General features: G+C 45.9%; 1 protein-coding gene and 1 non-coding gene across 2 annotated transcripts; both read left to right on the forward strand.

Annotated features, from left to right (window-relative positions):
- Window positions 1-14261: 14261 nt before the first annotated feature.
- Window positions 14262-14343, forward strand: TRNAS-AGA (transfer RNA serine (anticodon AGA)). Its single transcript has one exon. It is a non-coding gene; the product is annotated as a tRNA-Ser (tRNA).
- Window positions 14344-14384: 41 nt separating this feature from the next.
- On the forward strand, window positions 14385-104575 carry HS1BP3 (HCLS1 binding protein 3). Its single transcript, XM_075923430.1, has 7 exons — window positions 14385-14544; window positions 30174-30339; window positions 38968-39175; window positions 41706-41901; window positions 78705-78862; window positions 79325-79460; window positions 102717-104575. Exons 1-7 carry the CDS (start codon window positions 14504-14506, stop codon window positions 102946-102948), a joined length of 1137 nt encoding a protein of 378 aa, XP_075779545.1. The 5' UTR covers window positions 14385-14503; the 3' UTR covers window positions 102949-104575.
- The last annotated feature ends 39604 nt before the right edge of the window (window positions 104576-144179 follow it).

Genomic DNA, 144179 nt, shown 5'->3' on the forward strand with positions numbered 1-144179 from the left:
GCCTTTTGCCAGAGGATGTTGTGAAGGCCGAAGCTATAACAGGGTTAAAAAAGAGCTAGATAAATTCATGGAGGATATCAATGGCTATTAGCTAGGATGTGCCGGGATGGTGTCCCTAGTCTCTGTTTGCCGGAAGCTGGGAATGGGTGACTGGGGATGGATCACTTGAGGATTACCTGCTCTGTTCATTTCCTCTGGGCACCTATCAGAAGACAGGATACTGGACTAGATAGACCTTTGGTCTGACCCAGTCTGGCCGTTCTTAAGCACCACCAATTACCTGCTTCTCACTGGGTCTCTCTTTGAGATCACCCATCTGGAAACAGATCAGGGCTAATCCACCTTAATGTGCAGCATGTAGGAGGGGCCATTCATTTCTTTTCTACATGCCGCACCTTTAAAAGTCTAGAAACCTGCCGATAGGGGCGGGGGAGAACTGCCTTGAGGCCCCGCAATACAAAAGTGGCAGCAGCTGCAGCAGTCACAGCCTCGGACTACTTTAAATCACCTCGGGAGCCCTGTACAGCGCACTCCGGGCAGCACCGAGGGCTGCCTAGCCCCATCCCTGCCCCTTCCTCCCAAGGCACAGGGCCCCGAGCTGCCTTGCTCAGGGGTGCAGCGAGGCTGTCGGCCCCACTGCTGCTACCATGTTGGGGGCAGAGCCATCACAGCCTCTTACAGACCAAGGACAAACAATGCGCTTTCCTGTTGTGATGGGATGCACAAATCCCCTGCTGGACAACAAGGAGTAATGGGATTGTTTTGCGGTCAGCCAGCCCTGCCTTGCCAGCTGGTGGAGCAATTAAAAGACAAGGAAACAGCTCATTTGGGTGGCAGAGCTGGAGATGTGTAGTCCTGCAGCACAGAGCACAGTGAACCTTAAAGGCTCTGTCCCTGCTGCCCTTAGGGTAGGGAGGATCCCTCCAGAAGCCATCAGAGAGAAGGAAATACCCCCGTCTATCCCACTTTTGGACCCTTGCCATTGGTAATTGCCTCTTGGGACTTTGGACTAAGTTGTCCTGGGGGAGCAGGAAGTGTCTGTATTTCAGACTTGAACTGTGCATCTGGGTGACACCCCAGACAGATTGGTTTCAGGACTACCCTACCTGCTGGTGGCCCATTGAGATGTCAATTGTACAAACAACTACAACTGAGAGGGTCCAGGGCTAAACCTTATGACTCAACAAGGAACGTGGGGACATGCCCATGCACAGAACACTAAGGTTTCCAGGCTATGTGCTGAACAAAGGTCTGAATGACCCATCCAAGCTGTGGATGTGTTCAAGAGGGACTTTCAAGCCAACAGATGCACCACTACTGCTAGGAACCAGATGGATATTGAGGGTTTGTATGTATGTGACTGCTCTACCATTTAACATCTCTTCTTGGGGTCTTTCTTTTGTCTTTAGTTTTAGGCACTAAAGGATGGGCTGGCAGCATGGTATTTTGGCTAAGATCCAAAGATCCAAATGTTGCTGGCCCTTTGAGGTCAGAAGAACATTTTGCATATGTGAGCAGAGTTTTAAAATATCTTCTCACCGTACAGGACCTACATGCTGACTGGGGGCCAGAGAACTGGAATTCTCTAAAGGGGGTTGTGTGATTTCTTTTTTGCTTCTTCATCACCAGTGTGGAGGATCAGAAGCACAATTTGCGACTGGTTAGGGAGTTTAATTTCAGTGTTACCTACCAGATTTGGGAGTATCTGCTCTTCCTTATACATCCTGCCCTGACTGGCATTCCAAGGGAGGGCTAGCCTAGGTACAGCTGGGTTACAAGGCCCATTGCACTTTTTTGAAGACTTTGCTTTTGTTCTTTTTTCCTGTTGTTGTTTCCCTTAATCTCAAATAACAGTGAGAATGAAGGTGTCAATTTGTTCTTTGTGCAGGGAAAGACCAATGCCCCAAAGGTATGTGATATTTTTTGCTGTCAATGCTTGATCTCTACAGACAAATCAGTGTTTGTATATGGCAGGGCTACTCAGCACGCGGCCTGCGAGTGGGATCCTTTGCCCATGGCTTCCACTGGGAACAGGCTCCACAATGGCAAAGCATCTCCCAGGAAAGGTGAGCATTGAAAGATGCAAGTAGGCTGGAACAGGGTGTCAGCATTTCTAGCCCCCAGGGAGGAGGTGCTGGGAGAGCCGGTGCATTGTGGGAAGTGCTTTGTATTCCTGCCTGTCAGTGTGAAAGAAGCTATTTGCATATATATTTTCATGTATATGCAACTACACGTAAGTTGTGCCCCTTGGCATGTGCTGTGAGCATCATTGAGGCCTCCGGGACTTCCAAAGTTCAGTAGCCCTGATAGGGGATGCCATTGCCAGAGATTCTAAGATGATGTGGGCTGCTTTGCCTCAGCCTGTATGACAGGTATTTCTACCTCTCTTCTCCCAGCCATGCATAACTGATGGGCAATTCCAGCCCTGGCTGGCAGTCTCTAGGTAATGGGATGAGGACTGTCATCTAGTTCAAGTGTCCACCAAACACCACCATAATGGTTCTTTTTTAAAGCAAAATGTTTCCCAACATTTTTTTAAAATTTTCCAGTTTCCCCCAATTCAAAATGCTGATTTATTTATTTATTTATTTTACCAGAGATGGGGAAAGGAATTCCTCCAAAACGTCTTTGTAAATGTCCCCAATTAAAAAAAATCCTCAACAAATCAAAACTGGGGACGGCCAGATTGTAACCCGAAGAGGCGTTAAATTACACTCTGAGGGTTAGCGCAGCAGAAAATCTCTCACTTCTAGAGGCGCTGTCTCCAGAACAAGCAGGAGTGCATTTGTGAATTTCCTTGGGAAGTTTCCATAGCTGCTGATGTTCTTTCCCCTTTCACTGAACTGAGGGATTCACCTTTGGTTGCATTAGTGTAAAGAATGAATCACCCCAGAACATTGACTAGCCTTTTTCTTTACTTTTAATTTTTTCCACAAAAAAAGTTCCATCAAACACAGCTGCAGTTGAAAGTAACAGAAATAATTTGCTGCATTGTAAGAGCTGACTTTATTAAACTAGGGCGATCTGTGAAATGTGATATCTTCTACTTTGCTGGATACTATGAAATTTGTCTGTGATTTACATAGGACTCCAATGCTTAGCAGGGACGTGGAGTTTTAATTCCTGAACTATAGCAGGGCAAGTGGCAGGTTTATCTTTCAACAGGGATTACTTAGAGTTTCCTCATGATTGTTCCTGACATGCCACTCATCATGTTACAAGCTAATTGTCTGAAGGGGAAAAAAATATCAGGGATAATGGAGAACATGATATAATTCTCCTCTCTTCTCTCTAGAATAAATCTATCTTGCATTGAGAAGGTGTGCAGGTTAAAAGGCTGCCTTGACAGGCTATCAACAGCCTTACCACATCATATAACAACAGCGAACTTTAAATCTGCCAATTCAGCTACCTTTGAAACTCACAGAGCTCCCCAACCCTAATATAAAATCTCCTACGGGTTCACATCTGGGTTCTGTAATTGTCATCTGAAAAGGGGTATAAATGATAGAGTGACTGGTCATCTCCTTGGAATCCTATTACCCCAGCACAGCCTTTTCCAATAATTAAATAATATTGTATTTCGCTCAATATGATCTCGGAGTGAAAAAACTTTTTATGTTCAACTTTTAAATTGTGTTTTCGTAGCCAATTTATTTTGTTTTTAAATATGTTCCTATGTTCTTGGGTTTTTCCATTTTATTTACTATACCCTAAGTAGGGCTCTGATTTCTCCATGTCCCACCATGATTATGAGCAGAGCTGTTTGCCAGGGATTTGAAATTTGGCGGACAATTCCCCCTGGGCTTATGAACTCACTGTTGTTCGCCTGCTAGTTTGGGGGAGATTAAAAGCAAACCTGAAAGCTGCCAAGAATCACACCCAGCTGCTGATGAACTCCGGAATTCCAACTGCTGTGAGCACGGCAACGAAGCAAAGCTATTCCCCGCATTGCAGAAGAGAGAAATGTAACGCTCAGAATGAGATCACCAGGTCAAAATCATGCTCTGATGGAGTTTCTCCCCGTGTTGCCCCACACTGTCTGTCTGAGAAACAGAGAGAATTAGGCTGTAGGGCTGCAGTCATTTATGCTGCACTGAGCAAACAAAACTGGCTGCAAATTGCTGAATGTTTTTAAGACAGTTGGAGGGAGGCTTCTTTCTTTCATGGCACGTTTATGAGAATTCAGTGGTTGTATATAGCAGCAGGTTCACAGGCCTGCAGATTGAGGACCACTAGCAGGAAGGGCAAGTATAGTTTCCATGCAAGCTTCTCCATGTGTACCTCAGCTGTCCATCAAGATGGACAAAGCACAGTCCATTAGGCCCCCATCCTTCTGAACTGACTGCTATCAAATGTGGGTTGGTGGCTTCTGTAATGCAGACACAAACTCATCAGGACACCAAGCAGGCATCTGATGGTGCCAGCTTCTGGTCTGTGGTTTACTGCCAAGCCTTGGAACCATGCAGATCCCCCTTCCCTCCCAAGCTCTATCACAACTGACAACTTTTCTGGTGTCTTTAGACAACCTGACTCCTGAAATCAAGCAGAAAGGAAGAGACGAAGTGGGGTCTAGAATGTTACGCAGCATGTCTGTGCCACTCTGTGAGACAGAAGGCAGGTTGTCCAGCAGTCCGCTATTCATTTCCTTTTCTTCCTGGTGACCCTTGCTGTGCCTCAGGGGTGGATGTTACTCACCCTGGAGCTTGTGAACTTGGATTCTAGAGCTGGTTGGAGAGAGGCGATGGTACAGATGAGAATTATGTTACATGCTTTCGCTGGGTGCTGCTGTTTCTGCAGCATTCATGCTCCTCTTCAGGTCTGGAAACTAGTGACAGAGGAAGATCCCTCCCCACCAAATGCCCCTGGTCCACCTTCTTGTTTCTAGAAGGGAGGAGGTGAGAATATTGCTGGGTTGAGTTACATTTAAATGACCTTAGGTTGGCTGCTGAGGGAGAGATTGTAAATGCCAAGCAAGCACATAGTTCACTCCTCAGGCTGAAGGCAGCCAAATTGCTGTCTGGTTTCTGCAGTGCAGAAAGAAACAGAATCAGTCTTCTGAATGTTAACTAAGGGTGACACTGAAGTCAGTGGAATTATTTGTGGGAATAAATGCTCACTGACATGAGCAAGGCCACACAACCTACTCCAAAAAGGTTAGCTGCAAGGACAACGTTGAAATATCTTCAATTCCTTCTGGGTATGTGTCCCTCTGGTAGGCTGTGTGTGTGTGCTCTCTAGTGGACAGTAAAAGTAATCAAGGGGAAAGCTCTGTTAATGCCCATATTACCTATTTCAACTAATCCACTGGGGCTACGTCTAGACTGCAAGCTTCTTTTGGAAGAAGCTTTTCCAGGTGAGATCTTCTGGAAAAACATTTTTTGAAAGAGAGCGTCCACACAGAAAAAGCGCAATGAAAAAGCGATCTGCTTTTTCGAAAGATAGTGTCCACATTGATTGGACGTTATCTCGCAGTTCAGTTGCGATTACTGTGGACAAAGTGGCCCCCGGGGCACGTGTGCTTTTTCCTGGAGGCCTCTTCTTTCAAAAAAGCACTCTCTTCTGCGTCCACACACACCTTTTTCCAAAGGCTTTTTCTGAAAAAGGCTTCTTCCTTATAGAAAGAGGTTTACCGCTATTGGAAAAAGCCCTCCGTTCTTTTGACTTTCTGTCAAAAGAACGCAATAGCAGTGTGGATGTAAGTGTAGTTTTTCTGGAAAATGGACGTTTTTCCGGGAAAACTCTTCAGTGTAGACATACCCTATCTTAGCTGCATTTCTAATGTCAGTACTATCTACATGCTAGTCAGAGGGCCAGCTGATCTGCATACAGCACATGGGAAGATGGCAGAGTGATATAAAGCTGCCTTTACGTGAGCTTTATCTTTCTATACAACCTCCCTCCCCCCCACCTCAAATTCTTTCTCCTCTCCCACATAATATCACCCAGCTGACCAATTTGGGGTTCTTCTCTCTCTCTTTCTCACCAACACCCTGCTGCACAGATCACTGTGGCCCTTTTGAAACTAACCAGGCTGTCTCCTTTCGCTCTGCTCCCTCAGATCTGTCCTGACCTTTCTGCTTCCTCGCCAGGTGGGAGGAGGAGAGAAAGGTAGGGGGAAATTGTAGAGCCCCACTCCATTTTCCCTTCTGTCCCTCTTCAACTGGTCTCAGGGGCCCTGGCCCCAGTTACAGGCCCCTAATTGTTGCTCCTTGAAGTCAGAGGCCAGCCAGCTCTTCATTCCCTCTGCCTCAGCTGCCCCTTTGCTGGAGGCCTTGGTCCTGCTCCGGAGGTGTGGGTGCACTGACACTGCACATACCCTCATACTTAGGGGCAAAAATAGTTTTAGCCCCAGAGAGAATTAGGAAGGCAGCCTCTGGGCAGGTGCAAGTCTCAGCCCTGCTTTATAACTTGGAGGGAGGAGCCTCTCTTAGGGGCTACATAACCAGCAGCCCCACCGTACATGTTGTGTCCCTTTGGAACTGCTGAAAGGAAGCTCTCAGTAGCTGCCAATTTCCCCCCTTCCTCTGACTAAACTCTGTACTGATGCAATGAAAAGGCTAGAGATTTAACAGGCAGGATTTAACTCCCTTGACCTTACTTACAAGGCACCAGAGGATCCCTCTGCACTTGGTTGATCCCTCCAAGGCCAGACAGCCACCTACAGAGCGAGACTGCCGTTGTCATGGCAAAATGCTGCAAAACATCAGACTGACCTGACTTAAACTCCTTTATTAAGACACTATGGTTAAGATTTTGAGTGTAGAAAAATCCAAATTGCCGTCAAGTCAAAGCTAACATTGCCTTCCAGTAAACTCCAGTTGCCTCCTTTGTGCATGTAACATAGTCAGGGCAGACTGTTGCAAGGTACGTCTACACTTGCTCCCTAGTTCGAGCTAGGTATGCAAATGTAACTGACCGAAATTGCTAATGAAGCGGGGATTTAAATATCCTGTGCTTCATTAGCATAATCTCGCCCTCGCGTTATGCCGCTCAACGGGTGATTCGAACCAGGAAGTGCGCTCCGGGACGCGTTAGTTCGAATCAAACCCCTTGGTTCAAACTAATGTTACTCCTCATTTTTTGAGGAGTATTTAAATCCCCGCTTCATTAGCAATTTTGGTCGGCCACATTTGCATCCCTAGCTCGAACTAGGGAGCACATGTAGACGTACCCTTAGAAAAGAGGCCAGACAGCAAAGACAACGCTGGCAGCCAATTTCTCTAGTAAACTAACTAAAGATGTATTACTCTAGAAAAAAAATGAGAATGACTGAGAGATTAAAGCAGGTAATATTTTAACAGGTGAATCAGTCTGTAAGTCCAAAATGTTGATAGGGTTGTAGTAATTGACTAGATTTCCCAGAGTTCCTCAGGGTTACCCAAGGTAATTTTGGGGGTTTCTGTATTCTTGTTGTGTTTTTAGAATCCAAAACAGTTCAGAGATACAGGATTGATCCCTGGATCCATTTGTATGGATTCTTATATCATCTTTCTGCGAAAGGCAATCTGGAAGGTAATTTTATTTAGCACATGAACTCTTCGTTTGTTGATTAAATGCAAAAAGAGTCTGTGAATTTTAATCATGGACATTTCCAAGGTTCCAGTCTCGTGTGATGGGCAAACATAATGTAAACACAATGTGATAGCCAGAAATAATCCTTCATTACTTATCATGAAGTTTACACATCCAGTGCATTCACATCTCAACACTAAGATGCTCTTTAATCAAGGGGTATCTTGAACTGGAAAGACATGACAAAGGAGGAGAATCAAGCTCATGAAATGACTTTTGTTATTGACTATTTTGTTATTGTATATTGCTTTTTGTTAGTCTCGAAGGGGCCACAGGACTTCTTGTTCTTTTTCCTATTTAATAAATCTTCATATAGTTTGCTATAGGATTGGCTATTAGCCTTGACTTTTGGGTAAGACCTAAAATGAAATTGACAAGGGGAAGTGATTGGTCCTTTGGGATCAGGAGTACATAAGAACATAAGAATGGCCATACTGGGTCAGACCAAAGGTCCATCTAGCCCAGTATCTTGTCTTCCAACAGTGGCCAATGCCAGATGCCCCAGAAGGAGTGAACAGAATAGATAATGAAGTGATCCCTCGCCCGTCATCCATTTCCAGCATGTGACAAGCAAAGGCTAGGGACACCATTCCTACCCATTTTGGCTAATAAGTATTGATGGACCTAACCTCCATGAATTTATCTCATTCTTTTTTGAAGCCTAAAACAAAGGAAAAACTATGTAGCACTTTAAAGACTAACAAGATGCTTTAATAGGCGATGAGCTTTCGTGGGCCAGACCCACTTCCTGTTAGTCCTGGTCTTCACAACATCCTCTGGCAAGGAGTTCCACAGGCTGACTTTGCACTGCGTGAAGAAATACTTCCTTTTGTGTGTTTTCAACCTCCTACTTATTTCATTTGATGACCCTTAGTTCTTATGTTATAGGAACTTTTCCTTATTCACTTTCTGAACTTGAATATTGCTCCAATTCTTAGTGTAAGGGATCATCTATCACAGACATGTGCTCATCTGGCTGGCCAGACAGACCTGAGTACCCAAGGGGCTCTCTGGGTTAAGGCTGTTAAAGTATTTGAAGAGTTTGCATGTGGTGATATCTATGTTTAGAACTGACAGCCAGTTTGTGGTTTGTCCCCTGCTTTTTAACTGTCCTTAGGGGGGTACTCAGACACCCTTGAGAGCATCACAGTGTACATGAATCACCAGACCAGTATTGCCAACCCCACGTATTCAAATATCTAGAGTGACACCCCCAAGTCTGAGTTGTTTTTAAAAATAAGAAATGTGCGATTCTTATTGTTGGGTTTTTAGATCTTAAGCTTTTAGAATCTAGTCAGATTTTCCAATTTTTTTGAGCATCTAGAAAGGCTAGAAACTTGCTATTTTATTTTTAAATGAATTTTTCACATACTCATATGACTCCAAAGGCAGAGTCTAAGGCTATGTCTACACTGCAATACTATTTTAGGATATAGGAGTATCCCGGAATAGCTATCTCGCGTCTTCACAGTAAGCCCGCTATTTTGGGCTCGTTATTCCGATGTCCCTGTAAACCTCATGCTACGAGGAGTAAAGGACATTTCAGAATACCGTTTTGTTTCGAAATTTGGCGCTGTGGAGACAATGACAAATGACGAAATAAGCTAGCATTGAACTAAGATAATCAATTTGTGTAGCGCAAACGGCGTATCTTATTTTCAGTTACGGTGCAGTGTACATGCACACTAAGTGAACACTGAATATTGATAAGGCGTGGGTTTTTTTTTATTACATAAATCCCTGAAAGAATGCAGAAAAGGTTCTGGTTTCTTCCAAGATATTTAGATTTGTAATTGACAAAATTATGTGTCATGTTGTACTCTCTTTTTAACAATAAATTCATCTCAACGTTAACTTAATTCTCAGAAATGGAGAACCATCTGTCAATCACACATGCCTTTGTAATTTATCACACAGATACCACAACCAATATGTGTCTATTTTAAAATCTCAATATTGCCACCCTCAAGCATTTAAACACCAGGAGTCAGCTCCCTCAGAACCAAGGGATTTTCAGAAATAATACATTTGGAGTTCCTTCCATTTACCTTCTGGTATTGGAGCCTTTAGGAGTCATGTTGTCAAGTATTTCTTTGTAATTGTGAGGGCTAGAAACTTGCCTGTTTTATTTTACATGAAAGCTGAGATTCTCCTCTGTCAGGCTTTACGTAATAATAAAGCCTGAATAGTTTGAGATTCACACAAATTGGCAAGGCTGAAACATGGAGAGTGATGTACTTTCCCTTCCCTGCTAGCTGGGTTGCAGGTGCTGCAGTCTGAAAGATACTGGGGGAATGGAATAGAATGGGATCCAAAGTCATTGCTTGAGGTGTAGAATCAATGATGGCTTATTGTAGAAGGGAGTAGTAGTGCTTTGCATGAGCTCTATTGGATTTTTGACACTATACTCATCTGTTCAGATAGCCTTGAGGCTGCAATATATTAGGCTATCATATTGTGAAAAAACCTGGAACACGTAGATGAGCAGATATTATATGCAAAATGTTTAATGAACTTGTGATGGATGTGGTGCTGCTTTGTAATAATTTATGAATGGGATCTACTGCCCAAGTAGGAGTAGAGAGTAATTTACCTCTGTATCAGCAATTATGCGATCTGCAGCTGGTAGACCTTTTTCTAGTTCTGACATCCACAATCCAAGAAGGATTTTGATAAATGGGGGAAGGGGTTTCAGAGAAGAGCTATGAGAATGATTAAATAGTAGACCATATGCTTCATAGCAACAAACACAAGACAGACACTCAATTTAGCTTTACAAAGAGAAGTTTAAGGGTGACTTGATTACAGTCTGTAAGTACCTAGATGGGGAACAAGTCTAATATATAAAGGAGAATGTTTGTATGTTTGTGCTCTGATAACTTGGACACTATAAGACCTACTGCAACCAAACTTTGCATGGGATAACCTTTTTTCCAGGAGAAGGTTTTAAAGTATTGTGGGAGGGTGTGATAGGGTCCCTCCCCCCACTAGCTCTGCCGGCAGCAATGTGCTCCTAGGCCGCCGCTGTTCTGGGCCTGTGGTGCTTGCACAGAGACGTCGCGCAGAGAACTGTCCTCACAGCGCAGGCATGCCTCAGCCAGCGTGCAAACCGGCGGACAGGTGAACCCAGGGAGAGCAGGAGCTCAGCAGGGATGCCGGCGTGGAAAACGGCACTGATGGTTAAAACCGGTGCCGGTCCAGACACAAGGGGGGGAGGGGAGAGAGAGAAGTAGGAAGAGGAAGCGGGGGTCAGCTCCTTTGCACGCTGCCACTCTCCCTTCCCTACCACCTCCCTAACTGCCAGCCTGTGCCCCACACAGACAGTGCCCCGCTCCTCCCCACTCTTCCCTCGCCATCTCCCTAACTGCCAGCCTGTGCCCCACATAGACAGAGAATCTGATTTTCTTCCACCACATCTGTCCAAGTACCACCCTATCTAATATATAAAGGAGAATGTAAGTTTGTATGCTAATAACTTGGACACTGTAATAGCTACCGCAACCAAAGTTTGCATGGGATAACCTTTCATCCAGAAGGTTTTAAGGTACTTTTGGACCCGATCGGGGTCTTGCCCTGCCCCCCACGGCCCTGGGCGCGAGCTGAGGTGCCCCTCCCGTGTGTAGCCTCCTGGGACTTGCCCCCTCCCGCCTGCGAGGTTACATAACCGACCTTCTTCCCCCTCCCTCCCGGCATGCATTGCTCCCACCCCTATGCGCACAATGGCTCGGGCACCTGCCCTGCCCCCTGTGGCACCTGCAGCCCCAGGTGCAAGCTGGGGCACCCCTCCCACGTGTAACCTCCCCTCCACCCGGGGTCTCTCCCCACCTGCTACTCCCCCCACTCCAGAAACCAAAACCAAAGCCGGCCAGCCTTTCTGCTCAGCTCGCTGGGCTTATCCAAGCAGAAGGAATCCGTGTGTCTGCTGCAGCGCAGGGCGGACCAGGTTAAACCCTCGATGCGTTACACTGCTGTGAAGCCAGCCGGCTGCTATTCGTACTATGAGTGGGGCTCTTCTGTGTCTGGTTCCAGCCATCAGGGTTAGATGTGAGCTCTGAGCTTTTGCTTGCCATGGCAGGGCAGGTGGATCCCTGAGCCAACCTTGCAAAGAGAAGTCCCCTTGCTACTGGCCTCATGACTGTGTACTGTTCTCCTGGGGGCTGGCTGCTCGGTCCTGGGGGGAGGAGGGTCCTGCTGCTCTCACAGGGTCAGGTGTGGGCCAGGAGCCATCAGCCCCCAGGGTCTGTGGCTCTGGGGGTCCCCTAGCTCAGGGTCCCCTCCTTTTCTAAATGTTCTAAATTTTGTTCCTCCTGTTTCCTGAGCAACGCTGGGTAAGTCCAGCTAGTATTTAATAATGGATTCTTCAATCTTGCAGAGAAAGATAGAACATGATCCCATAGCTGGGAGTTGAAGCTAAACAAAATCAGACTGGAAAGAAGGTGTAAATGTTTGAGAGTAACCCTTAGAACAAGGTCCTAAGGGCCATGGTTGGTTCTCTATTGTTGCCAATGCTTAAATCCAGACTGGAAGTTTTTCTAAAGATGTGCTCTAGGAATTATTCTGGGGAAGAGCTGTGCAGGGGGCAAACTAAACAATCACACTAGTCCTGTCTGGCCTTGGAATCTTTGAATGAATACTATATACTTACCTGGTGTGGTAAAGACTATGTCTAGATTGCATTGCTTTTTCAGGATACCAGAGGTATCCCGGAAAAGCAATGCCGCCTCCAAGGAACACATCCACTTTTCAAAAAAAATTTTTGAAAAAGCGAACATGCTCTTTTGCCATCCCTGTAAACCTCGTTCTATGAGGAATAACGGAGTTGTCGAAAGAGCACTTTTTTCCTGAAATTTGGTGCCGTGTAGCCACGCCAAATTTCAAAAAAGCCTATTTCAAAAGTAAATCAGAAAAAGATACGCACTTTGCATACCGCAAATTGCGGGGTTTTTTTTTTTCGATTTAACATTTCAGTGTACACCTAGCCAAAGTCAGACCCTTCAGCAGTCAAAGATGAGGCAGGAAAGGGAAGCTTACAGTATGGCTGCCTGTGGACAAACAAAGAACTTTAGTTTTAGGAGCGTCAGACTGGCAATCTTCACCATCACTACAATTTATTTTTTGTTGATATAATTTGGCTGACTTTAAGCAGTGTAGGAAGATGCCTGAGCAGATGTCTGCTGTTCTAAGATTCCAATCTGCACTGTTTTTACTGCCTCAGATGGCAAGATGCCAGCTTCTTTTACATTTTATCAATCTGAATAAACTGGATTACTTAGGAAATCAATCAGAGACAAAAATGTGGCTAAAAGACTATTTGGTCATACATGTAAATATGTGGGGTGTGCTTCAGTTTTCCCTCTAAGATTTTCCATCCATGAGCGGAGTGAGTTTTGTCTTGTGCACCAATGTTGAGGTCATGGTGTTTGTTCGGATGTGTGCCGCCTAAGTTATTAACAAATATCTTAAAAACCTTTCTGCTGCCATGTCTCCCACTCTTCCCTTGCCCTGTCTGCTCTCCTGGTGCCTGCTACTACCCCCCACCCTTCACCCTCTTCTGCTGTCCAGGGTCCTGCCCTTCTCACATCTCTTACCCCTCCTGGGACCTGTCACCCTCTCCAACAGACTTTCCTTTCCCCCACTCCTCCTCTAGCCCCTCTGGTCATCTGTAGCTGACCCTCCCCCCCCAACACTTCCCTCTACCCACCAGCCCTGCCTCCCAATCTCTCCCTTCCCTGTGTCTGCCCTTCTGCTTCACCCCCACAATCCCTCTGGCACCTGCACCTTCCCTTATCCCTGCACCCTTCTGGCGCCTCCCCCTTTCCTCACTGCCCTCCCAACAACTGCCCCCTTTACTCTCTTCCTCCCTGGTGCCACCCCCTCACCACCCTCTGCCCCAGTTCTCCTCACACCCCTCTGCACCCTCACACAAGGCTTGCCCCAACCCCCGCCTTCCTCATGCCCACCCCTCCTTTCAACCCCTCTTCTCAGGGCACACTCTCCTCTTCCTCCCCATTGCTCCTCCCCTTTTCTCTCCCAGCATCACCCTGTCCCCTCCCTTCTCCTACCCCCACTGACACCTTCCCATCCCCCCCTCTCCTTTCCCCTCATTGTTTCCTCTTGGCACCCTGGCATTTGTCTTTCCTCCACCCTGCCCCTTGGTGCCTCCCCCTTTCTTTTCCTGCCCTGGTGCCCTCCTCTCCACTCATCAGCACAAGCCCCTTCCCTGCCTCACCCCCCACCTTCCTCTTAGTTCTCCCCCAGTCCCTTCCTTCAGCTACTGTTGGTGCCAAATAAAAAGATCATCATGGTCGGGCACAAAGTCCCCCCGTGCACAACTGCAAATAGATACAAATACTGGTGAATGGCCCATGCTGACAATATTCTGTATCTTATCAGCGGGCAAAGGTTTTTAAATGGGTGCCTGACTCAGTGACAAATACCTTGAGAACTATTATGCTTCGTTTTAGAGAGTGGATTATTTTATGAAAGGTAACGACACTAGGAGGCACTAAGATTTTTAAAGGCCGGCAGAGGGGACTAGTTAAAGTGCAAATAGAATAGAGGAGCACTCTCTTTCAGTGGGTGGCCCAACAATACTTATAATGAAAGAAATCTTTCCAATGAGCCGAAAGTACACACATAACAGAGGAATTTGTAGAGCCATGTTGAGACGCCACTTCCTACAGGCAGTAGTCGTGGCCGAGTGGTTAAGGCGATGGACTAGAAATCCATTGGGGTCTCCCCGCGCAGGTTCGAATCCTGCCGACTACGGTTCCTTTTTGCTTTGTCCCCCCCCCCCCCCCCCCCCCTTGCAATTGAAGCAAACGCCCTGGTGGGGCAGAGCAGCAGGAAAACAGGCCGGTGCCAGTCCCGCACGGGGTCCCTGCGCGGCTGCTCGCGGGGAAGCCCTCCTGGGGTCCGGGAGTGCAGGATGCAGCAGGGCACGGCCCCTGCCGTGCTGGCCACCACGAGGTGAGGAACTTGCGCAAGGGGCTGCCTCGCTCCTTCTCCCGCAGCCCTGCTCGCGCTTCCCCTGCACGGGGCCTGGGCCGGCCGCGCGCTCCGCTCCCTTGGGGACCGCTGGGGCTGCGGCGCCCTAGTGCTGGAGCCTCCCCCACTCAGGGCACCCTCGGCCGCCCGCGCCTGGCGCTTCCCCTGCGCCGCTCCGCTGGGGCTTCGGGTCTGGGGGCCAGGAGCCCCTGCGCTCTCCGGGGGGCAGTGCCTGGCATAGGCAGCAGCAGGGATCCGCTGGGATCCCTTCCCCCGCCGCCAGGGGAGCAGGAGATGCGGCAGCCTCTGAACTGTCTCGTCCTGGCTCCCCCAGGAAAGCTCCCAGGCCCGCTTTCCAGGCAGCTTTCTGCTCTCTCGGCTTTCTCTTTCCCCGCCGTCGTGTGACCTTTGCAAAACCTGGGCGTGGGCAGGCCTGGGAGACTGCGATCTCCCTTGTCGGTGGGCAGAGTTATGGGACTTTGGACTTTACAAAAGTTGTGCGCGCTGACACAGGTTGGGCTTTGGGCTCTACAGGTGGGAAACACAGAGCTAGGGGCACAGATCACCTTTTTCCGGCAGCGGAACTCCCTTTGCATTCTCCTCTGAACAGCCCCGCGAACATCTCTGAAAAGCTTGTTAAGAAGCTGGATGGTATAGGCAGCACGGGTTGTTTAATCCGTGTAAATTAATCCATTCCATTTCTAGCGCGCTAGGAACTCTGGGTATGGGATTACAAGTGAAAAATTCTGGTTGTGAGATTACAAATGAGTGTTTTTTCTTTAAAATGTTTGAGGTTGTCTGCAGCTGTCTTACTGGATAGCGTTGTAGAGTAGTGTCAGTTCAAAGTTCTTTATAATCATTTAAAAACAGGAGATGGGAAGGGCACAGGCTGCTTTATGGTCTTTGTAGCTATATACCTAATGCACCTACAATAACTTTACAAAGATGAGGTAACACAAAAAGTAGCTGGAAAGCAAACCTTGCGGACATGTCAGTGAGTTGAGGGCATCTGAGGTGTTGAGGGCATTTGGCTGCTCCTCAATCAAGATGACAACAATAATTGAAGCCTGATTCCTTTTAATGAAAAGTTTAGAATTTGTAGAATGCAGCAAAAATTGCTGCTTTCCTAAAATGGTGGGAGTGGCAGTTTTGTTTACATACTGTTGGAGAATGGATGTTTCAATGGAGTTCCTAGACTTGAAGGACAGAGGTGCCATATTTACAATCATCTCTAATCTGTATAACACAGACTATGGTATATCTCATGTAATTTGGGATCTTCCTTATTTTATACCAGGAGTGGGGAACGTTTTTTGGGTCGGGGGCTGCTGACCCACAGAAAAACTAGTTGAGGGCTGCACACAAGTAAGAAGGAAAATAAATAAATAAATAAAATGAACAAACCCTCACTGATGTGGCCACTGACTGAGAAGCAGAAAGACACTTCCCATGTTCCCCTCCCACACCAGAACCTAGCGGACCCAGAGTTAATAGATTTCATGTGCTCCAGCCCTGCTGTGGGGCAGTGGCAGGGGTGTGTGTGTGGAGCACCAGCACAGGCTCCCCAATGCTGGGGAGGGGGAAGCCCTGAGCCTCTGGGCTGGATCCAGGCAGCCTGGGGGCTGCATCCGCACCCTCCCCAGGCCTGAGGTTCCCACTCCTGTTTTATACTGTCCCAATGGTAACCCTTGACTCTGCTAGGCTCCAAGAATGTGCTTTTCCTTCTAGAAATGTTTCTAGGGGGACAGAGATTCGGTTCTGTTTTAAAAATAAAATTTTAGCAAATGTTCACTGGGCTCACAATCAGGCAACTTTTTTGATCATGCACATTTTAAAGAAGTTTTATATCTTCCCATTTTTAGCAAATAGCCCCTTCCCTATGTAGCACAAGTTTGGAGAGGGCTCTTTTTGGGGTGGCAGGTGTAAGCATTTCTGATTTTTGGTGGGCCAAAAATGCTTAAACTTTTTTAGTTTTAATTAAAAAAAAATCACTTTCCCACAACACTAAATACACCCAAAGGGATTTTACCTACATTATAAAATGTAGCCTCTTGGGCTGAGACAAACCGCGGCCACATCACCTCCACAAGAGGAGACTGGAAACGAGAAAACTTAGGTTATATAAGGGAAGAATTGTCAGAAACTCAGCCCCAAACACAGCAAGATACTTCATCACAAGCCTCACTGTAAGCACAAGTAATTTATTGACTTCAGTGGCACTAGTCTCATGCCTAAATACTGTGCTGAATTGGGGCCAGACCTATTGAGAAACTGTGGGCTGTGGGTGTAATAGGGGAGACTTGGGCTCTGGTGGACCTGCCCACTCTACCTCCCCCCCCCCCCCCGCCTCCTTTCTGGAAGTTACCTCTGCTCACTGCTTCACTCCTCTTGGGGGGGGGGGGGGAATGAGGAGGGATGAAGCAAGAAAGTGGCTGGCCTGGGTGGTATTTGGCAGGGGCATGAGGCAGCTCGGCCCAGCAACTTGTCCAGCCTAGTGTCTCAGCTGGCCCAGCTTGGTTTTCTGGGGGACAGGAGGAAGGGGGGAAGGCTTCAGGGGTTGGGAGGCTGGTGGTTCAGTGTGCGCTTGCTTGTGATCCTCATCTTCTGGAAACAATGTGCATCCGATCCGCAATCTGCTCTCCCTGCCTGTTACATGCATCTGCACCCTGGCAGCAGCCAGGAGGAGCATCTGTGTGGGTTTGATTGTGTCCTTGGATGCTTGTCCCACCTGGTGCTCTTCCCAGGGAGTGTGGTCAGGGCCTGGGAGTTATTTTACTCCTCCCCGCTGAGGGGTTTGTAGAATTGGCACCTGCTCCAATATCTGCAAAAAGGAATTGTGGGATATTTGCATCTGCGGATTTGCAGGGCTCTATCCACGAGTGGGCATCCTTGTTGCAACCAGACAAATTATAAATATTTAATCTTGTAAATTAAATATAGGAAAAAATCGGTATGTACTTTTAATAGCACCCATTATCAGTTGTGCATGGACAAGTCTTCATCTTTTTTTCTGTTTATGTTCTAAGGCAAGCATAGTGCTATGGAACTAGGCAGTGTACCTAGTGGGGAGAGCTCTGGTCTGGGGCTTATGAAACCTGAGTTCTGTTCTTGGTTCTGTCACTAATCTACTGGGTCATAAGAACAAAAGAACAGTCATACTGGGTCAGACCAAAGGTCCATCTAGCCCAGTATCCTGTCTGCCAACAATGGCTAATGCCAGATGCCCCAGAGGGAGTGACCAGAACAGGGAATCATCAAGCAGTCCCTATCCCGTCACCCATTCCCAGCCTGTGACAGAGGCTAAGGACACCATTCCTACTCATCCTGGTTAATAGCTATTGATGGACCTAACCTCCATGAATGTATCTAGTTCTTTCTTGAACCCTGTTAAAGTCCTTGTCTTCACAAGCTCCTCTGGCAAGGAGTTCCACAGGCCAACTGTGCGCTGTGTGAAGAAAAACTTCCATTTGTTTGTTTTAAACCTGCTACCTATTCATTTCATTTGGTGAGTGCTAGTTCTTAGATTATGAGAACAAGTGAATAACTTTCCCCTATTCACTTTCTCCATAGCTGTCATGATTTTATAGACCTCTATGATATTCTCTCCCTGTCTTCTCTTTTCTAAGCTGAAAAGTCCCAGTCTTTTTAATCTCATGTGGAATCTGTTCCAAATCACTAATCATTTTTGTTGCCCTTTTCTGAACCCTTTCCAATGCCAATATATCTTTTTTGAGATGAGGCAACAACATCACCTCTGATCACTGGGTCACGTCTGTACTTCAGTTTCCCCATCTGTAAAATGGGGTAAAGGATACTGCCCTCCTGTGCACAGTACTTGGGAATGTACTGATGAAAAGTGCAATATAAAAATCAGGTATTGTAATTATCTTCTCTATGTAAAATACATTAAAAGTGGGGGAGGGGGGGGAAAGAGTGGTCCTGTACCCTTTTTATTTTTTTTTTAAGTTACAACTTAACATGGCTACCTGTTTGAGGGCATGTCTACACAGCAGAACAAAAGTTGAATGAAGCTATGCAACTTGAGCTGCACCAGTTGCATACCTGAAGTGGCTTTTGGTGCTGTCTACTCAGGATGTTGAAGGAAAAACACTCTTCCTTCAACATCCCTTACTCCTCATGAAACAAGGATTACAAGAGTTGGAGTAAGAAGTCCCCAGCTCGACATTATTTTGAAATAATGGCTTGCAGTGTAGACACGCTCTTTGTTATTTTGGAATAATGTCAGTTATTCTGAAATAATGTTGCTGTGTAAATGTATCCTGAGACATTAAAAGGGAAGTGTTGACTAGTGTGGGAGATAACAAGCACAATGGATTAACATTAGATTTCTTCCCCTCTGCTCATTGGCTGTTGCTCCATCACCCTCAGTATTTCAACATAACTCCAACTGCCCTCTCTTTCCTTTTCTTCTCCCATCTCCCTTCTTTCGTTTTCCTTTGAGCTCTACCGTCCCTTTCCTGCCAGCCTTTAACACCTTTAATGGAGATAGTAAAATGTAAAATCAGAAAAACCCCATGAAAATCATATGAAAATCAAAACAAAGTTACAAAAAATCATGGCACTAACATGTTTTTTGTGAACCTTCACTCGGTTAGCTCTGCTTGTACTAGAAGATTTACTTGGTGTTGCTGAAGCTCCCCTCCTCCACCCATTTGTTGGGGAATTTTGCTGTCTGTTTTAGGGATGTTAAATTACGAGTAATTTTCTAATCTAATAGTCGATGCATTTCGCCTTGGGCAGTTGCTATACTTCAAAAGCAAAAGCACTGTGTGGAGCCTAGGGTCAGCTGGGGACTCTGGGCTCCCTACGTTGACCCCGGACTCCCTGATTTGCTGCCGCTGTCAAATACCATGGGGAGCCTGGTGTCTGGCTCCTTGCGGCATTTCCATGTGGAACCCAGGATCAGCTGGGGACTCCCCTGCTGACTCTGGGCTCCATGCACTGCTGCCGCTTTGAAACACCATGGGGAGCCTGGCGTCAGGCTCCATGCAGCGTTTTAAAGCAGCAGTGCTACACAGAACCTGGGGTCAGTGGGGGAGTCACCAGCTGATCCCGGGCTCCAAATGGCACTGCTGCTGCTGCTTTGAACCACAACATGAAGCCCGAGGGACACCCCAGCGGCAGCACCACATGGAACGCTGGGTCTGGCCCCAGGCTCCACGCAGCACTGCCACTTTTGAAGTACCCCCTTCTTGTTCCCCCCCTTGCTGCCTCTTTCTGATAGAGGCAGCAAGAGTAGAGGGAAGCAACTAGTTGACTAGTCTGTTGACTAGTCCTTCACATCCCTAGTCTGTTTCCCTTCATCAGGAGTGAAGGGAAAGTGCACAGTTTGCTGCATTCCTCATTCTGGCTGAGGAGCACAGGGGACAGACTTGCTTGGACCTGCCCATCTGGGGACATGCACCCCTCCCCTGGATGTGCCCGCTGCAGTGGCCATGGAGAGGTGCTTCTCACCTGACCTCGAGTTGCTGCGGTGAAAGAGGACTGGAGTAGTCCTCTCTCCATGGGGCAGCCTGCATACTGAACCCTGTTCTTCTTTACTACTGTGAGTAGCCTCACTGATATCAATGGAATGGCTCATAATAAAACTTACAGGAAGGTTGCAGCAAGGGAGGTTTAAGTTAGACTTTTGGGAAAATGGTCAGGGTGATCAAACACTGGAATAAATTGCCTAGGGAGACTGTGGAATCTCTATCACATCACTGAGGATATTTAAGAGCAAGTTGGATAGACATCTAGCAGGGATGATCTAGATGGTGCCTGGTCCTTTCATGAGGGCAGGGGACTGGACTCGATGACCTCTCAAGGTCCCTTCTAGTTTTAGTATTCTATGACTCTCTGATTAAGAATTTCTCTAGTGTTGCAAGATCGGGAGTCTTGGACTGTAAATACTTCTGGGCAGGAATTTTCTCTTATTCAGTGTAATTATACTGAGCATGGTGGGACCCCTGGATCCTACCAAAATTCAATTAATAATAGATACAAAATGTTCTTACGAACGTTCATATTGAAATGCAGACAATTCTGCAATAATGTAGCTATAAATAATGCATCTGCCTGAATTTCCCTGCCAGTTCTCATGATTTTAGGATCACAATTTCCTAATTAAAAATAAATGAAGAAATAAATAACATTCTCTCCCCTGTGGAAGAGCATTGCACAAATATCAGGGAAAACTGCACATGAGAAACAACAACGAAACTGACTATACACAAAGGGTGCATCTAGACTGGCTGCTTGAATTTGCGCAAGAGCACTGACTTTGTAATGTACAAAATCAGTGCTTCTTGCGCAAATACTTTCATGCTCCCACTCGGGAAAAAGCCCTCTTGCGCAAGAATACTTGCGCAAGAGGGCCAGTGTAGACAGGGAAGAACTGTTTTGCGCAAAAAAGCCCTGATAGCTAAAATGGCAATCGGGGCTTTCTTGCGCAAAATTGCGTCTAGACTGGCCACGGATGCTTTTGCGCAAAAGCACTTTTTGCGCAAAAGCATCCGTGGCCAGTCTAGATGCAATTTTGCGGAAATAATTTTAACGGAAAAACTTTTCCGTTAAAAGTATTTCTGCAAAATCATGCCAGTCTAGACGCAGCCAAAGTGTTGTCAAAGGCACAAAGTTAACATATGACAAGCATAAATATCATTTCCCTTTGTAGTTTCTTTTAGTTATAGCAATCTTAGTTGTTATTTCTAACAATATAAAAAAAATTCTAAAATCAGTGTGATTATATTTTGGGTAGATTATCCATTTAACGACTCTGATTCATTAACTCTTGTAGTTAAATCGGTATTTTGAACCCAATACATTTGATGTTAGTTTCTAAAAGAATGTTAACTAGCTGCTAGGTTTCATCTGGACAAGAGTTATTCCATGATCAGAGGAAGCTGGAATACTTATTGGTGGATGGTTTGTTAGTAGATTTTCCTTTTCTTATAGTTAGGGTGGGGAGCAAGAGAATATTGTAGAGATATAGCTAAAGATTTGTTTGAGAATTTCCAGGATGTATTTTGTTTCCAGAAGCAGAACTTAGTCAAAAATAGCAGCCTACAGAATTGTTGACTAATGCTTACGGTCGTAATCTGAGTAAACATTTACAGTGTGTTGTCTCAAATGTAAATCAGTACAGGCAGTCCCCGGGTTACGTACAAGATAGGGACTGTAGGTTTGTTCTTAAGTTGAATCTGTATGTAAGTCAGAACTGGCGTCCAGATTCAGCCACTGCTGAAACTGATCAGTTTCAACAGCGGCTGAATCTGGACGCCAGTTCTGACTTACAAACAGATTCAACTTAAGAACCCCAGGCATCCCCAAGTCAGCTGCTGCTGAAACTGATCAGCGGCTGATTCCAGGAAGCCTGGGGCAGGGGCTTCCTGTAGTCAGCCACTGGTCAGTTTCAGCAGCGGCTGACTTGGGGACGCCTGGGGCAGAGCAGCTGGGGTGCTGCTGGGTTGGTCCGGTAGTGCCGCCTCTCCTCGGCGCTACTGGACCAACCCAGCAGCACCCAAGCTGCTCTGCCCCAGGCGTCCTGATTCAGCCGCTGCTGAATCTGACCAGCAGTGGCTGAATCAGGACGCCTGGGGCAGAACAGCTGGGGTGCTGCCCGGTTGGTCCAGTAGCGCCCAGGGCGGCGCTACGGGACCAACTGGCAGCGCCCTAGCTGCTGTACCACAGGTGTCCGGAGCAAAGCCAAGGAGCACGGGGGCAGCGGGACAGCCCAGACGCGCTGTGGCTGTCCTGCTGCCCTCGGGCTCCGTGGCTTTGCTCTGCTTTGCTCCCTGTCCCCCTGGTCTGCAGACCAGGGGGACGGGGGGGGGGGGGCAAAGCAGAGCCAAGCCGCGGAGCGCGTGGGCAGCGGACAGCCCTGTCTGCTGCCCACGTGTTCCGCTGCTTTGCTTCCTCTCCCTGGTCTGCTGGAGACCAGGGAGAGGAACGGCCCGTTCGTAACTGCGGATCCGACGTAAGTCGGATCCGCGTAACTCGGGGACTGCCTGTACTTAAAACAAGACTGTCAAATGTCCCTGAGTCAGCACTCTGGCTGCCACTGATGAAGACACTTGAAACAACAGCCATAATTTACATGTGAGTGAAGTAATCTTTTGTGCCAACATCGAAGCAGTATGGGCCAAATTCTATTCTTTTACATCATGACATCCCTGTTAAAGTCAATGTGCCAGTCTAACAGAACAGAATTGGCTTAATTTGAAAATGCATCTTTGCCAGTGTTCAGAAAATGAAAACGGAATTAATTTGGACAAGACAGACTGTCACATAAAGCATATAACATACAGTATCTAGGGTGAAATCATGACCTCAGAGAGTAGATGTGGCCTTAGGCTGTACATAGGTGCAGGGGCGGTACTAAACTGGCTGCCAGCAACTGGCGCCCTAGGCGAACCATGCAATCGGCGTCCCCACCTCCAAACCCCTCAATGATATTGCGCCACCATTTGGTGCCCCATTTAACTTGGCGCCCTAGGCAAGCGCCTAGTTTGCCTATATGGAGGGGCCGCCCCTGCATAGGTGTAGGCCAGGTCATACTCGAAGCCTACTGAGGGCCACACAAACAAAAACTGATAGCTTTCAGGGCCACCGATGTACTTCTGTCAGAAAGTCGTAATTATTTATTATTATAGATTATGTTGTAGATATATTGTATAATATTTTTCAGGTCTTGTTTGAATATAATACAATAATTTGATGTGTAAAATTGTTACTTGCTTATATATAATATTTTTTATAATTTTTAAATATAAATGTAAGGTACTTTTAAATTATTTTTATATGATACATAACTTGTTTTGTTGAAATAAAAACAAGTATAGACCAATACAATAAGGGAGGGTATGTCTACACTACAAAGTTAATTTGAACTAACAAACGATAGTTCGAATTAACTTTGATAGGTGCTACACAGGCAAACCGCTAGTTCGAACTTAATTCGAACTAGCGGAGCGCTTAATTCGAACTAGGTAAACCTCATTCCACGAGGACTAACGCCTAGTTCGAATTAAGTAGTACGAATTAAGGGCTGTGTAGCCACTTAATTCGAACTAGTGGGAGGCTAGCCCTCCCCAGCTTTCCCTGGTGGCCACTCTGGGCACCACCAGGGAAACTCTTCTGCCCCCCTGCCAGCCCCAGAGCCCTTAAAGGGGCACGGGCACCGGTGCCCGTGCCAGGTGCAAGCCTGCCAGCACCCAGCCAGCAGACCCTGCACCTGGCACGGCACGAGCCAGCCACCCGCTGCCACCCAGCCCTCTGCCTCTTCCCAGGACCAGGCTGGCGGCTCCTGGAAGCCTGCCCAGGTCTGCAACAGGTGGGCGCCCGCCTGGTCTAGTGCGGATATCGTGGACCTCATCCACGACCTCCGCACTAGGCACAGGAAAGTGGCCGTCTAGGGCAGGATAGCTGCCAGCCTGGCCACCCAGGAGCAGGTTTGCATGAAAATCAAGGTGGTCCACTGAGACCCCCGACCCTGAGCCCTCAGCTTAGAACGGCCGTACTGGGTCAGACCAAAGGTCCATCTAGCCCAGTAGCCTGTCTGCCAACAGCGGCCAACACTAGGAACCCTGGAGGTGATGGACCGAAGACAATGACCAAGCCATTTGTCTCGTGCCATCCATCTCCAGCCTTCCAAAACAGAGGCCAGGGACACCATTTCTATCCCCTGGCTAATAACACTCCATGGACCCAACCTCCATGACTTTATCTCACTTCTCTTTAAACTCTGTTCTAGTTGTAGCCTTCACAGCCTCCTGCAGCAAGGAGTTCCACAGGTTGACTATTTGCTTTGTGAAGAAGAACTTTCTGTTAGTTTGAAGCCTGCTACCTATTCATTTCATTTGGTGTCCTCTAGTCCTTCTATTATGGGAACTAATGAAGAACTTTTCTTTATGCACCCTCTCCACACCACTCATACTTTTATGGACCTCTATCATATCCTCCCTCAGTCTCCTCTTTTCTAAGCTGAAAAGTCCCATTCTCTTTAGCCCCTCCTCCCTCAGCCACTTGCTGGAGCCAGCTACTCCATATGGGCTGCTCCAGCTGTGCTGTTGGTGACGAGCTTCTGAGGCTGGGTCCCCTCTGCTGTCTGAGCCTGACTGGCACCTGGGGGGAGAGCTAGAGCTAGTGTGGCCTCGGACCTAAGCCCTTGCCGAGGGGTGGGGGGAAGAGCCAGGGCCAGGGCAGCCTCGGTCCCAGGGGAGCCTGGGACCGGCTAGGGGATGGGGAGAGGAAGAGCCAGGGCTGGCTGGGAGGTGGGTGGCCAGGGGGGAAGAGCCAGGGTGGCCTCGAGGCCAGGCCCTCCCAGTGGCTGGGGAAAAGGGGGATGAGCCAGGGCTGGCTGGGAGGTTGCGGGGGAAGAGCTGGGGTTGGGGAAAAGAGCCGGGACCGGGGTGGCCTCAGGACTGGGCCTTCCCCAGCAGCCGGGAGGGAGGGGGGAAGAGCCGAGCCGTCATTGGCTAGGCCCTCCCCAACTGAGAGGGGCATTGGCGAGCATAGGGAGCAGGGGGCGCAGGCCCCAGTAATCTGTACAGACAAAGAATCTGATTCCCTCTGGCTCTCACCCACATGTTCACTCTCTCTCAGGCTGTCCCTGCTTTCAAGCAAATTCTTGTGTTTACCATGCGTGATTCTTATTTCCTTCTTACTCAGGCAGAACTCACCAGGTGAAATTCTGGCACCTTGTAGCTAGTGACAAAGCCGTTACTGTGGACTTTGCCTGAATACTGTTACATAGGTCTCATGTGAATTTTAGCCAGATGCAAATCTGCCTATATCTTGAGGTATAAAATCCAGGCCTCCTATTTTCCTGTCCCACAATCTGAGCAACTTTCACTGTAGCTGTAGAATAAATATAAAATTAGAGATTTAAAGTTAGCTCAAGTTTGGTTAAAGAAATCTGTTGTTACAAAGAGAGGCCATGAAAGCAGTGAGGGTATGTCTACACTACAAAGTTAATTCGAACTAACAGACGTTAGTTCGAATTAACTTTGATAGGCGCTACACTAGCGCTCCGCTAGTTCGAACTTAATTCGAACTAGCGGAGTGCTTAATTCGAACTAGGTAAACCTCATTTTACTAGGACTAACGCCTAGTTCGAATTAGCTAGTTCGAATTAAGGGCTGTGTAGCCACTTAATTCGAACTAGTGGGAGGATAGCCCTCCCCAGCTTTCCCTGGTGGCCACTCTGGGCACCACCAGGGAAACTTGTCTGCCCCCCTCCCGGCCCCGGAGCCCTTAAAGGGGCACGGTCTGGCTACGGTGCCCGTGCCAGGTGCAAGCCTGCCAGCACCCAGCCAGCAGACCCTCCACCTGGCACGGCTCGAGCCAGCCACCCGCTGCCACCCAGCCCTCCGCCTCTTCCCGGGACCAGGCTGGCGGCTCCCGGGAGCCTGCCCGGGTCCGCAAGTGTAGCCAGACAGACTGCCCCATCTCAAACAATCTTGCTTGCCCTCTGAGATGTCTGTATACAGAGCAGAGAAGGAACAATAAGAAGATCAGCATAGCCATTAAGCTTTGATCTGCTTTGACCAGGATATGCAAGTTTATGACTCTGAGTAACGATTAAGGAAATAAGCTAAGCTCGAGGCTGCAAGAAGTGTCAGGCTGGCACCTATGTTGATTCGAACACACACAGTCCCTGGGAGAGGAATTTCCCACTGAGAAAACAATGTCCCGTACTTCCAATTTAATCATCTCAATTCTCTCTTACAAGTGTAAATTAAGTTCACAACTCCCATGTAAGAACTGGTCTCACAGCAGACAGACCAGCATCAATTGGCATTACAGATAAGAAAGAGAAAATACGTGACCCAATGGGTATATAAGATGGGCCCAGCATGCACTCACTTTGAGTGTCAATCTACCATTTACCTGCTGGTCGGGTTAGGTGTTTGACCTCCCGAGGTCCACGGGGATGCCCACCTCGTATTTTCGTCTTTCCGAGGAATTGAGGGACCGATCCTGGCCTGACATGCTGGGACCGAGTGACGCAGAAAGGGGTAAAAATTGTACCTGTATGTTTCCTTTTGTTTTAGTGCATGCATAGAATAGAGCTCTTTAAAGATTAAGCTGTCATTTGGTACCATTATTTTCTATTTTCTATCTTTATTTTCCTTGTAACCATTTTTTTAAAGATCTATCTATATATATATATTTGCCAGCAGTTAAGAAATAGAACAATAGCCATTGCAACCACATGATTTATAAGCTTCCTCAAATAAACCTGTAACTGTTTAAGCTTTAACCTGACTCCTTCAGTTGCTGTAATAGAACCAAGCACAATTTAAAAGAACTTCAGCCGGTCATAAAGGGACAGATATAGGGAGAGCTTGGGGGTTTGGATTTGTGTCACACCCAGGTGGCAAATTCCGTTGGGGCGCTTCTCAGCCTCCCCGATGCTGCCCACTGCGAAGGAATTATGAATTCTAGCAGCTGAAATCTGAAGCGTAATAAGCTCTCTCTGTACACTTATTGGGGCGCCCTTCAACCTCTTCCAGGTTGCTCACTGCAAGGGACCCCGGTCTCAGCAGTTAAAGTCTTGGGTGTATAGTACACACACAGTATAGGAAGAGCTTGGGCATTTGGGTATGTGTCACACCCAGGTGGCAAAACCCATTGGGGCGCTTCTCAGCCTCCCCGAGGCTGCCCGCTGCTAAGGAATTATGAATTCTAGCAGCTGAAATCTGAAGTGTAATAAGCTCTTCCTGTACACTTATTGGGGCACCCTTCAACCTCTTCCAGGTTGCCCACTGCAAGGGACCCCGGTCTCAGCAGTTGAAGTCTCGGGTGTATAGTACACACACACATACCACTCACTGCCCTGACCGTCGGCTGATAGCAAGAGGCGGGTGCCCGCCTGGTCTAGTGCGGAGATAATGGACCTCATCCACGACCTCCGCACTAGGCACAGGAAAGTGGCCATCTAGGGCAGGATAGCTGCCAGTCTGGCCACCCAGGAGCAGGTGTGCATGAAAATCAAGGTGGTCCACTGAGACCCCGATCCTGAGCCCTGACTTAGAATGACCGTACTGGGTCAGACCAAAGGTCCATCTAGCCCAGTAGCCTATCTGTCAACAGCGGCCAACACTAGGGACCCTGGAGGGGATGGACTGAAGACAATGACCAAGCCATTTGTCTCGTGCCATCCATCTCCAACCTTCCACAAACAGAGGCCAGGGACACCATTTCTACCCCCTGGCTAATAGCACTCCATGGACCCAACCTCCATGACTTTATCTAACTTCTCTTTAAACTCTGTTCTAGTTGTAGCCTTCACAGCCTCCTGCAGCAAGGAGTTCCACAGGTTGACTATTTGCTTTGTGAAGAAGAACTCTCTGTTATTAGTTTGAAGCCTGCTACCCATTCATTTCATTTGGTGTCCTCTAGTCCTTCTATTATGGGAACTAATGAATAACTTTTCTTTATGCACCCTCTCCACACCACTCATGCTTTTATAGACCTCTATCATATCCCCCCTCAGTCTCCTCTTTTCTAAGCTGAAAAGTCCCAGTCTCTTTAGCCTCTCTTCATATGGGACCTGTTCCAACCCCCTGATCATTTTAGTTGCCCTCCCCTCTCCCACCCTCTCTCTTCCCCTCTCCCACCTCCTTTTCCCAGTCTCTCCGAGTTTTTTTCAATAAAGAGAGTTTCTATTTTTGAACACACGTGTCCTTTATTTTGTACATCAGGAAGGGGGGCTAGGAAGGGGTAAGAGGAAGGAGGTGAGGGAGGAATGGGGTACGAGCCCCGGATGGGGAGGACTGGGGTGGCTCTGCGGGCTTTTGGGGTGCAAGCTCTCCTGAAGCCCCTTGATTGACCCCCCCCCCACCCTGCGGCAAGTGCAGCCGGGCTGATGGCCGAGTGCTATGATGTGCCAAGTGTGGGCACTCAGGGCACTCCAAGCCAGGACTGCTTTGCAAGCGGGGCACCCCTGAGAACTGTCTGTCCGGAGTGGGGGTCGGGTCCCTTTAAGCACAGCCCTCGGCTAGCCTGAGGCAGCAGCTCCACACTCTAAGTCCTAATCTGATGCCCTGCCAGCACTGCTTCCGGCCATTCTTAACCTCAGTTCAGGGTCCACTCAGTGTGGACATGCTAGTTCGAATTAGCAAAACGCTAATTCGAACTAATTTTTTAGTCTAGATGCACTAGTTCGAATTAGCTTAGTTCGAATTAACTAATTCGAATTAAGTTAGTTCGAATTAGCGCTGTAGTGTAGACATACCCCGAGTTACAAAGTGAAAAGGAATAAAGTAGGGAGGATATTTGCTTCAAAGAATAACTCATGAAATAAGGGGAACTGATAGGAGTGCTGCAGAGGCTTGAGACTAATGGTCTTTTCTCCATCTCATCTATGGGTGGAACATGCAGAAGGGTGAACAAATGGCAAGTTCAAATTAAGGATGTAAGGGAGTAGCTGTGTAAATGGGTAACTGATAAACATGAGCTTATTGGTGACCCAAATTGCTACACATGGCTCCTGGTCTGGCTCCCGGGAAGCTGCCTGCCACCCCGCAGCATTGTGGGGTGGCAAGCGGGAGCTGCTACGTGAGGGGAGCTAGCTTAAAAGCTGCCTCCTGATGTGCACCAGTTCTTAGGAAGATGTCTGATGCCCCATGCTGCTGCTTCTGTATTAGAGGCAACAGTGTGGGGCAGCAGTCGGTTCCCTGGGCGTGGGGTAGCAGGTGGAAACTGTGGTTCTGGAAGCCAGCTTTTAAGTTGGCTCCCAGGGAGCTGGCTGCCATCCCGTGTGCAACTGTGTAATGGCTGAAATTGTCAACGGTTACACTGTTAGCAAATTACACTGATTTCAACACCCCTTGTTTAAACAGCAGATTCATGCACATTTACACAATGTGGCCTTGAAAATCTGTAGATCTGTGGTTATTTTAATGCTATGAAAAGTGAATTGATTTTGCTTTGTTATTTGAAGTTACAGTTCCTTGCAAAGAGCGCATGCATTTTAAATAAGAAACAGCATACTACAGGCAACAATAGAAGGGATTTCTCATTAGAATTGTAGGAGATGAGTAACCTTTTCTTTCAGATAATCTCAAGTCGTATAAAGTAAAAGTTTAAATTGAATATATATTTAAATGAGAGTTAGGTGTTTTTGAAATGAAAGTTAGGCACTGATACTCATCTTTAGGCACCTAAATACCTTTGAAAATTTGTCCCTTAGGCTGATATCCTGTGGACATTCACAACATATTGGTGAAGCTTCTTTTGGATGCAGCAAATTTAAGGTTTGAGATTAAAAATGAGTGCAAAATGATTTTCATTCTTAGTGCTGAACTGGGTGTGCTTTGCAGTATGTTTTGTTGAGCTGAGTGTAGTCTGTGCTTCTTTAAATACTTATACGTTACATAAACAACATTTGTTATTTCTTTCATAGCGTAGTTAGTGGTGTCATCATTTCACTAAATAGAAATGGTTTAAGGACCAAATTTAATTCCAGTTTCAAAGCCTTTTAAAATAGGAGTCTTTTAATTGAATTTAGTGGACCTTTGGATCAAGAGTTCTCTTTGGCAGTCAGCAAAAGTTTTCCATGTCACTGCTGAATATTTTAACTGAATTTTTGTTTTAATTTGTAGGCAAGTTCAGAATGCTCACACGGGGATAGACTTGTCAGTGCCAGAGTATCAGGAAATCCGGGGGAGGATGCTGTCTGGCCATGTGGAATATCACATTGTAGTTGTTACCCGACTGGTAGCATTCAAATCAGCAAAGCACAAACCCGAGGATGTGGTTCAGTTTATGGTAAGTAGTTAATCATTGCAGTGTTTGATAAAGAAATCCTTTGGGGTTTTCCCCTCTAAATCAGCCTTCATTATTTTATACTGTTGTGATATTACATATTTGATTGCATTCACAGTCTTCAACAATGTACCCACTAATCTTCTCCATCCATGTGCAGAATAATTTTTGTGTGCACTGAGACATGTGCGAATGTACACCACTGTAGAAACAAAAAACCTAGCTGTGGGCATTCTGCTAATCAGATGGACGGCATTTTAATCTCTCGTGAATTACCACACAAATGCCCAGTTTACAGGGAACACTGGCCTTTAGCATGACAGTGCAGTTTGGGTTGGAACAGAAATAACTGTACTTTGCATTTCAAAGCACTTTACAAAAGTAGGCGAATATTATCTCCATTTAAGACAGGGTAGGAAATCTCTGTGCTCTTTCTTCAACATCTTCTGAGGCGCCCTGTGCTCCCCAAGCTGTTCTTGTTTAGTAATGTGATTTCTCAAATTTCATATGTACTCTGCAGTGGAATTGGTCCAGTTCCCTGTTTATTGTTAGTCATCCTGGCTGTTCACCTTTCCTGGGGAAGTCTTAAAGTAAAGTCGATTTATAGGAATGAATTTTATCCCATCAAATATTTTTTGCTCATTTGACCCCTGACTTTGTTGGAAAACAGTTATAGCATGTGGAAGTAATTGTAAACCCTGAGCTTGTGCAGTGGTAGGATATATGGTTCATATTGGTTTACTGTTTTGTATTACAATAGCACCTTGGGCTTAGTCGCATGAGTCCATTGTTCTAGGTATTGTACAAACAGAACCAAAATATGGTCCCTGGCCTATGGAGCTGATAATCTTATGTACAGGACCAGAGATACCAGATGGATACAGGTAGGGAGAGGACATTAAATTGAGACATGATTGGTCAGCATGACAGGCAGTGGTCTGAAGAAACCAGCAGCCTGACCACTGTCAAGGTTTTTTTGTAGGCATCATGGCAAAAAAGAGTTTTGAGGAGGTTTTTGAAAGAAAATAATGCAATGACTGTGCATGATTGTGGAGAGCAGCTCCCAAACATGAGGGGCAGCTTGGGAGGACGCATGAAGGTGCTAATTTGAAAATTTAAGAAGCAGGCAGTGGAGGCATCATGGGCCTCTCAGAGTTAGGAGTCAGCTTTTTGATACTGAGTGAGAGAGGCTAGGCAGGGTGGAGACAGGCTGTTATATGTAGTTAGTCATTTGAACAGGTGTTTCTCAACCAGTGGTATGAGTACCCCTAGAGTACTTGAGAGAAGTCTGGGGGAGTACATCAACACAACTGAAATTTGGAGAAAACTGAATTTTCGTTTTAAGTTTTACAGCGCTTTATTATTTTTGTACTTTTTTCACCCAAAAATTTCATCGCCCGCCCATCTACGATTAAATTGTTTAAACAAATGTGTTGGAATGGTAGAAAAAAAATGTTGTGTGTCTGAAAACTGTAAGTACTGGAGTACTTATATATATATATATATATATATATATATATATTTTAAAGGGGACTTTATAAAAAAAAGGTTGTGAAACACTGATTTGAATTGATTGTTTCTGGTCATCATGTCCTTCAAAATTTAGAAGTAGTAGAGCTCATTTTCTCACGCTGAGATTTTATTCATAGATTTAAAGCAGAAAACAAGCTTTCTTGATTTTTTTAACTTCCAATTGGTTTCCTAACTACGAATGAACACGTCATTGAACTGAGCTAGCTGAATTAAGAGAAATGAAGAAAGTAGTTTTTCTGTATCTGCAAAAGATGCTACTGCTGTCAAAAGCTGGATTAACATTTCATAAGCATGTAAGAACAGACATGGTGGATCAGATCAATGGTACATCTAGCACATTATCCTGTCTTTTGACCGTGGACAATGCCAGGTGCTTCAGGAGGAGTGGACAGAACATGCACTCATCAAGATATCCAGTTGCAGCTTCTGGCAATTGCAAGCTAAGGGCATCCAGATATTGGGTGTTCGCAGGGCAGACCTTTCAGTGGGTGAGAGAGGCAAAAGAATCAAGGGTGTAAAAGAGTGAAGCATGAAGAGAATCAATATCATTGAAATTATTGACTAGAGAGGAGAGGGCTGAGAGCAAATGAGAAATCCTAAACACTGGTGGATTGGAAGTCACAGAAAAGCTGAGTCACGGGGTGTGAGGGATTATGTTCATGGGAGATGTTGAAAGAGATTAGCTGAGGCTCATAAGGCATAAAAATCTTGCACAAAAAGGGTTTTTTGTGCAAAAAGGAAATTTCCACACTGCTTATTTTTGCGCAAAAACAGCTTGAATAGATTATGCAAATGAAATGCAACAGTATGCTAATCAGCACTTCATTTGCATACTCTCTGCCGGCAGTGTAGACAAAGCCTAAGGGAGGGTAGCTTCAGAGTCAGATGGAGAGATCATGGTCTCTGTGAGAACCAGGAGCTGGAGGAAGGGAGATACGAAGAGGTGATGGACAGTTGTGGTATTTTTAGCAATGGAATGGGTAAGGAGGTGGCAGCATGTATGACAGTGATGTCGGTTTTCACTCATATCCTTGGAAGACCATATTGAATTAAGTTTAAGTATCTTTGGGGTCTGTTGTAATAAATGGCTGGTTTATGTAATGTTGATGGCCAGGATTGTATGTAACCTCAAAGGAGAGCTGTCAGATCTTGAGTTCTGCACAGGACAATATGCCAGACAAGAAGGGACTTTTGGAATAAAAAGTATTACGTGCCCCCCCCCCGGGGGCAGTTGTATGCCTATTCCCCACTGCCAGTTATGCAGCCCCCCCAGACTTTTGAAGCTACATCTTAGGGAGGGGTCTGTTATCTTCTGAGGCCAAGATCATAGCCTCAAACTGAATAAAGGAATGACTGAAGAGTTCTGGTTCTGAACCTAAATCAGTTATGATTTGTGACTTGGTTGTGGGTTTTGAAGGAACGATATCTCCCTGAGCCTGAGGCAGGAATCAGGGTGACTCTGGTAAGCATTTTAGCATGTGTGTAGGGGGCGTGTCTTTTATTGTGTTTCCTATGTTTTCTCTGTAATGCTCTCAGCTAAAGAATAAACATGCTTCCTTAGGAAGAGCTCTAACTGCAGGCAGCACACGGCTTTGAAGAGAAAGCCAAGCGCTGGCCTGTTTAGCAGTGTGGTTTGCTCGGATTATGACAGTGTAGGCAGGGGACAGGGCAACCCTGAAAATCTCTGGTCGTGAGGGAGAGATATGCAGGTCCCTGCCGAACAGAGGAGCGGGCAGCCTAGAGTGGAATGAATTGGTAGTGGAGGAAGTCAGCTGGTTTCGGGACCACACAGATGCAATGCAGGAGCTGTTGCCCTGAACTGTGACAATGGGGTAACAGCTTTTTGTTGATTTGTGCTACAGGATATGCTGTGTGTGTACAGGCCTGATAGCAGGGTGGACAAAGGGGGCAACTGCCCTAGGGGCCCTGCGATTCAAAGAGGTCTGGGGCTCCTGGCTGCCACTACTGCAGCATTTGCAGTAGCCGGAGCCCTGGTCTCTTTGAATCAGTATTGGAACCCCGGATGGTACTGGAAAAGGGGGGCAGTACAGGTGACTCTGAGGGCTGACTGCCTCGGCCCCACCCCTTCTGCCCAAGGGCCCATCCCTTCTAGGTCATCCCCCTCCCCGACCTTGTCCAGGGGCCCAGAGAGTCTGTTGGCTCACTTGTGTGTGTATAATCAAAACTAGTTTATCAAGGAAGACACATTTCACTTTTCATATTTTGTACGTCATATTCTAGCCCTAACATTTCTTTGTTTTGAACAATTTAATTTTACTAGTTAAGCTGCCGTTCCTGTGTGTGTTTGCATAACATCTGGTATCAGCACATTTAAAAGGCAGTGTTCACGTTGAATATCAGTCTGAGCAGTGAGCTTTGAAAATGAGTCATCAAACCAGAGCCTTTGTGAATCTGAAGTTGCTTAAACATTTTCAGTTTGTGAAGTGCTATAGATTGTGGCGTGGGCTGTAGCGAAGCATTAGCTGTGGAGGTCACACTATCTAAGGACAACACAGCTGTGTTTCTGTTTAAGTTCAGAATGCTCTTGTTATATAGAAACAGTGGAGTTGGCTTTCTTTCTAAAAATGAATCAGAGCTGCTATTGAGAAGGCCTCTTTGGAAATCCCTGCCAAAGGCCCCAATCCTGCTCTTTTATGCATGTACTTAACTTCACACACGTCTTGGCGAATTTACTGGGATATGTTGTATGTATCCACCTGTAGGGTTGGAGTCAAAGTTTCAGTCTCCACCTTGAACTTCTGGGGAGCTATTTCAGCATATTTTTATTCATGGTAACTTTATTTATGTGTTCCTAGCAACAAAATCCTTCTGGCTAAAGTGCATTCATTTTGAGTTTTCAAAATGAATGTTATTAGTAGGACCCCAGTCATGCAAATGCACTTGTTCTTAGCCTTAGTCACATAAGTAGTCTCTTTGAAGTTGGTTAGCCAGAGCCTCAAATGGTGCAAATTGGTATAATTGCATTTAAAACAATGGTATTATGCCATTTTACACCATTTGAGAATCTAGCCCAACTGCAGGTTGAATCTCTCAAATCTGGGACTCTCTAGTCCGGCAACAACCATGCTCCGGTTGCTGGACCCAAGAGCTCCAGAGACTGGCAGCGGGAGCCAGCTGGGAGCCCCAGCGGTGACAGTGGAGGTGGGGGAACTCCAGCAGGAGTGGGGCTGGTGGCCAGCAGGGGAGCATTGATCTCCCCATGTCCAGCAAATTATCTATTTTGGGGCTGCTCAAAAGGATGCCAGACCAGGGAGTTCCAACCTGTCCTCACAGGAATAAAATTAAGCTCATATATAAGTGTTTGCAGGAAGAATTGTAGCTAATAGGAGAAAGTCCTTTGAACCACATATTACAGATTAATAGTATTGATTTTATTTACTTGACAGAATGAAAAAAGATATTCTAGATATTTAATCCTGAGTGTGGTCCATGATAGACTATTCCAGCAGAGGGCACTTAAGCGCTGTCTTATATTATTTTGCTTGGTATAATAACATGCAGGCTTCCTTGTAGCAGATTAGTATGCTTCGGACATAGTATTTAGCACATTCTGCATGCTATTATGGATGGTTGTCGTGGGAAGCCCACAGGGATTCTCAGTGGCTTAATTAGTGATAGTGTACAAGGGTGCATATTTGCTCTAAAGTCAACAGTGTAATTCAACCCAAATTGAGATTTATGAATAATTTGTATATTTGGTTTGCATTGGAAGATTAAGGTTTTCTGGGGTGAAAAGAAAAAATAATATCAATGAGGTTTTTTTGGTCTCACCCCACTGCTCAGTTTAACTTCAATTTAATATTTTTTGGGGAGTAGTTCTATGGATTGGTTGCTCTTTTATAGTAGTTGAATACATTAACTTACTACTTAGTAGTACAGATTGAATCTTATGTTAACCGGGTCCGACTGCTGGACCATGGATGTTCCAGGACCTGAGAGTCCTGGTGAAGGGCTGGTGGCTGGGCTCTCTGCAGTTGGACTGCTTGGTGCACCGCATCTGGGCTGCTAGGTACAACCCAGCAGGGCTGTCCAGTGCAGGCAGGAACCCGGTGCTCAGGGAGCTGGGCTGGAGTGGGTATGCTTGGTGTAGCAGGGAAGTGCGGGGGGGAGTAGGGGGACCAGCAGGGCAGCGAGGCCGGTGGCTGTTTCAGGGCTGGGGGGCTGGTAGCTGGGGGGGGAGAGCCAGATATGACCTCCCCTGGTCCAGCAAAATCCCTCATCTGGGACCGGTCAGGTCCTGAGGCTACTGGACCAGGGTGGCCCAACCTGTAGTGGTAGTAGTAGGGCGAAGAGGTATGTATGTGTGGAGGAGAAAATGAAAAGGCCAGGTTAAATGTGATGAATAGTTACAATTTCACACCTTCCACTGCCATTTACCCGCATGCATAAGTCACGGTCCCAAACAATTGGACTGGAAGATGTAATTTGTTCTGACTCCCACTCTGAGTTCGTGGTCCCCAACTTCTTCACTTACAGTTTGTTATTCCCCAGAGTCCTGGAAAATTGGAGTCACTGTTTCATAGGCAGTCCTGGGTCCTACCATTTGTCCTGTATTGATTTCAGCAGCTAGGACAGGGAGGCTTCACCGGAGTCGCTGCACTGACACCCAATGGTGGCTACAAATTCCTCTGCTGTCACTGTTGTGTCCTCTGTTGTTCCCACTCTGCTGCTGGAAGCTGTGGCCTGTGGGTGAAAACAACTGCTGCTTTGCTTGCCCACTGCTCAGATGCCCAGAACTGCTTACCACTGATCGGACTCTATGGTGAGCCCTGCTCAAATAAGGGAATGACAGGTCTTAGCACAGCAATTCCAGATACAAGGGTTTCTGTGTCTTAAAGAATCCATCATAATCTCTATCACCTAGCAAGGTATTCCCAGAACAACCTGGCCAGCCTTTGTACTTCTACCCCTGGGCTACGTCTACACTGGCCCCTTTTCCGGAAGGGGCATGTTAATTTCAGCTATCGTAGTAGGGAAATCCGCGGGGGATTTAAATATCCCCCGCGGCATTTAAATAAAAATGTCCGCCGCTTTTTTCCGGCTTTTAGAAAAGCCGGAAAAGAGCGTCTACACTGGCCCCGATCCTCCGGAAAAAGCGCCCTTTTCCGGAGGCTCTTATTTCTACTTCGAAGTAGGAATAAGAGCCTCCGGAAAAGGGCGCTTTTTCCGGAGGATCGGGGCCAGTGTAGACGCTCTTTTCCGGCTTTTCTAAAAGCCGGAAAAAAGCGGCGGACATTTTTATTTAAATGCCGCGGGGGATATTTAAATCCCCCGCGGATTTCCCTACTATGATAGCTGAAATTAACATGCTCCTTCCGGAAAAGGGGCCAGTGTAGACGAGCCCCTGGTGTTTCTGTCCCCAGCCTCTCACTCCACCTCAGCAAACTTTGCTTTCATCAGGGTGACTGCTACTCAGTTGTCCAGCCTTTGCTCAGGTGGGTTCCCAACAGGGTATTCTCAAAAACATGTGCCCCAAGTCAGAAACATGGTCAAATTATAGCCCAGTGACCCAAAACTTGTGCCTCAGTTCGCGGCCTTTCTTTTGTCCTGATGCCAGTTAGAAATGTTCTGTTCTCCTTCCTATTCCCTGAGACATAGAGCCTGGTTTCTTTTTTATTTATGCCAATGTAAATTGAGAGTCAGTCCTCTGAAGTCATTGGAGTTCATGATTATTGCATTAACAAATTTCAGGAGAATGAGGTTTAAAAAGATTCAGCTGCTGTGGAGGACCTAGAGATAACTGCTAGACAAGTATAGCATTACGTCTGTTACAAATCAAATATACAGAATTTTAAAATATTGTTTGCAGAATTTGTAATTTTTGTTTCAGAATTTTTAATTTTTTGGTGCAGATTTTCCCTGGAAGTAACAATTTGTAGTTCTGACCACTGCTGCTGATACCCACTGGTTTGCATTTAGCCAAATTCAATGCATATTGATTGTTTGAACCCTGTTTACCAAGCAGGCCAGATTACTTTGACCTGTCCTTTTCATTAATTACCCCTCCTCCAATTTTTGTGTCATCTGCAACCTTTACAGTGATGATTTTGTTTTCTTCTAGATCATTGATAAAATTGTTAAACAGTTGTAGAGCCAAGAACTGATCCCTGAGGGACCCTACTGGAAACATACCCAGTTGATGACCTTATAGTAGTCCTCTATCAAGTCATCTCTTATCCTTCTTTTGTATAAATGTAATAGAGGTAGCAACATGATCTGAGGTTCTCTGCTGGTTATCAGGTACATCAGCAAATGTGGCAGACATTCAGGCATCAATAGCAGAGAGCAGCTGCCCATCGAGGTTGGCAAATCTGACTTAAGGAGAAGCAGCAAACTGGGGAAAAGAAATCTCTGAAACTTTTTCCACTATGAGAGGCTGCTACTTCCTGATCTCTCTCCAGGCAGGCAGCAAATGTTAGGACCCATGCTTTCAAGGAACAATGTCTGAAGTTGTGATCCTCTGTGTGTGCAACTAGCTGATGACGGGCTGGGTTTATTTCATTACACTAGGACAGCGGTTCTCGAACTGTGGGTCGGGACTCCAGAATGGGTTGTGACCCCATTTTAATGGAGTTGCCAGGGCTGATTTAGGCTTGGTGGAGCCCAGGGCCAAAGTTGAAGCCTGAGCCCCACCACCTAGGACCAAAAGCTGAAGCCCTCGGTTTTGGGGCTAGGCTTACAGGCCTCCTGCCTAGGCTGAAGCCTTTGCTATCCCCTTCTCCTCTCTTCACCCACCCAGGATGGTAGGGGCTCAGGTGTTGGCTGCCCCACCCAGGACAGCATGGCTCAGTCTTCAGTCCCTCTTCCTGGAGTCATGTAGTTTCTGTCGTCAGAAGAGGGTTGTGGTGCAGTGAGGTCTGAGAACTCCTGAAGCCGGGGATCATTGTAATGCAGTGTGGCGAACTACAAAGATGACAGGCTGTCTCCAGGGTAGATGGAAAGCTTTTGCGTTCTGCATGTTATAGACTGAAACATCCAGGGGAAATGTTTCACGGAGTATAACTCCCTGCAGTTTTGCTGTCTGTCCTTCATTCTTGTCTGTTCATAAACTAACCCAACATGTGTACTTCATTACAGGTCTCTAAGAAGTTCAGTGAGATTGACGAGTTTTACCAAAAGCTGACTGCCCGCTATCCACAGGCATCTCTTCCACCATTACCGCGGAAAGCTCTGTTTGTTGGGGAATCTGATATTCGAGAACGAAGAGTGGTGTTCAATGACATTATGAGGCTCATCTCCAAAGATGCAGAACTCGCAACAAGTCCTGAATTGCTGGAATTCTTAGGTAAATGAAATAATAATATTTCATTTGTGGACACACACGCACACGTACACGCACACACATGCAAGCCAAGCGTTCAAAAGTTAGGAAATACCAGAATTAAGGTTACCTATGCAACCTTTATTCAGACTCCCCTTATTCACAGTGGCACTGACAGCCTCCATGATCCCCTGGGCAAAGTCAGGGGGGCTTGGCTCTGCACTCCTGGAAGGGGCGGGGCTGAGAGTGGTAGGGGCGGGGCTAGGGCAGCCAGCCCTCATCACCACCCGGAGTACGACGCATACCCCAGCCCTTAATGCTGCTTGGAGCACGTGGTGTGATGCTCCAGTGGTGATTTGAAGGGCTCCAGCTGCTACCGCATCCCTCCCTCACCATTGGTCGGTCTGCTTGTACATGTGCTTTATGGTACAGTCTTTAATGACATTAACACATGCTATTTTTTCCTTGCCCCATACGTTGTGCAGGATGGACACGCTCTGGCAACGAAGCAGGAGTTTCTTCAATGCATATTGAAGGAGTATCTTGTCTATAGACCCTGCTTTATTTCTTGCTGAACTTGGAAAATGTGTAGTGAAAGAGGGAGGGATTGTAGGAAGAGAATGGATGGTCTCATGGTTTCAGCAGTTGAATGCCATCCTGGAAAACTGGATTTTGCCCTGCCTGTACTGCAGGGTTCCTGTGTGATTTGGGGAAGTCACTTAAACATCTTTTCACACATGGTCACTAAGAGCATGTTCCTTATTTTCTGGGTGCCTGACTTGAGACACCGGGGTCTGATTTGCAGAAATGCTGAGCAATAACAGATGCCATTGATGTCATGTACCATGAACGTATAAAATGTGATACAATGCTCTGAAAAACCAGGCCCTAGGCATCTCAGAGTGGGAACCCAATATTAATGAATGCCTTTGACACATGATCTCTCTGTGTCTCATTTGTAAATGGAGGATAATACACCCACTTGCCTCACAGGAGTGTTGTGAAAATCAGTCAGTTAATGTTTGTGAAGTGCATGGATACGATAGTGGTGAATGCCATGGGAAAGCTCCTGAGGAAATTAATATTTCTGTCTTCACAATAGGATTTGAATAGTGTGCAGTAGATAAGGCCTGGGGTGACACATTGAACAATGAGGAGCGGAGACAATATTGAAATGCTGCACACTAAATGAATGAAGCAGAGGGTCCTGTGGAAAAAATAGAACATAACCAAATAAGCAAAGGCCGTATGATAATGCATACATCCCAGGGGCAGCACAAGTAATCTTAATTCTGGCATTTCCTAACTTTGGGATGTTGGACACTGCAACCTTAACAATACTCTTAAAACAGATATTTTTATGTATAATTTCCTAGGTTTTTTAAAAAAGCAAGCTGGAAAAAAAATTAATTCCACCATGTGGTGTCAGATTGACACCCAGAAGCCTTATCAGAAGAGTGGAATACTTACATCCTCTCCAGACACCTGCCACTTGAGCTAACAGAGTACCCAATAGCAATAGTAGGCCTTTATCTTCTGTGTGGATCAGCGCTAGAGGAGGATGCAACATTTTGCCAGAGGCTTTCTTAGATAATTTCTGACAGCAAAGAAAGGATCAGACTTGGGAAGCTTGGGTTCTAGAGTGGTGCATGCTCTAGTGCAAAAGTTCTCAAATTTTTCTCATTGCATACCCCCTTCCAGATCTACCAACTGGCCTCATACTTCTGTCCTTCTCACCACTGATACTTTGTGTATTCTTAACAATACCGGTCTTCAGCCATCTGTGTCCATATTTCACCATTACATACCAATATAGTTATGGTGCAACATGTACAATTGAAAAAAACCCAACTAAGTTCTGAAATCAGTTAGAATGGATAGTTGCTGGGTTGGAGGTGAGGACCCTGTACATCAGTAGCCCTGCGTATCTGCGTTCTCATAGGTACCTCTTGTAATAAATAAACTACCATATTATATATAACAAATTTCCCACCTAGTTTTAAATCTTTGTTTGAGTAGCTTATTATGAAAATGCAATATATAAAATAATTACTAAAAAAAAATCTACCATTATACAATTTCTCCCACATGCTCCCCAGAGAGGTCTTGTGTACCCCCAGGAATATGTGTACAGGTATCACAGTTTGGGAACTCCAGTTCTAGTGGACCCAGTTTCTTTTGTCCAATTTAAATCTGTTTATGTTTGTGACTTAAAGAACCACGTCACATATTTATGCTAGCTTCATTTTTCATGCAGTCCAAGATTATATTTTTAGTTTACACTCTCTGATGAGATTTGACCCAAGAGCAGTCCAGATATGTTAAGTTGGTACCAGATATTTCAGATCTAGAGGTGCATAGAATGGCATATTACTGGATGGGGGAACTAACTCTCCAGTCCAGATTGCTGGATATAATTGACAAGAGCTGTTTGTAAAGACAGGAGCCTATTCCTTACACTTGACTATTGGGAACAAGTGGAAGAAATTGACAAAGTGTAGCTGTGAGTTTAAATTGTCATTCTTAGCTCTTCATGCATTATTGCTTTTTTCAGGGACAAAGTCTACTAGTGTCATTGATTTGAAAGGTAAAAATGTTCCTGATGAGGAGCTGGAAGATGAAGAAAATGAAGTGTTAGATTTCTTTAAAGAGGAGAAGACATCTGACATAATCCCTCAACTTGGATTAGTAAAAAATCAAGATGTTGAAGAAGAGGAGGAAGAAGATGTAGATCCTCTAGGCATAATCAGGTATGACTGTCTTCTTCCTCTATTTATGCTACTTTTATGTAGAGTACATGGACCAGGTTTCACTTACACCATTGAATTTGGAATTGCAACAGTATAAAACCAGTGTAGAAGCATTTTTATGATGGTATCCACTTTTGGGCTTTCCTGATCTTTCTGACTCCAAAGTTCTCATATGATCCTGAGCATAAGCAACATTGTCTGGTGGCTCTGAATAATTAAATCAGGACCTACTTAAATAGGTATCTAGGTTTGTTTACCTATCTTGTAATTCTAAGGCAATTATTTTCTTTATTTAAAACTGAAATCCTTCACTAATTCCCAAATCTACTTCTAAATTGCAACAGAAGCCCTGTGGCTAAATTGGCTTAATGTCTCGTTCTGTAGCCAGAATTGTTAGCAGTGGCAGCAGCAATATTGTAGATTGTCAGTAGTGCCTGACTGGAGATATTTTAAAGGATCATGATTTTCAGAAAATACTAAGCACCCTTCTCTGAAATACAGGCTCTTTTAAGGTGTGTCAAGTCAGATACCCCAAATTGCCCATTACTACTGGCTTAGGACTTTAACACTCTCTGAACTGGTGCCTCCCTAGGAATTGCTTTTGGGATGGCGACATGGTGACCTTTCTTTTTATTTTTCCCACTTAAATCTGATTGTGATTTAACCTAAGGTCATTCCCAAGCCTGGGTCTCCCATGCTCCAGTCAGGCCAAGCAGAGATGTTTAATTCTGGAAACATGTTTTAGAATTCATTGCCACTGTTAGAACAAATTACAACCTTCAGACATTGTTCTTTTTAGTTAGTGTATTTTGTTCCTTGCTTGTCATTTGAATATTTTAATTGTTACACATTTAGCAATTGAATAGATTCTTTGCTCACTATCCAGATGATGTATCTTTTTTTTTTTAAAAGATGGATTTTTTAAAAAAATGGTTAAATTGCTGTTTACAATGATAATCTAGGTATAGTCATACTTCCCACAAAATGGTCTTTAGCTGGTTGGTTTATAAAAGAAGCTCTCCTTTTTTGGATAGGAAAATGATCTTTTGAATTAGAAAATGTTTTGTTGGATTTCCCTCTTACACCAAAGATAAACTGCAAAGAATTCATAGTGCCAAAATAAACAAGAAGTTTGCTTTTCTGTTCTTGCATTTAAAAGTCTGAATCTTTGGCTCTCTTTATTACATTGAGAGATGAACAGATCTGGCACTTAATTCTCATTTAGCTTTCTTTTCAATACTTCTTACTAAAGCAACATTCTTGTTGAAATCAGTGGAGTTTTGCCTAAATAAGAGCAAATAACTCACTTAAAAATAGGAACTCATCTACGGTCTGTACAGCTGATGATCTTTTTAAAAAAAATCAAAAGTTTTAACAATAAACCCAAGCTTGACAGATTCTGGCATTTAGCTAATCTGTTTATTTTTCTGTCTTTTAAAAAGTTGTGCATGGAGCACCAATATTAAGAACGTTACAAAAGCTAGAAATTTAAAGTTGAAATGATCCATCTGAATCTGATCTTATGCTACTGTGAAACTGGTTAACTCCACCAGTGTCAGTGGGAGTAATTCCCAATTTATACCAACGTTATGAAAATCAGAACCAGGCTTCATGTCTTGACCAGCTCCTTTTGTGCCTACATTACTGATAATTTGCTATATATCTTTATTTATTACTATTCATTTGTATTACTGTAGTACTTAGAAGCTCAAGACTTACAGCCCCCATTACAGAAAGGATATGGACACATTGGAGAGAGTCCAGTGAAGGGCAACAAAAATGATTAGGAAGCTGGAGCACATGACTTATGAGGCTTGGCTCGAGGATTTGAGCTTATTTTAGTCTATAGAAGAGAAGAGTTAAGGGAGATTTGATAGCAGCCTTTAACTACCTGAAGGGGCATTCCAAAGAGTATGGAGAGAAGCTATTCTTAGTGGTGACAGATGACAACAAGAAGCAATTGTCTCAAGTTGCAATCTAGGTTGGACATTAGGAAAAAACATTTCACTAGGAGGGTGTTGAAACATTGGAATGAGTTACCTAGGGAGGTGGTGGAATCTCCATCCCTACAGGTTTTTAAGTTCCAGCTTGACAAAGCCCTGGCTGGGATGATTTAGTTGGGATTGGCCCTGATTTTAGCAGAGGGTTGCAGTCGATGACCCTCCAGAGGACTCTATGACTTCATTGTGTGAAGTTCTGTACAAAAACATAAATAGGTGCTGAATCCTGATTTCAGGCGTGCTGCCATAATTAAAATTCACAGGAACATCTCAGATAAAATGGCCTATCCAATACCAGCTAATTTCTTCCTTCCCTGATAGCAAATAACACCTGTACATGTTGCTAGCTAGTAGAGACAGACACCTCTTACAATCTCTCACTGTTTGGGTCTCCTGTGAATAGATCATGTAAGGTGCAGAAGAAAACCGAGTTCCTGCAGGGTGAGATGAAAGCAGGCCTTTAGCTTAAACCCTGGAGATTTCTGTCCATAGTCGGTTGTAATGTTTTATCAGCACATGTGAATGCTGGGGAGCAACAGACTGTCTGGGACCCTGGGCGAGGTGTGTGTTGGGGTGGCTCCACACTCCTGGAAGGGGTGGAACCCTGAGCGGAAGGGGTGGGGCTGGTGCAACGAGCTCTCAGGGGTCACACGGAGTGCGCCCCTCCCTTGGCAGCCCACAGAGCCACTCAGAGCACACCCTCTGGTGCTCTGGGGGTGATTTAAAGGGCCTGAGGCTCAAGCCACTGCCTTTGGCAGCTCTGTGTGAATGTAAAGGTCCAAGGTCCAGTTGGCTTTGGAGCAGTTATGGTCTGTAGTGTAAATGTACCAGATATTATTTCAGAGGTAGATTTTTGCAAACTTCCTATATAACACCGGCTTCTTCATATATTAGGACAAATTATATTAATCACATCTTGTGGTTTTTATTGTATAATGCCCTAAACTCTGTCCATATGCCTGCCACGAAGGAGCAGAAAAAGCCTAGGTTACAGCCAAACAGCTCAAACCATCTTAAAGGTGCTAAACTGTGTCTACACCAGCATGAAGCGTGGCCCTGAATCAAACAATGGTAACTTAATTGAGCAACATAGAGCTTGGGTCAGGGTGGTTACAGAAAGGCATGCCTGTACCTGTGCGACATGTGAAACTAAATTGAGAGGGATGACAATAGAATAACAACAAAGGGAATGACTTTTGCGTGGTGAAGGCTGATGAAGGGCAGGAGTCGGGGATGATGAATGTAAAGAAGTAACAATGCATATATTAAAAAATTCAACAAAATCCTGTCTAATGCAAAGTGCTCATCAGTCCAAAGACAGACAATTATGGTACTTTGTGAAAGGGTCTTAAAAAAGAAAATAATCATACCCGATACCTCATTCTATTTACATATTTAAATATATAGGGTTTTAGTCGGTGAAAAACCGTTGAAAACCTGTAATCAGCAGTGTAACAAGTTTACCAAGTGAGAGAGGCAGATGTGGTCATGGTGCTTTGAGCAGCAAAGCTGCTGTAACTGAATTGTGTGTATAACAGCATGGTTTTCTGTGGGGCAAGATGTGAAACACTCCAGTGCCACAGACCTGCATGTGTCATCAGCATGCCTTACTTGGTGGCACTCATGCTTTGAGCCAGAAAGCTATGATTTGGTCTCATACTCAGTGTGGGACAGAATACCAGAAGGAGCCACCGTTAAACATGCATGGATTAAACTTTAAATGAAGGTCTGTTCTCTGGATCTCTGGTGACTATCCAGTTGGAAGTTAGTAACAATCTGGTACTTGTCAACTGGAGAACAGATAAACCCAGCAGTGTTGACCCCTTCTCAATGGTCAAGACTATTTCTGAATGCATGGTGGATGACTCATTTTCATAGGCAATTTCTTCTGTACTACATCTTTTTAAAGTTCTTTGTCCTCAGTAGAGTATAAAAGGAGCTCTATAAACTTGACTTGTGTTCTGTTCTGTGTTGTTTTATAGCCTAGATCAAACTCAGCTCATTTAGTCTTTTTCTGTTCAAAGTGTTATCCTAATCAGTGGTGGTTCAAAATCTTTAATACATTTTCCTGTTCTATATACTGTGATGCTTTCTTAAGACCTGTTCCTGACTTTAATCATGCTCAGCATGGGGTCTAATTGTGGGATGGAGTGATGTGCTTTATCCAAAACAAATATCTCAAAGGAATGCATTTTTTTCTCTTTGCTTCTCTCCCATTTACTCCACCCCACCCCACCCCACTATGGTTTGGAATTCTGGTATTTTGGTACACTGTATTTGCCATGCAATAGGTTTATCATGGAGATCTGTACAAATCTTTTGACAGATCGCTGTACAGAATTTGTATATTCCTTAGGAGCAGACACTCTTAACAGGTACCTGGTTTTACAACCCTTGCTAATCCAGTGGAGGATTGAGCCTATGAGGTGTTTCTTTTTGTTCTAATGGTGCATTTTTACCTAGATTTTATTTAGTTTTTCAGTGTAGAATTATTTACAATTTTAGGTCCATTGTGATGTCATTTGAAATGCATCCTTTTCATGTTTAACTTTTTCTCTCATTTAGTGAGGCAGGCATTTCAGAATCTTACTTTTAAGATTGTGTCATTCCTTCTTAAAAGAAAAAGTTGTTTTACCTTTTTTTTCACCCATGGATTAACTAATTAATGCATGTTAGCTGTCTCTCTGTAAAATCCTAGTAGAGACACGGTTCTGTAATTTTGCTGCAAAGTAAACTAGGTGAAGTCAACCTCTGGTGGGATATAGAGCTGGCAAATAGCTCTGTTAAGAGTTTTGTCTCTATTTCAGGTTTCACAGTAAGATGACTATCTCTGGTTTGTTATCTCGCTGCAAAAAAACCCACCTTTGTGACAGTGAATACAAAGCGTTAAGTTAATGACTGGGTACAACTTGACCCCTCAACAAGGTGAAGAAATGGCTAGTTTTATACTGACAATGTCTTAAGTGTCTCACTTTAATAAACAAGGTTGTCCATCATTCCCAATTGTTGCACACTTTGAAAAGTGTGTAATAGTGGCATTAGCTGTAGGAGACATTCATTCATTCATTCATTCATTCATTCATTCATTCATTCATTCTATATATTTAACCATACTGTCAGAATTTTTGAACTTGCATATATATTGCATTGGGAATGGTGGTTCGTTAAAGTGTGGGTGCAGCAGATTTTAAAATGTTGTAGAGTGGCTTTTGGAATGGTGGTTTGTCATGGAAAATATCGAGGAAGGAATAAAAAAATGAACTTGAAGTCAAAGATGTTGAAAATCTAGGGCAGTTAGAGTAAGATGGTGGCAAGGCAGGAGGGGCCATGTCATGGTGATTAGGATGCTTCAGGCAAACATGTCAGTGTCATTGAAATGGGTGAAGCAAAATGCAGGACAATGTAGCACTTTAAAGACTAACAAGATGGTTTATTAGATGATGAGCTTTCGTGGGCCAGACCCACTTCCTCAGATCAAAGTGGGTCTGGCCCACGAAAGCTCATCATCTAATAAACCATCTTGTTAGTCTTTAAAGTGCTACATTGTCCTGCATTTTGCTTCAACTACCCCAGACTAACACGGCTACATTTCTATCACTATTGAAATGGGTGACATCAGTGTCATGCTGAAATATTTCAAAATTAAACATTCCTCTAAACCACTGAAGGGAAAGCCATGGCATGGTTTACACTGAATGTCTTTGTATCTGAGAAGCAGGTAATGATAGGGTGGAGAAGCTCTTTATCTGCATTCAGAACATCCTAGATAAGCAGGTGAAGCACCTGAAGATCTTAACAGTCTCAGTCTGTAACTTTGTCTCTAAGGGTGTGTCTACACAGCAGGGCTTAACACAAAATAAGCTACGCAAATTGAGCTATGTCAATTGCATAGCTTATTTCAAAATAGCTTATTTCAAAAGTGGGAGCATCTACCCAGCACTTATTTCGAAATAGAGCACTCTTCCTCTGACTTCCCTTACTCCTCTACAATGAAGGTTACAGGAGTCGGAGTAAGAAGTCCTCCAGCTTGACAATATTTCAACATTATTTCAAAATAACTGCCTGCTGTATAGACATGGAATAAGTTATTTTGAAAGAATGTTGCTATGTAGACATACCCTGAGGTGCTACAGGACTGCTTGTTGTTTTTTAAGCTTTTCTGAAGATCTTAGTTCTTCACAGGAAAAGGGTAGAATTTGTCAGCTGCTTGGCCCAGTCCACACCATTTCCTGCGACTCTCCTTGGCTGCAGACGGTGAACTGGAGCTGAGGGGCACCCTGAAACTCCATGGCTGTGGAGCCGGTAGATAAACAAACAGGAATGGCCAGTTAGCAGGTTTCTCAGAGAGGATCCATGGACCACTTTGAGAAACACTGGGCTAGAGGTGGATGTCACATTGTTAAAGGTGTACAGTCTGTGCTGAATCTCAGGGAAAATGGAGTCCCACAAGACTTCGTATGTAGTACTCTTGAACATATATATATTAATGGTTTAATGTAGCCAAAGCTACCAAGGATATGAAGGTTATGTTTGCAGACAATAATAAACTTGGAGGAGGAGTGAACCCCCTAAGGGATGTAGTTACAGTGTAGGACAGGGGTGGGCAATAATTTTTTACAGGGGCCGCTTCAGAAATTTTTGAAGTGGCCCCGGGTTGCAACCAAAGGAGCAGGACCTCAAGCAGAAGGGCGGGGGGGCAGGATACTTCCCTGCTTCCCCACCCACAGACCATGCTGTGAGCAAAGGATCACATGAAGTCTTTGCCCCCTGCAGAGGTTCCCCCTAGGCATCCATGCCCCAGCGGTGGGCAAAAGAGCCTCCGTGGGCCAGATCCAGCCTGCCAAGCAGGTTGATCCGGCCTGCGAAGGCCCTGCCACTCCCCTGCCCTCCCAGGCCAATCAGAGCCTGGGGGCAGAGAGAGCATATGATGTTTCCTCCACCCTGCAAGGAGTGCGCAGCACTTAGAAGCACCATGTGCTCGTGGCAGGGTGGGAGGAGACTTTGCGTGCTCCTCCGTCCGCAGACCAATCAGGGCTTGGCGACAAGGAAGCAATGAAGTCTCCTCCTGCTCTGCAGGGTGGGGGCAGGGCGGATGAAACTTTGGTCCTGATTGGCCTGGGACGGGGGCGAGGCAGGACCTCTGTGGGCTGGATCAATCTGCTTGGCAGGCCGGATCCAGCCCGCAGAGGTCCTTTTGCCCACCCCTGGTGTAGGATAGTATTGATGGATTGTAGCATGTCACAGTGCACTTGCATCTGCTCGGTCATATGATCCGTGCTGCCATTAGGGTTCTATCATTTGGCAAAGGTTGTTGTTTTTTAGGCCCGTTATTCCTCTCCCCATGGACTAGTCTTTAAAGTCACAGTTGTATTTGGTCCTATGTTAGTTTCTTCAGGGGTGAAAATAAGTACCATGACTTCCTGGCACACAGCATAGGACAACCAGGGTCCTGGGTAACAGGTGGTGGTGGTAATAGGCCCCGGAAGAGATAGGGGCTTGGACTGAAGGGGCAGGGCTGGGGACCAGATTCCCCCAGCCCGCTCTTTATGGTCCCCGTTACAAGGTGGCTGTTTAAATGTAGTCTAGACAAGAACAACAAGCAAAGGAGAACTCTTTTCAAATGCTGTATTTTCCTAGCATGCAGTTGCTGGGCGGACTGTACGTCCAGGCACACAGCTGTGAAGCCTTTAGAGTTCTAAAGAGGCAAATCTTTATTTGCTATCAATTGTTGAGTCACCAGTGAAGGTCACAGAGCATGCCTGGACATCACCGCTGCCAAGTGACAGAAATATTTCTGCTGATTTCAATCCAGCTGCTGCCGGAGCTGCAATTTACAAAACCCCATTAAATAAGTCTCCTGGTCGTTCTGTCCATTCATCTTGCGAAACATTTTAGGGCAGCAATCTGAAAAGATTTTCAATTTTGAGAACGCGGCTTAGTGCCAGAGCCCGTATTTTAAGTGTGGTGTGGGTACTGCTGATCTGTAGAGGGTCTGAGTCACTCCTCTTTTAGTCAGCTTCCTTTGGCTTTATTTGGATTCCCAGTTCTCTACTTTATGGGATCAGTTCTAAAATCTTTGGGATTAGATGGTTTCTTGGATAGGCTCCCCTGCTGTTTTTAAAGTCTGGCATAGCATTTCTGTTCCTTTCAATCCTGGTAGATGGGAGCATAGGAGAGGATGGAAGAGGTGCTCTCATTCCTCTAGGAATTCTATAGTTGAATCTATAGTTCTGTAGTTGATTCCGTAGTTCTGTTGATTCACATTGATCTGTGTTTTGTATGTGTTCCTTTCTTGCACACCCCTTGATTCATATCCCGACACGGGCTTCTCCTTTCCTTCTGCAGATCCTTAAAGGCTTTGCAAAGTTTGACTCCAACCTGTTTCTTCGGTTGCTTGTTTGTCTTTCTTTGTCTTCATAATTTTCTGCCCCCATTGTGGACCCCTCCCACTGTTTCTCTCTCGGTGTCTTTGTAGGCCTGGAGCCAACTCCCAGGTGCTGTTTTAGGCTGTCCCTGCTTTAATACGTTTTGACCAAGAGGCCTATAAACCAGCGGTGGGGAACCTTTTTTGGGTAGGAAGCCACTGACCCACAGAAAAATCAGTTGGAGGCCACACACAAGTGAAAAGCAAACAAACAAAACACAAACAAAAAACCAAAATAACAACAACAAAAACCCTCTCTCACATGGCCTCCTAAAGACATTCCCCTCGCACACCAGAGCCTGGGGGGCCCAGCCTAGTAGCTTTTGTGTGCTCCAGCCTCACAGTGAGACAGTGGGGGGCTGGAGTGCCAGCGTAGGCTCCCCGATGCAGGGGGGAGCCCTGAGCCTCGGGGACCGGATCTAGGCAAGCCAGGGGCTGCATTCAGTCCCTGGGTCTTAGGTTCCCCACCCTTGCTATAAACTCTCCTGGGGAGGACAATGTAGATATAAGGGTGGGAGTATGTAACTCATGCCCTTGTTAGGGTTTCTGCCTCGGTGTGAGTATGCTCAGAGAATCTATGACTTCCTAAAGGTCACAGCTCACTTCTGGTTAGGCACCTGGACTTGACTTTGGGAGCTCCTGACTCCCACTTCCAAGCTCTATCCGCTGACGCTCATTCGGGTGTTCAAATTTGGTGGCCAAATGCAAAAGGAAAAATATTGAATAAGCATTCTGGTTCGGATGCCAGAGTGGGAGCACTCAAACTGGCACTGAGGGGCTAAACATGTAGGCTGTGTCTACATTGGCACCCCTTTCCGGAAAAGTAGGAATAAGCGATCCTCCGGAAAAGGGCTTATTTTCCGGAGAATCACGTCTAGACTGGCGCTTTTCTCCGGCTTATCCCCAAGCCGGAAAAAAGCGGCAGCCATGTAAATGCAAATGCCGCGGGGGATATTTAAATCCCCCGCGGAATTTGCAATTCCGAAGTCTACATTAGCATCCCTTTTCCGGAAAGGGGTGCCAATGTAGACACAGTCGTAGAGAAATGTCTGCTCTGTGATGGGATGTTAAATATCAGTTAATTGAATAGTCGAGTAACCTCAAGAATTCTTATTGGTTAATCAACTATTCTATAGTCCCTGGTGGCGGGGCCCGCAGCCAGTGTGCTCCAGCCTTCCTAGATTTCAAAGGCAGAGGAGTCCTTTTTGACTAATCAAATAGTCGATGCAAATTACATGGACTATTCGATTAGTTGATTCATCTAAATTTAACATCCTTAGGACAAATATCAGGAAACAATTTCTTGATCTGAGGAAGTAGGTCTGGCCCACGAAAGCTCATCACCTAATAAATCATCTTGTTAGTCTTTAAAGTGCTATGTAGTCCTGTTTTTTGTTTTAGCTAGACCAGACTAACACGGCTGCATCTCTATCACTCTTTCTTCTTCAGTGATGGATCAATAATGGAGCAAGCTTTAAGTGAGGGGCAGCGGGGCCGACAGCCTCACCGGGCTTCTGGGCAAAGTATGGGGCTCTGCTCTATTTCCCTGGAAGGGGCGGGGCTGAGGCAGAAGGGTTGGAGATGAGGCTGGGGTTAGGCAGCCCTCATTGCTGCCTGGACCACATAGTGTGGTGCTCCAGCAGTGATTTAAAGAGCCTTGTACTCCGGGCCCTTTTCTATCACTGAGTCTCCTGGGTCAACTGCCCTGCCCCCTTGGAAAGCCTGGCAAGGGGTCATTTTACTGCTACATATGCATCTCTTGATCTGCTGTTAAATTTCTGATTATAAAAGAACCTCTGGTCGTTATTTCCCAGGCTCTGGGTAGAGTTGCTGCGCGCTGTTACGCAGTGCCCATATTTTACTACAGCGATGTGTGCATTTCATAGATGGATGGCGTTATTCCACATCTGTGTATATAATTAAAGTTTGTAAAGCACTTCAAGATGCTTTGGGAAGGAATTTAAGTAATTACTTTTGTATGCCTTCTGATTAGACCCCTGAATATATTTGGTAGTGCTTATAAATAGTAGTTTTTAGTTTTACACAGTCTTTCTCATCCCAGAGGTTTACAAACAGGTATGCAAATTTAAACTCTGCCCAGTATATATGATCTCTTCATCCAGAATGAAAATGCAGCCACCTATGGAGTAGGGATGCGAATGGTTAAATGGATAACTGGCAAACATGACCCTTACTGGGTAATGCTTACCAGTTATGGTTAGCTGGCAGCCCAGCCTGGCTGGAACAGCCTCTGCCTGTGGCATAAAATGCAGCAATTGTTTATTACTCTATAGCACCACCACACTGCAGCCTAGCAAAGTAAGGGAAGAATACCTTAGCCAATGGAAATGCTGGGAGAATTTTAGATACATGTAATAGAAGCATCTAAGTTGGAATTTCTGGGGTAGATACCTCTGCTTTTTAAAAGATTGCCATGAGATTTTTGTTGGATCCTATTCCTTGTTCATAATATTTTAGCATATGAAACAGCCACATTTGCCACACAGTTCTGTGTATAAAAGAATTGCAGAAAACCAAATAACATTGGTTAATAAAACTGGCATGAAAGAATATTGCCACTAGTTTGAGAGGACTCTTAGATAATTTATATAATCCTTTTGGCAAGCTTCTCTGTTTTGTTTTCCCCCATCCTGTGGTTCTTTCTTCTTATTTAACAGTATATCACCTGTAGCTGTGTTAAACAAAACATAATATGAAAGTCAAGCATATGCTTCAGAAAATAGCTTTGCAAGCATAGAGGACAGGTCTTAGCCTAACTGTTGTAAACATGTAGAAAATCCCAGATTCCTTAAAAGCTGTATAGGGTAATTTCACAGCTAAAGGAAATCCAAAGTCCCTTTATAGTCTAGCTTTGTTATGAGAGCCAAGCATGATGTAACTGGGTAGCTTTTAAACATGTTTTGTCTCATTGGCTTTAGCATAATGGGTTGACTCAAGCCCTCATTTAAGAATAAAAAAAAAGCATTACCTCATTGATTAGCCTGATGTCTGCACTGAGCCACAGGAAATGTTTAATCAATAGATCTAGGGAACTGCTTTGTAGATAAGACAAATTGCTAATAGGGGATGAATTTCAGTTATCTGTTGTTTTTTCTGTTTAATGAGATTAAATGAATCATTTGCTTTGACAGAAGCCTGCTTGGGGGAGTGAATGTTCCTTCCCTTTAAATGAGGGTGGAAAATCTTGCACCCCAATCCATCTAAACAAGTGGGCTACAGCCTTTTTAAGCACAAGATCCCTTTTTGAATTTAAGTGCAATCCAGAATCTTCTATATCAAACCCAAATACTCTTGCCCCACCTACTGCCCTGCCTCACTCGCTTTCACTAGGCTGGGGCAGGGGACTGGGGTTCAGGGGAGTCAGGGGTACAACTAGAAGACATTCAGGACATGCCACCCATGTAGGTCCAGTGACTTACAGGGGGGCCCAGTCCCGAGATCTGTCAGGCTGGGGCACACAGCTGCAGCTGTTCCCAGCTCCTGCAGGCTGCCTTGGTAAGAAGCGGGCAGCCAGGTGGGTGACAAGGGATGGATGAGGGGGCGTGCTCCACCCTGGTCTGGGGCTGCCCCAGCCCCTAGACTCCCCCTTGTCCATGTCCTTTAGAGAGGGTAGGAGAGGGCTGCAGCTTTGTGTAGCGGGAACTCTGCTGCTAGTCTTCCCCTGCCGATCAGGGAGCGAGGGGAAAGCGTGCATTGTGTGTGCCGTCCTTTTGTTCCCAGTGGCCCAGGGAAGGGGCAAAGGACTACACACAGGATGCACATTTCCCCTTGCTCCCTGATTGTCAAGAGAGGGGGAAAAGCAGCAGTGACTGGCCAGCCTGTCCCCGCTCTCCCCCACACCTGAAATGAGGCCCTTGTCATCCCCCTCACTGCACTCACTCCTGTTCCCCTCTGCCTCCTGCCCTGATTCTTGCCCCCCAGCCCCTGATAGTTCAAGATATTTCATGAGCACTAAATGGAAAAACAAATACACAAATAAAAAGATCCACAGATGGAATTTGAGGGCTTTTATCCTATATTTGATTAACTGTAGGCTGAGAACACAGTGTTTGGTAGGAATAAGGACAAGAAGCAGTGGACCAAGTGTACAGATTGAAATCATTTGTTAAAATCCCTCAAATAAATAACTAAATTAAAAGGGCTTCTTGGAAGCACAGTCCATTTATCTGAATCTGTACTAGGTGTGCTGTCTACAGTGCTGCTGGCTCTCACAACTCCACTGTTAGCCCAACTATAATGGCTGAGCAGACAAACAAAGTGAAGGCTTCAAAACTGATTCAGTGCTCTGCTTTATTGAAGCAGCAAATATTTTTGTCTCTAATCATGTTTACTTGGAGAGTCTTGAAAGCTTCCTTGAGCACACAGTACTGCCTCTTGACCTCCTAGAACTTTCCAAGATTATCTCAGTCTGTTTGCTAAAGAGGTCTCATTTTTCAATTCTGAGACACATGATGCTGCTGGCCTACACTTCTAGCATGGGCTGGACCTGTAATGAGTTTTGTCATAGATGTTCTTCTTCAAGTAAATCTCTGAGGGTACATCTACCCAGCAACATTATTTCGAAATAACTAGTGTTATTCTGAAATAACTTAATCCGTGTCTACACAGCGGGCAGTTATTTCAATATAATGTCGAAATACTGTCAAGCTGGAGGACTTCTTATTCTTATTCCTGTAACCCTCATTGTATGGGGAATAAGGGAAGTTGGAGGAAGAATGCTCTATTTCGAAATAAGTGCTGTGTAGATGCTCCCTATTTTGAAATAAGCTATTTTGCAATAATCTACATATTTACATAGCTCAATTTGCGTAGCTTATTTCAAGTTAAGTCCTGCTGTGTAGATGCACCCTAAGGGTTTGTCTACACTAGCCCCCTAGTTCGAACTAGGGAGGCTAATGTAGGCATTCGAAGTTGCAAATCAAGCCTGGGATTTAAATATCCCGCGCTTGATTTGCATCTTCCCGGCCAGTCGCCATTTTTTGAAATTTACAAGTCCGGACTAACTGCCCTCGTCTACACACAACAAGGACCCAGTAGTTCGAAGTAAAGCCCTAGTTTGAACTACCTGTTATTCCTCCTGGAATGAGGTTTAACAGGTAGTTCGAACTAGGGCTTTATTTCGAATTACCGGGTCCCTGCCGCGTGTAGACACGGGCAGTTAGTCCAGACTTGTAAATTTCAAAAATGGCGACCGGCTGGGAAGTTGCAAATCAAGCGCGGGATATTTAAATCCCGGGCTTGATTTGCAACTTCGAATGCCTACATTAGCCTCCCTAGTTCGAACTAGGGGGCTAGTGTAGACATACCCTTAGTGATCCATACTTCACCTCCTGACTATGTGCATAGATCGAGAGGAGGAACTGCTAGCCCTCACCATACCACGCACCCGCATTTTTCTGAAAGGCAGTAAAAACAATGTGGAGAGAGGTTGTTGGGACTTAGACCCACATTTTAAACTATATTTAGATGTGTTGCACTCAGTATTGCAATACCTAACTGATTTAGAAGCCTAAGTCTTGTGAAAAGGGATTTAGGAACTTAACAGCCAAAATCCTAAAGTACCACGTGAAAAAAAGGTTTAAGCTGCTAAATCAGTTAGGCATAGTAATGTTGAGCACAATAATGCCTAGCCACCTTTAAACATCTTGAAGTCTAAATCCAGTTCCCACTGAGTCTTTCTATTTATTTCAAGGGCAGTTAGATTTGACTTTCTATTGTTTTTATTTATTGCTTGTATTCCAGTGATGCTTAGAAGCCAGGACTGCATTGTGCTAGACTCTGTCCAAATATTATACACAAGCAGTCCCCTCCCAAAAGAGTTTACGGTCTAGTTTATATATTAAGTAGCGAGAAGAACGGGTGGTCCAGTGTGCACAGGGGCCCTAGTTTGGGACTCAGGAGCAGTGGTTCTCAACCTTTTGAATACCAGGGACCATTCACAAACTTTTGGTGGACTGGCATTATTTGCATATGCATTATTTGCATAATGAATATGCAGGTATTCATATAAAATGTTACCTGTCTGCCAAAAGCCCTGGCCTCCACAGTCCCCTAGTGCCAACCTCCTCCTCCCCCTCCCCCCCCCCCCGGCCTGCTTCCTGCCTGATGGTTCTCCCATGCATCCTCCTCCCGCTCCCCTCCTGGCTGGTCCCTCCTCCCCCCTCATCTGAGATCCAGTATATGTTTTGAAGCCATCTGGTAACCCTAGCCTGAGGAGGGGCAGAAATTGCAGACACCCGGCCTGGCTCCCCAGTACCTCTAACCTGATCTTCCTTGGGTCACTCATGACCTCAAAGGCTCCGCTTTCTGGTCCCAAATACGCTGCCCGCAATGAAAAGGACACGGAGCAGCTGACCGCCGTGCAGCCCTGTCGGCCAGTCCTCTTGGCTGCTGTCGGAGCTGAAACTGGAAATGGGGCTGTGGTGAAGCTGCCCCAGTAGGGACAACTTCACTGCAGCTGGGCTCCAGCAGCAGCACACCAGAGCAGCCTGCAGCGCCACTCACTGTGAGAATTTTTAGTGCGTGTGCAGGTGTGCACCTTATAGAGAACAGAGCTCCCTAGGGAAGGGGGCTCATTAGCAGACCAGTGGTTGGGAACCGCTGCTCTGGAGAACTGGTTTTCAAGCTGGATAAAGAAGGGTATTAAAAAAATTCTCTGCACAAGGGGATGAACACACAGGGTTCCCTGACTTAGCATCTTGGGCTCCTCCGAAGCCAAGCAGGCGAGCTAGCCGGAAACCAGCCAACTTTCCATAAGAGCCTTGGCTGGCTTCCAGAAGAACTTAGTCTAAATCAAATGTTTTGATTTTAATGAATGGGCAATTCCACTGAAAAGCAGCATAGTTGATATTTTTCCAACTAGTTCTAGCTGGCTTCAATTCTCTGCTCTGTCACAGGGTTCTCTTGTGACTGGCAGCAAGTCATTTAGTCCCCGTGTACCTCTGTTGCTGTCATGGGATTTGTACCCCACTTGGGGCCACAAGGGGTGAAGGTTGCTAGGTGGGCCAATTACCTGCTACCGCCCTCTCCCCTCACTGGGGACTCTTGTGCATTTCAAAGCTGGCACGCTGCCTGCAGCCTAGAGTCAACAGGACTTCCCATTGGCCCAAGGCTGCACACGGAGTTCTGCATTCCTCTTTTGAAATGTACAAGAGCCCCCGCTGGACTAGTCGAGTAGTCCGATAGAAATTGGAAGTAGAATTGGAAATGGAAGTGCCTATCAACTAGTCGAGTAGTTGGTGGAAATTCCATTGTCTACTTGACTAGTCAATTAACCATTACTTAACATCTTTGGTGTAAAAGGGGGACAGTACACTCCTACCTCCTAGGGATTCCCCAAGAATAAATACATCCAAGACTGAGGCACTCAGATGCTACGATAATGGGGTCAGATGAGGAGCAAAGATAGGTAGAAGTGGTAATTATTTACATTTATGTGGGGAAGTTTGAACTTTTAACTGATCAGAAATACTTAGCTTGCAGATCTGGATATGGAAATGGTGTTGTCTTTTAGCAGAAGTTCATATAATTTACCCTGAATGAATGATATGGCAAGAATAACTGCTTGGAGCAAGAACTAAATGGTGTAGAATTGTTTTTTTTACATCTTTGTTCTTTGTCATCAGCATTTTTTCCAGAGAAGGTTGGTTCAATACATCTGGGTAAAATAATAATGTCCTTTCTGCATGTCATGAGCAGTGCCTTTTTGTCTGAAGGATTGCCAGGCATCTTATGAACTTCAGTTAATTTATAGTGACAGTGTGAGTAATAGTAAACAAGCTTTACTGGGCCAGATTCTCCACTATTGTAAACTTGCATTGGTTGTAGTGTCTGAATAGAGAGTTACTAGGGCTGTCCTTAACAGTTCCGGCGCCCTACGCAGCCAGAGCACCTGAATTCCCCAAAGGGGAGAGCACAGCTGCTCTGCAGGGGTATGGTAGTGGCCATTTTGTATGGGGGCTGTGCTGAAGAACTGTGGGGGCAGGAGCAGGGGAGGAGGCTGACCTGATAGGGGAGCAGGTGGAAGGTGCAGACCGGAGGCAAGCCGCATGAGCTGTGCGCCAGAGGAGGAGCAGGGGGTGGCCGTGAAGCCTGGAGACAAGCATTTTCCCCTTCTCCTGGAAATGGAAACAGCTGGTAAGCAGCAGGTGGGCACAATCTGTGGGGAGGCCAGTTGGGAGATGGGGATGGCTAACACAGCTCTCTAGGGCACCACAAAATTTGGGGCTATTTGGTGCCCAAAATATCTTGGGTCCTTATGCAACTGCATATCTTGCGTGTCACTAGGGATGGCCCTGGCAGTTACACCAGCTGAGGGTCTGGCTCATTAACTGAGTTTTGCTGGTGAGTAAGCTGAGGCACTGAAGTTCCGAACTACTTGCCCAGTGAGTCAGCAGCAGCATATTGTGCAAAGATCACTTGCAGCGTGTTGTGCAAGGGCCCATACTCAGCCGCAGCCTTGTTTCCACTTCACTCCCCCAACTAGAGCACACTTGGCATTCAAATGCTTGAGATGTTGTACTTGTGGGTCCATGAGAACCTCTTTGTGCTCTCTCACTTACACATGTGCTCCTTGGGTGCATTCATTCTCCCCTCCCAAATCCTCATCAGCCCCAAATGAAGGAAGAGAGGGAGCCTGCAATGAGAGACCATAACTCGCTGTCAGTTGGCTATGTGGGAGCACGGGGGAAATCCTCTAACAAATCATATGGCTGCATCAGTCTCCTGTTGCATGTTGTACAAAGTAATAATTCTCTGGGCATATGGAACAATAGAGCCCTTGCTGAGCTCCTCAGTCTGGAGTCTCTGCAAAGCGCTGCAGGATAGCAAGTGTTACTGCATGTTATCTGATCCCGTAGAGGTTATTGTCGAGAGAAAATATGTTTAGAAATTGTGTTTTAGGAACTATGCCATGAAAAACAGGTATCGCATCAAGTACAACCTACAGCTGTTCCTTTTTGATGTGTTGCACAAAACTCTGTGTGGGCTCTGGCAGAGCTAAGACAGAACTTTTTTTTCTCCCTCTAAGTGGGACTTCTTCCAATCCTGATTTATTATTTGATTACACAGTAGGAATTGATCTATAGTAAGGACAATACATCCATTCTGACTTTGAGAAGTTAATTGCAAGCTATAGCGTGGATATTGATTTTTCTTTTTGAAAGCAGTCTTGATGACCGGATATGTCTTTTTAAACTATGGTTTAGAACAGGGATGGGAAATCTTTTTGGGTCGGGAGCCACTGACCCATAGAACAATGAGTTGGGAGCCGCGTACAAAGTGAGAAGCAAAATAAACAAACAAAACCCCTCACTGATGTGGCCTCCCAACGGATGAGAAGGATACTCCCCACATTCCCCTTGCACACCAGAGCCTACGGGGGCCCAGCCTAGTAGATTATGTGTGCCCCAGCCCTGTGGGATGCGAGAGGCTGGAATTACGGTTACGAGATGATTTAAAACTATACCGGCCATGCTTGATCTCAGATCGGGGGTGGGGTGGGGCTGTCTGGGAGGGACTTGGGGGGAGTAGGGCTGGCTGGGAGGGGGTCGGAGGGAACGGAGCTGGCCAGGAGAGATCGGGGGGGAGGGTGGAACTGGCCGGTGGGGAGTGGGGCTTGCTTGGGCGCATGCAGATCCTGGCGGGGCGCATGGGCGAGTCTGGTCCCGGGGATTCTATCCCACCCCGGTCCTGCCCCCTCCCCCTCCTCTACTGCATAGTTGCGTACTGATACTCATGATCAGGGCTCAATAAATTATACAAAACCCTACTCACCAGACAAAAAAGGGACTCACCACCCCCACCGCGCAGGCGCGTGCCACTGGACAACGACTGGGATGGCATGTTTGCTTGTGTGATGGGGCGGCGAGGGTGACCCGACCCTCACTCCAACGGCGCCGAGCCTGTGCTGCACGGGGAGCGCGGCGTTCTGACAGCGGTCTGCGCCGCTTGCTCCCCTGCGGCCGCCCATCCGAGCGGCGTGCAGGAGGGCTGAGTCCTGGGGGCGGGGCCACACGCGGGCATAGGGCGGGGCCAGAAATGTTCCCAGTGTCTTAGTAGCCACCATTTGTCTTACTTATAACAAACTACTGAGATGTCAGGAGAAGTTTTAAACTGGGGCATCCCTTGTAATTTGCCAGAGGGTCCCCCTTGTGGCAGGGTGGGACTACATATCAGGTCCAGAGGAGTGGATCCCTTAAGACATAATTTTCCATGGAACCTCAAAGGATAGCATGACAATTAGGGGATAGTAGAAGGAAACAGGCTCTGCTAGGCTTCTCTGTTCACTTTGTACACACAAGATCAGAGATCTGCCCGTGTCCCTTGTTGTGGTGTCTTCTCAGCATTTGGATGCAGTAATGGTGGAGCAGGCTGTACATCAGCATAACAGAGTGAATCTTGTCTCTTATGCCAGCGAGCACAGCATGTAACTGAGGAGCTGCTGGGCATGTGCAGCAGGATCCACTGTGGACTGCCAGGAGAGATGAAGTGCATTGGATGATTAGGCAGCAGGAAATTAAACCCCTGCAAAGCAGTTTGCGAATGATTAAGCGCTGCTCTTCCGTAAGAACACCATCCTGTATTTAGGACTTAATGTTCAGAGGTGTTAGATTACTGCAGCTCCCATTCATTTAACTTAGAAATGTGAGTACTCGTCACTTCTTAAAATAAGGGTTAATTTCACATTCAAATAAATTCTTTCATTGAATGGTTCTGAAAAATCATTCAAATATGGCTCTAATCTAGAAACAACTGTAATTTATCAATTTTTCCCCATTTTATTGTTCAAGAACAGGCCACTAATCCCAGAGATGATTGCTGTTTGCAGTCATAATTGTTAATTTTTAGAAGCTGTAGTAATCCTACTCACAGGCATTCATTAAATTTGCTACGGTAAATGCACACATTTGGAGACTTTCTGAATTTCAGATTTTTCCAGCCACAGTTGTGTTTTCCAGCAGCAATATGGTGACATTTGAAGTGAAATGTAAAGGTGGTGACTGAGCAGAGCCAAGTCACAGAGCAATTGCCCTATGTTTAGGTGAATATATTAGTACAAGCTGTTTATTTGAGGAACCTTCCTCTCTCTTTTTGTGTCTGTTGCTCTGAACCTTTCAAATTGCACAGTTAATTCATGTTTATTAGGTGAGGCATTTCACGTTTTCTCCATATCAAGTTAATTGACATAGATCATAAAGTGGCTCATGACATTTCAAAGAGGAGAATATATGAAGTGTAAGGTTGTTTGGAGTTCATTATGTTAGTCACTCCTATTTTCTAGTGTGTCTGTGTGTATTTTTTCATGGTTAGATAGATATACAGCACGTGCACAATGCTTTGCAGATGTGACATGCAGTCTTTTCTCAGGAGTTCACTGCCTAAAGGCTCAAATCCAGAACGGTTAGCGATGGATGTAAATTAATGGATCTGTACTTGGCATTAAAACACTAACGGATAACTCATGTGGAGGGTTGGGCCAAGAGCTGCTTTGTTCTCCCAACAGCAGTTGCTCTGCTCCCATCGGGAAGCATGGAGTGGTCCCATCACCTCTCTTGGAGCAGCATAGCTAGGAGAGCAAAGCAGCTAGGGCTGCCTTGCCCCATTTCCCCCAACCCCTATAGTCCCTCTCCCAGCTGCTGGCTGGCCCCTCCCACTCACAGAGTTTGTGGGACACATGACACTTCATGTCCCTGTGTGTTGCCTTTGGAGGGATGTAAACCAGCTGCAGAGGAACCCCAAAAAGGCTGCATCTGTGGTTGCTCTCTGCTGCCCAGAGAAGGGAGATCAGGAGCTTTTGTTCTTGCTGCCTTGTAACACAAGAACAAGGGTTTGGACATCTTGGCTGTGTTTACACTGGGCCACTTATTCCGGAAAATCAGCCGCTTTTCTGGAATAAGCTGCGAGCTGTCTACACTGGTCCTTGAATTTCCGGAAAAGCAACGATGCTCTACTGTACAAAATCAGCCGCTATTCTGGAAAAACTATTCTGCTCCCGCTCAGGCATAAGTCCTTATTCCGGAACACTGTTCCGGAAAAGGGCCAGTGTAGACAGCCCAGTAGTCCTTTCCGGAAAAAAGCCCCGATCGCGAAAATGGCGATTGGGGCTCTTTTCCGGAAAAGCGCGTCTACATTGGCCACAGACGCTTTTCTGGAAAAAGGGCTTTTCCAGAAAAGCAGCCTGCCAATGTAGATGCTCCTTTTCTGGAAAAACTGAAAACGGAATAGTATTCCATTTTAAGCATTTCCGGAAATTCATGCCAGTGTAGACACAGCCCTTCAGTATATTATGTCAGACTTTATGTCAGTTACATTTATCAACCACAGTTATAACCTCATTAAAAACAATTTTATATTGTTCTGATGTCTTACTTACCACAAAGCCATGCTGATTCGTATCAATTAAGGATCTATCCTTTTGATTATTTACTGATTTTAGCCAGAATTGATGTCAAGCTAACGGCCTATAGATACCCACAGTGTCCCATTTAACCTTTGAAAATATTGGCAAAATTATTAACTATTTTTAAAATTATTCTTCTGGAATTTACCCAGAATTTTTTAAAAAATTTGTTCCAGATCAACAACAGAGGTTCAGAGGGGGACGTGGCCAATTCTTTTTAAACTCCTTGATGCAGTTTATCCAGCTCTACAAATTTGAAAATGCTGAACTGTAGCAGCTGCTGTTTTAATATCAACCCTCATTACTATTGCATTAGAGAGGATTTCATTATCAATGTAAGCTGCAAATATGCCATTATGATATATTTTGAAAAATGTATCTTGCTATCTTTAGCCTTGTTTTTAAACAGGTTCCAAGTATCTGCGTTAGCCTGGGAGATCCACAGATATGAGAACATTTTTCCAATATAGCAATTTTCTTCCAGTGAGATCTTGTATATCTATGTAGATTCTTTCCCTTTGTAAATTAGTGTAGATTGAAATTAGAGTTTTCATGGAACTATTCATATTCATGCTTAGAGATGTTGGTTATTGTGTTTCAACAAAAATAGTTTCCCTACAGTCTGTTGCTGGTCTGCTTTCAAAATGATATAGGAATGTCGCATCACTGAAAGGTATGGGCCAGATTTTCAGAAGAGCTCAGCATCCAGTGGTTTCCATTCAGAATGATAGAAACTCCAGGGTGCAGAGTGATTCAGAAAACCTGGCTTTGTCTTAGGTTCTTAAATGGGAGCTGACCTCTTGTAAAACTTGCCCCTGGTAATTTATCTCCATCTCTTGGTTGGTAGGAGCTATATAATCCAAGAGCAGCCTGGTCCAAAGATCCTCAGAAAAGGAAACTTTCCCTACTTGATAATATTCTACCTAAAAATTATTTCAGAATGAGGGTACTTTTCTACTTGTTATAACTTCTTCTCTTGTTTTTTGAGACCCGGAAAGTATTTTAGTCCCTGTTAACTGATTTTTCTGCCCTAGTGTCTACAATTAAAGGCTGAATGATTCTTTGAGATGAATGTGCCTACAGCAAATCCTTGTCACGGTTGTTTAGTGCTGGGTAGTCAGGTTGGGTTGAGTTGGATGGCTTAGATTACTCATTCGGCACGCCTCCTGCAGGGCAGATGAGACTGACCCTTTTGTCTTGTCTGTTATCATACCGCTTCAGAAAATGAACACTGTTGGAATAGAGAGAGAACAGCAGACAACATTTTGTTTTCTGTGTGAACCAGTGTGTGGAGGCTTTTTGTTTCACAGCAGTGATTTAAACGGAAGAGAATGCAGCGGTGACATTTTGTGTTCATTGCCATAGAACATTCCCATGCAGCTATAGTATGTAGTTTTCTAAAGACCAGTGACCATGAATGGTATGGTTGATACCAGCTCTGTTAGCCTTGGCTCCTGCAAGCTGCCGAAAGAAGTGCAGAGGCAAAGGACTAAGTATTTGCTCAGCCTTTGTGTAGAGAAGTCCTCACACAGTGTGAAGAAATGTGCACACTGCTCAGCATTACAGCCTGAACCGTGAGCACTGCTGTGTAGGGAGAATGTATGTGTGCTAAGGGTAGGGCCAGAAAGTAGCGGCATACGTGCTTTCCTAAGGAATGTAAGGGCAATTTTTAGGAAAGTCCATTATTCCTATTGCTAGTCAGATGCAGTGTCTTATTCAAATAGCCTTCAGATACCAGATACTAAGGTGGTGAGTGTAATCATAGAATCATGGAATACCAGAACTGGAAGGAACCTCGACAAGTCATCAAGTTCAGTCTCAGGCAATCATGGAGCTGTGTGAAGGAGAAATTAGTAACTGAGGCTGCCTGGGGGTCCAGAGATAGAAATGCTTCAGAAGGTTGCTAAGGGTGGCAGAGCCCCCCTAAAGGTGAAGGTGGGGATAGGCCCCTCCTTTTCCACCCAAGGGCCCGCTCACAGCCAAGCCAGAAGCCAGAGTGGCAGGGAGCCATGGACCTTCCACCTGCCTGGAGTGGGTGAGTCGAGAGCAGCCTGTCTCCGCCTCAGGGGGCCCTGGCCAAGGGTGGAAAGGTCTGCGGCTCCCAACAGTTTTTACCTGAAGCTGGCTCGGCTGGGGTTCTGCAGCTTGACCAGGGTAAGAGCCATGTGGGCAGTTACGGGAAGCTGCACCGCAGACCTCCCCACCTGCCCAGGATGAGGGGATCAAGAACAGCCCATGTCCCCCATCATGCAGGTGGCGGGTCCTTTGCATGGCTCCCCATATCCCTGCCACTCCCCCCTCCCCCCACCACCACACACACACACACACACACACACAGTCAAATCCTGGTAAGAGTCATGTAAAGCTGTGGGGAGTCACAGACTCTCCTGCCTTGGGCAGGGTTGGGGAATGTGTGGAAACAGGCTGGGGGCTGCTCTCAACCTCCTTGCCCCATCCAGGTGGAAGGTCCATAGCACCCCACATCTGGCTGCAGTGTCTGGGGCCTAACGATGTAAAATCCATTTAAAATTTTAACCAAACTACATGTTTAACCAGCTAACCAGCTCGCTGCGGGTGGGGGTTCTGCTCCGGCCTGGCCAGGCGCTGGTTGCCCCAGTAAGGATGATGCTAAGGCAATGATTACCAGGTAACCAGTTAACTGATAGCCCTTTTCCATCCCAGTTAGGGCTCAAGTGGAAGAGGAGAGGCTGGGGCAGGACTCTATTAAAAAGTAAGTGGGTGGGATATGGCTGACTGGGCCCCCCTTTTCCAGCACCATGAAGATTCCCATGGAAAGCCTGCTGCTTCATGCCTCATGACACATGCTAGCTATAGTGTCACTATTAACCACTGGCAAAGTCAGACAGGACTCACAGATTTGTCAGACCGCTCTGTTTATTAGCAAAGCTGCTCTGCTAAATGCACCCAGAAAATGTGAGTCCCATACAAGGTTCAAACCCCTTGATTTATACAGTCAAAAGAAAGCCAAAATTAACAGGATTAAAAGAGGGGCAAAACTTCACATGATTAGTGTGAGGCTAGTCAAGTATCTTCATTTCCACATCAAGCACACAGCAATCTTCTGTCCATATCTCTTTGGTTATCTCAATTGCTTTCTCCCTAACACCTAATGTTCCTTTTCCTATTAACTCAGGCCCACCTGGCTAGCACTCTGATCTGCATACCTACAAACAACATTAACATACTTTTCTTCTTCCTGTTCAGAGACAAACAGTATTCCTTCAACTTATTCAATTATTACAGCATAATTCATCTTTCTCTTACAGTATAATTCTTTCTACTTTCACACCACCCTCTGTTTGCCTCGCTGACTTCCCTTGTCGGGTCATGAGCCTTACTGGCAGATCCTGTTCTTTGCTCCTATAAGACTGATCCCGGGATTTCTAGCTGTGCAGCATTTATATGCTTGTGTTTTTCCCCTCAGAATAACCCTATTGCAATTGCAGCGGGTCCCATGGACAGACTGGCTAAATACAGAACTGTGGGAATCTTTTATAGCTTAGATTCTGGTCTCAAGAAATCCACATTGCTAGTAAACATGAATCACTTGGTGTCCTTAGAAGGACAGTAAGGCGAAGCAGTTCCAGCATAAAGCAATAGCCTTTTCTTGTTCTTCCTGGTAATGTTTAGCACTTTCTGTGCTCTCTGCCCTAGGCAGGGGCGGCCCGTGCGTATAGGCTGACTCGGCTGTCAAACGAAGCACCCAATGATGATGTCACACCACTGAAGGCTGAGGAGGCGGGGGCGCTAATTGCACATTACGCCTGGGGCGTGGGGGCGCTGATCGCGGACTTTGCCTGGGGCGCCAGCTACCAGCAGCCTGCCTCGGGCCTTGCAATTGTCCAGTGATGTATCCTGTAGGGATGTTAAAATGCATCTATTCAGGTAAACATGTAATTGCTGGTAATTTCAATGGTTACATGTTTACATACAGGGTAGGAGGCAGCTCCCTCGGCAGGGTGGGGGAGCCGAAGCAATAGCGAGGAGTGGGGGGGGGCAAGCTGGTTCTCTGTGGGCTCCTTCCTGCTCAGATAGAAAGGCAGCAGCATGTGGGGGAGAGCTGCATGCAACCGGAAAGATTAATCGATGAGCCCAGACTCATCAGTTAACCGTTTACACGTTTTCACCATCACATCCCTAGTATCCTGGCAAAACTAAGGAATGGAACTGGGATGGTTTCGATTGCTACTCTAAACAGGGTTAAACATACATAGCTTGGGCCCGAATGCAAGTTTTTGCAGTTCAGTTCATTTTTTTTAATACACTGTGACAATGTAATTCTGACTCTACGCTCTTCCCCTGCCATATCCTGTCACTACAATGCTCTTAAGTCCTGTACTCTCAGAACCAGATCATGAGCTCCTTCTTCATCCGCTCACTTTCAAAGGAACAGCTTGTGCCAGTACCGCTTTCCATTGGAGGCAAGGGGTTCACAGTCTCAACCTTGGAACATTACAGCTAGCATTTTCTAAGAAGCTTAAAGGAGTGAGGTGCCCAAATCTCAATGTTATTTGGGCATCTAACGCCCTTAGGCTCTGTTGAGAATCCCAGCCTGCCTGTTCAGAAGTTGTAAAATGCTAAAAGCCATCAACTTCCATTGACTTAATCTGAGGCCAGGTCTATACTAAGGGAAAGCATCAAAGTAACTCTGGGTATGTCTGCACTGCAAAGTTAATTCAAAGTAACAGCTGTTATTTTGAATTAACTTTAATAGCGTCTATACATGCAAACTGCTATTTCAAAATTAATTCGAAATAGCGGAGTGCTAAATTCGAATTTGGTAAACCTCATTCTACGAGGAGTTACGCCAAATTTGAAATAGCTAATTCGAAATAAGTGCTGTGTAGACACTTAATTCGAATTAGCTGGCCTCCAGCCCTTCCCAGTTTCCCCTGGTGGCCACTCTCGGCCAAACCAGGAAAACTCCTCTCCTCTCCCCCAGCCCCGGAGCCCTTAAAGGGGTAGACTCTGGCCAGACTAGATGTGCCAGATCCAGACCTGCCAGAAGTCTCTGCCCCTGACACAGTGGCCTCACCATGAGCTGGGCAGCCAGTGCCAGCCAGCCTTCCCCCGCCCAGTGTCCCAGTACCCAGGAGCTAGCCAGGAGTCGTAGATGCCATGCTCCCTCCTGGACTAGTGAGAGATTATGGACCTCATTGAGGTTTGGAGGCAGGCCCCCAATGTCCATGATCATAAGAACATAAGAACGGCCGTACTGGGTCAGACAAAGGTCCATCTAGCCCAGTAGCCTGTCTGCCGACAGTGGCCAGCAGCAAGTGCCCCAGAGAGGGTGGACCGAAGACAATGATCAAGCGATTTGTCTCCTGCTATCCTTCCCCAGCCTCTGACAAACAGAGGCCAGGGACACCATTTCTATCCCCTGGCTAATAGCCTTTTATGGACCTAACCTCCATGAAATTATCTAGCTTCTCTTTAAACTCTGTTATAGTCCTAGCCTTCACAGCCTCCTCTGGCAAGGAGTGCCACAAGTTGACTACACGCTGTATGAAGAACTTTCTTTTATTAGTTTTAAACCTGCTACCCATTAAACCCTGACATGACCTGACATCTCCGCACTAGATGGAGGAACGTGGCCATCTACGGCCGCATAGCCGCCACCATGGCCCAGAAAGGCCACAGGCACACCCAGGAGCAGGTGCGCCTGAAAATTAAAGAGCTTCGGCAGGGGTATGCCAGAACCTCTCGGGGCAGCTCCTCAGCAGGGGCAGACACCTGCCCCAATTTTGATGCCCTGGACCACATCCTGGGGAACGGTGACCATGACCAGGGCGTGGAGGAGGAGCCACCATGCCAGCAGGACCCCCGAGCAGTTCCAGGAGAGGAGTCAGCAGGGTCGTCCAGGGAGGCCACACTATGTAAGTGCCATCACTGTCCCTTTCCTGGGTGGGGAGGGGTGTGGGGAGGGAGACCAGGTACCGTGCGAGTGGCCCTTGCTTACCACGCATCATGTAGCGACCTGTGCATGTGCGAGCACGTGCCGTGCCACCCCTGGGTAGGTGGCTCCAGCTGTCTGCCACAGAGGGGCCATGGCCTGATAGCCACATGCATGTGTGAAGAGACCTGACATGCTCCTAACCCCAGGGCGGGACACAGCAGGATGCCGTCCCTTCACAAGCCCTCTCTGATATCTCCCCTGCACCTCACCCACACTATATACAGCACAGGGGCATGGGTGCAGTCTCGGGGCAGCTCCCACTCCCGGGGATAGCTGGACATTCCGACCATGGCCTCTGTGCAAGCACAGCAGCTCTGACGGTGCAGGGCACGGTCATCCTCACCTTGCAGAGGGGGGCTGCACTTCACCAATTGTGTCCCCAGGGAGAACTGACAACTTCTCTTCTTTCTCCACAGCTGCACCAGCTGCACATGCTGGGCGCACCACACCGCCCAGGACATGCTCCCGCACCCGAGGGCTCCACAGGACGACCTCCGAGGTACCGAGAGCAGCATCTGGGGGCCCTGCGAGCCCTGACCTGCATTATGGAGCAGTGGGCACAGGAAGAACGGGAGATCTGGAGAGAGCTGCTTGCCCAGGGCCGTGCCATCTGTACTCATCTGCAGACCCTGGTGCAGAGCATGCTGCCTCGTGCCGCTCCAGTGCCTGCTGCCTCCCCAGCTACCGTTCCTCCTCCCACTCCTTCTCCCCCTCCCGCCTTTCCCTCCTCAACCTCCTCACCCTCCTCCTCAATCTCCATACTCCCACCTCAACCTCCACACGCTCCTCCCCATCCCTCTGGGACGCCGGGGCCCCCGCACCTGCCGTTCTGGGAGACGTGGCCCAACGAGACCCCCACGCCTGAGCACTGAGCTTCCTCTCCCCCTTCCTTCCCTTGCTTCTCCCTTCCAGCTCCCTCCTCCCAGTTTTCTCCCTCCCCTCTCCCACCCTCTTCTCCCGTCTCCTGCCTCCTTTCCCCAGTCTCCCCAGAGGTTCATTTCCCCCACCCCTCGCCGTTTTGTTAAATAAACAGAGTTTCTATTTTTGAAAAAAAGTGTATTTTATTAGACATCAGGAAGGGGGGGCTAGGAAGGGGTAAGTGGAAGGACGTGAGGGAGGAATGGGACACAAGCCTCCAGTGGGGCAGACCAGGGAGACTGTTAGTGCTCCTCAGGGCAGAAGCTTTCCCGCAGGGACCCCTGAATCTGACAACCCCCCGATGGACCTCCCGGATGGCAGCCTGCAGCAAGTGCAGCTGAGCTGATGTCAATGATCCCACGAGACGCACCGGCATGCCCTGGGGCAGCTTTGGCTCCATGTGGCCGAGTGCTGTGGTGTCCCGAGTGCGGGCACTCAGGGCACTCCAAGACAGGACTGCTTTGCTATCCCTCATCGGGGTAGACAAGCAAGCAGGGAACCCTGAGAACTGTCTGTCCAGGTTGGGGGTAGGGTCCCTTTAAGCACGGAGCTCAGTTAGCCCCAGGCAGCAGCCCCACACACTAAGTCCTAACCTGATGCTCTGCCGGCACTGGTTCCGGCCAGCCTTAACTTTGGTTCAGGGTCCACTCAGTGTGGACGTGCTATTTTGGAATAGCAAAATGCGTTATTTCGAATTATCTTAATTCAAATGAACTATTTCGAATTAAGTTAACTCGAATTAACGCTGTAGTGTAGACATACCCTCTGTGAATAGCGTAGCTGGAGTTGACGTACCTTAGTTAGAATTTCCATAGTATGCCCACTGCGGAAGGTCAATGGGAGAAACTCTCCTGTTGGCTTCCCTTACTCCTTGTGGCTTGGTGAAGCACTGGAGTCAATGGGGGCATGGCCAGCAGTTGATTTAGCAGATCTTTACTAGATCCACCAAATCAAACCTCGGGAGATCGATCTCTGCAGCTTCAATCTCCCAGTAAGTGGAGATAAGACCTGAGAGAGCTCAAACATCTCTGCTTCTGCTGACTTTAGTGGACTTATAGGAGATGCTTTTGCCAACTTCCAAGTCAAGCTTTTTTAAAAATAATAATAAAAAAAAAGAGCAATAATCTATTCCTTCCATGCCGTCAACGGCTTGTGCATGAATACAGAGTGAATAGAGCTATGCTGACTTACACTAGGTGAGAGAATCTGGCCCAGACAATGTGTGTGCTATATAGTTTGTTCAGGAGGAAATAATCATTTTTTGAAAGCTTTTTAATGATCCTCTGGAGGTTCTCTCTGCACATCAGAATTAGGACACATTGATGGGGTCTGTGTTTGGAAACACGGTTCAGTACATGTTTTGAGACTACAGAGATCTTCACTTTCCACAGCTGCCAATCTGCTACCTTATAACTAAACACCACAATCTGCTTTTAAAAATGAAAAATGCCAATGCAAATGCGCAATAAAAGCAAAAAGAAAATACACAATAACATCCAAATGGCTAAGTAAATGTCTTTCTGTTGCAATGTGCCTGGTGTTTCATCTTCACTCTTTCTATAGTATTTTGAAGATCACTTATATGGTGATCAATATATATTTGGTTTTTGTGCCATGTTGAAAGCAATTGCAGGACGAGAAAAGCTGCCTCCAGAACTCTCCCTCAGAATGTTTTAATGTTAAAATTTAAAATGTGCATCTTTTAAAATCCCTCTTAAAATCAAAATGGAACTAGTTGCTTGGCAATAATGGCTGAAATATGACAAGGTAATTGTCAGGTGGATGGATGAGTGGTTGCATCTAGCCAAATAAAGGGAAAAACTGAGTCTGAAGGGGATGGAAAAAAGGATTACAGAAACCATGCTGCAGAACTGCAGCTTTTACTATATGTGCTATCATCCTGGATCAGGGAGTGGGGGAGCTGGAAAGAAAATTACACATGAACTCCTGTATCTATTCAAGTATGTCCTAGGGATGGGAATGGTTAACCAGTTAACTGGTGAGCTTCATGGTTCCATTTAACTGGAGGGGGATAGAGCAGCTTCCTGCCTTCTGCAGCCCTTTGGCTGTGGTAGGCCTGGCCTGGACTGGGCATACCGCATGCAGGGGTGCTCCAGCCAGATGTAGCAGCCCCTGTTCATGGCAGGTGGGGCCGCTCCAGCCCAGCCAGGCTGGACCAGACTCCCCGCTCTCTTCCCCTTTAATCGGTAAACCGGTTAAACATTATGTTTGATCGGTTAACCAATCAAACAGGATTTTACATCCCTGCTGTTAGAAGGCTTGCATATTTGGAGAAAAATGAGCACTTTGTAACTCAGGAAAGAGACGTTAACAGATCTGTCCACCTATCTTAGGTACCCAAATGGCTCCCAGCTCTGTAGTACTTGAGCAGCCTCAGTCTCTAATGTATTTCTCCTCAACACCTTTGTGAGCTGGGAAAGTGCTGCTATCTCCATTTTTCAGGTGGGGAACTGAGGCACAAAGAGATTAAGTATCTTGCCCATGGTCACACAAGAAGTTTGAGGCTGAGTAGCCTGGTCTCTTTCTTAACACTCTAATCCCAGCACCATGCCTGCCTCCCTCTCCCTGTACCACTGTAGCATCTGAACACCAAAATAAAAAAATTGAATTTGTTGCCATTTGAAATTGTTTAGCAAGATAAATTATTTCCTTGTCATTTCCCATCAGTGTGGTATATTTTCAAACATGCAGGCTGTGTCTACACTGGCATGAATTTCCGGAATTGCTTAAAACAGAATACTATTCCGTTTTCAGTTTTTCCGGAAAAGGAGCATCTACATTGGCAGGCTGCTTTTCCGGAAAAGCCCTTTTTCCGGAAAAGTGTCTGTGGCCAATGTAGACGCACTTTTCCTGAAAAGAGCCCCGATCGCCATTTTCGCAATCGGGGCTTTTTTCCGGAAAAGACTACTGGGCTGTCTACACTGGCCCTTTTCCGGAACAGTGTTCCGGAATAAGGACTTATGCCCGAGCGGGAGCAGAATAGTTTTTCCGGAATAGCGGCTGATTTTGTACAGTAGAGCATCGTTGCTTTTCCGGAAATTCAAGGGCCAGTGTAGACAGCTCGCAGCTTATTCCGGAAAAGCGGCTGATTTTCCGGAATAAGTGGCCCAGTGTAGACACAGCCGCAGTGATTAAGCACTACATATTGATCCTGGGTAGCCATCTAAAGTGCATCTTTTGCTGTTGCTAAGAGATGTGCAACAGGAGCAGACTATTCACTGGGGCTTATGGTTTGTTGATTATAAACTTGTATGAAAAGTAATTGGACTCCGCTTACCATCTCAGTGTGGCTTTAATCCGGTGTGTGCTTTAGCGGCCTGTGTAGCATGGCTCGGCTTGCAGGGAACACTGATCGAGGGTGCATGCTACCTTAGAATCATAGACTACTAGGACAGGAAGGGACCTCGAGAGGTCATCGAGTCCAGTCCCCTGCCTTCATGGCAGGACCCAGTACTGTCTAGACCATCCTTGACAGACATTTATCTAACCTACTCTTAAATATCTCCAGAGATGGAGATTCCACAACCTCCCTAGGCAATTTATTCCAGTGTTTAACCACCCTGACAGGTAGGAACTCTTTTCTAGTGTCCAACCTAAACCTCCCTTGCTGCAGTTTAAGCCCATTGCTTCTTGTTCTATCCTCAGCGGCCAGGAAGAACAATTTTTCTCTCTCCTCCTTGTGACAACCTTTTAAATACCTGAAAACCGCTATCATGTCCCCTCTCTGTCTTCGCTTTTCCAAACTAAACAAGCCCAGTTCTTTCAGTGTTCCTTCATAGGTTATGTTCTCTAAACCTTTAATCATTCTTATTGCTCTTCTCTGGACCTTCTCCAATTTTTCCACATCTTTCTTGAAATGTGCTGCCCAGAACTGGACACAATAGTCCAACTGAAGCCTAATCTGCACAAAGAAGAGTGGAAGAATGACTTCTCGTCTCTTGCTCACAACACCTGTTAATGCATCCTAGAATCATGTTTGCTCTTTTTTGCAACAACGTCACACTGTTGACTCATATTTAGCTTGTGGTCCACTATAACCCCTAGATCCCTTTCTGCTATACTCCTTCCTAGACAGTTGTAAGCGGAGGAATGGTCCCGCTATTGTGGGGAACTTTCCTGGCTTCTATACACCCCGGTGAAATGGACCAGCGAAAGGATGTGAGTCCCCGCTCCCACTTCCTTTACCCCACGGACTCCCTGATCCTGAGGGCTCCCCCTCCACTCTCCTGAGTAGCAGAGCCCTTGAAACCCCAACAAGGCTGGGCCCAGGTTTTCTGGGGCTTAATCCCCGACCTTGTAGTCACTAGGGGCAGGAGTTAGGGTGTCCCCACTCCGAGGTGCTCTCTTTACACTGTAGGCCTTCTTGGCCCAGTGATCACTTCATAAGGTTCAAAGCAAATACAATTTATTAAACATCAACTGATTAAAGAGAAAAGAATAAGAAAAAATGAGAATGGTTAAATGAGAATACACAGCCCTGCTCTGTAGCACAGAGACATCAAAACAGCAGCCTGCAGAGTGTAAGGACAGTCCACAGTCTCTTCCTTAGAGGCCCCTTAGAGGCCTTGGATGTGCTGCAGGGGGGGCTGCAGGCTGGACACGCTTGATCTGGCAGCGACCACACAGCCTCAAGCTCTAAGTGGCCAGACCCCTCTCCCAGTCCAGAGCCTCTCCCCACACTTTGCAGTTCCCAGCTGCTCACCACATCCAGCTGCAGGCTGTGCTGCGTGGCCAGTCTCTAGCTTCTTGCGTTGCTTCTCTGTTCCTTTTGGCTCTCTGAGCACTGCCAGTCTGCTGCTCAATACAGGGTCTGCGCTCCTTGAGCTGTGTGTGTCTGGCTCAGCTCTGCAAAAACTGCCCCTCAGCACACAGCTTGCTTTGCTTGGGCTGTCTCTCAGCTCCCTGTTTTTGCAGGACTTCTTCTGCACACTGCTTGCCCCCCTTGGGCAGTGTTTTAGCTCTCTGTTTGCTCAGAGAGAGCCAGAACAATCCCAGCTCACAGGGAGGACGGGTCCTGGCCTCTTGCTTTTCTCACTGGCCTGTCCAACTTGTCAATCAGGCTGAGCTGGAGTGTTGGCTGCTTTCCATTGTCCATTGTCTCTGGGGTCTGTCAGTCTCATGGACCCTTCCCCTGTTGACACTGGGAGCTGGCAAGCCAAAAAACTCCCACAGAGTTTAAGTAAGGGACTAACAGTCCCCTTACACAGTCACTTCCCATTCTGTACAGGCAGTCCCCGGGTTACGTACAAGATAGGGACTGTAGGTTTGTTCTTAAGTTGAATCTGTATGTAAGTCGGAACTGGCGTCCAGATTCAGCCGCTGCTGAAACTGACCGCCAGTTCTGACTTACATACAGATTCAATTTAAGAACCCCAAGCTTCCCCAAGTCAGCTGCTGCTGAAACTGATCAGCAGCTGATTCCAGGAAGCCTGGGGCAGAGCAACTCTGCCTCGGGCTTCCTGTAGTCAGCGCTGGTCAGTTTCAGCAGCGGCTGACTTGGGGACGCCTGGGGCAGAGCAGCTGGGGTGCTGCTGGGTTGCTCCAATAGCACCGCTCCTTGACGCTACTGGACCAACCCAGCAGCACCCCAGCTGCTCTGCCCCAGGCGTCCTGATTCAGCCACTGCTGAAACTGACCAGCAGCGGCTGAATCAGGACCTGGGGCAGAGCAGCTGGGGTGCTGCCGGGTTGGTCCAGTAGTGCCCCCCCCCCCCAGCAGACCAGGGATACGGGAGTAGAGCCGCAGCGGCAGCGGGGTGCCGCGCCTCTGAGGCTTTGCTCTGGCAAAGCCTCAGAGGCGCGGGACCCCCCGTGGCTGCGGCTTCAGTCCCGGTGCCTGTGGTCTGCTGGGGACGGTCCCCAGCAGACCACAGGCACCGCGACTGAAGCGGCAGCAGCGGCGGTTCCCCGCGCTTCTGAGACTTTGCTTTGCCAAAGTCTCAGAAGCCCGGGGAACCGCAGCTGCTGCCGCTTCAGTCCCCGTGCCTGTGGTCTGCTGGGGACCGTCCCCAGCAGACCACAGACACCGCAACTGAAGCGGCAGCAGCGGGCGGGTTCCCGCTCTTCTGAGGCTTTGCTCTGGCAAAGCCTCAGAAGCGTGGGAACGCGCACGGTGACCCTAGTCTGCTGGAGACGGTCGCCAGCAGACATGGGGCACCGGAGCAGCTTACGAACGGGGCTTTCTCGCCCCGGAGGTCGCAGGTAGCAATCCGCTACCTCGACCTCCGGGGCGAGAAAGCCCCGTTTGTAAGTGCGGATCCGACATAAGTCGGATCCGCGTAAGTCGGGGACTGCCTGTATTTGTGAAACTGATTGTTCCTTCCTAAGTGGAGCACTTTGCATTTGTCTTTATTAAACTTCATCCTGTTTACCTCAGACCATTTCTCTGATTTTTCCAGATCATTTTGAATTATGACCCTATCCTCCAAAGTAGTTGCAACCCCTCCCAGCTTAGTATCATCTGCAAGCTTAGTAAGTGTTCTCTCTATGCCGATATCTAAATGATTGATGAAGATATTGAATAGAATCGGTCCCAAAACACACCCCTGTGGAACTCCAATTGTTATACCTTTCCAGCAGGATTGTGAACCGTTAATAACTACTCTCTGGGAATGGTTTCCTTGTGAGAACATGACTATTGTATGTGTAGGTCTAGCTAACAGCAGATTCCATGCACATGGTTTGATGCTCTCATGAATTCTTTTGTTTTCAATTAAATTCTCTCATCCAAAGATTTTCTTTGGCCTTCCTTTTTTTCTGGCTTCCCACATCCCACCTCTCTTGAATTTTCCCCTTTGTTACCTCAGGCTGCCCTTCTCTAATGTGTGGTCCCTAGTAATAAATGTGACGGCTGCCTTAAAGCTTCAGCTAATACAGAACATGGCCGCCATCTTCTGAGTGGCTCAGTGGTTTGTGAGGATGTCACAGTTGTTCTTCTCACTTTCTGTGGATGCCTCTGAGTATTTGAGGAAAATACACGGGCACTGGCTTCCACCTTTTGCCACAGTGCTCAGCTCCTGGCTCCACCCCCACGCTACCCCCTTCCACAAGGTCCAACCTTTGTCCCGCCTCTTTCTTGCCGCCACTCCACCTTTTTCTGCCCAGTTCAGCCCTTTTCCTGCAGTGCATCCTATTTCTGCTCCTGCCTTTCCAGCACCTCCTGCATGCCATGAAACAACTGATCACAATGGGTAGAAGGCGCTGGGAGGGCGGGAGAGAGTTCATTGGCAGGTCTGCTGGCAAGGCAGGGCGCTGGGGGGAAGAGGGAAGAGATGGCTTCTGGTAGGTTCTGAACATCCACTACATTTTTTCCATGGTGCACCCACGGAGTTCGCACCTATGGTCAGAGTGTTACAAAGACTAAAAGGATTTGGGCTCATGGGCCTGCCTTTCCCTCAGCTTCAAAGGTAGTGTTGATCGTGGAGAAGGCACCTAGTGTCTGCAGCATGGCCAAATAAATCCATGCCAATCTGTGGCAGTCAAGCCATTCCCAGTGGTGCTGAAATGTATTCAGGAGTCTGCTGTTCTTATTCCCATATGAATGAACAGTTCTGAAAAGGAGAAAACAATTGTAACCAAATGTAACAATGTTGTAGTTTTTAATAGTGATAGAAATGTAGCCGTGTTAGTCTGGGGTAGTTGAAGCAAAATGCAGGACAATGTAGCACTTTAAAGACTAACAAGATGGTTTATTAGATGATGAGCTTTCGTGGGCCAGACCCACTTCCTCAGATCAAATAGTGGAAGAAAGTAGTCACAACCATATATACCAAAGGATACAATTTAAAAAAATGAACAAATATGAAAAGGACAAATCACATTGCAGAACAGAAGGGGGATGCGGGGGGGTGGGAAGGGGGAGGAAGGAAGGTAAGTGTCTGTGAATTGCTGATATTAAAGGTAGGGAGAGTGGGATGTTTGTGAGTTAATGGTATTACAGGTGATAATTGGGGAAACTGTCTTGGTAATGGGTGAGAAAGTTCAAAGACTTGTTAAGTCCTTGTTGGTAAGTGTCGAATTTTAACATGAATGACAGTTCAGAGGATTCCCTTTCAAGTGCAGATGTAAAAGGTCTTTGTAGCAGAATGCAGGTGGCTAAGTCATTTAGAGAGTGTCCTTTCTGGTTAAAGTGGCAAGAAACTGTTTTCTCTTTGTGATCTTGTCTGATATCTGTTTTGTGGGCATTAATCCTTTGGCGAAGTGTCTGAGATGTTTGTCCAATGTACATAGCAGACGGACACTTTCGGCACATGATAGCGTAGATTATATTTCTGGATGCGCAGGAATATGTGTTCTTGATCTTAAGATCAATATAATCTACACTATCATGTGCCGAAAGTGTCCGTCTGCTATGTACATTGGACAAACATCTCAGACACTTCGCCAAAGGATTAATGCCCACAAAACAGATATCAGACAAGATCACAAAGAGAAAACAGTTTCTTGCCACTTTAACCAGAAAGGACACTCTCTAAATGACTTAGCCACCTGCATTCTGCTACAAAGACCTTTTACATCTGCACTTGAAAGGGAATCCTCTGAACTGTCATTCATGTTAAAATTCGACACTTACCAACAAGGACTTAACAAGTCTTTGAACTTTCTCACCCATTACCAAGACAGTTTCCCCAATTATCACCTGTAATACCATTAACTCACAAACATCCCACTCTCCCTACCTTTAATATCAGCAATTCACAGACACTTACCTTCCTTCCTCCCCCTTCCCACCCCCCCCCCCCCCCCCCGCATCCCCCTTCTGTTCTGCAATGTGATTTGTCCTTTTCATATTTGTTCATTTTTTTAAATTGTATCCTTTGGTATATATGGTTGTGACTACTTTCTTCCACTATTTGATCTGAGGAAGTGGGTCTGGCCCACGAAAGCTCATCATCTAATAAACCATCTTGTTAGTCTTTAAAGTGCTACATTGTCCTGTAGTTTTTAATGTACTTCTTACTTCCATTTTTGTCTGAATTGCTTGATTGTTCTTATAACATAAGACATATCAGCTGACCTTTTTTCCTGTTTCTTGTACTTCTAGATCTAAAAAACATAAGAAGCCCACGCCTCCTGCAGCCAAGGAAGACAAGCCCAAGTTAACCATTTTTTATGAAGAATTAGATCCTGATGAAGGGTTATTTGACCAAGGGAAAGATTTTTTCTCTTCCAGTTCCAAGAAGAACTCATCAGCTAAAGAGAGTAAATATCTTCCATTTCCAATTATGGACAGTTAAGTTGTGGTCCCTAAAACTTCTGTAGAATCTTGTGTTTAAAATGGAATGGTGCAGTGTATGAAACTTTGTTTTTGATAAAGGAATGCTGGGCCAGACCTTCAGTTGTAAATTAGCTAGAGGTGCAAATAAACACGGCTTGCCATTGCAATAGCTTACTCTTTAGGCCTTTGGAACCCTCAGTTGTTAGGGGTCGGTAGTTGTCTAGCTGATGTTGAGGGGTGAGTAAAACCAACAGCTCCTGCTAGTGCAGTGTATCAAGAATATATTTCTTAGCACTTTGTGGATTTTTACTTTAAATACAGAAGGCTTTTAATAAAAACAAGTTTTCTACAGGACATTTCCTGACACAGCTTGATTCCCCTGCCAACTGTCATATTGGTGATGTAGTTGACACTTGACTAAAGCTTTCTCATGATTCATTCTTTAGATCTGAAGTTATTTGAAGACCCAGACCTTGGTGGGACTGTTAAACTAGGCGACTCACTCCTGCTGCCAACGGCCTATGAGAACCAGGACTATGCACTAAGCACCAGTCTCAAAGAGGACACAGAGGAACTACTGAGGTATTCATCTATAATGGTCCTGTGCAATGTTCCCTCTAAGCTCTGCAGCATCACAGCTTCGATTAATCAGCCATGAATCTCTGACTAGGCAGGGCTGATTAATCACCTGTGAAGCTCTGCTGCCACGCAGCTTAGAGGGAACACTGGTCCTGTGGTAATGATGTCCGCTAGGCATTCTTGAGCAGGAAACAATTTATATCCCAAGCTGACAAACTCCAGGGCAAAGCTTAAAAAACATTCTGTCCTGGACGTGGATTGACATTCATACGAAGCAAGAAAAAGGCAGACGTGTGTTTAAAAGTTTGAAAACCAAACACAAAAACATCTTTATTAAAGCTTAATGATAACGAGCACCAACAAACTGTAGCAACTCTACTTTTTCAAGGTGCTTTACAAATAATCCTGAGGAGGGTAGATGGGTGGAAATGAAGGCATTTCCAAATGTGGAAATGAAGGCAGAGGAGTGTCCTGTCCAAGGGCGTGATGAACTCTTTTGAGAACTGAGATGAGAATTCTGCTCAAGCTGCTAGACCAGTGGCTTTCAAACGTTTTGTGTTGACAAGCCCTTTTGACACAGCAAGCCTCAGAGTGTGATCCCCCTTATAAATTAAAAACCGGAAGGCTTAATTCCATTGAACGAAGGCTCAGGATTTTCAGCCCCAAGGATCTGATGGCCCATGACTCATATGGGGTCGTCACGACCTCCAGTTGGAGAATTTCTGCCCTAGATTATGCTGCCTCTTTGTTTAAACAGTGTGTCTTATGACAGTCCTTTCTATTTTAATCAGAAGTATGCAAGATGTAAAATACCCACGTTTCAGGATTATCAGGAGGCTCTGAGATAGGTGGAAGCATTCATGATGAAGCTCTCCCTCTATCAAAAGTACTTAATATGGCACCAATTACCATAGTATCTGAGTGCCTCTCAATTTAATGTGTTTATCCTCCCAGAACGCCTGCTGAGGTAGTATTGCTGCGCCATTCATTCCCATATTATGAATAGAGAACTAAGGCTCAGAGAATATAAGGTCACGCAAGAAGTGTGTGGCAGTGCAGGGAGTAGAGTGTAGGTTTTCTGACTCCCATGCTCCCTGTGGGACCACCTTTTCTGTCATGCGGTTAGCTACCATCTAGCTTTTTAGTGTCTGACTTTAGTAACCAGTCCTAAGTGGAGATGAAAAATTCTGATGTGTGGTTTTAATCCCTTTTGGAACTGGGTGCTTTGCAACCGCCGTTGTTTATATAAATGCCTTAGTACTAACATTTCACAGCAGGAATACCTGTTTTAATTAATGCAGAGGCTAAGTCAGGTTATATGCCATCTCCTCTTACACATTGGGGGCACACCTGATGTTTACAAGTCCTGATGTGGCAAGACATAACTTGATTTACTGAAGTGGCATGTTGGGAGTGAACATACATATTCACAGCTTTTCATGTCTGCTTTATCTTGTGCGATTAATTTAGGCATAAAATGCTTGACCCAGATTGTTCATATGACTAGAACAAAAGTGCCTTATTTAGTGCAACTCTTCCATTAGCCCTGGAAGCAATGTAAATAAGCTGAGTATTTGTCATATTAATGCATTGCGTATTATACAGTCTTCCTAGCTCGGTCACAAAGAAGCCCTCAAAACCTGCTTTTTGACTATCAGATAATGCATGTATATAGATTTGGTGTTGAAAAAGATAATTGAATTGCCACAGCTGGTGATAATGAAAAAAAGGGAGAAGATACTAATTCTTTAGTTTTTACTATTTTTTCTCCTAAATTGTCAAGGTGCCAGCATCTGTGCATTCAGCAGCTGACAGTACCAACATTCAGTTAGAAGCAAGTTGGTGCTGCCCATCTGAAAATCCACTGTGTTACCAGACTATAAAATGGCACAGGGAATCATTCTTGTTCTAAATCATGTCTCATCCTGGGTAGAAGTGTAAAAAAATAATGCCAGACATTACAGAGAGAAGGGACCAGGGCATCTAACAGCAGTGTGTATATGTGAGGCAGGGGGTTGCATTACTCGCATTAGATTTTAAATTGGCATGGGTTCTATTCTCTGAACACAAGGAGATGTAGCTACATAACCTTTCCAGGAATCAAGAGAACAGCAGTCCCCTTGTTTTATGCTTTCTTATATTAGGTGAGTAAACCCAGTGCCCTTCTTGTATGTTACATATGTAACTAAATTGACTCCACTGGGAAACTCTCTTTGAGGTTTCTGCTACCTGCAGATGCTTTCCTACAAGGATTGTGTGTCACAGTCAGATAATTGTTAATATGGACAATGATTATGATTTAGAGAGGCAAATAGCTCCCATCCCACTGGTGGCTTGGGGGCTATAGGGCAGCTGCTGCTTTCTCTTCCTGTGTAGCAGTAGCTCCTACTAATAGTAGGTTGATTGGCTCCTCCTCCTTGCTACCCACTTTCATAGGCCTCCAACCTCTCCCATACACTGAAGTACCCAGAGGTCTGTAAAAGGAGCTGGAGAGGAGAGGGAGGAGACTGCAGCTTGTGGCCACCAGAAGGAGTACCATGGATAACAGTTTGGGGGCTGCATGTTTGTTGCTTTTATAAAGGATCTTCTTTGAGGTCAGCTTTTCTGGACTCATAGCAAGTGTGTGTGGTGGTGATGGGGAGACTGGACGAGGTACTTCCCTCTGGATTCTGGCATTATGGCTTCATTCACTCTTTCCTGCCGTATGGGGCTTTCAAGTGCACTGCAGGCCTGAAACCTCATAACCCCACGGTCCTGCAGGGCAATACATTCTGGGTTGCCCCCAGAGGTATAAAAGAAAATCACAAATGAAATGTAGTGTTGATAAATGCAGAGTAATGCACATTGGAAAACATATATATGTGCGTATTTGTACATGTATATAATTGTTATATATATATAAAACGATGGAGTTAGTTGTTATTACTTAGATATCTTGGAGGCATTGTGGAAAATTCTGTGAAAACATCCATTCAATGTGCAGCAGCAGTCAATAAGGCTAACAGTGTTAGGAATCATAAAGAAAGGGGTAGACAATAAGAAAATATCATATTGCCCCTCTGTAAATCATGGTACACGCACATCTTGAATAGTGCATGCAGATCTGTTCACCACAACTCAAAAAGATATATTGGCATTGGAAAAAAATCAGAAAAGAGCAACAGTAATAGAACATATGAGGAATGATTATGAAACTTTTCAACTTTGGAAAAGAAATGACTAAAGGGGAATATAGAGATCTATAAAATCATGACTGGTGTGAAGAAAGTAAATAAGGAAATGTTATTTATTCCTTCTCATACCTCAAGAAGTAGGGGATCACCAAATGAAATGAATAGGCAACAAGTTATTTAACAGGGTTTAAAAAAGAATTAGGCATGTTCAGGCAGGTTAGGTCCATCAGAGTCTATTAGCTAGGATGGGCAAGAATGGTGTCCTTACCCTCTATTTGTCAGAAGCTGGGAGTGGGCAAAAGGTGATGGATTGTTTGATGATTAACTGTTCTGGGGCATCTGGCATTGGCCACTGTCAGAAGGCAGGTTATTGGGCTAGATGGACCTTTGGTCTGATCCAGTATGGCTGTCTTTAAGTCCTTAAGTTCTGGGAATGAATAGAACTACCGTGGCTGGATCCAGCAGTGAGGTAGTTCCATCATACCCAACTGCCACCACCAGCAAGGAAAGAAGGGCATCCTTTCTCTTCTAGAAGACACAGTGCAAGAGGTAAAATGGTGCAACATACCCTATGGTTTGTCCCCTTTCAGCATGAGGGCGGAGAGGAAGGGCCCTGGCTACCAGGGATGATCCCACACGGTCAGACAAGATTGCTGATTTGTGGGTGCAAATGGGTTGGGTTAAAAGTACTGAAACTGGATTCTTAGTCCTAGGTTTGAGGATGGTCCAGTTGCCGCTTATAATACCAAGCACCTAGAGTTTTCACCTCCATAGTTTTGATGCTTGGTGCTATGGCTCTTTTTATTTCACATTAAAATTCACAAGATTGTTCTGTTTCCTTTTGATCCTAGTCACAGTTTATGTCAGTGTCATAACTCTTCATCTGATGTAGTGCTCCTTTTGATGCTAGTAATATTAGCAGGCTGGCATGCCAAGCTATGCCTGATTTGTGTTGCTAAAACTTTCAAGCTATGATATCTCAGGTTCCATGTGTCCTCCATCAGCCTAGGGACTCCTTCTGCAGATATGCAAATTCATGCACAGGGCAAAATGTGGCACAGGATTAATGCAATCAAGATCCTATGCCTCACTAATCTAAATTGTGATTGTCCAGTATGATGGATAATGTTTTTGATGGTGGGAAATATACAGTAAGTTGTCCTGAGAACATTGTGTTGGGACTGTGGCCTGAAGAGTGGCATGTTACAACACAGAAATGTTGTGTAGACATTTGTTACAACAGTGGAAGCGTTTTTTTCAATCAACACAGGCAATCCACCTCTCTGTCTACAGCAGCACCTGGGCTACAGGGAAGAAGCACCTCTCCCTGTCACAACAGTTCTGGGGCCAGTGCAAAGGGGGAGGTGCTTCTCCCTGGCCACAGCAGGGCCAGGGCGGCAGGAAAAGCATCTTTTCCCTCTGCAGCCCTGAGCACCTGCATAGCCCTAGATAGGCTGCTGTGTAGCCGCATAGCTTAGAGCAGGCCTGGGCAACATACGGCCTGCAGGCTGGATCCAGCCCGCCACACCATCAGATCCAGCCCACGGATGCTGTGGGGAGCCCCAGGCAGGCTCTCTGCTTGCCTTGCCCCACTTGTATACCGCTCAGAAATGCACTTTAAAACCTGAGCCCAGAGGGGAGGAGACAAAGCTTTAGGAGCTGCTCCTGCCCTCAGCACAATCCCAGACATTGGCCAGTGGGAGCTGCCTGTTTCAATAACAGGCAGCCACGAAGCACAAGGGGCTCCAGAGCACATGGCTGCAGCCTGTGTGTGGGCAGGGGAGGCAGGGAGGCTGGTTCAGGAACAGGCTGCTGGCTGGTAAGTCTCCTCGGCAGACCCTGCCTCTGGCACCCCAGCCCCTCCCTTCCCCAACCCTCAGCCTCCTATTCCTGCCCCACTACTCCATATACCCAAGTCCTCTGCCTCCTCCTTCACCCATAAGCCCTCCCAGATCTGGCTCCTCAATCCCCTGCCCCAGATCACAGTCCCTACCTGCCCCAGATCACAACCCAAACCCCTACACCACCGCCTGTACCCCAATTCACTGATCTATGTCACAGTCCAGCCCCCTGCACCTCAGTCTAGTGCCCCAGGTCACAAGTACCTCCTTCATCCAAACTCCCTCCCTTACCCCAAGCTCCCTTCTGCACCTAACCACCTCGGCACCTAAGGGAGACCCCGTACCTCCTCCTTTAATATCATGGAAGAGTGCGGCCCTTGACCACTTTCCAAATTCTTGGAGTGGCCCTCTGTAAAAAATTATTGCCCACCCCTGGCTTAGAGGGAACTTAGTTCATTGCTATTTTCATTTGCAGGGCTCGACAAACAATGTAATCTACTTGCACGTGGCGAGTAGATTACACCCCAGAAGGGCCGGCGCAGAACAATCTGCACATGCGCAGAATGATCTGCGCATGCACAGAGCGCAGAACTGTACGCTGGCGAGCGGGGCTCACCACCGCTCGGCAAGCCCTGATCATTTGTACTATTTATTAAACATGTTTATTACAGCAGTATCTGGGAACAACCAAGATCGGGGTCCTCACTATGTTAGGCATTACGCAAATATAGCATTAGATGGTCTCTGCCCTGAACAGACAAGACAGGCAGTGAGTGGAGGAAAGAGATATACAGGCAGTCCCCGAGTTACGCGGATCCGACTTATGTCGGATCCGCACTTACGAACGGGACTTTCTCGCCCCGGAGCTCGCAGGCAGCAGGACCGCTCAGAGCACAGTGGTCCCGCCACCTCGACCTCCGGGGTGAGAAAAGCTGCTCCCGGTGCCCCTGGTCTGCTGGGGATCGTCTCCAGCAGACCAGGGGCACCGGGAGCAAAGCCAAAGCAAAGCCTCAGAGGTGCGGCACCCCGCCGCTGCTGCGGCTTTGCTCCCCGTGTCCCTGCTCTGCTGGGGAAGGAGGGGCCCATCTAGTGCGCCCCTCCCCCCAACAGACCAGGCTTTTGTTGTGGACCCTGGGGCAGAGCAGTTGGGGCGCTGCCGGTTGGTCTCACAGCGCCGCTCTGGGCACTACTGGACCAACCCGGCAGCACCCCAGCTGCTCTGCCCCAGGCGTCCTGATTCAGCCGCCCGAGGCAACTCTGCCTGGGGCTTCCTGGAATCAGCCACTGATCAGTTTCAGCAGCAGCTGACTTGGGGACGCTTGGGGTTCTTAAGTTGAATCTGTATGTAAATCAGAACTGGCGGTCAGTTTCAGCAGCAGCTGACTTGGGGACACCTGGGGTAGAGCAGCTGGGGTGCTGCCGGGTTGGCCCCAGCAACTCTGTCTCGGGCTTCCTGTAGTCAGCCGCTGGTCAGTTTCAGCAGCGGCTGAATCTGGACGCCAGTTCCGACTTACATACAGATTCAACTTAAGAACAAACCTACAGTCCCTATCTTGTACGTAACCCGGGGACTGCCTGTAACAAATGAACAGACTAGTCAATGTGATGGCAGCTTTATCTGTTTCTCTGCATAAAATCTGTCTCCATTTCAAAATCCACATCACAGCTTTAACTTCATATAGCTTAATTTGTAATAAGTCTTTTCCTTTTAATAGGAGATACTTTTTTGTTGCCTGCTATGCCTGGAAAAATCATATTTTCCGTTACTACCTAGAATCTGCACTATAGTTGAATCAGTACATTATTATGACAAGAATTTCAAACAATAGTGCTCCTTTTCCAAGAGAAGTCAGACCCTTGGAGAAGAATTCATTAGGTGGATTTCTGCGCCCTATAATCTTTTAAAAAATGTTTTCATTTTTTGTGTGTGAGAAGAGCTTCGTGCTGTTGCTAGGTTTCATTTTTCTCAGCTCGGAGTTAAATGTGGCGAGAGTTATATGTGGTAACAATTTGTTTACTTGCCAAGAAATGTAAGTCCTTGGTTCCACCTTGGCCTGAGGCATTTTACTTTGTTTTTCAGAAGACAACCATGTCTTTCACGATCAAGCAACAAAGCGTCAGGCATTCTGACTAGCACAACAGCACTGAAAGTGGCTTGTGAGACATAGATTGCATGCTATGTACTGTGTTGTCTGGAAAAGGTCTCTATCTAACCCATGTCTTTCAAAATCTAGGACTACCATTTCTCAGACCTATTTGAAACTGATACATTTTTAAAAAAATATTGTTTCTGTGAAACAGCATTCAGAGGCCATGCATGTATTGTTTGGTGATTTAGGACTGTGCAATGAACATTTTAGTTGCTTTGACTAAAATTAGATTAAAGTGAGGCTCCAGATGAGAGTCAGAATTTCAGAAAGTCAGCAAGGTGGGTAATAGCTTTCAAGGGGCCAACTTTTGTTGGTGAGACAAGCTTTCAAGCAACAAAGGAGATTCAAAATGGGAGCTCCGTGTAGCTTGACGGCTTGTCTGCTTCACCCACAGAAGTTGATCCAGGAAAATATATTACCTCACTCATCTTGTTTCTCTCATGTCCTGGGACCAACAAAGCTACAACAACATTGCAAGCACCTAGCTGAGACTTTATATATGTACTGTGAGGTCCTGAAATCTATCCCTGATTTCTCTGTGTGCTTTACATATGGCCAGAGCTTTGTCACGCTAGGTTGCTGATTCACTCTTTTTTTGTGCAGCGGAGGAGGAGGGGGAAGCATTCTTACACAGTGAACCAGAGAATAACGCATCTGTCCTGGGAATATGTAATAGGTGGGCGATCTCTGGTTCAGTGTCACACTGGAATTTTTTAACTGGCTCTAATACAAATCTGATTAAGAGCTGACATGACAAATTCTGGAGAGGATGTTAAGGTGAAAACCCAGACTTCAGTGAGATTACATCGAGGATAAGTTTGGCCCCATGTGTAGAGCTTTACTGAATGATGATGGAGGGCAGTTGTATAGCTAAGTGATTACTGATTAGAAGTATCTGAAGGAATTGTTTTGGGTATCCAGAGGACCTTAAGGCATGATGAGGTGAAATTAACAAAAAGAAAAAAAAGTAGGCCAAGGATCAGGAAACATTTCCTCACGCTCTTAGCCCTTTAGCCTAGGGAATAATCTTCCAGGTGGCAGGGAAGAGGTTCAGTATTGTGAAAGATTTTATACTTGACAAAGCACCCAAGGGTGCACTGCATGACAAAGTCCTACCCTGATGCTCTTAAACTTATGCTTAACTCTAACATCTGGGACTATTCCCAAACTTAAAGTTCAGCATGTGCTAAATTGTTTGGCTGGATCATGCCCTAAGAAGTATGATCTCTTGAGTTTTGTGATTGTTCTGTCCTGAATTGATCTGAAGAGATTTTATTAAAAACAACAACAGACTCACCACACGTGTCTGTAACACTGTTTAGTGTCACAGACCCTTCTCCTTCTGGTATTTAGGGGTATTTACTTCAGATTTTAATATCTGTGGTTTTGAAACATAACTTAGCAGAGACTTGCAAGTTAATAGCCAGCTGCCTGAGTTGAATACTTGTTCGTGTGGAGCCTGAACTAGGGATATTAAATTTAGAGAAATTAATTGAATAGTTGATGGGATTTCCATTGACTATTCAATAAGTCTATAAGGGCGCTGTCACCTTTGAACTGTAGCAAGAGCCCTGCTATAGTTCAAAAGCGGAAGCCCTGCAGGGAACGTAGGGCCAGCAGAGGACTCCCACTGGCTCTGCATTCCCTGTGGTGCCTCAGCCTTTGAAATGTACAAGAACCCCAATGGGGCTCTTGTACATTTCAAAAGCAGAAGCCCTGCAGGAAGCACAGGGTCATCAGGGGACTCCTGCTGGCCCCTTGCTCCCTGCAGCACCTATGCCTTTGAAATGTACAAGAGCCCTAGCGGGACTCTTGTACATTTCAAAAGCAAAATTGCAGAAGAAGTGACCCAAGTGGAGACAGCTTCAGTCCCCGCTTGCGCCATTTCCTGCTGTGCCTCTACCTCCCCTGCCCCTCATGGAGATAATGCTGGGGGAAACTGCCTTTAAGCCGGCTCCGCTCAGCACCGGATCCTGCTCCGTCCCCACCCCCTCTTGCTGCCTCTTTCCGATGGCTTATGCTTATTGGATAGTTGACTAGTTGCTTACATCCGGAGTCTAAACTCTATTAAGTATTGATGAGAGCATGGCAATGGTGATTGCTGATGCCTATTAGCTTTTCAGTAACATTCCATCTGCGTGTCTGGGAATCCCAGTTTATGGCATCAATGGCTAGTCTAGGAGTAAGAGAGTCCAAGGTAGATCTTTGGTCCTCTGATTTAATGCAGATGAAAAAGGTGCCGAAAAGATGCCAATTCAGACTAGAGGTTATTTCTTCTTTTAAATTTTCTTTTCAAAAGCTTCTCATGTTTGTTATGTGAAACTATTTATAATAATAATAAAAAAAAAGGTTTTGCAAGCCTTAATAATTTCCCATCTGAGCTGCTGGATGGCTAAAAATGTCTGAGTATATTTTCTCTGTTAATAATTCAAACAAAACTTTGTATCTTGAGCATAAGCAAAGCAAGGCCAGAGAAAAGAAGGTTGTGGGGGAGGCAGCTGGCTGGAGCCCTGGTTTCAGCTAGTGAAACTGAGGGTAAAACTGCATGAGACATTAGGAGAAAATTTTCAAAAAAAGTAAGTGACTTTGATTCTGATGTTCTGTTGTCTTTCAGTGTATCTCTTGCAGCCAGAGGAAATAGCAGAGGAAGCACTTCTTAGTCTTTGCACATTATCCCTGCTCCATAGGATGGTGAAAAACCCCCAAATCTCTTCCAAATATACCTAGTATCAAGTCCTTGCTAACTTCAGGATAGACATCAGCTTTATCTATGTATGTGAGCAACACTCAGCAGAGCTAGTTAAATATCTTATATAACTTTTACCCCCATTATTACAGAAAAACATCCCTGTTTTTGTGATTTTGGATGAGAGCCCAAACCCTTCTTGTTTGCACATGCAGTATATTAAAGTGTTGATTTGATTTAACACTGGAAAATATAATTAAATGCCCAAGAGAAAATAATTGGTGTAACCCTTCTGCCCAATAGAGCCAGAGTAACCAGGACCTGATACAATACAATCCATCAATACAACACAGAACCGGCTCAAGCCCGCACCCAGTAATGTGGGAAATTTACACCATAAGCATCTTTGAGAGCCAATACTTCACCATTTCACAAGCACAGAGTCTGAGTGTAGAGAAGAAACTTTTAATAAAAGGGAGGGAAGGAAATCAGCGTTAATTTGGGAAAATACTGCAGACAAGGTGTAAAAACATAAACCATGAGTAAAAGACCCTCCCCAAGTAGGTTGGATAGTGGCCTTTTCCCCTAAGTCCAGCAGCCCAAAAGTTCCTTTCACATCCAGGCTGTGCACCCATGGGTGTCCGGTGTAATAGGTGAGGGAAGGCATTGCCTTCCCAAACAGCCAGCCTGGCCCCACCCACATGCTGCTCCCAGAATGCCTACTAGCGTGTACTGAGATGGAGTGTTGCTCCCCAGAGTGCCTGCCCTCCTTGTGCTCCAGGCCCGGAGGCTTGAGCTGTGCTCCATCCTCCCTCTCCTGGGCTGGGAAGGCTGGGGCACTGGCACTTGCCTGCTCCACTCCCCATGGTGGGTGGGGGAGGAGTGATGTGCTCAGTGCACTGCCCCACCTCCTCCCCTCTTTGTGGTGGTGGGGGGGGCCTCAGCAGAAGAGGCGGGGCTTAGGGCTTCCCTCCCCTAGCTGTACCTTTACCGATGGCCCATGTGTGCACCCCATTCACAGGTGCTTCCCTTGTTCAGGGCAGACCCAGATTTCAGAGGTGCACCTGCAGCGTTTACCTTCCACTCTGGATGAAGGAGGAAGGTAGAGAGGCACCTTATTCACTCCACTATGCTCTCTCAGCTCCGGAAAAGAAGTGGGGTCTAGTGGATTACAGTGGGGGAAGATATATTTGGGCTCTATATAAGAACATCAGAATGGCCATACTGGGTCCATCTAGCCCTGTATCCTGTCTTCCAACAGAGGCTAATTCCAGGTGCTTCAGAAGGAATAAACAGAAGAGACAATCATCATGATCCATCCCCTGTCACCCATTCCCAGCTCCTGGCAAATAGAAGCTAGAGACACCATTCCTGCCCATTCTGGCTATTGCCATTGATGGACCTATTCCTCTTGAACTTATTTTTTTTTCTTATTGGAACCCTGTTATAGTTTGGGCCTTTCTGCCATCTCCTGGCAAAGAGTTCTACATGTTGAGTGTGAAGAAATAATTTGTTTTGTTTGTTTTAAATCTGCTGCCTATAAATTTAATTGGCTCAGCTTCTGTTTTATGTTATGTTTGTGAAGGAATAAATAACATTTCCTTGTTCTATTTTTCCACACTATTCATGATTTTCTAGACCTCTAACATATCCCTCTACCATTTAGTCATTTCTTTTCCAAGCAGAAAAGTCTCAGTCTTGTTAATCCCTCCTCATATGGAAGCTGTTCTTTATCCCTAATCATATCTGTTGTCCTTTCTGTACCTTTTCCAAATCCAGAATATCTTTTTTTTTTAGATGGGGTGATCAGATCTGCATATAGTATTCAAGATGTGGGCATACAATGACTTTATAGAGAGGCAATAGAATATTTTCTGTCTTACCTGTTCCTTTCCTAATGATTCCCAATATTCTGTTAGGTTTTTTTATTTTTTAGACTGCCACTGCACATGGAGTATAGTTCCCTGAAAATATCTGCTCAATGATTCCAAGATCTCTTTCTTGAGTGGTAACAGCTAATTTAGACCTAATCATTTTTGTATGTATAGTTGGGATTATATTTTTCCATGTGCATTACTTTGCATTTATCATCAGTGAATTCCATCTGCCCTTGTGTTGCCCAATCACCCAGCTTTGTGATATCCCTCTGTAACTCTTTGCATTCAGCTTTGGACTTAACTGTTTTGAGTAATTTTGTAGTATCTGCAAATTTTGCCAAATCACTGTTTACCCCTTTTCAAAAACATTTATAAGTTTAATGGCACTATTCCAAATCCAAATCCAAACAGCACAACACTCATTCTCCCCCTCCCCCCCCCCCCCCGCTTATCTTTTATGTGGAGTACCCAGCAAATTTTTCATGATGCTCTAACAATCCTTCAGTTACTCAAATGACCAGTCTTTTGTTGTTCTTAATCACTCGCCTCTCCCTTTTTATAACAAACTCCCTGCCGCAAAGGCAAAGCTGCAAGCAGCTCAAACTCTGTTGCATATAAGAACTGCCTATGAGCCAGGGCATGCAGCTTTAAGCAGACCTCAAGTATGAAACCTAGGGATTCAAACTTTAAGGCGGGGCACTGCCCCATCTTTCCCATAATGGCAGCCTGGTATTGGTCTAACCCAGAATGGCCATTCTGATGTTATATAGAACCCAGATGTATCTGCCCCCTGCTGTAACCCACTAAGCAACACTCCCCTCCCATAGCTGTGCTAGAGACCGAGCATCCTGACAGTCTCTCTCTCTGAGTTAGTAACAAAATAAGAATATACATTACAATTTTAAACCTAACCAGTGTCCCTTAAGTGACTTGCCACAATATTTTAGTATTAGAGCTGAGTGGATCTAATATTTTATTTAATTTTAGAACATAAGAAAGGCCCCACTGTGTCAGACCAAAGATCCATCTAGCCCAGTAGCCTGTCTTCTAACGGCTGCCAATGCCAGATGCCCCAGAGGGAGTGACCAGAACAGGCAATCATCAAGTGATCCCTCCCCTGTCACCCATTCCCAGCTACAGGCATCATTCCTACCCATCCTGGCTAATAGCCATTGATGAACCTAACCTCTATCTTTCTTTTACATAGGAACTAGATACAGTGTTCCTGCCAGCTAATTGCTAAGTTATCTGCTAAAAACCTAGACTTTTCAAGTGCTTTAGTAGCCCCTGGAAAGAGATGATGTGTGTGTTGGAGAGTGGCGGGGGTCAATCCCACCCTCCCATTTTCTGCTTGGCTTGTACTGAGCATGCTCCATAACACTGCTGAAGCTGCTGTCCTCAGTCTGCCCCCTCATGCCCTCACTCTGCCCCCCACTATGGCAGCAAGCATGGGTCGCCCCACCACCAAAATCTGAAATGGTGTCCCATCCTGGTGGGTTGAATGCAAGCAGTTTTTGAACAAGATAAAGCAATGCAGCAGTAGATTTTCATCCAAGAAGGGGAGAAAACATTACAAAACGTTCTCTGCAATCCCAGTCATTCATTGTAACTTAGTTAAGTACTGGCCTTGCTAAGTTTATGGAAGGAATGGTTTGATGTGTCTGTCTACAATGGCCTGTAGCCAATCTGTAACGGCTGGAGGCAAATATCCCTAGTGACTGGTGATGGGCTTCTTTGTGGGAAGGCTGAGTTACTACAGAGAATTCTTTCCGAGGTGTTCGGCTGATGGGTCTTGCTGAAATACACATGGTCTAACAGAACCCATGTTTGGGGATCTGAATGAATTTTCTCTTGGGTCAGATTTCCAGAGCTCTTGTGGGTGCAGTGCGGGGGAAGATTGCCTTCCTCTGCACCATGGGGCATGGGTCACTTACGGGCTTTAACTAGTGTAAAGGGTGGATTCCACATAGCTTGTTGAATCATGATTTGAAGGGTTCAGTAACTCAGTCAGTGATGGTGGGTCTATGATAGAAGTGTACATTTTAAAGGGAGAGAGGCAGCAGGAACCCACGCTAGCGGGGATCAAACCAGTCCCCGCTGGCACAGATTCCCCTTTGCGCCTCTTTCTTTGAAATGTACAAGAGCCACAAGCAGCTCTTGTACATTCCAGAGGGAGAGGAGCAGCAGTGGGACTGGAGCGAGTGGGATTGTTTCAGTCCTTGCTCATGCTGTTTCCCCATTGCCCCCTGCCTCCTCTACCCCCTGTGGAGACAGTGTTGGGAAGGGGAACTGGCTTTTAAGTCAGTTCCCCCCAGCACCGGCTCGTGCTCCCCTCTTGTTGCCTCTCTCTGATAGAGGCAGCAAGGCGAGGGAGGAAGTGACTAGTCGAGTTCCTACTTGACTACCCAATAAGCATTTGCTTATCAGGTAGTCGACTAGTCGCTTACATCCCTAAATTGTCCCCAAATGTATTTAGCTCTCACTGGGCTATTCTGTGTTGTATGTGCACAGATGTTTCATGGCATTGACTGAAGTTCTGCTTGGGCAAGTTTGGTCACTAATACTCATGAAAAATTCCAGGTTCTTTACTCTGGGTGCTCTGCACCACTGGAAATCAGGTGCCTTCATGTGGATTTAGCTGCCTATTTTAGGAACAGTGGATTTGCCAGCCTTGGTCAGACCATGGTCCATCTAGCCATTCTCCTGTCTGTGACAGTGGCCAGCACCAGCTGCTGCAGAGGAAGGTACAACCCATGCTAAAGTGGATACCTGTCCACGGGGATAATTCTTCCTGACCCCAGTCTGTCAGAGGTCACATTATGCTCTGAAGCCTGGGTATTTCTGTCTTTCCAAACTTCTGGTTGATCTTTTTAATCCTTACTTGTGTCACTCTGGAACTGGATTTTCTCTATATAAAGGTCCATTCCTTTTTTGACTATTGCTAAGATCTGAGTTCCACTGCAGTGAGTTCCACAAGACCATTGTGTTAGGTAGGGAAAAAATGGGATTTCTTTTTACTGGTTTTAAATCGGCTGCCATTCCAAGTCCTTGAATACTGCCTTGCCCTTGAATTATGGCAGAGTGAAAAGAAGTTCCCGAGTCTCTTCTCTAGATCATCTGTTTCTAAGTTGTTATGTCCCTTCTTTTTTATCTACTTCTATCTAGAATAAAAAGTATCTTTCAGCACTGATTGTTGGCCCTGACTGTGCAAGCACACTTGCATGTCAGCGTAAGCAAAGTGCAGAAGTATCTGCAGGGTCATGGTAATGAAAATGTGTGTGTGTGTGGTGGGGGATTTGTCTTTTAATAATTTTGAAAGTATTTTTCCCTTTTTTTTTTGGTTTAAGCAGGAAATTTGTCACAACCCAGTTCTCTCTGAGTGAAATCATAAAATATATTTTCTTCTCCAACAGGATAACCATACATCTTTTTTGTCTGGTTTAGTCACTTTTTTTCAGTGCTGTCCAGCTGTCCTGAATGTTTTGCCCGTTTGCTCTTGCCAACTTGCTCAAAAAGTAGGGGGGTGGAGGAACATGCTGTGGGGGGTAAGCAACAATGCCAGCCCTGCACAGGTGGGGAGACAGGGCTCTGGCAAGGGTTAGAGTTAGGCCAGTCCCATGCTATAGAGAGTGTTCAAGCTAACTCCAAATAGTGTCCTGTTTTCCCTTCAAGAACAATGGTCATCCTAACAGGGAAGCATCTCGACAGGAGAGGGAGCAAAGAGGGGAGAAAGGAAAAGAGTTAGAAAAAGAGTAAATAAGGATGGATTATAACATTTCGCACGCAAAAAAAGACTGTCAGGTAAGAGAAGCAAAGGCCTGTGTTGCCTCCTGTCCCTGCACCATCACTCTTCAGATGCATGTTTGTTTGCTTATGTAAGCGGGGGAATGGTCCCGCTCTTGTGGGGAACTTTCCTGGCTTCTATACACCCCGGTGAAATGAAGCAGCGAAAGGATCTGAGTCCCCGCTCCCACTTCCTTTACCCCACGGCTCCCTGATCCTGAGGGCTCCCCCTCCACTCTCCTGAGTAGCAGAGCCCTTGAAACCCCAACAAGGCTGGGCCCAGGTTTCCTGGGGCTTAATCCCTGACCTTGTAGTCACTAGGGGCAGGAGTTAGGGTGTCCCCACTCCGAGGTGCTCTCTTTACACTGCAGGCCTTCTTGGCCCAGTGATCACTTCATAAGATTCAAAGCAAATACAATTTATTAAACATCAACTGATTAAAGAGAATAGAATAAGAAACAATGAGAATGGTTAAATGAGAACACACAGCCCTGGTCTGTAGCACAGGCACATCAACACAGCAGTCTGCAGAGTGTAAGGACAGTTCACAGTCTCTTCCTTAGAAGCCCTGGATGTGCTGCAAGGGGCTGCAGGCTGGACACGCTTGCACTGGCAGTGACCACACAGCCTCAGTCTCTAAGTGGCCAGACCCCTCTCCCAGTCCAGAGCCTTTCCCCACACTTTGCAGGTCCCAGTAGCTCACCACATCCAGCTGCAGGTTGTGCTGCTTGGCCAGTTCCAGCTCCTTGTGTTGTTTCTCTGTTCCTTTTGGCTTTCTGAGCACTGCCAGTCTGCTGCTCAACACAGGGTCTGCACTGCTTGGCCTGTCTGTGTCTGGTTCTGTCGCTGCAGGACTTCTTCTTGTACTCCTCTTTCAGCTCTCTGTATTTGCAGGACCTCTTCTGCACACAGCTTGTTTGTTCAGAGACAGAGCCAGAACAATCCCCACTTACAACCTGTCAGTCAGGCTGAGCTGGAGTGTTGACTGCTTTCCATTGTCTCTGGGGTCTGTCAGTCTCATGAACCCTTCCCCTTCTGAAGCTGGTAAACCAAAAAACTCCCACAGAGTTTTAGTAAGGGGTAACAGTCCCCTTACACTTAGGATATGTCCCCACCATAAGCGTGGCCCAGGGGAGGCAGTGGTGTGGTCCCAGTTTTAATAACAACTTGAGACACTTGGGCCCAGATCCTCAAAGGTATTTAGGAGCCTGACTCCCATTGAAATCAGTGGGAATTGGGTGCCTAAATACCTTTGAGGATCTGGGCCTTTGGAGCCTAATTCTGATTGGATGTAAGTTCCTAAATGCCAGAGTCACTTTGAAAAATGAGACTCGGTATCCTAAAGGATTCAAAATGCAGGACAATGTAGCACTTTAAAGACTAACAAGATGGTTTATTAGATGATGAGCTTTCGTGGGCCAGACCCACTTCCTCAGATCAAAAAAATTTTTTTGATCTGAGGAAGTGGGTCTGGCCCACGAAAGCTCATCATCTAATAAACCATCTTGTTAGTCTTTAAAGTGCTACATTGTCCTGCATTTTGCTTCAACTACCCCAGACTAACACGGCTACATTTCTATCACTATTCTAAAGGATTCAGGCCCTTTTACCAGTGTTACCCATAGTCACCTCTGAAAGACAATTTCTTCTCCCCTGCTTCCTCCTTTGCCCCCAGGGTAAGGGTTTGTAGCTTGCTTCTATCACCGGTGCATCGTGGGCTCAATGGTGCTGGAGTAACTGTGTAAGTGCTGATACATGCTGCGGGTTACATGCTGTGGGCTCTGCAGTGTAAAGCTTAAGCTTTATACTGAAGAACCCGCAGCAAAGCCTCCCCCGGAGCAGGGCTGCCAGCCCCTGCTGGCCCAGCTCCAGGAGGAGAGCAGGCAGCCAAGCGTCATCCCAGGAGTGGAGCGGGCAGCCCTGATCCCAGGGAGACGTCTTTGCTGAGTGTAACCAACACTGTTAACCGATAAGCATCAGCTTTTTGTTTGAACGGTTGGTGAGTCATTAACACTCAGACATCCCTAATGGAGACATGATTTTGCACATTCCCCAGCCATGCCCTGCCCACCTGCTGTGGGGAAGGATTAAGCAGCTGAGTATCTACTTATTCCTGCCTGTCCAGATGTTGGGTCTAGTGAAGCAGTGTATGTGGTTCTTGCTCCTTCTCACTGCCTTATGCAGGGGTGCCATTTGGTGAGGGGGGATTCTAGCCTCCCCCTCCTTCAATTTTATAAATTCACCCTAGTCTGAGACAGAGCTCTTAATTGCAGCATAGCCTGAGTGTGATATGTGATGAATTCAGAAGCTGGGAACAGGGCAGCCTTTGAGGCAGAAATTTGCTTATAAACAGAGGCAGGGTGATTATTAAAGTAAACTAAGGATCCTTAAATGATCCAGAAAGTATTGTCAGGTACTCCAGGGAAGGAATAACTGGTGAGAATGGAAAGAAGTAAATAGTGGTGTTCCCCCCAGGGTCTATACTAGGACCAGGGCTTTTCAATACATTCATAAATCATTTGGGGGAAAAGGGTAAACAGCGAGTTGGCAAAATTTGCAGATGATACAAAATTTATTCAAGATAGTTAATCAAAGGCAGACTGCAAAGATTTACAAAGGGATTTCACAAAACTGAGTAACTGGGCAACACGGTGGCAGATGAAATTCAGTGTTAATAAATGCAAAGTACAGCACATGGCAAAATATAATCCCAAATATACATACAAAATGTTGGGATCTAAATTTGCTGAACCCATCAGTAAAGAGACCTTGGAACCTTTGTGGGTTGTTGTCTGAAGCTATCTGTTCCATGTGTACTGGCGATCAGAAAAAAACCCCAGGGTATGTCTACACTACCCCGCTAATTCGAAGTAGCGGGGTAATGTAGGCATACCGCAATTGCAAATGAAGCCCGGGATTTGAATTTCCCGGGCTTCATTTGCATAAGCCGGGCGCCGCCATTTTTAAATCCCGGCTGGTTCGAACCCCGTGCCGCGCGGCTACACGCGGCACGAACTAGGTAGTTCGAACTAGGTTTCCTAGTTCGAACTAGGAAGCCTAGTTCGAACTACCTAGTTCGTGCCGCGTGTAGCCGCGCGGCACGGGGTTCGAACCAGCCGGGATTTAAAAATGGCGGCGCCCGGCTTATGCAAATGAAGCCCGGGAAATTCAAATCCCGGGCTTCATTTGCAATTGCGGTATGCCTACATTACCCCGCTAGTTCGAATTAGCGGGGTAGTGTAGACATACCCCCAGACTATTAGGAGTCATTAGGAAAGAGATATCTAATAAGAAAATATATTGCTTCTATATAAATTCATGCTATACCCACATATTGAATACTGTGTGAAGATTTGATCATCCCATCTCAAAAAAAATATTGGACTTGGAAAAGTTATAGAGAAGGGCAACAGAAATTATTAGGAGTACTGAATTTACCCATATGAGGAGAGATTAAAAAGACTGGGATCTTTCAGTCTGAAAAAGAGATGATTAAGAGGGAGAACTCTTTGCCAGACCACAATATGAAGGTGAGATATGATGGGGTTAAAAAAAAAACTAGATATGTTCATGGAGAATAGGGGTCTCAGTGCTATTAGCCAGTGTGGGCAGAGATCCAGCACCATGTTCTGCGTGTCCCTTGCCTCTGTTTGCCACAGGTTGGGAATGGGTGATGGGACAAATCACTCACTGATGGCCTGTTGTGTTCATTCCCACCTAAGCACCTGGCATTGGCCACTGTCAGAAGACAGGATATTGGGCTAGATGGACCATTGATCTGACCCAGTATAGCTATTCTGGTTTTCTTGCACAGAACCCAGATGTATCTGTCCCCTGCTATAATCCACTGGACCTTACACCCCTCCCATAGCCGAGGGTCTATTTATCCCTCTGCAGAATTAGTGACAAAATAAACATTCTAAACCTAACAGTACCCTTGAAGTGACTTGTCACAAGATGTCAGAACACGTTATTATTAGAGCTGAGCTGGTCTAATATTTATTTGTCTTTTTTATATAGGGATGAGGTGAGATACAGGCCCACTGCCAGCTAATTTCTAAATTATCCGGTGGAAAACTTAGAGTTTTCAAGTGCCTAAGTATCCCCTGGAATCATGGTTAAAATTGCTCCCTCCTCAACTAAAATCTGAAGTGGTGCCCCTAAAAACCAGCCAAAGCTGATGACTCTGACACCACTGATCTGCTGAAGCAAACTATTTACAAAAACATATCCAAGCTTTTTCCCTGCTAGCTGTCAAACTTTGCTTACATTTGGGACAAACCATGGGACAAGTTGTTCTCTGGCCTTTACATCTTTGTGGGTTGTATATGTCTAGTTCATTTGTTGTATTGCTTTGTGTAAACATGGGGCTTTTTTTCCCCCTCAGAGTCTAAGTATAATCATGTAGATAATATATGATTTATTTGTGGCCAGATTCAGAATTTAATTCAGTCAAAAATGAAAGAGAATTTTAATTGTGCAAAGGGATACATCCAAGAATGAGACACATCCTGAGATGAGCAGGCAGATTATTGCAGAAAACACTTGCATTTGTGGACATTGAGAAATTGTGGAAGAGGAGACACATCCTGTGTAAATTGTACAGGAAATTTGCTGAGAATTTTTTAAAAAGCCAGCTATTTTTATAATCTAAGATGGAGATAGAAAACCCCAGGTCATGATGAATGTTAGTTGTTGGTTGGTTTTCTACGGTATTGTGTGTAATATGCTAAGTGGTTTTCAGATAGGCAAGATGATATAGTTTCTGACCTGCAGCTTACAATCTAAGGCTAGATTTTTAAGCAAATAGTTGATTTCTCTAAAAATGCTGTTTTGGGCAACCTGAAATTAGAAATGAACATTTTCAGCCATTCACAAAACAGCCAGATATGGAGGTGATGCTGCATTCCCTTTTCTCCCCACCCTATAACCTTTTCCTCATTGTTTACGATACTCGCAGGGTATGTTGGAGATCCATGTTGAGACCTGTAATGGACTTTTTTGGCTAATTGTATAAATTTCATATTTGATTGACCCAAACCAGTTTTTGCTCAGTTTTTTGGAAATACCATTGTACCCAAAAATCATTTATTTTCCCAGTTCTAGCTGCAATTTCTAGGGGGCCATCAAAGGCAATCAGGGGGGTTGCAAGGCATTGAAAATAATATTATAATCTAAAGCAAGGAAAATATAATTGCTAGAATTATTTCATGGTTAGCAACATCTTCAAAGTTTGTGAGGTCAAATGTAGTTGTTTTATATAGGCTTATCACGTATACAATTTATAATAAATGTAAGAGCATTTTCAAAATGTTTGACTTCAAATAAAAAGCCACGTTCAACAGCCTTAAAAGGCTGAGAAACACTTCTTAAATAGAAAGGTCAAGGTGCTACTTAGCCATTGCATGGTCCAAATTAGCTTAAATTCAGCTGGATTCACTCTACACCTGTGGTTTTCAACCTGTGGGCTACAGACGCTTGGGAGCTACATTCTATGTCTAATATTTCCAAAGGGTCTTCATCTCCATTTGAAATTATTCTTATGGGTCTGCAAAGCAAAACAGGTTAAAAGCCACTGCTTTAGACAGTGCAATCAGAAGTTCTATGTTGTATCTTTTGGGGAAGGTAAACTAAAGCTATTTTCTGCTTGTAGTAATAATGACGAGGCAGTTCTTTGAGAACCTGGCATTTCAAAATTCAAATGTTTATAGATCTGTAGCTATGATGGATGATGTGCTGAGAAGATTTGTCTCAGATTTGTTGACTTTTTTTGTTATTGCCTGTATGGAATAACCTTTTTTTAACAATAATTTTTTATTATGCCTATATTGCCTGTATGGTCATGGTGTTGAAGTGTAAGCAAAATAAAACTGCTTCTATGGTTACAGAACACATTTTGTGCTTAATAGCCTGCAAATGGCTCCTTTATTGCTCTGTTATGCTTAGTAGAGAGAATTTTTAAATCTCTGCTAGATAGCACCAATACATAAATAGAAAAGGGGTGAAATCCTGGTCCTATTGAAGTCAGGGGTAGTTTGATCAATGACATAAGTGGAGCTAGGATTTCACCCAAAAGCCACCAGCTAGCACCACAGGGACAGATATGTTGATGGAGCAAATAAGAGCAAGAAAGAAACATTGCAAGGAGCCAAAGTACCTACTAAGGGTACGTCTACACTGCATCCCTAGTTCGAACTAGGGATGCAAATGGAGACAACCGAAGTAGTTAATGAAGCGGGGATTTAAATATCCCGCGCTCCATTAACATGATCTCGCCGGCGCGCTAGTTCGAATCACAGCTGATTCGAACCAGGAAGTGCGCGCCGGGACGCGTTAGTTCGGACTAAAGCCCTTAGTCCGAACTAATGTTACTCCTCAAAAAATGAGGAGTAACATTAGTTCGGACTAAGGGCTTTAGTCCGAACTAACGCATCCCGGCGCGCACTTCCTGGTTCGAATCAGCTGTGATTCGAACTAGCGCGCCGGCGAGATCATGTTAATGGAGCGCGGGATATTTAAATCCCCGCTTCATTAACTACTTCGGTTTTCTCCATTTGCATCCCTAGTTCGAACTAGGGATGCAGTGTAGACGTACCCTAACTGATCTGAGATTAAGGCCTAAATCCAAGGCTCTAGTCACCACCCAAATAGCACAAAGTGTGAAGAGGGATATAATTAAAAGGAACTTTGCCCAGTCTAGGCAGTAAAGTGGCTTCAGACCTTCTCCACCAAACCCATCCTAGGCCAACCCCATGGTGCCAAATCATTAGCAGGAGGACAAGAGAATCCTTACAGATGAAAAGACTCTGGGTTTGCCCCCTTTGCTTATCCTCATCTCCACTTGCTCTTTGCACATGTGCACATTGTTTGAGGGGAACCATTGCTTCTGCAGAGAGGGGTGCACCCTATCAGTCTAGCCCAACCCAATTCCAGTGCATGGCAGAACTCTGCCCCCTTCCATCCTGTTGCCCAGGATGATCTTCCCAGAAGCAACTTTCAGAATCATCAAGGATGGGATTTTTTAAAGTGTTCAGCACTGATCCTGCTCCCACTGGAATAGGTGGGATTTTTTACCATTGATTTAATCAGCAGCAGAATTAGACCAATGCAGAGATCTTTATCCCACCTTAAAATTTGCATTAATACCTACAGCATTCAGTCCTGCCGAACCCTGCCATTTAAAATATGTGACCTTAATTTATGTTCATTTTTCCTTGTATGTTTTGGTGCTATTTGAATATTATTTGGTTAGAAAGTTGGGAAAAGTTACCAAGTTAAACAGAGTAGTGCGCTCAGATCAAAGGAGCATTCTGCTTCACAAGAGCATGTGCGAACAAGCCATTTTGTGATTTACTTTATGCAGATCTTCATTAGTTGTTAGAGTTGTTCATTTTGTTCTTCTAAGAAGCAGAGCTGGGCAGGAAAGAGTTTGCCTGTCCTGTGAAAAATGTTGAGATTTCAAACATATTTTCCCATTCCAAGTTGAGGCAAAAATATCAATCTCAAAATGTTATGAACAAGAAAAAAAATTCAGTTTGGATCAACAGAAACATAATGGAACTTTTCGTTTAAAAATGTTAAAATGAGACCCTGTGACAATGTCAAACTTTGCAGAAGTTAGTTAAAATCAACCCTTTGCTATACAGTTCCAGTTTTAGTGAATTGGTAAAATATTTTTCATCAAAAAATTCCTGGTCAGCTCCAATGAGGAGTCACACGTTCATCTGTGTTTTTCTTTTCTTTCTTTAGAGTTGAAGAAGATTTAGAGAGGCTTTGGAAACCAAGCTCCAAGCCAAAACCCATGGTGCCACCTAAACCAGCATTGCCTAAGAAACCATTAATCACCACGAAGAACAGTGTTTGTCCAGCTGCTCCAGCAAAGCCGAAAGTAGACAAGATTCAAACCATGGATGAGGTAGACATTCTCCAATACATTCAGGACAATGAAGCTATCAGTGATCAAGACATGAGTCTCTTTTGAGGAGTCTATTTTTGGTTTTCCAAGGCTGCCTTATCCAAGCGCTCTTTGACCTCCTATGTGTGGGAGTCAGGAGTTAGCTCAAATTCTTAATTGTCACTGCATTTTCCAATTTGTTGTGATTAAAAGCGCAACAAGTCTGATTATTTCACATGCTCTAAATGGTAATGAGTAAGTTTTTCTACACGGTGCAATTATTGTCTAATGTTGCCTTATATTTTCAGAGTTTTTTATAGAATATACAGTATACAACACTATTGATTCTGTGTACTCCGGTCATGTCAATTTATTGTAACATTCATATAACACAGTTTTTGGATTACTAGACTGAGGGAAAACAGCATAGGCTACAAGCATGAATACTAGTCTAGTGGGGCCCTTCCATCTATTAGCTTTTTTCTCTTGTTCATCCTTGTAGCAACTTGCCTTCCCTTGCTGCTATTTCAGTGGGTTGCAGTCAGTTAATACTTCTATGGATACATTAAAATTCACCTCCTTTTAGCTCAGAGAGACTAAAATCTCACATTGCCTGAGAGTTCTTCCCCTATTCAGACACTCTTTGAGATTCAGAGAAAGTTGTCCCTCACCCCAGCATACATACAGCTGTTTTACTTTGATGTCCAGGCATTGGCTATATAGATGCACAAGTTCCAGATCAGGGGAGATCTAGTGCAATAGTGAAATAAGACTACACACTGCAAATCTATGCACAGGAACATAGTGCAGAGTTAGCAAATGACTGGAGCTGTATTTCAGGACATCTGTAGATACACAGACACTGAAGTAAAAAACAATAAATGGTCTGGTAGCACTTTAGAGACTAAGAAAACATGCAAATAGTATCATGAGCTTTCGTGGGCACAGCCCACTTCTTCAGATGACTGAAGTGTTTAGGAAGTTTGGGTCTTTTTCCTGATCTGAACTTCAGGGCTTGGGCCCATCTTTACAAAGACATGTAAGTGGAATGATGCTTTTTAAAAAAATTACTAAATATTTTGGTGAAATTTTAGCGCCCATGAAAAGTAAGAAGTTAACCTAGCACCTTACCGGCAGCCTGCACTGCCCTTCCTATTCCAGGCTCTTTCTGAATGTGCTGAATTATAATTTGGGCAAGTGTCTATAACCTCGATTGAAACCACTGAACACATCTCACCTGAGAACTAAATCAGATTGGGGGCAAGGTCTCCAGAAGTGAAATGCTATAGATTTAAGCCATGTTACCACCCCTCAAATCTGCCTTTTTAATGCAAAATGGAATAAAAAGCTTATCAAGCACTTTAAAAATATTTTTTATATTACCATGTTTTCTATTAATAATTTTTACTTTATTCCAACAGATAATGTATTAAGTACCATTTTAGTTTAAATGAGCAAAAAAATCAATATTAGATTTGATCCATGTAACATAAGATTCACTATAATAAAATGACGTGCTAACCTGTAAGTACTGTTCTTTATTGTGCCGTAAAATAAGGGCTGATAAGAGTGGAAAGTCGGGTTCTAATTACTTAAGCTGTGATGAATTGTCTATTTTTATTGCCATATGAGGGCAGCAAAGTATGTGTATAAAGAAGAAAATATTGAAGCCTCATTCAGATAAAGCTTATTAAAGTCTATCTGTGGTTCTTATATGGCTGTCTAATAATATATGAGCAGCTCACAAGTTTTAATGTATTTGACTTAACAATATCCTGTGAGGTATAGGAGTCCTCCTATCCCTGTTTTGCACCTGGAGACCTGTGGCATTGAAAAGGGGCAAGTGACTTGACAAAGGGCATATAAGAAGGGCAGGTAGGGAATGGAACCTGGTCCCAGGTGAACACTATTAATGATCCAAACCATCCTTTGACACAAGCAGGAAAAATCCAGACTATATCAACATCAGTGTTGCAGGGTTCAAACCTCCTTTTCTCTCATTTTTCTTTGTCACTTCCCTTGGAAACTCATAGTTCCTGGTGCTGTATATTAATTAGACATTCCTTTCAAATTGTATTGATAGTGTGACATTCACCCCTGTGCAGAGGTGCAGCAGAAGGCCAAGGTGCATGGTAAGTCCCATTTTGAGAGCTACAATTCATTGAAATGGGACATCCACCTTATGTTTATCTTTAGCATGGTTGTTATGGATTTCACCAGTGATGAAAAGGTGGTAAAGACTAGCGATGTAAGCAAGTAGTCAACTAGTTGACTAATCGATAAGCCTAGGGTTATTGGTTAATCTAGTCGACTACTCATCTACTTGCATTCCCCCTCCCCCACTTGCTGCCTCTGAGTCAAAGGCAGCAGGGGGGGAAGCAGGAGCCAGCGCTGTGGGGAACTGGCTTAAAAGCCAGTTCCCCCCAGCACCATCTCCACAGTGCCACCTTCTCCTCCCTAGGGCTGCTGCCTCTATCATAGACAGCAGCGCAGGGAAGGAGGGGGGGCACTAGAGGAGGCTGCCGCGAAGCAGCCCCTGGCCATGGTAGCCCAGGCTGGCTATTAGGCCCTCCCTGCAGACAGGGGTTGCTGCTGCTAAGCAGCCCCTGTCTGTGGTGGCCCAGGCTGGCCATGGACAGGGGCTGCTCCAGCCGGGCAGGCAGCCCGGCTCAGTCTCGACTTCTGGCCGGTCCAAGATCTACGCCCGCTGTGCCTCTGCAGTTTAAATGTTCTAAACCAGGCTGCCTTCCCTTATCGACTAATTGAGTAGTTGATAAAAATTCTATCTACTACTCAATTAGTCAGTTAACCACATCTTAACACCCCTAGCAAAGACAATGGTTTAGGGATCTTGGAAAAATAGGTTCCCTTTTTATAATTCCAGGGAGATCTCCAGAAAACCAGTTTATCATAGTTTGGAATTTTACCTCCGGTCATATCCAGTGTAGACTGGATTTCTTTGTCCTTCTGAGCCCTGTTGCTACATTCTCCTCTCCCTGGAATCCTCCTAATCGTCCAGAATATCCCCAATGATGGGTTTTGAAAAAGCTGCCTATACTAAATATCCTTCGTTTCACCACCTCAATTAAATACTCCACAGAGGGCTTTTGAGAGAATTGACTTCTCCTTCAGAAACTAGGCAAGTAGGTGGATATTGTTTTATTGTAATAACTTAGAAAATCCCTCACTCTGTGGGTATAATAGCACTTTGTCAGTTTTATGAATGTAGGCATAATAGTAATAATAATAATATCTGTTTAAAAAAAGATAAATTATCAAATCAGCACAGAGAAGGCAGAGTCGTACCTGCCCCTGTGTTCTTAGGGTCAGTTGTTATGTTAGAATGCCCATCTCTTCTGTAGTTGACAGTAAAAGAGACTGCCCATAACTCTCAGCAACATGCATTTGCTTTGCAATGCAGCTGTCCAACTTTGCAGTAATATTCATTGGCATTTAAAAAGTCAACTACTAATCCTCTAAGAAATTCTATGCAGTGAATCATTATTATGCAAGAAAAAATGTCAGGCGGCTGTAACCCAAATGTAGAAAGAGGGAACATTGTGTTCTTCTAAATGAAATCTAGGAATCCTGCTTTGACACACACAGAAGCCAGTCACTTCAGATTTTTTCCACGCAGCATTCCTACTATCTACTATTTTATTAGCCTGCTCTTGAACAAGCTTGGGTCAATTTTAGACTCAAACAACCTGTTTTAACCACACATTCAGGGTTTACAGTCATTCACTTCCAATGCACCGGTGATGATTGTATCATTAGAACTTCTGAGAAGGGCAGTAGAGTTTATTCAGACCTTACCACAGACTTTTCTGTCATGATTTGTTAAACTTTAATAACAGTAATCGCTGTTGCTTTGTAGTCTGAGCATCTCTGCTTTGCTTTGTCTGAGCTCTAGAACAGCTGCTTATAAGGTGGGATATTACAAATTAATACAAGGAAGATATTTTAACTTCATGACCATGTTATCCTTCAGGCTAGGTAGGGGATTGGGCATACACTTCCTTTCCTCTCTAGGACTTCTGTTCAAATCCAGCCTTGGTGAGTAGCAAGCAAAGCTGATTGCCATCTAGTAGTTACTGCTTGGCACCTAGTAGTCTAGTTGTGATGTCATAGTGGGTATTTTCTCCCTTTGCACAATTAAAAGTCGTACTGATGCATTAAAGGGGGAATCTGCTTCGCTCTTTTGTTCCTTTAACTGACACTGTGTGGGTTTAATAGCACATTTTATTCTAGGTTAATGGTGCACTTTGCTTGCTTCAAGGAAACAGTATATAAAACTACGTGGTTTATAGTAATGCAAAGCTCAGCAATAGAACACAACAGCTAAGAATGAATTAGTGACAAGAAACCAAAATAACTGAGCAGTGCCCTGAATTCTGTGTATCTTCTCTGGCAGACAAGTTTCACCAGGGTTAAAATAACAGGCTTTCACTTGTTGATCATTCCTTGCCTGTATCTATACGTTAATTACACACACACATACCTACTATCAAACTGTGCATCCAATTGTACCTGCATGACCTGATAGTGATCAAGAGAGTACATGGTTCCTAATGCAAAGCTTTATTTCTAGGAAGCAATATGTAGACTATAGGTTGCCAGGCCTCCAGTTTTTGACTGGAATGCCCAGTTGAAAAGTGACCCTGGCAGTTCTGGTCAGCACAGCTGACTGGGCCGATAAAAGTCCAGCGTGCATCTCAGAAGGGGCCCTGAACTAAGACACACTCCCTACCTGCCCTGGCTCCTCATGGCCCCCAGGTGCAGAGAGCACTGTCTGTGTACTGCCCTCTTGTTTGCAGGCATTGTCCCTGCAGATCCCATTGATTGCGGTTCCCACACCCCCTCCAGCACCCCAATCTCCTGCCCCGCCCGTAGTCTACTCTCACACCCAACCTCCCTCCTAGAGCCTGTACTCCACATCCCAACCCCCTGTTCCAGCTCTGAACTCCCTCTGAGTACCCTAAACTACTCGTCCCTGGCCTCCACCCCAGAACCTACAGCTCCAGCCAGAGCCCTTGACTCCTGCACCACAACCCCATGCCCCAGCCCAGTGAAAGTGAGTAAAGGGGGGGGAGCGAGTGACAGGCCGTGTGGGGACGGGTGGGGCCTTGGAGAAGGCAGGGTGGGGCAAGGGTGTTCAGTTTGGTGGGATGAGAACAGTGGTCTGCGCCCTTTTTAACCACAAGATCACTTTTTTAACAAGTAAAAAGTAAGCTCTCCCTCAAACCCAAATATCTTTGCCCAACTTCCTTCCCACCTCTTCTTTGAGGCCCTTCCCCTGCTCCATCCTTTCGCCGAGGCCTCACCCTGCTCGCTCCATTTCCCTTCCTCCCTGAATCTCATTCACTTTCACCAGGCTGGGGTAGGGAGTTGGGGTGCAGGCTCTGGTCTTGGGTCAAGGCATTTGGAGTGTGGGAGGGGACTCCCTGAAGGAAGGGAGAGAGGAGGGATGAGTTCTGAAGTGCCCTAGGGGATAGGGCATTTGCCTGGGCTTGAGTAACTCCTCCCCGAGAGCAGCCAGACAGCCAACACCAGCTCCAGGGATGCACCTGGCTCCCACATTAGGAAGGCAAGATAAGGGACCCTCTGATGGAAAGGGAAGTGGGATGGGTTCTGGAGTGGGCTAGGGCATTCTGCTGGGGAGTACAGGGTCATGGGTTCATGTCCCACCAACCCTGGGAGCAGCGGGACAGCCAGCAGCAGAGTCAAGGCAGGCCCACTCCCACCCCTGATGCCCAAAAACACCTGGCATGTACAGCAGTGGCTCCATGCACTACCCCTCCTCCACGTCAGGCTCCAACCCCACAGCCTCCACTGGCCACAGTTCTTGACCACTGATCAATGGGAGCTGCAGGAGCAGTGTTTGCAGGCAAGGACAGCACATGGAGACCCCCTGTTCTGACTCTCCCAGGGGCTGCAGGGACATGCCAGCCACCTCCAGGACCACAACTACCATCAGGACAATTACTCCAGACATGACAGGTTAGGCATGTCAGAACTCACTTCTCAAAGAATTAAATTCAAGCATTAGAGAAATGCAAGTTATGAAATGCCCACACTATCAACAACTGAAAACAACCCACTTTGTCATTCTCACAAACACACGCTGTGCTGACCCAACACATACATGGGGAATTAGTGCTTGTAGAGACACACAGTGTGTGAGAGTGACAGATTTGCATTGCCAAGCTCCCTCCATGCCCCCTTCTCTCTGTGTGGAGACAGAGTACAGGAGTGGAAAGGAAGGACACCTTGACATCAGCACCTCCCCTCATCTCCCTCCCACACGCTGCACGGCAAGCAGGAGGCTCCCAAGGGGCAGCTCCAAGGCAGACAGCAGGAGCAGCATGACAGTGGTGGAAGAGCAACTGAAGTGCCAGCACTTGATAGCTTCCCAGCCAAACCAGTCAGGAGACCCTAAGATCTACTGGTAGATCCCCATCTACTGGTTGGTGACAACCCTAATAGAACATTCTACTCAACAGACAACAATGACAATGAATGATAGTAAAGGAAATCACCAGCCAAATTCATCCCAGCCAGCAGGGATTCATTTAGCAACAGATATTTAGGGCCCAACCTTGTATTCACATTGTGCACCTCAAATTCATGCTGAAGCCAACGGTAATTTGCGTTTGCCAAGGATGTAGGATGAGTGTGACAAGGCTGGCCAACGGGACATCTTCCTAATTATGGTCTCATTTTGCTGCTGGCATAATGACGCTGTCCCTCATAGCCATTATGTAATTATCATCCTAGTGCTGTGTAATAAATCCATTTCTTATTCAGGCACAATTGCCATTGTGGTCCATAACCAGTGGCAATTTTGGCTACATAAAATCTGCAGGACTTGGCCAAGGGTAGGGTTTTCAAAAGCACTGTTGACTCTTCTCGCTCTAAAATTAAGAGTTTAAAGTCCCTTTGACTTCAGTGGAGTTCAGCCAGTGTGGAACGTTTTAGAACATGCCACCATATGGCTTCCTGTAACTATATTACTACAGGTTGGACCTTGCTGCTCTGGCATCTTCAGGACCTGACTGGTCCCGAATGAGTGGATTTGCTGGACAAGGGGAAGTCCCTCCCTTCCTGGCCCGTGCTGCACTGGGTTACGGTGCCAGTCTGCCCCACACCACAGGGGCTTTCTGGATGCCAGTGGGGCTGGAGCATCATGGCTACAGCGCTACAGCCAGGGCAGATCTCCACAGCTACCTGGCTCTGCGGCTGCGGCTGCACAGCCAGGGCTGGGATGGAGGGGGCCAGAGCTCCGAGGCTGGGGGGACCGATCTCCCAGCAGTCACTGGGGCTGGAGCTCTCCGGCCACTAGAGCCAGAGCGAGGCCGGGGCTGGAGTTCCATGGCCGGGGACAGAGTTCTCGCCGTCGCTGGGGCTGGAACTCCACGGCCACTGCTGTGGCCAGAATGCCCCACTGTGCTGCCCATCCCCCCTGACACTGGGCTCCTGAATGAGTGCTGTTGCCCCCTATGCACTCTTGCCCCCACCATCAGACCTCCCTGTTCCTGGGATCTGTGGTCCAGGAACATCCATGGTCCAGGCCAGACCACAGATGTTGCCAGATCAGAGACTGCCGGGTAGAGAGATACAACCTGTAGAAGCTACCATTGAAGTTACTTGGCTGGGAGGGTTGAATAACAAATTATAGATTTCCCAGGTATCACTTCACTGTTGAAGGAAATGTCATCATTCTAGAACTAGTTAGGAATAAATTCCAGTAGAATAAGCCCTAAGTAGAACTTCTGGGTCAAAGAATGTTATTTTTCCACAGGATGCTCAATGATTCTGAAGGATATGGTGATCTTCAGGTGTTCAGTAATATAAAACAAATCAATCTGAGAGTGGTATATCATGCCCCCTGTTAAGAAGCACAAGGCTATCTGATGTGTCTGTTCACAGAAGTGATGATGGACAGGAAATTATTTAGATGGTAGCATGCTCAGTCTAATGAGTAGTGAAATCAGATCTAGACAATACCGGAAACATATAGGCTACGTCTACACTGGCATGATTTTCTGGAAATGCTTTTAACGGAAAAGTTTTCTGTTAAAACCATTTTCGGAAAAGCATGTCTAGATTGGCAGGATGCTTTTCCGCAAAAGCACTTTTTGCAGGAAAGCATCTGTGGCCAATCTAGACATGCTTTTCCGCAAAAAAGCCCCGATCGCCATTTTCTCGATTGGGGCTTTTTTGTGGAAAACAAATCTCTGCTGTCTACACTGGCCCTTTTGTGCAAAAGTTTTTCGGAAAAAGACTTTTGCCCGAACGGGAGCAGCATAGTATTTCCGCAAAAGCACTAACAATCTTACATGAGATCATCAGTGCTTTTGCGGAAATTCAAGCGGCCAGTGTAGACAGCTGGCAAGTTTTTCCGCAAAAGCAGATGATTTTGCGGAAAAACTTGCGAGTCTAGACACAGCCATAGGCTACGGCTACACTACGCCCTTTATTGGAAGAGGCAATGCAAATGAAGTGTGGATTAGTATTTTCTCTCACTTCATTTGCATAATCTCTTCTAGTCCATTTTTGTGCAAGAGGTTTTTGTGCAAAAACAAGCAGTGTGGATGTCTCCTTTTTGTGCAAAAACCGCTTTTTGCATGAGATCCTTATGCCTCCTGGGCACAAGATCCTTATGTTCCTGAAACTTCCCTCCTCCCCTCCAGTTTTGAAACAGAAAAGAAGCCCAGCAACCGTGTTTCTGCACAGCGCGCAGGGCTGGAGGGCAAGCAGGGGAGCCTGTCTGGGGCTCCCCACTGCCTCCGCAGGCCGGATCCCATGGCTTGGCGGGCTGGATCTGGCCTGCGGGCCATATTTTGCCCAGGCCTGCGTTAGAGGGAGCCAAAAATAACAGTGCTGGGATGGCTTACACTGGTTAAACTCTCCTCATTCACTCCACAGAGTTAAGTGCCTTCACATTGAGCCCAGAGAGCTCTTTATTAGGGGAAAATCCTGAGAAAGAACACGTTTTAGGCCCTATAACACAACCAGGCTCACAGGACCATGAGGAAACCGTGAAGCAGACCATTTACTGAGCTTCACCTGTCAGTCTTGCAAAAGTTGCTTCGGGTTTTCGTCTGTATATTATTTCATCCAACTATGTGATGAGGTAAATACAATGATAATGACCCATTTCTTTACAGTGTGGTAACTGCAGCATTGACTTAGCATTGACTTTCAGGTGTTAACCAGGCAACAGCTCATGCCTGTCAGGGCTCTAGCCAGTAATTACAATGAATGAAATCTGATCCATTTGCATTTCACACAGATCCTTTATCCATGTCTATTCTCTCTGCTTTTCCTCTTTCAGTTTGACCTGGCAATGACCTGTCAGGATGTATAGAACAATACCAAATGAAGTGTGGATTTGTATTTAACACTGTGACTTTTGCACAGTTCTATTTCTGGCTAATTACCTTGCTTTCTGAAAGAAGGACATGTTTCATGACTAACCCACCTTGAGAGATGAGAGACAATAAAAATGTGAGAGCAGTACAAAAAGTCAATGTTTTCATTTTCTGGGAAGACCTGTATTTTAATACTACTACTTTGGAAATCTGTAGATATGGCTAGTGTTAGAAAAAAAACTGCTCCTCCAGTAAAAAAGTTTGGCCAGGCCGCTCTTGTTATAGTGGGCTGCAGTACTCCTTGGGAGAAACTGGCTGCACCCTTCCTGCATACCATTGCCTTTAGAAAAAGGGAAGGTGTCAAAAGGGGAAAATAGCCTCAGACTCTCCCACCCGGCACCTTGGCGTGAGAACTGCGGGGCTTACCTGGTCTCATGAAACCTGCACAGTTTCGGCCCAACCCCTGGGACACAGACCCCCCACTTGGTAACCATTGGGCCATATATGGTAATATGCAAGTGCGGGAAAGCGATGTGCAGTTTTTGGGATAAATACCCATCACACAGTTCGCTCTAGGAGGTCTTCGCAACACACCTACCACCGTGCGTGTGCCTTCCCGTATACTTCAAAGCTCTGCCGGCCTGATCAACCGACCAACCACCTCCCCCGACTCTCGGGCGTAACCAAGGCCTTCGCAACTGAACCGATATCTTTGAAATGTTCTGTGTGCTGGTATGTATGATTTGATTTTCTTTGTTGTATAAGCTTAGTGTTGTACAGTAGTTGTTTTGGGTAGTACATAGAGTTTGTAGTTATCACTCTTATTTAATTAGTGTAGCTGGATATTTTTAGAATAGAGACTATTCCCCTTGCCGTTCCCATCCTTATATCTCTGACACGTTTAACTAGAAATCATAGAATAAATATAATAAATACTGTAAATTCATTATTAACACGGTCTATTAAAAATCTCAGAATAAATACTATAAATTCATCACTGTCATAAATAAATATCCTTTATTTGCTAAAACTGTCTACCTGGTTCTGCCCTTCCCCCCTTGGGTATGCATCATCGGACCTGTGATTCTCGCGACAGCTAGTAGAGAACCACAAAGGGTCTAAGATGTACAAACATTAATGAACTTAGCATTACAACACTTCTGTGAAGCAGGTAACTATTTTTATTACTATAATTTGTGTTACAATAGCACCAATGTGGCTCTCATTGTATTAGATGCGCTACAAACACAGAGCTAAGGAAGAAAAAGAACTGAAGAACTTACAATCTAAATTGATAGGACAGGGAGAAAGAAATATTATCACCACTTTACAGATGAGATACTGGGAAACCAAATGACTTGTCTAAGGTCACACAAGTAGTCTGTGACATGACAGGAAATTGAACCTGGACTGCTTTTATCTCAAGCTAGCATCGTAACCACAAAACAATCCTTCTGTTCTAGCATTATAGGCATTTGACAGAGGAGGAAATGGAAAGATAGGCTTTTTCACCTTCCTGCAGTTAACTGAGAACCTGTAAGCTGGTAAAAAAAACAGATTTGCATACTACCCTGGCCATAAACCTTTGAGGTGATCTGAAAATGAAAAACAAATGAGTTTGTGGTATTTTAGTGTGTTTTGTTGTTTTTTTATGATGTATAATGATGGCCTGAAATATTTTTTTTTTAAAAACCCTTTATTTTAACATTTTTTTCTCTTGTATTAGAAAGTCAGAAAGACTTTCTAGTCACTAGGCAACCAGTGAAATGATGACATCACAACTAACAAAAGCAGAAAATGAAGAGTTTGAGATAGAATAAATAGGACTTTTATATGTATTGTTGCATTTTGTTTCTGGTAAAAGCTATTTAATTCCAAAATGTGTAATGAGCAGTTGGGAGAAAAGATGTCTTTGTTAAAAATTCAATATTCCTTGGCTACGTCTAGACTGGCATGATTTTCCGGAAATGCTTTTAACGGAAAAGTTTTCCGTTAAAAGCATTTTTGGAAAAGAGCATCTAGCTTGGCATGGACGCTTTTCCGTATAAGCACTTTTTGCGGAAAAGTGTCCGTGCCAATCTAGACGCACTTTTCTACAAAAAAGCCCTGATCGCCATTTTCGCGATCGGGGCTTTTTTGCGGAAAACAAATCTCAGCTGTCTACACTAGCCCTTTTGCGCAAAAGGGACTTTTGCCCAAATGGGAGCAGCATAATATTTCCGCAAAAAGCACTGATTTCTTACAGTAGGAAGTCAGTGCTTTTGCAGAAATTCAAGCGGCCAGTGTAGACAGCTGGCAAGTTTTTCCGGAAAAGCAGCTGATTTTCTGGAAAAACTGGCCAGTCTAGACACAGCCCTAATCTACTATTAAGAATGTGGGAACTCACAATACACATCCCTGTCATCTCCAAGAAATCTTCTGCAAAACTAGAGAAAACCACATTTCAGATGCCGGACACTTTTTAAAGTAAAAAAAATTGAAAGGAAAAGAATAAACTTTTTAAATAAGTGCATTTTGTGACAAGACGCATTCCTAAAATGGCAATGTTTTCGAGTACTGCAATGTAGTAGTTGGATATTTGCTCCCAAGTGACTGAAAACAACACACTCACATTCTACACTAGTCTTCACCTTTATCAATAAAATCTCTGAAAATAGACTGAGGAAATGTTTACTAACAAGCCATTACTCAAGAATACAAGCCATTACTCAAGAATACAACTTCAGAACTAGAAAGAGCAATGCTAATGACTTAAAGCAGAAATTCTTAGGTCACTGAAAGATGGTAAATTGACTAAGGTGGTTCTAATTAGCCTTTGTGTTTTTGTTTGTATATCACCTAATTTTTTCTTAGGAGAGACGTTAATGGGGAGCAGTGTTTCCTGTAAGCTTTGTGCTTATGTAGCTGCTCAGGAAAAATTCAAATGCCACCCTGCTGATTAGCTCAACAGCCATAGCTAGGTTTGTGGTTTTGCTGGTGCTGCACATTCGCACATGGCTCTGTGCATATAAAAGATTCTGCACGTGGGTGGAAAAATCCACATATGGAAAAGAGTAGAGGGAACATTGATGAGGAGTGTGGGAATTAAGGTTTTGAAATCAAAATCTCTGGTTTAATTTGAGATAGGAGTTGAGCTCTTTCAAATCATAAGAACATAAGAACATTAGAATGGCCGTACTGGGTCAGACCAAAGGTCTGATCATCTGATGCTCCATACTACTTCTCCTCTATAGACAGAGCCCTGTGTGGATACAAGGTCTACCTGCAGATGCAGATGTCCGCAGATAGAAATCCATATCTGCTGATCCACAGGGCTCTACTCCCAGCAGACTGTGGCCAAAGGAGAGGAGTGTGGTGCTGCTGCTCCCAGGAGCTAGCATTCTGCATTGGCAGCCCCTCTTATGGCCATGTGACTGTACCGTCCTCAGCCTCACTGCTAGTGGGTTAGTATGACTTGAGACAGGAGATGCAGCTGGGTGCGGTGCTGGGGGAAATACAGCTGCATGGCACAGATTAGCTGCTAGCAAGAGCACTAGCTCCTGGGAGTGGCAGCACCATGCTCCTCTCCTTTGGCCACAGTGTCTCTTGGGAGAAGAGCCCTGAGGATCAGCAAATACTGATTTATATCTGCAGATATCTGCATCCACAATTAGATGTTTGTATCCACACAGGACTCTAGTGCACATATATCAGAAACCAATTTCTGCAGTTAGTGACTTCAGAGGAAGCAAAATTATTATTTCTTAGGTAGCCAGGGAAATACAATCGTTAGTTCATATTGCCCAACAATAGCCAATGTAACTTATATAAGACAGTTCCCTGTAATTGCCAATTTTCATAGAAGATGGGAGAAGAAACCTCAGATGGTCATCTAGTCCAACCACTATCCCTTCCCCCGCTCAAAGCAAAGCCAATCCCAACTAAATCATCCCAGCCACGACTTTGTCAAGCCTGGCCTTTAAAACCTCTAGGGACGGAGATTCCACCACCTCCCTAGGTAACCCATTCCAGTGCTTCATCTCCCTCCTAGTGAAATAGTTTTTCCTAATATCCAACCTAGACCTCCCCCACTGTAACTTGAGACCATTGTTTTTTATTCTGTCATTTGCCATCCACTGTGGAGCCCCTCCTCCCTTATGCTCAGCTCCTCTCTCACTCTTCTCTTCTGCAGGACTAAATAAACCGAGTTCCCTCAGTCTCTCCTCAGAAGTCATGTGCTCTAGCCCCTAATAATTTTCATTGCCCTCTCCTGAACTCTTTCAGATTTGTCCTCATCCTTTCTGTAGTAGGGGGCCCAAAACTGGATGTAATACCCTGAGGGTATGTCTACACTACCCTCCTAGTTCGAACTAGGGGGGTAATGTAGGCATACCGCACTTGCAAATGAAGCCCGGGATTTGAATTTCCCGGGCTTCATTTGCATAAGCGGGGAGCCGCCATTTTTAAATCCCCGCTGCTTCGAACCCCGTGCAGCGCGGCTACACGGGGCTCGAACTAGGTAGTTCGGACTAGGTTCCTATTCCGAACTACCGTTACTCCTCGTGAAATGAGGTGTACCGGTTGTTCGGAATAGGCACCCTAGTCCGAACTACCTAGTTCGAGCCCCGTGTAGCCGCGCTGCATGGGGTTCGAAGCAGCGGGGATTTAAAAATGGCGGCTCCCCGCTTATGCAAATGAAGCCCGGGAAATTCAAATCCCGGGCTTCATTTGCAAGTGCGGTATGCCTACATTACCCCGCTAGTTCGAACTAGCGGGGTAGTGTAGACATACCCTGAATGTGGCCACACCAGTGCCAAATAGAGAGGTATCATCTCTTCCCTCGATCTGCTGGCAGTGCTCTTACTAATGCAGCCAAATATGCCATTAGCTTCCTTGGCAACAAGGGCACACTCATGACTCATATCCAGCTTCTTGTCTGTTGTAATCCCCAGGTCCTTTTCTGCAAAACTGCTGCTTAGCCACTTGGTCCCCAGCCTGTAGCAGTGCTTGGGATTCTTCCAGCCCAAGTGCGGGACTCTGCATTTGTCCTTGGTGAACTTCATCAGATTTTTTTTGGCCCAAGCCTCCAATTTGTCTAGGTCACTCTGGACTCTATCGCTGCCCTACAATGTATCTACCTCTCCCCCTAGGTTAGTGTCATCCATGAACTTGTTGAGCATTCAATGCATCCCAACATCCGGATCATTAATGAAGATGCTGAGCAAAACCAGCCCCAGGACTGACCCCTGGGCACTCTACTTGATACTGACTTCCAACTAGACATCGAGCTGTTGATCATTACCCGTTGAGCCCGACAATCTAGGCAGCTTTCTATCCACCTTATAGTCCACCCAGTCCATGCTACTTTTAACTTGCTGGCAAGAATACTGTGGGGGACGGTATAAAAAGCTTTGCTAAAGTCAAAGTATATCATGTCCACCGCTTTCCCCCTACCCACAGAGCCAGAATCTTGATTGTGTCAGTGCCCTAATCTGAATATTGCCCTCACTCTTTCCCAGCCACTTTTGCTGCGACATTGGAGGTTCACTTTCTATTGGAGCAGCTGGCTACAGACGTTCCTTTCGCATGCATATGGAGAATCTTAAGCATTATCCCAGCTGAGTAACTGAGCATACATCAGGTTGGAGTGTTGTGTTTCCTTTAGGCTGCCATGGGGCTGTAATATGAGAATGGTAAACATTGCTAGTAGCTTCAATGGTTGTACGCACACTGTCACAGGTTGCGAAGTCATTTGCTGGAATTCTGCCAATACAATAGTGTTCAATCTGTTCCATGCATGTGCCTGGAGTCATTTGCTTCCAGCCACTGGCTGGCTGGCCAAAAATGTCTTGGCAGCAGGTACAGGAGGGATTTTCTTTCTTGTCTCTCCATTCAGATGGAAGAATGATGAGTCATGGATGGAGCACAGTGCTGTCTATCAGATCAAGGGGAGAGACTGTGTTATATGAATCCCCTCCAAACAGGACTCACTCTCTATCTGCCATTTGCACCTCTTCATAGCATACATTTGTAAAACATGCTGTGACAGCCATCTGCTCACTTGTGTCTGGTTTCTTTTTAGGACTGTAACTAGTTGGGATTGGTCCTGCTTTTATCAGGGGGTTGGACTCAATGACCTCCTGAGGTCTCTTCCAACCCTATGATTCTATAATACTGCCACCTGACTTACTCTGCCTTGGTGTTGACTTTCAAACACTAGTGTGTGCGGTGTTGGAGGAGGTTTCTTGAAGAGCTTGGAAGAGCCATGCTTTGATGGCATTTTTAAAGTGCAAACTGATCTTATGTGAAAGTATCGTCATCACTCAATATCATTCTGGTGTGAAGAATCACACCACGAGACTGGGAGGAGTCGGGACTAAGTTCGGTCTTGGGCCTGTCGTTTATCATTTCTGTACCTTAGCTCTCCCAGCTGCGAAAGAGAGATAGCACTTTTCTGTTTTAGTGAGGTGTTGTGAAAGACATGCACAGTGCACTGACATTCTGAGATAAAATAGGTTATGTAATGGCTATTAGGGCTTGTTTTCTGATTTTGCACATGCAACAGGATGTAGAGCCTGCAGACCATGACTGCAGACAAGTTTAGGGAGACAGCCACAAGGGTTGAGCTAAGAGATACACAAATTTGACCAGCAGAGGAGGAGGGGAATATCTTCAAGAATGTATTGTTATGAGATGCTAAGCTGCTAAATGCATGTACTAAGCCGGATAGACCATGGTCACGTGGAGAATGGTGGTAGAAAAAGGATCTGCAAAGAGAACTAAGATATAAGAAAGAGGTCAGAAAGGGAGGGAAAATGACCTTTCAGAAGGAACAGTTGCTGATATGACAGACATGGCAATTTCCTGTAATATCCTGGGGACACCTTATTGAACTAAGCTTAAGTATCTTTGGGGCCCATTGTATTGATGAATGGTTTATGTATAATAGTAGGTGGATTATATGTAACTGTTCAAGGGGAGAGATCTGACAAATGTAATGCCTGCAGAATATTTAGGAAAAGGTGAGTGTAAATTTTCCTACTTCCAGTTATACAAAAGCCCATCTCTTGAAGACAGTGAGCCACTATCGGTTGACCGCCCATTACATGAGGTCAGGACTAAAGACCCCAGCTGTGTAAAGGAAAAATTGAACTTATGGTTGTTCTGGTTCTGAATATGAGATAGTGACTTCGTTGTGGGTTTCAAAGAAATGATATCTACCTGAGCCTGAGGCTGGCATTGGGGTGACCTCTGATAAGCTTTCTAGCATATGACCTTGGTATTTTTATTGTTATCCTTTCATTGTTTCATTGTTGTTAACATGTCTCCATAATACTTTCACCTTAAAATTAAATGTGCTTGCTTAGAAGGACCTGTGTGGGCACTTGCAACTGCTGGCAATTACACTGTTTATAGCCTTCCAAGAAAAAGCAAAACACTCATATGGGCCTTTTAGAAAGTCTGGGGAACTCACTGTGCAGCCTGGAAAAAAACGTGGTCAGGAGGGAAAGAGACATGGGTCTCCACCCAAGAGAGATGAGACCTGAGGAGCCAGAAGAAAGGGTGCCCTTGAGGGACTATGGAAGGGAAATAAAAATGCAGTTGACTGTGCACTATACCATGACCACCACTTACAGAGCTTTCAAGCAAGCAATTAGAAAAGTAAGAAACCTAGCTTTAGATACGCTGCATAATGACTTGAACATCTGCCCTAAATTTGCCAAAATGGAAAATGTGCCAATATGTGATTGTGAGAACAAGAAGCAAAAGTAAGGGAGACAGATTGACTGTGCTATTCATAAAGAACGCAGGGGACATATTGCTTGTGTCAGGAGACACGGTACACAAGCAATGCAGCAAATATTATTAGGGTCTGCTTAATGAGGAGAACCCTTTATATGCCACATGGCCACTGTGGAAACCGATAATCATAGAAGTCAGCCAGTGAGAAGCAGCTGTGAAGCAGACATCACTGCTGAATGGGGCACCTGGAAAAGCAGCAGGTCTGAATAAAGTGATGGAGAAATGACAGTGAGAAAGGTTAATTTACAATGGCTCACAAGAGTCCTGCATGCAGTTTGGAAAGAGAAAGAAATCCCAGGAGCCTAGAGAAAGTCCTTACTGGTACCAATCTACTAAATTTACCAGAGTTTGTGCTTCTGTCTGTCTGTTTATCTGTGTCCATCCATCTATTTGTGAGTCTGCTTGCTCAAGAACTCCTCTGAAACGGTAAGAGCTAAAACCACCACGTTTGGTATGCAGCTTCCTCTTACTATAACTTAAAGCAAGATCAGGTTTAGTTGTGCCAGTGAAAGCTTCAAGGTGAAGGCAGGAGCCCACCAGGGATCAGCACTTAGTCCATTACTAACCATAATTGTGATGGACTTCATGAGCAAGCAAATCCAAATGGGGAAGGTGGCAAATAGCTGATCTATGCAGTTGATATTGCATTAATGGCTGATAGCTAGGAATATTTGGTCTGGGCAACTGATGCTTGGAACAGGGAACTAACAAACTATGGCCTCCAAATGAATAAAGAAAAGACTGAAGTCATGTGGGTGACGTGCGGTCAGGACCATCCCTAAGGGGAGAGGAACATGGGACACCCCCTGTCTACCTCAGGTCCCGCTCCAGCCCTGCTTCTTCCTGTCCCTACTCTGTCCCCTCTCTGCCCCCATTCCACCTTTTCCACAATCAGTTTCACACATACAGAATGGGAAGTGACTGTCTAGGAAGGAATACTGCAGAAAGAGATCTAGGGGTCATAGTGGGCCACAAATATGAGTCAACAGTGTGACACTTGCAAAAACAGCAAACATGATTCCGGGATGCATTAACAGGAATGTTGTGAGCAAGACACGAGAAGTCATTCTTCTGCTCTATTCTGCACTGATTAGACCTCAATTGGAGTATTGTGTCCTGTTCCGGGCACCACATTTCAAGAAAGATGTGAAAAACTGGAGAAAGTCCAAAGAAGACTCCAAAAAATGGTTAAAACCCTAGAAAACATGAGTTATGAGGGAAGACTGAAGGAATTGTGCTTGTTTAGTTTAGAAAAGAGAAGACGGAGAGGGGACATGCTAGCAGTTTTCAAGTATCTAAAAGGGTGTTACTAGGAGCATTAAGAAAAATTGTTCTCCTTGGCCTCTAATGGTAGTTCAGGAAGCCATAGGCTTAAATTGCAGCAAGGGAGGTTTAGATTGGACATTAAGAAAAACTTCCTGTCAGGGTGGTTAAACACTGGAATAAATTGCCTAGGGAGGTTGTGGCATCTCTATCACTGGAGATATTAAGAGCAGGTTGGCTAGACATCTATCAGGGATGATCTAGATGGTGCTTGGTCCTGCCATGAGGGCAGGGGACTGGAGTTGATGACCTCTCAAAGTTCCTTCCAGTTCTAGTGTTCTATGATTCTGTGATTCTATTATTTCACATTAGCCTGTTACCCAAATAGAATTACCCAGACACTTAAATTTAAACATACTGGATTAGATAACAATAAAACAGGTTTATTAACTACAAAGTGAGAAATTATAAGTACAAGTAATGAGACATACAAGTTAGAAGTGGTTATAAGAAAAATAAAGTTAAAACACTTTCTACTGCCTACATTAAGAAACTGGTTTAGATTCAAGCAAAGTTTCTCATCACTGGCTTCTAGCATTACTGACCAAACACTTCAGGTCAGGACCCTTACCCCAAAGTCCAAAGGCTGTTTCTTTTTATTTTGGCAATTTTGGAGAATGCAGTGGGCTTGGTGGATGGGGGGAGAGAAAGGTGTTGTATCTCTTTCACCAACAGAAGTTGGTCCAAAAAAACATATTACCTCATCCACTTTGTTGCACTAATATACTGCACATATAACATATATTAACATTTTGTTCCTGATCCCAGGGAGAATATTCCTAGGCATTTTGATAATTCGAACTAGCATGACCACATTGAGTGGACCCTGAACCGAAGTTAAGGCTGGCTGGAACAGGTGCCGGAAGGGCATCAGATTAGGACTTAGAGCGTGGAGCTGCTGCCTCAGGCTAGCTGAGAGCTGTGCTTAAAGGGACCCGACCCCCAGCCCGGAGAGACAGTTCTCAGGGTTCCCTGCTTGCTTGTCTACCTCGATGAGGGACAGCAAAACAGTCCTGTCTTGGAGTGCCCTAGGTGCTCGGACTCGGCACATCACAGCACTCGGCCATCAGCCCGGCTACACTTGCCACAGGTTGCCATCTGGGGGGGGGTGTCAATCGGGGGGCTTTCAGGATCCAGGAGACCCTGCAGGAGAGCTTCCACCCCGAGGAGCCCGCAGAGCCACCCCAGTCCTCCCCATCGGAGCTTGTACCCCATTCCTCCCTCACCTCCTTCCACTTACCTCTACCTAGCCACCCTTCCTGATGTAAAAAATAAAGGACACATCTGTTCAAAAATAGAAACTCTCTTTATTTAACAAAACTGGGGGGGGGGGGGATTAACCTCTGGGGAGACTGGGAAAAGGAGGTGGGAAAGGGGAAGAGAGAGGGTGAGAAAGGGGAGGGGGAAACCTGGGAGGAGGGAGCTGGAAGGGGGAAGCCAGGGGAAGGAGGAGGGGAAGTATAAAACCATGGTATGCCATATCTTCAGTACTGTGTACAGATGTGGTCTCCTAACCTCAAAAGAGATGTTTTGGCCTTGGAAAGGGTTCAGAAAAGGGCAACTAAAATCATTAGGGGTTTGGAACAGGTCCCATATGTACAGAGGTTAAAAAGACTGGGACTTTTCGGCTTAGAAAAAAGGAGACTGAGGGGGGATATGACAGAGGTCTATAAAATCATGAGTGGTGTGGAGAGGGTGCATAAAGAAAAGTTCTTCATTAGTTCCCATAATAGAAGGACTAGAGGACACCAAATGAAATGAATGGGTAGCAGGCTTCAAACTAATAAAAGAAAGTTCTTCACAAACCAAATAGTCAACCTGTGGAACTCCTTGCCACAGGAGGCTGTGAAGGCTAGAACTATAACAGAGTTTAAAGAGAAGTTAGATAAAGTCATGGAGGCTGGGTCCATGGAGTGCTATTAGCCAGGGGGTAGGAACGGTGTCCCTGGCCTCTGTTTGTGGAAGGCTGAAGATGGATGGCATGAAACAAATGGAGTGGTCATTTTCTTCAGTCCATCCCCTCCGGGGTAGCTGGTATTGGCCGCTGTCGGCAGACAGGCTACTGGGCTAGATGGACCTTTGGTCTGACCCAGTATGGCCGTTCTTATGTTCTTATGTTCTAAGCTCAGGGCTCAGGGTTGGGGGGTCTCACTGGACCACCTTGATTTTCATGCGAACCTGCTCCTGGGTTCTCATGTAGCCTTTGGTGGACAGGCTGGCAGCTATCCTGCCCTAGACGGCCACTTTCCTGTGCCTAGTGCGGAGGTCGTGGACGTTGCAGGCCTCTCCTCAAACCTCAATGAGGTCCACCATCTTTGCACTAGACCAGGCGGGCGCCAGCCTGGTCCTGGGAAGAGGTGGAGGGCTGGGTGGCAGCGGGTGGCTGGCTCGTGCCGTGCCAGGTGCAGGGTCTGCTGGCTGGGTGCTGGCAGGCTTGCACCTGGCACAAGGACCATAGCCAGACTGTGCCCCTTTAAGAGCTCCAGGGCCAGGAAGGGGGGCAGAAGAGTGGCCACCAGGGAAAGCTGGGGAGGGCTAGCCTCCCACTAGTTCGAATTAAGTGGCTACACAGCCCTTAATTCGAACTACTTAATTCGAACTAGGCGTTCGTCCTCGTAGAATGAGGTTTACCTAGTTCGTATTAAGCGCTCCGCTAGTTCGAATTAAGTTCGCACTAGCGGTTTGCCTGTGTAACGCCTATGAAAGTTAATTCGAACTAATGGCTGTTAGTTCAAATTAACTTTGTAGTGTAGACAAACCCGAATAGATTAGGAACAACCATAAAGGTTCCCGCATTGCCTCTGCGTATAGAGTAAATGCTGGGCTCTCTGCCGCACAATCACTGGGAGATGTTATGCTGGTCAGAAACAGGCCACAGAGGATGGTATCAGGTCGGTGTCATTCTGCACAATGCGTAGAGTAAGCTTGTGATACTAATAAAACCTTTGGTTGATGTGGGTGTAGTAGTCCCAAATTCATATTGACGAGGGGTTCTGTTGGGCTACGTCTAGGCTACATCCCTCTGTCGTCAGAGGGATAAAAATAAGCACTTTGAAAGTGCAAATGAAGCAGGGATTGAAATATCCCGCACTTCATTTGCATAATCACGTAATGGCGCTCTTTCAAAAAAGCGCTATTTCGAAATTAAACCACGGTCTAGATGCGGTTCTTTTGAAAATAGGGCGCTTTTTCAAAAGATCCTGTAAACCTCAAAAAATGAGATTTAAAGCCCAGCTTCATTTGCACTTTTGAAGTGCTTCATTTACATCCCTCTGCCAACAGAGGGATGTACTCTAGATGTAGCCTGCTGTCTGACTACATTGCCAACAAAGAGCAACGTGGAATTTATTCTCTGCTGTGGGGAGAGGGGGAAAACAGGTTGTCATGACCCACGTACACCCCAAAAGATTTAGAAATCAGATTTTTAATTCTATCCTATGCCTGACTGGGGTCTGACTGAATGCTTGGGATTGATAATGCTTGACCCCCTATCTCCTGAGTCTCATGCCCAATACCTTAATCATTAGCCTACACTTCCTCCTACCTCCTTTTGGAGAAAATCTGATAGCTCCAACATGGGTGGAGAGTAAATAAAGAATACAGCCTGGAGAAAAGGAGAGAAAAAGATTTGTGGTGTGTCAACATATTGTGGGAATCGGAACCTCCAAAACGAATATATATGTTCTAAAATCAATTCTGTTCATATCTTTAAGAACATGGCTGTTTTATTCTGAAATGGTGGAGAAAAAGACAAACCACATGAAACACTCGACAAATAAATATAAGAGGCAAGAAACCTGCATGTTTAAAGGCACTGTGCTTACATCTTCAAATAGTTGAACTTCTTCCCCAGAGAAGGAAAATTCTGTTAAGGGTGTATGTCTCTTGGATTATAAATATATTCACTACTAACAGAATTTACCTACACACAGTATATTAGATTTCAGTGTAAAGGGAGAGTATATGTATTGTATCCCTGTTTATCTGATTCTAGCAAATGGCATTTCTTTATTAGGGAAATGATTATATCCTTTTTAAAATGAATGTTTTGTGTAGAGACCCATGAGAATGGGAATGTTTCATGCTGCTTTGCAAATACCAGTGAACTGAATACAAAGCACTCCCCCTTTTTCTTTTAATATCAGTGCCTTTGATAAATTCTCTAATAGACAGTTGCCCAGTTCGCCCATAGGAGCGATAAGAGTGGGCCTATAATGGTGGCATGAAGAAAACGATTAGAGAGGCCAAAAGGAAAATAGTCTCAGAGCTGCAGCTTTGACTCCAAAAAATAATGTGTTCTGGCAGCTGGTAACACATGATAAGCAGCTGCTAGCACTTTGAATGGGTGGAAATGCCAGTACCTAGTGACCAGGTTGATGTATTAATGATGATTGTACGGCCTTTATGTGTGAACCTGCCTTTTGTCCTTCCCCAGTCAATATATATATATATATATATATATATATATATATATATATATATATATATATATATATATATATATACCTGAACTATTGCATTAAGTCTAGGCCATATCTCAACTTACTGACACCAACTTAACATTTAAAGAAAATATAATGGAAACAGGACCCTAAAAAGAACCTGAAACCTGCTATTGCTTTAAAAAAATCCCCAGAGATATTTTCACATTACAGGGATTAAAATGTGATTTATATGTCTTAAACAGTTATTTGCGGTCTTCTTTACTACATGATAGTGGGGGAAATTAGCTTTTTACTGAGATAAAGAATCTGGTAATGAGTTTAAGAACATAGGTCTGATCTGTATCTCCCTCATACATAGTTTGCACAAATATAACTATTAAGTTACTCCTCATTCATATTACCAGCATGAAGGAAGTCAGAATCGAACCCAAAGCAATTCTGTGCGAATAAAGCTTAAGGCTCCTATGATGTGAAGTATTATGAGATTGGAGCTTAGAAGATATTTACCATTGTGCATTTTCTCCCGTGGCCACCTTTCATTTCCCTTAGATATGGCTATGGAGAGGGAAGTGGAATGGCTTTTCAAATGTTCCCTGGCCCTACAGGATAAAATTGTAAGCTTTAGAGGCCAGATTAAAAGCTTCAGCAAATTGGCTCAATAAGCTGGAATTCCTGCTGATACTGAAAACTGTCAGAAGAGCGTGCTGCATCTGGCTGGTTCCACCGTGTGTTAGTCATAAACTATCAAACTACCGTCTGCATCAACACCAGTAGCACTTGGGGAGAGCTGAAAAGAGAAGGGCTGAGAAGATGATGAAGCTAGTTTGTGGCTAAATTAGCACCCGTCATATATCCATAGGTGATGTTGCATGGCCCTCCCTGCACTCTCTCCCCTTGCAGACACCAGTCGCCTATGCATGTACCTGTGTGTTAATCCTGCTAATTGCAGCAAAGAAGATATCTTTTTTCCTCTCCACACAGGAAGATGCTTGACCTGAAATTTTGGCTTTGTTGAAGTCAAGGGCAAAACTTCCCCTGTTCTCATTGCAGCCAGGGTTTCACTCCAGAAGAGCCATTTCCAAAGCTAGATCCAGACCTGATCCCTGAAGTTAGTTGCGTGTTGCCACAAAGAATGCCAACAGCAGAATAACAAATCCAGGTCATGGGGGAGGCCACTGGCTGCTTTGTGTAAAGGCCTTATACCTAGGCCATAGGCTGGGGACTGTGTCTGAATGTAGCCAAGTGTGGTACCTGAGAGGAGCCAAGTTTGGTATTTTGATCAGTAGTTCTGCATTCCTCTCCAGGCTACTAAGCACCGGCATGTAAAAGGTATGTGTCCCAGTTAATTTCACTGACGAACTTAGGGCATTTTACCAACATTAAATAATTAATCCTCAAAACAACACCGTGAAGCAAGACGGTCTGCAATGCCACTAGACTGAGCCCTATAGATGCTCATTCGGAGCTCAAATGATGCTTCGTTTTAAGGCTGAGGACAAATTTAAGTTTGAACTCCAGGAGCTAATCTTTTAATGGAGTAAATTGCTATTATTCCATTTGATGTCAATGGAGCTATGACAATTTACACCAGCTGAGGCTGTAAAAAGGTGGTGAAGAACCTTTATTTCTGGACTCTTGAGAGCGAGGGTTCTCAACCCCAATGTTGCATTAATGTCCAGTGGATTCTTTATTGGCTGTTCTTTCTAGACTCCCTGTTCTGACTTTGCTTTTGCCACAAAAGGCCTCAAGGCTCCTGGCTACTACCGTGGCAGATGGAGCCCTGGGCCCTTTAAATCGCTACTGGAGTGGCGCTGAGGATTGGCTGCCCCAGCCCTGCCTATTCTGCCTGATGCCCTGCCTCTTCCAGGAGCACAGGGCCAGCCTCCACTTTTGCCTAGGGCCCCAACAATTCTGTTGGTTCCCCTGGCCACACTGGAAATGCTTCATGCTATGGAATAACTGAAGTATCAGAGAGACAAAGTGGGTGAGATAATATCTGTATTGGACCAGTTTCTATGAATGAGAGGGACAAGCTTTTGAGTTAACACAAAGCTCAAATTTCACAGTGATTTTTCTCTGTGTGCAAATTATTTTATGGGGTTTTTAAATGTTGAAACAAAATGCAGGTTGTACCTCCCTGGTCCAGCACCCTGACGGGTCCTGAACCATGGAATCTGCAAAACCAGGGGAGGTTAATTTTGGGCCCTCTTCTGCAGGGCTCCACTCTGGTGGCAGCAGAGGGGCAAGCATTGACCAAACGTGGATTCAGGGGGAGGGAGGGTGTCTTGGGGGAAGAGACAGGGTGGTTGCAGAGTGACACAGCTGGGGACCAGGCACACAGCCCCACAGGGCTCCTCAGCCATGCTGCCTCTTACCCCCCCCCCCCCCCCCTCTGTATCCCTCCCATCCCTGCTCCTCCACCTCCCTCCCTGAGCTTGAATGCCACAAATGAGTTATTTGCAAAGCTTTGGAAGCTCTGAGAGGAAGGAGGCCATGCTGTGTGGCTCCCAGCTTTTCCCTATGAATGCTCCAGCCCAGGTGTGCTTACAGGGATGCCAAAACACAGATGTTACTGGACTACAGAAGTCTAGACTACAGTGGTCCAAACTTCATTGTGTTAAAAAGTAGCCTCAAGAATAATCAAGAGCACAGAAGAATCATTGCAAATAACAGACACTCATGTGCTGATGGACATAGAGAGCTGCCTCCAATATTTTAAATAGAGAGGTGGGGTAAAAATATTTTAAATAAAGATCTATTTCCCTCTTCATGTCTTTCTGATGGTCAGAAATTGCTCCTGTTGTGTTTCTGTTGTTTGTGACATAGTAGACACGGTAGTGAGAGATTTATATCCACACTGGGTGTGTCCCTTATCAAAGACGTGCCAGGTTTTAGGCTCCCCATGTGACTGATTTCACAATTGTCATAATTGGGGGGCTGGAGGGGAGGCTTTTTGGGTTGGGGGCTGCTGACCCACAGAAAAATCAATCAGAGGCCGGAGGCTGTGGGGAGGTAGTGGGGTGGGGGCTAGAATGCCAGCGTGAGCTCCCCAATGCTGGGGAGGCCCTAAGTCTCAGGAAGCCAGATCCAGGCAACCAAGGTGTCGCATCCGGCCTCTGGATCTTAGTTCCCCACCAATCATGTAAAGAAACAAACACATACTGAGTCTAAAACTGTTTTTATTTTAGGTTTAGAAAAAGCAACAAGGAAGAGCAAAAGAAAAGTCTCCTCCATTACATGTAACGTCAACTCTGAGACCCAATATTATCTGTAATTTGCATATAGATAGAGATCTTATAAATCACAGAACTGGAAGGGCCCTCAAGTAGACACCAAGCCTAGCCCATGCCCTCATGGCAGCGCCACGTGTAACTGTCACCAAGCAGATTTGAATCAGGGTTTTAGTATAGGAACCTCTACATCTTGATCTAGAAAGCCAGCTGGCGCTCAGCTGATGCTGTAGAGCACAGGTGGCCAACCCGAGGCTCGCGAGCCACATGCGGCTCTAATTAAAAATATGCGGCTCTTGCTGGTACTGCTCAGGCTGGCGGCTCTGTACTGCATTCCAACGAGCTCACAGCCGGCTGCTCAGCACATGCGCCCCAGCACTTGGAGGGAGACGCGTGCGGCTGTAGTGGTGGCGGCGGCACGGGGCATTAGGTTAGAGCTATGCTGGCAGGCAGGGAACTCAGCTGTGTTGCGGGACTTGGAAAGTACCAGGAAACAGGTGCGGGGCTCAGCAGGGCTGTGGGAGGGGGTGTGGTGCCAGGCGTGGAGCTCAGCAGGGCTGTGGGAGGGGGGAGGTGCCGGGCGCTGTACTCAGTTGGGCTGCGGGAGGGGGAGGTGCCAGGAACTGGATGTTGTGTGTCAGCTGGGCTGCCCAGGGGCTAGACTCAAGGGGAAGGAGGGAGAGAGGGAGGCGCAGGGAACCAGCTCTGGACTCAGCAGGTCCGTGGGGTTTGCGGGGAGGTGCAGAGAAACAGGGCTCAGCTGGGCTGAGAGGGTTGGGGGCAGAGAACAGACAGGTAGCTCAACTGGGCTGCAAGGGGGGGTTAGGGAACTGGTGCTGGGCTTCTCTGAGTTGTGGGGGATGGCCTTTTAGGGAAGTGCAGGGAAGGGGGGGCGGGGGTCTCAGCTAGGTTGCTGGGGAGGGAGGTGCAAAGAAGCTTAGTGGGGAGGGAGCAGCAGTAGGAGGCCTGAAATGACCTCCCGGGTCCAAAAAAATCCCTCATCTGGGACCAGTCAGGTCCACAGGGTGCAAGACCAGAGCTGGCTCTGGGGAAGGGGAGGGAGATTGTGTTAGCGCTGTGGTCACCAGCCTGTCGATCGCGGTCAGCTGGTTGATTGCGGGAGCACAACCAGTTGATCGCAAGGCGTTCCAGCCCCCTCTCATTCCCTCCGACCCCCAAGAAGCCCACGCTGATGCGATCCCCCGCGAAAATGGAGGTAGCGCGTCAGCTTCCTGCAGCATGGGGGGGGGGGAGAAGTCCCGCAGCTAGGAGCTAGGTTCTCTGTCTCAGGAAGTGTGCAGCTGCTCTTCCCCTCCCCTAAACAGCCGGTGGGCCTCCTGAAAAGCCGGGTCTCTGGCACCCCAGCAACTTCCTTCCCCCTGCTGCCTTCCTGCACAGGGGAAAAGGGTGGGGAGTAGCAGTCCTGGGACAGCGCCAGTTCCAACTGCTCAGGAAGCATGTGGCTGTCACGGGGAGTGAGGAGCAGGGCATGTGCTTCCTGAGCAGTTGGAACTGGCGCAGTCCCGGGACTCCCATTCCCCCACCCCCACAGGCAGGCAGCAGGGGAAAGAAGTTGCTGTTGCGCCACAGACCTGGCTGTTCAGGAAATGCGCCGGCTGTTTGGGGGAGGGGAAGCAGTGCACATGCTTCCTGAGACCCCAGACCTGGTGCGCAGCTGCAGGATCCCCAGGTACTAGCCCTAACTGTCCCTGTCCCCCGCCCCAGCCACTCCCACACACAAGTACCCTGCCCCAGCACCCACCAGCACCCTGTCCTCTGCCCCCACCAGCACAGTTGGGGCCACATTAGTGAGGCTCAGGGCCAGCTCTAGGCACCAGCAAATCAAGCACGTGCTTGAGGGCACATTTCCAGTGGTGGCATTTCCAGGTAAGCAGCTGCCTCCGGCAATGTCCGGCTCTACCCTGCCCTGCCCCACTGATTTTAAAGGGCCGCAGGAGACGCCACTACCCGCTGCGCAGCACTGGCACCATGCGCACTCGGAGCCTACTGGCTTCCCTCTGCCTCCTGCTGCTGCCCGGCTCCGCCACCTACTTCGGGTCAGCCCTTCCCGTGGGGGGCTGGGGTGGGTTTGTGGGGGGGATGGCCTGGTGCAGGAAGCGTAGTCTCCCCTCTGGCCAGAGCCATGGTGGCTGCAAGGAGGTTGGGCACACACCGGGGCCCCTGCGGCCTGGGCAAGGCCACGCGGATCGTGCTGGATAAGGCCCTGCAGGCACTGGAGAAGCTGCAGGTACTGGTGGAGCAGCCGGGTCTGGGGCTGAGGAACAGCCCCCTCTGCCCTGCCCCAGTTCCTACCCCAGACATGCCAGCACCTGCTGCTGATCCGGGGCCAGCCCGGGCCCAGCCTGAGCCACCTCTGGGAGGCCGGCTACTTCCCCGTCTTCTTCAGCAATCTCTAGCGCAAGGCGAAGCAGGCCACCAAGCTCTTCAAGAGAAATGATGAGGGAATTTGTCAGGAGGGGTTGGCCTCCAGGTATTGGCCCTCGGGCAGCGGGGGCGGGGGAGGCAGGGATGCCCAGGGCTGTAGGTTGGACGTGAGGGGCACTGGCAGGGCTGTGGGTCAGGAGTGAGGGGCACTGGCTGGGCTGGGATGGGATGGCTGTGGGAGCTATGGGTCATGTTTTTCATTACAGTGTATAGTTGGACCCAAATTGTTTGTAATTGTGATTTTGTTAAAATTAAATGAGTACTCTAGTAGGAAATGGTTTTATTTCACTAACTACAAATTTTCTGTTTTAATTCTTTTTTTAATTTTAAACAGTCAAAGAAAAAAATAAAACAAAACAAAATGGAAAGTGCATACATGTGTAAAAGCCAACAAAAAAAGGGGGGGCAGCCAAAAAAAATTTTGCTTGGGGTGGCAAAAAACCTAGAGCCGGCCCTGGTGAGGCTTGGGGTTTTTTGGAGGGGTTGTTTCTTTGCATCTCACTTGGGTGGACCTGACTGACTTTTCTGTGGGTCAGTGACCCCTGACTCAAAACAGGTTCCCCGCCCCTCTCATAAATAAAGACAACGCTGAAACATTTTGTGTTTGACATAATATTTTATTTAAAAATGCAGCCTGGCCAACAAGCCCCCAGTTGGGGCCAAATCCTCATCTGGCTGCAGCATCATAACACTCCTGCACCTCCCAGACCGCAAACCTGAGCCCCATCATGCACTGGAACCCCCTGCCCTGAGCCTCTCACATACCCCAACTCCTGAACCCCCACATCCCCAGTCTTCTGCCACAACACTCCTGCACCATCCACACACCGCAAATCTGTGTCCTGAGCCCATCATACTCCCAGCCTCCCTGCCCTGAGCCCCTCCTGCACCGCAGCCCAAACTCCTTCACCCTCACAGCCACAAACCTGAGGCTTGCTCAGCACCCCAACCCTCCACCTGACCCCAACTCTTTCCAGCCTGGAGCCCCCTCCCTGAGCCAGCATGCTCTTCTCTACTTCCTTCTGCACCCAAATTCCTTCTTAGAGCTTGCACCTCTCACCCCTTGCCAGTGTCTTTTTTGTGATGGTATGCCCCAGGACCATGTACCAGCACCTATTTTCCCCAGGCATGGCTTTTTTTAACTCAACAACTCTCCCTGTCCCCCCGCCCCAGTATATGGCTCTTCGCACTCTATCCACTGCTATTTTGGCTCTTCGTCTCTAACGGGTTGGCCACGCCTGCTGTAAAGCTCATTTGTTCTTATTTCTTGCTGTAAGTGGTTTAAGTGCCACTACATGGGACAGTGAACCACTCCCACAAGGTATATACGTTACACAAGCACCATCTAGCCAACCTATTCTTAAATATCTCCAGAGATGGAGATACCACAACCTCCCTAAGCAACTTCCAGTGTTTAACCACCTTGACAGTTAGGAATTATTTCCTAATGTCCAACCTAAACTTCCCATGCTGCAATATAAGCCCATTGCTTCTTGTCCAATCATCAGAGCCCAAGAAGAACATTTTTCTCCTTCCTCCTTGTGACACCCTTTAGATACCTGAAAACTGCTATCATGTCCCCCCTCAGTCTTCTTTTTTCTAAACTAAACAAGCCCAATTTGTTCAGTCTTTCCTCATAGCTCATGTTTTTTAGACCTTTAATCATTTTTGTTGCTCTTCTCTGAACCTTCTCCAATTTCTCCACATTTCTTGAAATGTGATGTCCAGAACTGGACACAATACTCCAGCTGAGGCCTTATCAATGCAGAGTAGTAACGGTAGTTCGAACTAGGAAGCCTAGTTCGAACTACCTAGTTCGTGCCCCGTGTAGCCGCGCTGCACGGGGTTCGAACCAGCGGGGTTTTAAAAATGGCGGCTCCCCGCTTATGCAAATGAAGCCCAGGAAATTCAAATCCCGGGCTTCATTTGCAAGTGCGGTATGCCTACATTACCCTCCTAGTTCGAACTAGGAGGGTAGTGTAGGCATACCCTGAGGTACTTTGCATTAGTCCTTACTAAACTTCATCCTATTTACCTCAGACCATTTCTTCAGATTTGTCTAGATCATTTTGAATCATGACCCTATCCTCCAAAGCACTTGCAAGCCTTTGCATCAACTGCAAACTTAATAAGCGTACGCTCTATTCCAATATCTAAATGTGAGATGCAAAGAAAAAGCTGCACCAGCTTCTTAGCCACATACACACCAGAATTGTTTGTAACTTCCATTGCTGTCCTTTTAAATTTGCTTTGGTTAATTAGTGTTATGAGCAGTGTCTGTTTTTATATAAATAATTAGCAGATAAAGTGCCAGTAGGTGGCACTCAAGAATTGCAGCATAGTTCCTGACTTTTAGAGGACAAAAAAAACCTAGTTGTACGCTGGAAATGGATTCCCCTCTGCAGCTCTTTACATCTGCTCTTAACAGTAATAATTGTTTAAGTATTTGAAAATTATCAAGTTTAACAGTGACAAATTCTAATTTCCAGTGTGTTCTAACTAGGAAGCAGATTTTTTTTTTTCAATCTTGAGAACTGATTCCACAGAAACAACCTGTATAATCTTCTTAACTACATACCAGGCCTCAATGAAGCTACGAAAATATATTTGGGTCATTACAGTGATATAAGTAAAGTTCTACATTTCTAGTGTGTTCTTTCTCTCCCCTTACCCACATTTTGCCCCTGTCAGCAAGGCAGTCTGTGCTATACAGTGATAGAAATGTAGCCGTGTTAGTCTGGTGTAGCTGAAACAAAAAACAGGACTGTGTAGCACTTTAAAGACTAACAAGATGGTTTATTAGGTGATGAGCTTTCGTGGGCCAGACCTACTTCCTCAGATCAAATAGTGGAAGAAAATTGGCACAACCAAATATACCAAAGGATACAATCAAAAAAATGAACACATATGAAAAGGACAAATCAAATTTCAGAACAGAAGGGGGATGAGATGGGGAAGTAAATGTCTGTGAGTTAATGATATTAGAGGTGATAATTGGGTAAGCTATCTTTGTAACGGGTAAGATAATTAATGTCTTTGTTTAGACCTAGGCGTAAAGTGTTGAATTTAAGCATGAATGACAGTTCAGAGGATTCTCTTTCAAGTGTGGTGTTAAAAGGTCTTTGAAGCAGGATGCAGGTAATCAAGTCATTGAGACAATGCCCTTTCTCGTTGAAATGGCAAGAAACTGTTTTTTCTTTGTGAAAGAACACATATTCCTGCTCATCCAGAAATATGATTTATGCTATCATGTGCCAAAAGTGTCCATCTGCTATGTACATTGGACAAACGTCTCAGACACTTCGCCAAAGAATCAATGCCCACAAAACAGATATTAGACAGGATCACAAAGAAATAGGACTTGATTACCTGCATCCTGCTTCAAAGACCATTTAACACCAGACTTGAAAGAGAATCCTCTGAACTGTCATTCATGCTTAAATTCGACACTTTACGCCTAGGTCTAAACAAAGACATTAATTATCTTACCTGTTACAAAGATAGCTTCCGCAATTATCACCTCTAATATCATTAGCTCACAGACATTTACCTCCTCCCCCTCATGTTCTGAAATTTGATTTGTCCTTTTCATATGTGTTCATTTTTTTGATTATATCCTTTGGTATATATGGTTGTGCCAATTTTCTTCCACTATTTGATCTGAGGAAGTGGGTCTGGCCCACGAAAGCTCATCACCTAATAAACCATCTTGTTAGTCTTTAAAGTGCTACATTGTCCTGTTTTTTGTTTGTGCTATACAGGTCTTCCTTCTTTCAAAATCAAAACCCAGGACACTCATGGCAATATTTTGAGGTCACAAAAATCTCATACTAAAGAGACAAGAACAGAAGAGACTCAGTCATAGTCTATATAGTAAATTGTTCATCAAATGATCATCACTACTCTGAGTATTGGGGTAGAGCTATGCGCCTCCTTCCTTTCTACCTGTTTAGCTAGTGAGTGTGTCCCCTTCATCGCTTGCAAGGCAGTTAAAAAAATCAACAAGTTCCCAGCTTTCACTCCTGTGAGTAGCCTTATTTTTGTTGCATTGACTGAGCAGTTCCTTTATAAATTTATAGGTATCTGTACAGGGAGAAGATTTCTGATAGTAAAGGATTCCTTAATCTAGCAGACAAACGCAGGTGGTTCATGCACCATGGTTTGAGATCCAGTTACCATTCTAGATCGCTGAGGCAGAGAATAGCTGCACGTTTTGCTCAGTTATCTTTTCTTTCTGTCCAGTGTGATTGGCATATGAGACTTAGTCACATTTTTGCCACAAGTCCCTGTGGGAGTTAATTTTAGGACATGGTTATTATGCGAGTGCAGACAGAGCCTGTGACAGACTTGTTTTTTCTACACTTCCTTACATTGACTCTGACCCAAATCCAGATCTCATAAAAAATATTTCCCAAACAAAAATATTCCAGTAATTACATATGAGCTCTCATGGGACAAATAACGACATTACAAGACTATATTTGTAGTTGCCATGTTGAAAGGTGACTGGCAAAGCTGCTTGAAAAAGGGCAAACTGTTATGTTAGTATCTTCTGGACTAGGGAGAAAAGAACTGTTTCCCATTACATGACCCATTTCTCATAAATTGTAGCTGGGAGCACTTATTTTCTCATGTTTCATGCACGCTTTTAGTTCTTTATGTGCAGGTTTGAGTAATGATGACTAAAAGGCTAGGCCACCTAGTGTGTATTTAGTGGACCTGATTCTTATTCACACTAGTTTGACACTGGATATCTAGATTGACTTAAATAAGGTTAATGCTGATTTATACCAGTATGAGAGCAGAATGAGTTCTTGCCAGCAAGTGCCCTGAACACAGCACTGGCTCTACTTTTTAAAATGTGGCTTCTTCTATAGCCTTGGCCTCAGTTTTCCCATCTACAAAATGGAGACTGTATCATCTGTCTACCACACAAAAAGGAGGATTAATTAGCAGATGTTTGTAAAGTGTTTCTTTTTTTAAAATGTTTGTTTTGTTTGATTTTTAATGATTTTTTTTTGAAGTTCAGTCATGTACCTCCTGTTTTGGGCCAAAGTCTGTGTCTCTTAGAACATGGGTTTTCAAACTTTGAGTTGCAGCTTGGTAGGGCAAGCCGCTAGCTGGCTGCAAGATGCTTTTTTTTTTAATCTGACCATCTGCAGGCATGGCCGCTCCCAGCCCCCCAGTGGCTACAGTACATTGTTCCCACCCAATGGGAACTGCAGGAAGTGATGTGGGCTGGACCACCACTTCCTGCAGCTCCCATTGGCCAGGAATAGCAAACCACGGACACTGGGAGCTAGCAGTGGTATACAGTGTCTCATGGCCAGCTCACGGCTTACACTTACAAACTGCAACCCCAAAATTGAAAACCCCTGTGTTAGAACACATAGGAAATAAGTGAGGTTTAGTAAGCTGCATGCTTGGCTAACTATGCAATTGTCCAGACCAAGGAAGACAAATAATGACAAACCTCACCTTGACAAGACTGGGCGCAGGATTGGGCCTGAAAAGTCTAGCTCCCCACTGACCAATTCTATAATTTATTCTTTAGTTGCTTTGATGTAGAAGCCATATTCTCTCTCCTTCTACAGCTCCTCTATATCCCCTCTGATCTTTAATAGAAGAGCACTCCCCTAAGAACAAAATCCCTTCTTACTGGACATGCCTTCCAACCTCTGGTGTTTTCTTGGCTCACCGGATCCTTGCCCTATATATCACTGCCAAGTAGGGCTGCCAGATGGTTTCAGAAAAAATACCAAATAACAACAACAACAACAACAACAAAAACACTCCAGGAAAAAGTTTGTTGAGCAAAAAAGAAAGACCCCTGAGAGTTGTTAAGCAAAAAAAAAAAAAAAAAAAAACAGAAACCAAATGCCAACAACAACAACAAAAAAACCCACACCGTGGCCCCTTTAAAAACCATGTTGTGAGGCTTTTTGTCGCTAACAAGATGCTGGCTGATGCCCGCCATCTCGCCTCCCTGTGCCAGGCCGGACAGCTCCCTGGTAAGCACTAGGGTTGCCAGACTGCCTCTGTATTGAGCCAGACAGCCTGGAATTTTCGCCTCTTGGCCGGGAAAAGATCACAAAGTAGTGGACATTTTAGGTGTCTGGTTTTTTCTGAATTTTTTTACCAGACAGGAGGCAAAAATAATGGACTGTTCAGTTCAATACCGGACACCTGCCAGCCCTATTGCCAACAGCTAATCCAGCAATGGGCAACCTAGGCTATGAGTGGGCTGCATGAGTTGCCCTCCTTCATCTCAGTGGGCAGCAAGACTGTTGTAATCAAGACTATCTCCTAGGATTGGGTAGTTTTGCTTTAACCACCCCCCACGCACGTCTGTTCCTGCATTCCCTCCCCCTGTGCTCCTGCCAGGAAGCCGCCTACCTCCCCACGCTGCTGCCTGGAAGCCATCTTTGTCCCCTCCTCCCCACCTACATGTAACTGCAGTTACACATTTACTTAAACACATTTTAACATCCCTGGTCCTTACCCTGCCAAGACACGGCTGTTGTAAAGCCAGTGCAGCCAGTGTAATTTTGTAGTCTACAGCACTGTTTTACAGTGAGGTCTGAAAGGTAGGGAGTTTCAAAACTTGGGGTCAGTTAGCAGACACACAGGTTTTACTAGGGAGTTTCAGTGGCGTGTCAATATCCTACTTCTGTAAAGCACTGATCACATGCTTAGCTCCTACTGACTGCAGTGTCATTAAACTAGATGCTTAAAATAAGCATGTGCTTAAGGGCTTTGGTACATCTATTCCTAACTGCAGATCTGGTCCCATTAACTTGAACATGCCCATGACTGATTTGCAGTTCTGAGGACCAGTCTCTAGGATGCGGGAGAGGGGAGAACTCTGCTGATTATTTCAGTGGGGTTTTAGTCCTGGCTTCCATATAGTTAGCTGGCAAGTCAATCAGTGATAGAGAGGCAGTAGCGCGGGAGGAGGGGTGAGACTGCTCCCTGGGAGCTGGAGCGTGCGGCGAGTCAGCTTTGAAGCCTGTATGTAACCATGTACATGGTTACACTTTCACATCCCTCGAAACCACCCAACATTTCAAGTGACTTGACCAGGATCCCACTGGAAGGCAGCCACAGAGCCTGGGGAAAACCCAGGTCTCCTGATACCTCACTCCTGTGCCTTGACCACAAGCCCAGCCTTCCTCCTGCCAAAAGTGTGATGGTGTCAACACAAGAGTGTGAGGAAAGTGTCCAACATAAGGTATATCGAGGCAGCATGTGACAAGCTTTTTGGGTCTGGGCTGCTGACTCACAGAAAAATCAGTTGGGGGCCGCACAGAAGGGAGAAGAAGAAAAAAAAACCCGGAAAAGCCACTTCAATTATGTGTCTCTCAATTAAGCAGAAAGACACTGCCCACTTTCCATTTGCACACCAGAGTCTAGGGGGGCAGGCTAGTAGATTTTATCGGCCCTCCCTAAGCTCTGGGGTGGGACCAAAAATGAGAGGTTCAGTGTGTGGGAGGGGGCTGCCACGAAGTGGGCTTGGGTGTGGGGTCTGGCAGGAGGGTGCAGGAGTGGGCTGGGTTGGTGGGTCTGGGAGGGTGGTAGGCTTAAGAAGCAGCCTGGGGACAGGATGGCTGGTTTGGAGATAGGGTGCAGGAGTGGGCTGAGAGTGGGGGCTTTGGGTGGGAGGTAGGTGTAGGAGCAGGTGAGGGTGTGGGGTCTGGGCTATGGCGGGGGGGGGGTGTTTACTTGCTGCAGCTCCCCAGGGACACATGCCTTTGACCCCCTCTGCTCCCAAGCACTGCCCTCTATTGCTCCTATTGGCCATGATTATGGCCAATCAGAGCAGTGGGGGAAAAGCCTCCAGGTCACGCTTTGCTGCGTTGCTGTTTCCCCAGCAGGGAGGAGGAGGAGCCGTGCACAGAGCCACTTTAGCCCCACCAGGCAGAGCCTGTGGGTCGGATCTGGCCTTGGCATGCCTGACTCTGGCTTGCAAGGCTTGGGGCTCCTCCCCACTCCCCCACAGCAGGCAGCTGTGTTTGGGGCTCCTCCCCACTCCCCCACCTTTGCTGTGTTTGATAATGTCCTGCATCCAGGGGATGGTTTCCCCTTTATTTCATTATGGACTGTGCAAAGTGTCAAAGAGTGTGATACAAAGGGAGAAAGCATCCCGAGGAAGCAGTGGAGATGGCTGTGGAGACAATGGGTGTGTCTACAGTCCAAAAAACCCTTCAATTATATCCACACCGCAATCGTGAGCTTTCAAAAAAAAAAATCAAAAGAACAGAGGGATTTTTCTGACATTGGGAAACCTCTTTCTACGAGGAAGCAGCCTTTTTCTGAAAGAGCTCTTTCGGAAAAAGGCACGTGTGGACGGGGAAGAGGGAGTTCTTTTGCATGATGAGGAAAGAGGAAAAAGCACAGGTGCTCTGGTGGCCACTGCATCCATAGCAATCACAGCTTAAATGCGAGAGAGCGTCCATTTAGTGAGGACATTATCTTTTGAAAAAGCAGATGGCTTTTTCGATGCGCTTTGGCAAAGTGGACCCTTTCTTTCGGAAGTAGTTTTTCCGGAAGATCTCTTGCGAAAAGGCTTCTTCTGAAAGAAGCCTGCAGTCTAGACATTGCTAATAGCTAGACAGTACAGGGAAGTATCTCTGCAAGGCTGAGAGACACAGAGAAATGCAGAACTTTGGAGTTTTATTAGTCACCTGTTGAGTAGGAAACTTTCCCAAGATATATTTCTGTAAATGCAGGCTTGCTTAAGGGAGGGGCACAGCAAAGGAGGCAATTGCTCCAGAGCCTGGCCATTCAAAAGGGCCCAGGACTCCTGGCCCTGCCCCTTCTGCCAGATCCCCGCCCCCTGTCCAGGGGCCCAGTGAGGCTGTCAGCTCCCCGTGTGTATTGCATGTTCCATGGATATAGAGCAGCATTTCCAATAGCCAAAAGTGGTGAATAAATATATTGCTTTCTCCCTCCTCTTTTCTCTGACCGTTTGTTCAAGAACTAGCCCAGTAAAGCTAGAGAGACCCAGAAAAGCCCCTGGCAACAACAGCCTCTTAATATGCCACATTTAATGGTAGTAATAAGTACACATAATGCCAGGATCTGTAAAGGCCTTTTGCACAGGGAGGATAATTTGCATCTCCCTTGGATCTCTGCGCCAATTATCCTTTTTTCTTGATTTATTTTTTGTTAGGATGAGTACTAAGGCATTTCCTTTGCCAAAAGAGAGGCTGAATGACTAATACCACTTGGTTAGTGAACTGGGCGGCATTTGAGCAAGCCAGTTATCAAGACTCCTGGAAGGATAGTGTGAGCAGGAAGTGAAGAGTTGGGGGTACAAGCCAGTGACTTCAAAAGTCTTTTCGAATGTCTTTCAGTGTTTTTTTTGCTTTTTCCTGCCATAGTTCTCACAGCATTTGTAAGTTGCAAGCATTACTGTAATTCTGAATTGCCAGCTTTTACTTGTGAAGGACTGGATGGAGTCAAAATAGCAAAGGCTGGAGCCTGGAGTCATAATAATACTCTTCTGACGCAGCCTTTATCTGTGACGGATTTTACAAACATGCTATGTGCCAGGAAGGCACATGCCTGGGAAGGGCTGAGGGGGTGGGACGCACTCTGGGAAGGAGCCCAGTTCTTCCTGGAGTTTCCATAGTGATTTTGCTAACAATATATGACCAAGGTCTTCTGGGAAAAGGGTGCATTTGGTTGAAAAGAAGAAGGGAGGCTTGAGAGCCTATTCATGATTTTCAGAGTTGTTTCCTTGCATTGGCAGCGAAACACATACTGGGCTTGTGTGGGAAATGTTTCTGTAACAAAGTATGAAGTGTCTGCATCAGCGTTTCCTCTTATTTTTTATGTCCATGCGGTGTGTGGCAGGAGTGGGACTGACGGGCTGAGGTGTGCGAGGGGGCGAGGGCAGGAGCAGAGGATTGGGATGAAGGAGGGTGAGGGCTCTGGCTGAAAGTACAGTCTCTGGGTTGGGGCCGGGGATGGAGGGGTTTGGGATGAGGCGGTGGCTCAGGGCTGGGACAGATGGTGGGAGGAGGGGGGCAGGTTGAGGGCTCTGGCTGGGGTGTGGGCTCTGGGATGGGACTGAGGATGAAGGGTTTGGGGCGCAGGCTGTGCTGGGGAGACAGCCCCCCCCCCAGCCCTATTTCACCACCGCAGCTCAGGGCCATGTGAAAAGCACCTATCTACTCCAGAAGGCACAGCTAGGGGAGGGGGACCTGTCCCCCGGCCATAGTAGTTGTGGGAAAGCTTCATGGAGGTGGGACTGGTGGGGACAGCCACCTCTCCCAGGTGTGGCAGCTCTGGATTGGGGCCAGCAGGGAGAAGCACCTCTATCCTGGGTGCAGCAGCTTTGGGGCTTGGGGAGAGGCCTCTCTTCCCGCTGCAGCCCTGAGCCCCTGAGCTGTGCTTAATCGGCAACCCTGCAGCCACATGGCCATTCATCTTAGAGAGAACTTAGATCCGAATATACTGCACAGCAGCCACTGTGTCGGGCTTGAAAAGAGGGTGGGGGCGAGGAGTTTGTTGAGGGTCTGGGTAGTTACCCCCGTCCTGATGCAGCATGCTTCCCTCACGGCTGGCTAGGAAACAGAAGCACAAAGACCACGTGTACTATCTGTCCTTGTCAGAGAGGCTTGCATTACAGGGTTGGTGCTAGGAGAAAGCAGTCCCTGTGTTTGGGAGGGGGCAGGACCTGGGGCACTGGGACTGATATTTGCAAAGGTGCCTGGCTTCAGCCCTAGTGCCTTGCCCAGACAGAGTCTGTCCCTTTACACTGCCCCGGGAGGTGTGTCCGCCTTTGTAAAATGGAGAAGAGAGGGACAGAGAAGCTGACTTGACCAGGAACCCACAGCCTGGGGAAAACCCAGGTCTCCTGACATTCGATCCTGTGCCTTGACTACAAGCCCAGCCTTCTTCCTGCAAGAAGCGTGATGGGGTCCACACAAGAGTGTGAGAAACGTGTCCAGCATAAGTTACTCAGAGGCAGCTGAGGCAGCATGTGACAAGCAAACACACTCGTGACTGGCCTCAGGGCTGTACTGTAAAGAAGAGCTGCTTGCAGTTTTGCCATGGCCTGGCCCATCCTGTGTTCATTTACTGATGGTGGGTTTTACCAAGGGGAAGGATAGTGTCCAAAATATTTGCCCTGGCAACAGACACAGAGGCTGAAGCATTTCAATACTGTGTTCTCCAGCTGCCTCCAGGTCGAGCTGAGTGCTAGTACCCAGGGAGAGGAGAACTTAGGCTCTGCAGCAGAAAGACTGAAACAAGCATGGAGTTGTGGTTATGGGGAGGGCACCTTGGAAAAAAGCCTGCAATTGGGAGGGGTCGTTCGAATGGTTGCCAGATCAAATGAGTCAACTCTGCTTTCGGCTTATTTAGATTTGAGCAACTCAGAACAGAGCCTTGTCCAGGGAAATAAGTAACCATTCGGAAATCATTTGGCTTCTGTAAGAATTTCCCACTGCTGGAATTCCTACTAGTGGCATTAACATCATCAATGATTTGCTTCTGGAGACCATTCTCTTTACACACTAATCTGATTGGCTGAATTCAACTTAGGTCCATCGATTTCCACTCCGTTCTCATTCTGCTACATGTACCAAATCTGATAGAGCAATTGCTGGAGTGAGTGGCCAAGGAAAATGCATCCACCCTCTATATTTGAGGATGAGTTTTCCAGGTGAGGCATATTTCTTGGGGAAGCTTGCTCTACTACCACCCTACCACCTGTATGCCAATTAGGGTCAGGACATCAGCTACTGCAGCCCCCAATGGACTTTTTCTTAAAACAAGCACTTACAGATGTGAAGAGATGGAGGGTTTAGATAGACCTTGAAGTTCAAAGGCATCCGTTTATGAGGGAATCCGTAGCATCTGAGTGAATTCATTTGCTTTCTAATGTACAGGCCGCCTGTTAGCACAGCTCTCCTCATATAAAGCTGTCTGCCCTCCACATTCAATTTCCGCACCGTTTATCAGCGAATACCCACTGAACTTATTCCCTATGAAATAAACTGAACAATTGGATTAACATGTACAAATTGAATTTCAGCTTGTGCATAATGGATGCTCAGTAAGAGATAAGGATTAATCTAGATCCGTTCTCTTTTCAAGGTTGTCTTTTTGGCTGGCATTTCTCTTTCTGCATGCATGTGGCCTGCATGTTTGAACATGCAGCTCCAACACATGCCGTACTGAACTTGTCTTTGTTTCCTGTTACACATCTTGCATTCATAGGGCTCCATGCGGTGAGGTGAGAGTGCTCAGCTCCAGGCAGAATAGTCTGTTGTGTCTTCAGCGAGCATAGACTAATGTACTTGTACTGTCACAACCAGCACCCAACCAACTGTGGGGGGACACGAAGGGGAAGGGCACATTTTTCTGAAATAGACAGATGGACTGCTCTGGCATTGGCTTCTCTACTTCTCATGGGTGCCATAGCTGGATGTGGGAGAGCGGGGGAGAGGAAAGAAGACATTATGGGGAGACTAATTGTGGGCAATGTAAAAATCTTATTCCCTTGTCCCTTCTAGCCTGCTGTATCTCAATCTCATGATCCTGACACCTGCCCAAGTCGTCTTCTCTCCTAGGTCTACCACCCACCACCACAGTGGTGGGATGCTCTTGTGCAAATACCCGCCCCCAGAACCACTTTGGACAGGGCAAAAGGGCACCAGTACCTTCCGCAGGCGGGTGCTGGAGCCCCATTGAGACACGTGCTTAAA

This window comes from Pelodiscus sinensis, chromosome 3 (genome assembly GCF_049634645.1).
Source record: "Pelodiscus sinensis isolate JC-2024 chromosome 3, ASM4963464v1, whole genome shotgun sequence".
In the NCBI taxonomy this organism is placed as follows: Eukaryota; Metazoa; Chordata; order Testudines; family Trionychidae; genus Pelodiscus; species Pelodiscus sinensis.

Bases quoted from the DNA above. Each gene is read 5' to 3' on its own strand.
- HS1BP3 (XM_075923430.1), top strand. From the start codon at position 14,504: ATGCAGCAGGGCACGGCCCCTGCCGTGCTGGCCACCACGAG. The intron at 78,863-79,324 runs GTAAATATCTTC...TTCATTCTTTAG, and splicing joins GAACTCATCAGCTAAAGAGA to ATCTGAAGTTATTTGAAGAC. The intron at 79,461-102,716 runs GTATTCATCTAT...TTCTTTCTTTAG, and splicing joins GACACAGAGGAACTACTGAG to AGTTGAAGAAGATTTAGAGA.